The 144,179-nt window shown below is 44.0% G+C and overlaps 3 protein-coding genes and 1 long non-coding RNA gene across 4 annotated transcripts; 2 read left to right on the top strand and 2 right to left on the bottom strand.

Moving 5' to 3' along the window:
- Window positions 1-48,226: 48,226 nt before the first annotated feature.
- On the top strand, window positions 48,227-49,585 carry LOC306915158 (uncharacterized protein; the record flags this gene model as incomplete). Its single annotated transcript, XM_079492409.1, has 6 exons — window positions 48,227-48,319; window positions 48,413-48,542; window positions 48,693-48,767; window positions 48,853-49,236; window positions 49,341-49,442; window positions 49,578-49,585. The coding sequence occupies exons 1-6, from the start codon at window positions 48,230-48,232 to the stop codon at window positions 49,583-49,585; spliced, it is 789 nt and encodes a 262-aa protein (XP_079348535.1). The 5' UTR covers window positions 48,227-48,229.
- A 36-nt stretch (window positions 49,586-49,621) lies between these two features.
- Window positions 49,622-53,346, top strand: LOC306914885 (uncharacterized protein). Its single transcript, XM_079492112.1, has 13 exons — window positions 49,622-49,769; window positions 49,855-50,036; window positions 50,158-50,251; window positions 50,378-50,504; window positions 50,602-50,813; window positions 50,981-51,098; window positions 51,188-51,279; window positions 51,393-51,510; window positions 51,628-51,738; window positions 51,933-52,008; window positions 52,343-52,452; window positions 52,559-52,732; window positions 52,863-53,346. Exons 1-13 carry the CDS (start codon window positions 49,641-49,643, stop codon window positions 53,090-53,092), a joined length of 1,773 nt encoding a protein of 590 aa, XP_079348238.1. The 5' UTR covers window positions 49,622-49,640; the 3' UTR covers window positions 53,093-53,346.
- Window positions 53,347-59,748: 6,402 nt separating this feature from the next.
- Window positions 59,749-62,457, bottom strand: LOC306915156 (uncharacterized protein; the record flags this gene model as incomplete). Its single annotated transcript, XM_079492406.1, has 5 exons — window positions 59,749-59,796; window positions 59,960-60,033; window positions 60,819-60,886; window positions 61,940-62,240; window positions 62,361-62,457. 5 exons carry the CDS (start codon window positions 62,455-62,457, stop codon window positions 59,749-59,751), a joined length of 588 nt encoding a protein of 195 aa, XP_079348532.1.
- Window positions 62,458-63,685: 1,228 nt separating this feature from the next.
- LOC306914943 lies at window positions 63,686-64,280 on the bottom strand. The gene is made up of 3 exons (XR_013788765.1): window positions 64,152-64,280; window positions 63,949-64,022; window positions 63,686-63,807 (listed from the first exon to the last, which is right to left on the bottom strand). It is a non-coding gene; the product is annotated as an uncharacterized lncRNA (long non-coding RNA).
- Between the last annotated feature and the right edge of the window lie 79,899 nt (window positions 64,281-144,179).

Below are 144,179 nucleotides of genomic sequence, written 5' to 3'. Positions count from 1 at the left end.
CACAATATATCCTATCACTGCTATGCCGATGACACACAACTGTTTCTATCCTTCCCCCCTCTGCCACCCAGGTGGAAGAGCGCATCACTGCATGCCTGGCTGACATCTCACAGTGGATGTCTTCCAACCACCTCAAGCTGAACCCAGACAAGACTGAGCTTCTGTTCTTCCCAGCTAAGTCCTGCCCTATGCGGGAGCTAACTATCTCCGTAGACAACGCCCTGGTAAAGTCTGTCCCGACAGCCAGGAACCTTGGTATGTCCTGGACAGTCAGCTCTTGTTCGAAACACACATCACAGCTGTCACTCGATCCTGTAGGTTTGCACTTTATAACATACGACGAATTAGACCGTTCCTCACCCAGGAGTCAGCCCAGCTCCTAATCCAGACAACAGTCTTGTCAAAACTTGACTATTGTAACTCCCTCCTTACTGCACTTAAGCCCCTCCAACTGATCCAAAATCGCTTGGTCTTCAACCAGCCAAAATTCTCACACGTCTCCCCGCTTCTCCGCTCCCTCCATTGGCTCCCGGTCGCTGCCCGCACAGAATACAAAACTCTGATGCTGGCATTCAAAGCAACCAAAGGCATGGCCCCCCCATATCTCACAAGTATGATCGTACCCTACAAATCCTCCCGCGCAGTCAGATCAGCCAACGCAGGGAAGCTGGAGGTACCTTCACTAAAAACGCCGGGACAACGCTCCACACGTCCCAAACTCTTCTCCCTTCTGGCTCCAAAACTATGGAATGCACTTCCCATCACAGTCAGAACTGCAGCCTCACTCCCAATCTTCCGCCGTAGTCTGAAAACTCACCTCTTCAGACTCCACCATGGCCCGTAGCACTTGCCCTAGCCTAGCCCCTTAGATAGCACTTTATGTAGACTTAGATAGTATTTTAAACAGACTTATAGCTTGTTACGTAGACAGCACTAGAATTGCATTTGTATGTAGTCATAGCACTTTATAGTACACATGTATAATATATAATATAGTATAGTATGTATAGTTATAGATACTCCACTGTTACGTTCTTAGTTTACACATGATTCATGATAACTACTTTTTATATATGTGATGTATATGCCATGCTTTTGTTATTGCTTAATGTAAGTCGCTCTGGATTAAGAGTGTCTGCTAAATGCCTAAATTGTAAATTGTAAATTGTATGTAGGTGAGACATGACCTTTGACCCCATCTAAATGTCTCAGTAGAAGAGCAGGGAGATAAAACACAACCACCCCGATACACTTTAAAGTAGCCTATGTGTGAGTGGGGGGGGGGGGGGGGGGGACACACATGGGTCCATTTAACTCTATATTAATGTTTACATTCTTGCACTCAAAGCGTTACATTAACTGTCACATTTACTGTGTGTTTAAGCAACTGCTAGATTTGATGTGTCATGCATTATATGTGCGTGTGTGTGTGTGCGCTTGGTGCTCCAAGACTGTGTTTTGTAACACGCGCACACACACGCACAGAGCCAACAGGACAATGCTGGTGCTTGTATACTTCTCCCCCATGTAAACCACAGTCCAGCAGACATCTCCATTTCTCTGCCTTAGTGCCTTTTAAAGGGAACCTGTTCACATATTGTTTCGCAGTCTGACGGAGCGCTAAATAATGCCCGAGGTGATAAAAAACGAAGGGGGGGAGAAGAAAAAAAGAAACGCATAAAAAGAGAACTGTTGCTCGGCCACGCTGATTTATGAGCACACTTTAATTGGGTTGTAAAATCAAATACTGGAGTAGTTTTTCAGGAATGCCAAAAAGTGATTCTCTCTCTCTCTCTCTCTCTGGCTTGTTTACAGGAGCAGGCAGGCCGGCATGCAGTCAAGGACACACCGAGCGTGAGGAGAGAGAGAATGCGTCTACTCACAGAGAGAGAGACAGAGATACTCTGGTAGGAATGCAAAAGTTAATTTAATCAGATCATTTTGATAAAATAATCAATGAATCATACTGTACATCCCTATTTTTTCGGCATGTCATAAGCCAGTGGTTCTCAAAGAGTTGTCTGATGGGGGGGTCCTTTGGGAGGTGCTAGCCTGCAGGGCCCAGCTAAAATCAGGTTAGATCAGGTCTAAGGCCTATTCAGAGTCCAGTTCTCGGTGAAGAGATGACCACCGAACTGGTGGTTAGTAGAACAACAGAGAGATGTGTTGTGTGAGTGGCGGCGTGAGTCCGTCACCTTGTAGTTTTCAGTGGTCACCTCTTCACCAAAACCTGGACTATGAACAGGCCTTTGAGTGTAATAGAATGGCTCAGAGTCAGAGCCACTGCCTGAAGACCATTATCTTTTTGTCCAGCACCTGTAGAATTTCCTGACATGTGCGTGCTTCCTTTTGGATCCTATCTCTGAAGACCATGTGGATGAATGTCCCATGGCTACGCGGTTGACACATGTCACTGGTCCCAACCTCCCTTTAGTAAAGTAAAGACTAAAAGGCAGGTCCGACCAATGCCCTTTGTCCGACCTCCCCAAAAGGGAGTTAAAAAGGGACTAAAATCTTTTTCAGATGGGGATCCATCCGTTGGCCAAATATAAATCAATGTGGAGGTCCTTGACGTGAACCACTGCATGTCGTCACCACAGTCATTGTGTGTAGCATAAAGGGGAGGTGTTGGCCCGTCCTTTAAAGAGCTGGCCCGCTGCACAGATTCTCTCTGATTTAAAAGCGTCCATATGTCTGTGAGTCACCTTCATCTGCCCTGCATGCCTAGGAGACAGACAGTTAGGCTGGAGGACCACACAGAATCCCCTAACAGAACCACATGCTGCTACTGTGGCATATAGGAAGTCAATGCACTTCCCATTGCAATCAGAACTGCAGACCCCACACTCCCAATCTTCTTCTGAAAACCCACCTCTTCAGACTCCACCTTGGCCCGTAGCACTTGCCGTAGCACTTGCACTATAGCCTCGCCGACCTTGCAGGCGTATGCAAAGGCTCAACTTATGTAACTTAATGGCTTATTATGTAAAGTCACATAGCACTCTATTAGTGAACACTTATAGTTTCCTTGTACTGTTAGACGGATCTATATTTGATGTGTTACCATGTGTTGTTCTTGCTTACTGTGAATCGCTCTGGATTAAGAGTGTCTGCTAAATGACTAAATTGTAAAATTGTAGAACAGGGCTTCCCTAAACGCTTCGGTTTGAGACGCCAAAATGATATCTGTGGATCTCGAAAGATGAGTAAAAAAACACTGTCAGTAAAAGCAGTACAAGAAAATAATTACTTAAAGGTATATTCAGTGATTTCACTTAATTCAAATATCGCTTATTTTTTTGTTTTGTTGTGATAATCCTCCCTACTATAGAGTGTGCTGACCATATAAGGCGTTTATGTCCCCAGTTAACCGCTGGGGGTCAAAAAACATTAGGTTTCGTTTTTGGCTAGGTGGCCCAGTCTTCCACCAATCATGATCGAGCGGGGGCGGGCCTTAGTGTGTGTGCTGTTGGCCTGTCGCGTGTCCCCCCCACTGTAGTGCGTGCATGTGCACATCTTGTTACCGGGGCGGACCGGTGGGGTTTCCGAATCACTGAATGCTCCTTTAATACCTGGCAGGTAATGTGTTAATAACAGTGACAATCCACTCAAATGTTCATATGTTAGGGGCCCCCTATGAGCTCATGTGGCCCCTGCCTGGGCCTGAGGCCCCCGCTTATAGGCCAGTTCAGAACTCCACTGAGGTCGCCTCAGTACAAGCACCACACTCACACACACACATGCACAGCTGACAATGCCAGAGATAAACAGATAAAGCATTGGCTCATGGCTCAAACACTTGTTAAGAGTGTTTATCACACACACAAACACAATAAAAATACGTGCACAGGGACAGCTATAGCGAGGCAGAGCTGTTCCAGTGCACGTTTGCACAAGCACTAGTGTCAACGTTCCCGGTGGGCCAGAGGGGCCGGACAGAGAGGGAGGGGGGCTTCATGGGGGTGTAGCGGAGGGGGATTTGTGGATTTTATCGGCGACGAGGGGCTAATTTACACACGATTAACAGAACACACCACAGTGCAAAGACTCCCAGTGCTGCGCTGTGAATCTGATGGGGGAGCGGGCTAGGCCTGCCATGCATGGCCACCCCACCGGAGAGGACCGGTCAGAGAGAGAAAGAGAGAGAGATACATATCAAGGTGCCTGTGAGCCTGTAGATCGGTTGGAATATCCAAAGTATTAAATTAAGCAATATTACACGAGAAGGTGGGTTTAACGTGATTATTGCCACGACAGTGATGCGGTCAGGAACGAGATGTAGTCGAGTTCTGCAAGCATCACTGAAGTGGCAATAATCACGTTAAACCACACCCTCGAGTGTAATATTGCAATTATACAACAGTTACCCTTAAAACTAAGAAAATCGCTGAAAAAACATATTTGTTTAATGACAGATGTAGTCACTACGACCACAAATGTCCCAATAAACTAGCTAGCCTAGCCACCGAGTTTGCTGCGCTGAAAACAGAGCAGCTGAATTCTTTGTTTTGATTAGGTGTGGGGTGGTGCTCGTTTGAACCACGGCTATAGAACTTAGGCTGTTTCAACCAATGAGATTGCTTTCTCGAAACGACCTGTGGAATAATTAGGGTTGAAATGGTTAAACTGCTTTTTAGTACTTTTTTATTAACTGTTCCCATGGGTGGTCTAAGACAATCTTCAAACATTAACAAATGTGGAATAATTTGAAAGATTTTAACAACAAAAATGTAATGGAGGTCTCTGCCACAAGTTGTTTTTCAAATGGCAATCCGTGGCTAAATGCACAATATCAATTTGGGGGTCCTTGACATGGAAATGTTTGAGACCGCTCTAATGCCCTGCACTCGGAGCACTTAAAGCACTTAAAGAAATACTGCACTTTATACACAACGCACATTAGTATACAAATATATGTTGCCCTCTACAATGCTGCTATTGTCATATAGTCCAATAACATATGAGTCAATTAAAATGTGTTTTAGTCTTAGCCTTAAATGGATGTGCCCGTCTGGCCACCGGCCTACTTGGGAACGATGCAAGTTGGGAACCTATAGTATGCAATACACGGTATATCCATTGACATATCACCTGTTTGTCTGTCTGTGTAAGAAGTCCTTGTGGTAAACGTAAATGTGTGGAGAATACTGTGAAAAGTGGACTGAACAAGAAATCAAATTGCAGAGGGTTTACCGTTAACAACGTAACACCTTGCTCCAGTAATACAGTGTTATTGAACATGCAACCATTTATATAGGGGACCAAGTTGGCCAACCAATGATGTCATGGAATCACCATATTTGGTCAGATAAGTTCCATCCCACGTAATGGAGCCCTAGAATGAGTCATCCCAGTGTGAAATGTAGGTTCCAGGTTCCAGGCGGCGGTGGCTCAGGGGTAGAGTGGCCGGATGGTAACCGCAAGGTTCCCAGTTAAATCCCGGGCTCCCCCAGAGTTAGTGTCGAAGTGTCCTTGAGCAAAACCCTGAACCCCTAATTGCTCCTGATGGGCTGGTTGGTGCCTTGCATGGTTTCCGCCGACATCGGTATATGAATGTGTGTGTGAATGGGTGAATGTAATGCACAATCTATGTAAAGCGCCTTGGATAAAAGGCGCTATATAAATGCACCATTTACCAGAAAGCTAAATATGAAAGGATAAAACAAAACTATGACATAGTGGGTGCCACAGTAAAAACAAAACTTCAGTAAAACCTTTGAGTACATTTTCCGCCACTGCCAACAAACTCGGAGAGGAGATTGAGAAATAGACCTGGGCCAAATTGGTATTTATCTTCATCTAATCTGAGGATCGTTAAAACGTCGTTACCCAGGGGGTACGGCGTATAAAATCAATAGGGGGGCCCGCATTGTTCGTCGGGGGGGGGGGGAAATGGCAAGCTGCGCTGCGCGCTGAAGCCATTCTTATTGTCTAACCCATTGAGACCCGCAACGCCTCTTATGTCACCTTATAGCTTTTACCACTTCAACCATTATTTTAAACTTTAGCTGTTAAAAAAATAGCAGTGCCGCACTATGAGCTTGTAGATCTGCTATTTTTGAAAAATCATGAAAATATGTGCAAATCTTATCCTTTCCCAGCGAATGTTTGTAAATCAAATATTTGCTTCTGGGGGGTCCCCGGAACTGCGGGCAATTACAGCGGGCAATTACATATCATTTTTGGGTTCATTGATGTAAATAGTTATAGAAGCACTGGCGTAGAAACATAGGTTTTTCAGAAAACTGTCGGCATTATAGAAGACATTTTTTTGTAGAATCTGGTCTCTGGTCTCAATGGACTAACCCATTTTGGGCGGGAACCCCTTTTGGTGTTTTAAACATTATGTTATAATTTAGCTATTGAAAAATAGCAGATGTACAAGCTCATAGCGCGCCACAGAGTGGCACGCTACGAGCTCGTAAGTGTATGTTTTGAACTCAGGTCTCAATGGACTAATAATGCTCCCGCTGAACTCCTGAACCCTCATCATTATCCTCCGTTATGCTCCTGAACCCTCATCATTATCCTCCGTTATGCTCCTGAACCCTCATCATTATCCTCCGTTATGCTCCTGAACCCTCATCATTATCCTCCGTTATGCTCCTGAACCCTCATCATTATCCTCCGTTATGCTCCTGAACCCTCATCATTATCCTCCGTTATGCTCCTGAACCCTCATCATTATCCTCCGTTATGCTCCTGAACCCTCATCATTATCCTCCGTTATGCTCCTGAACCCTCATCATTATCCTCCGTTATGCTCCTGAACCCTCATCATTATCCTCCGTTATGCTCCTGAACCCTCATCATTATCCTCCGTTATGCTCCTGAACCCTCATCATTATCCTCCGTTATGCTCCTGAACCCTCATCATTATCCTCCGTTATGCTCCTGAACCCTCATCATTATCCTCCGTTATGCTCCTGAACCCTCATCATTATCCTCCGTTATGCTCCTGAACCCTCATCATTATCCTCCGTTATGCTCCTGAACCCTCATCATTATCCTCCGTTATGCTCCTGAACCCTCATCATTATCCTCCGTTATGCTCCTGAACCCTCATCATTATCCTCCGTTATGCTCCTGAACCCTCATCATTATCCTCCGTTATGCTCCTGAACCCTCATCATTATCCTCCGTTATGCTCCTGAACCCTCATCATTATCCTCCGTTATGCTCCTGAACCCTCATCATTATCCTCCGTTATGCTCCTGAACCCTCATCATTATCCTCCGTTATGCTCCTGAACCCTCATCATTATCCTCCGTTATGCTCCTGAACCCTCATCATTATCCTCCGTTATGCTCCTGAACCCTCATCATTATCCTCCGTTATGCTCCTGAACCCTCATCATTATCCTCCGTTATGCTCCGTATCGCTTCTGTCCAAATATCATCATTTATTTGTTTTCCCCCCTCCCTCATCCCTCTGATCATTTACATATGCATTCGAAGAGGCTATTATTATTTCTATTACGATCGCGAGACCCTCTCTCCGTCGCCTCCTCATCGGCTAGCAATGTGTGCTTTGGGTCTAATTGGCGTTGAGGCTTTTTAGCCTTAGAGATCTGCCTTTCTATGGAACGATGCACATCTGACTCCATCATGTCGTTATTGCACCGGGGCTTGGGTTATTAGTTTTATATACTGTTGGCCCCGGTGGTGCTTTTTGCTTCACTGTGTTCCTCCACCCTTCCTATACTGTCAGCGGGGTGGAAAGTAACTACAGTGGTGTGCACAGATAGTGCCCTTTTGAACGTACCTCTGACGAGTTTCTTCCTCAATCTCAAAATGGTCTCTATGGGTTCTGAAAGGTACCTTTGTTAGACACACCCACAGACACACCCCCAGATTCTCAGCCACACCCACAGGTTTATTATCCCTCGGGGGAGTGGCCCCCAAAGGTACCTACGAGCCAGTGACATCCATAGGTACCTCTCTGGAAGGAACGAATGGAACTGCACTGTAGTAGTGCCCACCTGCCCTTTGCCCTCTGGACAGCAATGTGCCGGCACACAGGCCGAAACGCGTTCGTTTATATCAACTCTCGTCGGAGGTAAATAAATTCATGTGAAAAGGACATACAATGAGTGCTGGCATTTTCTTCATTTCAACCCTTTTGAAAAGTCCACATACTGTACACTGTACTAAGTATATGTGGACCATGGTGACATTGACCAATTCTTGATAAAAAAGCTTCTAGCTTCTATAGTTCACCCAAAAAGTCACACACCCCATGCAGCCTTGTACTGTATATTCATGGACATTCCTGAGCCAATAATGTGATGATTGGCGGATAGATGCAATGGCGGTCAAAAAAAATGGAAGTATATATAATTAAGTATATATAACCCATTCTGGACGGGAACCCCTTTTGGTGTTTTAACTAAGCATTATGTTATACTTTAGCTATTTTTTAAAGATCGTGAAAATGTGGCACAAATCTTTGAATATATATTCTTTCAGAAGACTTTTTATTTATTTCGACGTCAGGCCTAATTGCCTAAATGGGATAATTTTCACTTTGACGTATTCTACGGCTACTAACCCGTACAATAATGGTGGTGATTGCGCAGGAGAGGTGGCGGTCTGGTCCGTGGCAGGATGCACGTGGTCGATGCGGGGTGGATTAAGAGAGTGCTTTGTTGAATCAGGAGTTCGTTCCTCTGCTCTGACAACCAAGCAATGCTCCTGTGGTCCTCGCCGTCAGCTATATAGAATATCCCCCCCCCCCCGCCTGGTGTTTAACATGCATTGTAACAACAAATGTCTTTGTTTTGGCAGATGATCGTTTTTCATGTCAAACACTATAACCGAGCGAGCGGCCATATGGAAAATGGTATCATGTTTTTAGCGCTGGATGTGAGACGTGGTTGCGACTTCGAGACGTGTTTTTTTATTTTTATTTTTTATATATCCTACGATTTTGCAACTCATTTTTTCACCCAGTGTCAATTATCTAATGTAATAGGCCTATCTCACAGCCCCCTTTCCACGCCCACTTCCGGTAGATAGTGGTGTCATTTAACATTAGGCATTACCACTTTTTTTCTCTGGAGAATCTAAGTACATTTCCTAATGTTAAAATGTCAAAGACCGATAATAATATGAAGAAAACACAATGGTATAACAACTCAAATAAGTAGAATAAACCTTACCTTTACAAAACGGTAATTTGTGGCTTGTGAAAATACCTCTTTTAACATGGAAGCCTATGGACCGCAAAAAAAATAACACCACTATCAACAAAAGGGGGCGAAAAAAGGGGGCGGGGAAATGCTGTGAGATAGGCCTATCCTGGGCGCTACACTTACTCTGCCAACCTGGGGGGGCAGCGGACTGACCTCATGCTTTCCTCTATGAGGAGTCCAAGCTGATTCTTTTCACCTGACAGGGGGGAGTTTTCCCGGCCGGACGTAGCACGTGGAAGGAACACGTTATTCCGACCAGTTCCTTTCCCCTCCATCAGGCGCCCCGGCTGGCCAGGGGGAGGTAGTTTAGAGACCAGGATTAAAAGATATATTATATCTTCAGGTCGGGATACCAATTTGATCCAATCAGAAGAGAGAACCCAACAAAGATAGATTCATCACGTTCAGTTATTAGTGTTCCTGTTCCACTTCTGTCTGCTAATTTATTTGTTTGTGTTGTTTCTGTTTCATCTACTTCCAATTTCATTGTTTATCCATGTATCCTGTAGCCTATGAGTTAGTTCTCTCTCCTGTTACCGAACAAACAAACACACACTCTCTGGAGATGATTAATAATTGGAATACAGGAGCTATTTAACACTTAATTTAACAAATAAATATCACTCGCATCCCCTTTCAATCGGAGAGAGTGTATACCAATGTTTGTACACTCTCTCTTCAGATTGAAATGGAAACTCAATAGGCCTATATTTCTCAGTGAGGCGAGCATGCCATGTCCCGGGTGGAGAACTGGAGACATCACGTTGCACCTCCATCGGTTTTCTTTAAGGATCTCTGAACCTTCGGCCGCAAACACCACCCAAAACTGTACTTAATCTCCACATCATAGGGCTTCGGTGATATAAGTCCACGTTTGCGGACATGTGAGGGTCCAGCCCTGCACTACTAAGGCAAACAAACGGAGCTCATGAGTCATGACGGAACCCTTGTGTGATTATTGTGCATCGATTCGTAAAAATAATTGTCTGTGAAAGCAAAGACGAGGGAGATGGTGTGCTTGTGCGTGCGTGCGTGCGTGCGTGCGTGCGTGCGTGCGTGCGTGCGCGGGTCTTCTGTCACAGAGGAATGGGAAGATGATGGTGTTCAGTGTCAGGTATGGAAAAAGGGCTGTTGTTTTTGTAGACCCCCTTCCCTTCCATCATCCCCCTCTATAGTGTCCCACCACAACCAGCCACCCCCCCTCCTCCTCCTCCCCCTCCTCCTCCTCCTCCTCCTCCCCCTCCCCCTCCCCCTCCTCCTCCTCCTCCTCCTCCTCCGCCATCCCCGTAATGAACTCCCCGCAAATGAAATGCCATCTGAGCAGCAGAGATGTGAGCGATAGGCGAGGGTCCCGCTGGCTGTCGGACATGGGCAGGATATTGCCTTGTACCTCTGCAGAGAGAGAGAGAGAGAGATCCGTCACTAATGACAAATGGATGCTGTAATTATATGAGCCAGGCTGCAAAAGAGTGAACGCTGTCTTTGGAAAGGTTCTTTACACCATGGTGGGTCTAAACCTTTTCATGCCGCGAATCATAATAATCAGTGACAAGCACTTGGAATTGTATAGGAGTCGAGTTGAGATGGAGCTTGTTCTTTTTTTATTGATGACGAGCATCTTATCGATCAGGCTTATCGAGCCGGGTTCCCACTATCGAGCATTTTCTATTATTTTGTGGACAGAACCAGTATATTTTACTAGAGCCTTCAAATACAGTACTTTTGTAACAGACGGAAGGCCATTGAACTATTTACCAATAAAATAATATTAAAGAAACTGTTAACTGGTTAATATGTGTATCGTCACTTTAAAAGTGTTATTTTGTTTACCCGGACAACGTTGGTATCAATCGATACACTTTTAGAACGACATGTTTGTGCCAGCATGGATGATTACATTTATTTCTTGATCGCCTCTTGTCTTGATTGTTTAAACATGACGCCATGGGCCGCTATGCTCGATAACAGGCTTGATAAGACCAAAGCCTATTGATAACAGGTACTGTATATTCAATACCAGCTCAGTGGCCTTGTGGTTAGAGTGTCCGCCCTGAGACTGGGAAGTTGGGGTTCAATCCCCGGCTGGGTCATACCAAAGACTGTAAAAATGGGACCCAATGCCTCCCTGCTTGACACTCAGCATCAAGGGTTGGATTGGGGGTATAAGTCCCTGCGACATACTAGCGTCATGTCCAGGGGGTGTACTTGTACATCAAGCTGCCTCATGCTACAGAAACGGGAGATATTCAATAAGCGTATTGGTATCGGATTTTTGTCGGGTATCGGTTAGCGAGCTCCATCCAGTCGAGACATTTGCTTTGCACTAGCCTCGACGACCTTACAGCCTCAGTTGCTTGTTCTTGTTAATTTGCTTTGCACTAGCCTCGACGACCTTACAGCCTCAGTTGCTTGTTCTTGTTCATTTGCTTTGCACTAGGCCTCGACGACCTTACAGCCTCAGTTGCTTGTTCTTGTTAATTTGCTTTGCACTAGCCTCGACGACCTTACAGCCTCAGTTGCTTGTTCTTGTTAATTTGCTTTGCACTAGCCTCGACGACCTTACAGCCTCAGTTGCTTGTTCTGTGAACGTGAAAACGAGGTTCACTTTTTTGTTTTATTGCTCTAAATATGAGGACATAAGGGATATTTTGGTTAATAAGATGTCTTCTATATCTGTGGGGATTTCCTAGATTTAAATGACTATGGGAAAAATGGAGATATGTTTTGCAAAAAGGGACTTTTGTTTGGGAAAGAAGACATGAGTAGGCCTACTGTATAGATCTGGGTTGTAATGTAATGAATTATGTAATGTAAACATGCTGTACATGCAATTGTGATATGGTGTCTTATAAACCCATGAGGGTTGGGCACATTGTGTGCATGGACACGGAAATAAATAAACAATCAATCAATCAATCAATCAAAGCATGATGAGTATGCAAAGGCTACATTTATGTAATTTACATTTTAAGTAGACATAACTCTCTAATGTATACTCATATCTTGACTGTACAGTTTTTCTGCTGTTAGACAGATTTCTTAGCTTAGGTTCTTAGCTTCCTTATGATCATTGATTGCTGTATTGATGTATTACCTTGTGGTGCTCTTGCTTACTGTAAATCGCTCTGGATTAAAAGCGTCTTCTAACTGCCCTAAATTGAAATTGTAAATCGAGGCATCACACTACAAGCTCGTTGTGCAGCTCGTAGACAGATTGTGGTTGCTCAGGTGAAATGCCACAGGCTGTTGGGGGACCAATGATCACATGCTCTGTGTGGAAAACACCTGAGTTTGTCCCCCATATGCACCCTGCTGTCTGCTGTGAATTAGCCTGGGCAGCGTTCCATGATTTCGGGTTTATGATCCGGTCGGGAGCGGATGGTAACTTCCGTCATGTTGCAGTCAATGATTTGTAGTCATCTGGCAGGAAACCACAAGGAGGAATCAGTATACTATGAATGGCGGAATTATTATTCCGCCTTGTGGTTTCCTGCCTGATGACTACAAATCAGTGACTACAACATGACGTAAATTATACCACAGGTCGTTTCGAGGAAGCAATCTGATTGGTTGAAACAGCCTTCTAGCCGTGGATTAAACCAGCACCATTCACCACCTAATCAAAACAAAGAATTCAGCTGCTCTGTTCTCCCAGAGCGCTAGCAAACTCGGTGGCTAGGCTAGCTAGTTTCTTGGGACATTTGTGGTCGTAGTGACTACATCTGTCATTAAATTATTTATTTTTTTCAGCGATTTTTTTAGTTTTAAGGGTAACTTCAGTGATGCTTGCGGAACTCCACTACGTCTTGTTCCTGACCACATCACTGTCGTGGCAATTATCACGTTAAACCACACCCTCTCGTGTATTATTGCTTATTTAACCATCCGCTCCAGACCGGTTCACCGGTTTTGTGAACACATACCAGGCTTTCCTCCGACGTGGAAAGCCTGATGACGCGAGGTTATAGCTGTGAATACCCCACAGTGAGGTCATGTGAGACGAGGGTCATGAGTGACAGCGAGAGTGTGTGAGGTGACGTCTGAGGGTTGGCTGTGTGTGTGTGTGTGTGTGTGTGTGTGTGTGTGTGTGTGTGTGTGTGTGTGTGTGTGTGTGTGTGTGTGTGTGTGTGTGTGTGTGTGTGTGTGTGTGTGTGTGTGTGTGTGTGTGTGTGTGTGCGCGCGCGCGTGTGTGTGTGTGTGTGTGCGTGCGTGGTGCGTGCGTGCATATTTTTGGGGTGATGTCTGACGGCAGTGACAGCGAGTGTGTGTGAGTCTGAGGGGTGTGTGCGACTGTGCGTGTGTGTGTGCGTGCGTGCGCACGTGTTTGGGGTGATGTCTGAGGGCAGTGGCTGTGTGTGTGCGTGTGTGTGTTTGGGGTGATGTCTGGGGGGATCGCCTTACGTCTGGTGTCATCACCCCTGACGTCCTCCGGGGACGTGAGACAGACACCCCCGCTGCTCCGTCCGTCCGTCCGCTCGCTCTGAGCCGCTCGCTGGAATTTGACCCTAACAGGAGGGGGTGACACACCGGGGTCACCTTAGGGGGGGTTGGGGGGCCAAACGTTGTACACAGTAGGACTTTCGGGAGCGGCTTGGTCAGAAACCTGTTCGCATACATTCCACTCATTTTCAACATTTTACTATCTCATTAATATACCTTAGAGCTGTTGTAATGTAATAATAAAAAAGTCCCCCCCCATTCTGTGTTTCCTAGAACTGGAGGAAAAAAATCATTAACATTGTGAAACACATCTTGATGATTTCAACAGCTCTAAGGTATAGTAAAATGTTGAAAATGAGTGGAATTCCCCTTTAAAGGCATAGTATAAGTTCTCTCTGTTTACCTAAAAATCCCACCTGTGTGAACTGAGCGGTGCAACTATACATTTATTGTTATAGTACTGTGTTGAGTCCTATTTAGTCTTGTTCTGCTTGTATATATTTCTATGTATTGTTTTCGTTGCTTTGTTTCTTATTGTTATTGCCGTTTTACTGTCGACTGTGTGTTCTTGTTTTATTTTATTATTTTTACTTTGTACAGCACCTTGTACGATTGTTTTGAAAGGCGCTTTATAAATAAAATTACCTTACCTTACCTTATATTTACTGTACTGTACTGTGGTCTGTACTGTATTGTAGTGTACTGTGCTCTGTACTGTACTTTGATTATTTTTAGAAGAAACATTTGAGAAATGACAGTTACCGCGTGGGGGCCCCCGGAACATCCCGACCCCCCAGGAACAGGCCCAGGGGGTCGGCTCTGTTCTGGTGAGCCTTCCCGCGTGTTGCAGCTTTCCGTGCTCTGACACGCATACTTACATGCATAGGGGCACACATAGCTGTGTAATGGAGCAGAGGCACCGCTCAAAAATACACTGCTCCAGTGGCTATAGAGTGGTACAAAATGCATGTATTGTTTTGTTACATAATCCATCCATCCATCCATCTTCAACCGCTTATCCGTAGTCGGGTCAAGCACCTTGAAAATTGCTACTGTACTTATTCAACTTTCGGAAAAAGTTGTACATTAGTGTCCCATTGCTTTTACCCATTCAGGACGGGAACCCCTTTTGGTGTTTTAAGAATGGTGTTATACTTTAGCTATTGAAAAATAGCAGATCTACAAGCTCATGGCGCTCATAGGGCTACGAGCTTGTAAATCTGCTATTTTTGAAAAATCTTATGTGGCGCAAATCATTGAATATATGTTCTTTCAGGGCGAATGTTTTTAACTCAAATCTTTGCTTCTGGGGGTCCCTGGAACAACATATTTTCAGATGGGGGGGCCGGCGGCCAATTACATAACATTTGTGGGCTCCTTGACATGAATTAGTTTGAGAACCACTGACATAGATTAGAAACATAGGTTTTGCAGAAAACTGTCAGAAGCCTTTTTTTCTTTTTAGAATCGTCCTCAGTACAGGTCTCGCAACACTTGCAGTACAATCTTCCATCAGCCTATAAACTGTGTTTTGATATCGACGCGACCAGCAGACGGCCAGACTTTGGAATAACCGTAATTTTGCTGTTGATTGAGTAAAACGAGCGGAGAGAGAGGTCGGGCAGATGAAAACGCCACGCCTCATATAAAAAGGCCGTCCGCCGTCCCTCCGTTTCAAATCACCTCATCACCGAACGGGACCGGTGAGGAGGAAATTATGTCTGGGGAGGTGATTTTTCACCATCAATTGGGCAATAAACTGGGCCCATCCCAGACACAGTGATAAGGCCGCCTCTGCTTGTGCCATCGTTCATGCTTATATGGGCGTATATATATATCCGTAGCAAGTGGTGGAAAAAATACTCAATTGCTTTACTTAAGTAAACGTACCAATACTGCAATTTAGAAGTACTTCGTTACAAGTAAATAGTACGGAATTGAAAATGTACTTGAGTAAAAGTACAAAAGTATCAGCATCAAAATGTACTTAAAGTACTAAAAGTAAAAGTACTCATTGTGCAGAATGTCCCATTTCACAAGTTCAAAATGTGTACAAAATCTATTGAAAATAGCCGATCTACATCTTGTAGATCGGCTATTTTCAAATTTCCAAAATGTATAGCGTTGAAGTGGTTAATGTATGTTTTCTAATCAAAATTTAAATCTCTAACGTAACTATTAACTAAAATTTTCAAATAATTGTAGTGAAGTAAAAGTACACATTTTGGCTCCGAGATGTAAGGCTGTACCCTAGCCCTTTTTTTAGGACTCGAACTTCGGCAGGAATTTTCGAGCGAACATCCGGACCATTTGTTTCTAATACATTTTAAAAATAACCTTTGAGATATCCGTCTCGATCAGAGCGCAGCGCGTCTCCCCCGCTCTCTCGTCTCTCACAACACACACACACACACACACACACACACACACACACACACACACACACACACACACACACACACACACACACACACACACTGTTACAGTGACGTAGAGTCTGTGGGGGCCGGGGGGCCAGGGCCCCCATGAGGAATTGGACCAGGGATCTCGGCCCCCATGAGGAATTGGACCTGAATATATATTCGCCTCGTGTGCAGATGTTTGAATATATATTCTTTCACAGCCAACGTTTTTAACTCAAATACTTCTGACACACACACACACACACACACACACACACACACACACACACACACACACACACACACACACACACACACACACACCGTCAAGTGGCTCCGCGAAAACAGCTGATCTGCAAGCTCATGTGAGCTTGCTGGCAGGCTATGTGATGCTAGAGAGCATATGTGACCGAGTCTGGCAAATAGGCCCTCATCTCGACAAGAGTAATTTTTCAGTTTTTTACAGATTATTAAAGTACAGAATGTAAGCTTTCATATGATGTATCATTCAATGAAATTGGAAAATATATGAAGGAGATATGAGCATTTTAAAGTGATTGTACCATTTTCCCCAAAGCTGAGAAAAGCTCCTTTGAATGTTCACTACATTCTGACACCTAGAGCTGTCTAGAAGTGGGTGTGTCAATGGGAGGAACAATAGGTACCTAACTCCACCCATAATGACTCACTAATCACCCCCACGCATGTCAAGGGAAGAAGATAGGAACAACATTTAAAAAATAATTTAAGATCTTACACCTTAGGCAGGGTTGGGAAGGTTACTTTTAAAAAGTAATCCCCTACAGTTACAAGTTACTTGCTAAAAAATGTAGTCAGTAACGTAATCCGAGTACCACAACTTAAAAAGTAGGGGGTTACTTTCAGTTACTTTTGGATTACTTTTAAGCAAAACTCTATTTAATTAGATAAAACATGTTTTACCATTGATAACCAGACAAGAATGTTGAGCCTATGAAATTAAGAAAAGGACAGCTGGTGGATGGAAAAGAAGCTCCACCTCCGCGGACGATTTGCGCAACGGCCAGATTCCCGGAAACGCTCTCCTCCGCGCAAGTCGTCCGCGGAGGTGGAGCTTAATTTCCATCCACCAGCTGTCTAAAAACTCGGAAAATAAGCTGCGCACAGCTTAAGACGTGCGTGGCTGTCGACCGTTTTGCGCTTGTAAATCTGCTTGTAAATCTGCTATTTTTGAAAAATCTTATGTGGCGCAAATCATTGAATATATGTTCTTTCAGGGCGAATGTTTTTAACTCAAATCTTTGCTTCTGGGGGTCCCTGGAACAACATATTTTCAGATGGGGGGGCCGGCGGCCAATTACATAACATTTGTGGGCTCCTTGACATGAATTAGTTTGAGAACCACTGACATAGATTAGAAACATAGGTTTTGCAGAAAACTGTCAGAAGCCTTTTTTTCTTTTTAGAATCGTCCTCAGTACAGGTCTCGCAACACTTGCAGTACAATCTTCCATCAGCCTATAAACTGTGTTTTGATATCGACGCGACCAGCAGACGGCCAGACTTTGGAATAACCGTAATTTTGCTGTTGATTGAGTAAAACGAGCGGAGAGAGAGGTCGGGCAGATGAAAACGCCACGCCTCATATAAAAAGGCCGTCCGCCGTCCCTCCGTTTCAAATCACCTCATCACCGAACGGGACCGGTGAGGAGGAAATTATGTCTGGGGAGGTGATTTTTCACCATCAATTGGGCAATAAACTGGGCCCATCCCAGACACAGTGATAAGGCCGCCTCTGCTTGTGCCATCGTTCATGCTTATATGGGCGTATATATATATCCGTAGCAAGTGGTGGAAAAAATACTCAATTGCTTTACTTAAGTAAACGTACCAATACTGCAATTTAGAAGTACTTCGTTACAAGTAAATAGTACGGAATTGAAAATGTACTTGAGTAAAAGTACAAAAGTATCAGCATCAAAATGTACTTAAAGTACTAAAAGTAAAAGTACTCATTGTGCAGAATGTCCCATTTCACAAGTTCAAAATGTGTACAAAATCTATTGAAAATAGCCGATCTACATCTTGTAGATCGGCTATTTTCAAATTTCCAAAATGTATAGCGTTGAAGTGGTTAATGTATGTTTTCTAATCAAAATTTAAATCTCTAACGTAACTATTAACTAAAATTTTCAAATAATTGTAGTGAAGTAAAAGTACACATTTTGGCTCCGAGATGTAAGGCTGTACCCTAGCCCTTTTTTTAGGACTCGAACTTCGGCAGGAATTTTCGAGCGAACATCCGGACCATTTGTTTCTAATACATTTTAAAAATAACCTTTGAGATATCCGTCTCGATCAGAGCGCAGCGCGTCTCCCCCGCTCTCTCGTCTCTCACAACACACACACACACACACACACACACACACACACACACACACACACACACACACACACACACACACACACACACACACACTGTTACAGTGACGTAGAGTCTGTGGGGGCCGGGGGGCCAGGGCCCCCATGAGGAATTGGACCAGGGATCTCGGCCCCCATGAGGAATTGGACCTGAATATATATTCGCCTCGTGTGCAGATGTTTGAATATATATTCTTTCACAGCCAACGTTTTTAACTCAAATACTTCTGACACACACACACACACACACACACACACACACACACACACACACACACACACACACACACACACACACACACACACACCGTCAAGTGGCTCCGCGAAAACAGCTGATCTGCAAGCTCATGTGAGCTTGCTGGCAGGCTATGTGATGCTAGAGAGCATATGTGACCGAGTCTGGCAAATAGGCCCTCATCTCGACAAGAGTAATTTTTCAGTTTTTTACAGATTATTAAAGTACAGAATGTAAGCTTTCATATGATGTATCATTCAATGAAATTGGAAAATATATGAAGGAGATATGAGCATTTTAAAGTGATTGTACCATTTTCCCCAAAGCTGAGAAAAGCTCCTTTGAATGTTCACTACATTCTGACACCTAGAGCTGTCTAGAAGTGGGTGTGTCAATGGGAGGAACAATAGGTACCTAACTCCACCCATAATGACTCACTAATCACCCCCACGCATGTCAAGGGAAGAAGATAGGAACAACATTTAAAAAATAATTTAAGATCTTACACCTTAGGCAGGGTTGGGAAGGTTACTTTTAAAAAGTAATCCCCTACAGTTACAAGTTACTTGCTAAAAAATGTAGTCAGTAACGTAATCCGAGTACCACAACTTAAAAAGTAGGGGGTTACTTTCAGTTACTTTTGGATTACTTTTAAGCAAAACTCTATTTAATTAGATAAAACATGTTTTACCATTGATAACCAGACAAGAATGTTGAGCCTATGAAATTAAGAAAAGGACAGCTGGTGGATGGAAAAGAAGCTCCACCTCCGCGGACGATTTGCGCAACGGCCAGATTCCCGGAAACGCTCTCCTCCGCGCAAGTCGTCCGCGGAGGTGGAGCTTAATTTCCATCCACCAGCTGTCTAAAAACTCGGAAAATAAGCTGCGCACAGCTTAAGACGTGCGTGGCTGTCGACCGTTTTGCGCTTAGGTGTGGAAACAGTGTATGAGACGCCAGCTTCATTCGATGGTCAGGCTTTTTGTTTGTGCTTAAAGAGTCAAAGATTGTACATGTAGAACTTTTCCGAATACATTGTAAATGTTATGTTTCATTGAAAGAGTGGTGTATTTGGAGTTCTGTGTTTAATACGGTTTGTTTCATAGCCTACTCAACTGTTTTACTTACCTGTTTATCCATTCCAGTGTATTATTGTTGGTTACATTATGTTACTGTGTAAAGATATTACAGCAGCAGTGATACAGTGCTACATTGATATACAAATATTATTTTATTGATGCATGTTCATTTCTGTGATGTTTATGTGAATTGTGTAGTATTATGGGATATTTACACATTCTCTTTTTTCTGTCTTTTGTCACAGTTTTACAGTTTAACTTCTATATAAAAGACTTGTCAAGATCCACTCCTCTCCGACTGCTTTTTATGGAAGGATGTTTTATGTTAGAAATGTTTAGTATGGATCCCCAGCATGTAGAAACTGCCAGATGCTAACTTGCATATGTTGAGCAATTTTCACAATTGGCATATGTGACCATACCAATTACAACCTATAGAAGGCAAAATATTCAAAATGTCATCATGCTTTATGTAGCATGTGACATGTTAAACTAGGGGGTGTGCATGATGCTGAATCCATTCCAAGCATTAGTTTTGCAAAAAACACTCATTGGGCTAAAAACGGCCAATGCCGTCATCACAAATTGATGATGTCAGCACATTTGGGCAAGTGGGCATGGCCGTTTTAAGCCCAATGATTTTTATGCAAAACTAATGCTTGGAATGGATTCAGCATCATGAAAACAAATGGGCATTGTATATACAATGCCCATTCTGTATTCAAGTGTGAAGTGAAGTGTATTCAAGTATGCCATACAATACCAAGTGTGGAATGCCCTGGTCCCATCAAAAACCTTAAAGGGGCATTCCACTAATTTTCAACATTTTACTATGTCAATCATTAACATGGTGAATCACGTCTTGATGACATCATCAAGTTGTGATTCACCACAAATTTTGAAATTACAATTGGAAGCTTATATATTGAATATTTCTGTTAAAATGACCCCCAACAGTGATGTGATGGGCTGTAGCCATAATATATAAAACGTACACAATATGAATTTCAATGTAACATTTTTATTGCATCCATGCTTACAACATATATCACTAGAAAAATATTATGTACAAATTGTGATTTGTGCTAATTTCTTCTGTCAGACAATGCTGTGTCTAATATAAAAGTCAAATACAAAATACTCTTGGTCATACTGTTCACACTAAGCAGATTAAGTGTGTGTGTGTGTGTGTGTGTGTGTGTGTGTGTGTGTGTGTGTGTGTGTGTGTGTGTGTGTGTGTGTGTGTGTGTGTGTGTGTGTGTGTGTGTTATGGCCACTGGTAGCCATAATATATAAAACGTCCACGATATGTATTTGAATGTAACAGTTTTATTTCATCCATGCTTACAACATATTAGAAAAATATGATGTACAAATTGTGATTATGTGCTAATTTCTTCTGTCAGACTGTGTGTGTGTGTGTGTGTGTGTGTGTGTGTGTGTGTGTGTGTGTGTGTGTGTGTGTGTGTGTGTGTGTGTGTGTGTGTGTGTGTGAGAGAGAGGTGTCCTATAAGCTATAAACACATCACAATTATTTGTGATGTGTTTCACATCCATAGGGTTTCTCTCCACTGTGAATTCTCTGGTGTCTTTTAAGGCATGACATCCGAGAGAAGTGTTGCCCACACTGATCACATCCATATGATTTCTCTCCAGTGTGAGTTTGGTGGTTTATTTTAAGGGTGGACTTGTCAGAGAAGTGTTGTCCACACTGATCACATCCATAGGGTTTCTCTCCAGTGTGAATTCTCTGGTGGCTTTTAAGGCTTTCCATTTTAGAGAAGTGTTGTCCACACTGATCACATCCATAGGGTTTCTCTCCAGTGTGAATTCTCTGGTGGCTTTTAAGGCTTGCCATTTTAGAGAAGTGCTGTCCACACTGATCACATCCATATGGTTTCTCTCCAGTATGAATTGTCTTGTGTGTTTTAAGATTGGACAATTGAGAGAAGTGTTGTCCACACTGATCACATCCATAGGGTTTCTCTCCAGTGTGAATTCTCTGGTGGCTTTTAAGGCTTGCCATTGTAGAGAAGTGCTGTCCACACTGATCACATCCATATGGTTTCTCTCCAGTATGAATTCTCTTGTGTGTTTTAAGGGTGGACTTGTCAGAGAAGTGTTGTCCACACTGCTCACATCCATAGGGTTTCTCTCCAGTATGAAATCTCAGGTGTGTTTTAAGATTGGACAATTGAGAGAAGTGTTGTCCACACTGATCACATCCATAGGGTTTCTCTCCAGTGTGAATTCTCTGGTGGCTTTTAAGGCTTGCCATTGTAGAGAAGTGCTGTCCACACTGATTACATCCATAGGGTTTCTCTCCAGTGTGAATTCTCTGGTGTCTTTTAAGGTTTTCCATTGTAGAAAAGTGTTTACCACACTGATTACATCCATATGGTTTCTCTCCAGTGTGAATTCTCTGGTGTCTTTTAAGGCTTGGCATTTGAGAGAAGTGTTGGCCACACTGTTCACATCCATATGGTTTCTCCCCAGTATGAATTCTCTGGTGTGTTTTAAGGTTTTCCATTGTAGAAAAGTGTTTACCACACTGATTACATCCATAGGGTTTCTCTCCAGTGTGAATCATCTGGTGTATTTTAAGGCTGGACATTGCAGAGAAGTGTTGTCCACACTGATCACAGCCATAGGGTTTCTCTCCAGTGTGAATTTTCTGGTGTAATTTAAGGCTGGACATTCTAGTGAAGCGTTTACCACACTGATCACAGCAGTAGTGTTTTTGCTTAGCCAAGCTTCTTTGTTCATTCACCTCTGGTAGAACAGGTAAACCAGGCTGATGATGCAACACTGAATTGGAAACAAAGACAAATGAAACATTGCTTAGTTGTACTTCATGGACTTAAAATCACAGAAACTAATGTGAAGTTAATGTACACAATTATACATTAGCATCCATTGATAGTTCGATTCGACAATCTGTTCTGCATTTTAGAAAAAGAGACAAACAATGGTATTTTAAGTCAATGCTAATATTAAAACAAAACAAATAAACATGACGTTTTAAACATGACATTCTGTATATCCATATAGACACAGTAACTTACAGAGGTCTTGGTGATCATTGGGTCCTCCCTGTTGAGCAGAACTGTTCATGGTGGCATTAGTAGAGTTCATCTTCAGCTGAAGTCTGGAGTTCACAGGCAGATGTGATCAGAAAGTATTGATATCCTGGAGGAGTTGTGGAGAACTGACAACTACAAACTCTTCTTATACTAGAGAGCCTGAGGTGGAACCACTAACTGCTTGGGATTGATTGGCCAAAGTGGAGAACAATAGAACCCTGTCTCAGCCAATCATAACCTAACAAACTGCTGCATGTGCTCCACCCCTATCTAGCTCCTCCCCCAGGTCATGCTCTATGCAACATTCTAGAAAGAAACTGGTAACTGGGAGATTGCTAAGATATATTTAATATAAATCAGAATACGTATGGACTAGGTATCTGGATAATGTATTTACAGTCTAACAATATTAAATCCATCAATCAACCTTTTAAAGACACATGGTCCATAGTGACATAAAAAAACACAAGACAAACAAATTAAAGGCAGACATTGTCTACATAAAATCATAAATGCATATTATACACAATATACAGGTTATACGCCAATGGTTCCACAGTTTAGAAACAAACCTGACTGAAGTTTTAACTCAATAAAAGGGTTAGTCAGAATTAAAACAATGCTGTTGGCAGAATCAGACAGCCTACACACATGAGGTTTCGCAGCACAGCGGAGCAGGTGGGTACGTCGATACTGACAAACATTTCACTTGCACTGCTGCACCTTTGTACTTGTCTCATGGCATCATTATAAGCCACATTGATTCTCTGCATACTGCTCTTTTTGTAGCGCCGCCACAAGTGGGCAGTATACATCGGTGTGCAAAAATAGTTAAATTGTGTGGACTTCACAGAAGCTGAACATATACTAAACTCACGAACAATCATGTTTGCTTGTGCATATAACATTCCATGACCAGATAGGTCATTGTTAAATAATGGCCTAAGTACTTGACCTCACCACCAAACCTTAAGGGCTGTACCAGACAGAAAGAAAGACTGGAAATGACTCTTCCTTGGTTCTTACAATCATAATATTGCTCTTCTTTGCATTATAAATAATGTCACTATATTGAGAGCAGTGCCCTGCTGAAGGCCAGCACTATATAGACATATGATGACCAACACCATACATTTAGTAATGTAGGATTTGTTGACTTTTTTTTCTTTCCATTAGTTGAGAAACCTACAGTGGTGAGCAGTTGAGACTGGCAGTGATACCACTTGACTGCCTCCCTGTTGCCTATGTGGTGCCACACCCCCTTTGGTGGTACCACGATTGACACTTAATTTAAAGGTGTCAATGGTGTAGTGTGGCACATGTGAGTCCATGATTTTTTGCTAGATTCATTGGTGAATGCATTTCAGTCATTTTTATTCAGTCATCTTTTATTTTTATGTTTTATAAACATAGAAAATAACGAAAATAATAGAAAATAAAGCAGAATCCGAAGGATGAATTAAAAAGCAATTGTTTCTTTAAACAAAACTGTGTATATCCCATTTAACAGCATTAGACAAATGAACTTAAAAAACAATGTATTATTTGTGGAATCTAACTCAGGTCTCCTAATGAGTAGATTTGCTTATAAAACATTAAATATAACAATAATTAAATCAAGTAATTTTGAGGCAGAGACAAGCTTGTAGAATGTAAAGCAATGTGATGTTCTTATGCCTATAAATATATTAAAATATAATTTTCCTTAACCCCTAAAATAAATCTTTATATTAGGGCTGCCAATCAATTAAAATATTTAATCATGATTAATCGCATGATTGTCCATCGCAAATTAATCCCATATTTTTTATCCGTTCTAAAACCTTAAATCAGTGGTTTTCAAACTTTTTCATATCAATATTTATTCTGCATTTGAGCCACGGGACGCCATTTGATGAGATTTATCCTTGCAGACCCAAACTAAAGAATAGCCTATGTTCACATTTCCATGCTGTATTGATGTTGGTAAATTAAAGTAATGCAGATTTTTAACAATAATTAAACTGTTGAGAGTGTAAAATGGAACCTCAAGATTTAAATATCTATTTCAAGTTTTTAATAATCTTATCACCATGGGAGTAGACAAATGCTTCATGCAAATGCATGTTTTTTATTATTATTATTGGAACAATGACAAACACTGTCCAGGATCCTCTCTCTCTCTCTGTCTCTCTCTCTCTCTCTCTCTCTCTCTCTCTCACACACACACGCACGCACGCAAGTCTCTCAATGCTCTATCAAACTTCACCGTGCATTAATTGTGCGTCAAAAAATTAGTGCTATTCAATTTAATTTGCGTTAAGACGTTATTATCGCTTTAACATTGACAGGTCTAATTAATATAAATTTCCTTAACCCCCAAAACAAATCTTTGTAACATTGTTACAGTCAGTTACAGTACTACTAAAAGCAGGGCGAAAAGATGGGCAAGCTAGGTGTTAATTCATTTGCATGTCATTGTGTGAAATCCAATGTGAATTTTCTTCCCCCCCCAGTTTGTGCTACCTCTTCAAGTGGCACATTAGAGTCGACCAGAAATATCCTAACTTCATAATCAAATTCAAATTGCCTAGTGTTTAAGTGGTAAATGTGTTTTGTAACTAAGCTAAAAAATAAGGAAAAAAATAAAGACAAAAAGATGGTAGAAAGATATAGTATACTATAGTATGTATAGAAAACACAAATAATGAGATGGAAACCACATCATAATCTCAGTATATTTACCTGGAAGCTGACTTTCTATGAAGTCTTAAGAGTGATAAAAAACATGGACTAATTTAAGTTAATTAAACTGAAGTGAGATTTCTTAACCCCATAAAGATGTGTTATAATAAATAAATGTCCACACTGTCCTGCTATAAGACATTTTATTCAAAAGGCACTGCATGAAAAGTGTCATATAATAAAGTAAGCCTGCCTCAAAATGTCTTGATTTAATTGAGGGTTACATTGAAAGCATTGGTAAATGTTGCATTTATATAGCACTTTAACTTTTATCCAAAGCACTCTACTACTCTTCTATTCAACATAGAAGAGTAACATTTCACCCTGGCTCCATTTGTGGGGACACAGAGGCCAGATTGTGTTGGATGCATGGTGGGGGGTGGGGTACTATGAAATGTATTGCCAGGAAACCCCACACAATGTAATGTATTTTTAATTTAGCATCTAAAGAATGAATCTCAAAAACCTACCAGAACTGTTTTACAGAGATAATACCCCTTAAAACTGACTTGAAAACATGCAGTCAAAACAATTTAGACTTGTTAGTTGGTTGGTGTTGTGTAGACGAAAGCATGCACTCTCTATGTAGGCTACCAGACCAGAATAGTGACCATCCCCCTTCATTTCAAACACTACATGCAAATAACCTTGCATTTGTCTCATCTAGGACTCTTGACTGGAAGTTGAAACCAGACTCCTGTAGGCTACACTCTCAGAGATAAATGAGGATTCCATTGTGTAACTGTAACTCATTGATGGATTGACTACTTTATTTGCAAGAAACAGTTTGCAAGAAACACGCACATAAAGTACAGTTGAATACAAACACGAGTATGATATAAAGCGCTTTGGATAAAAGTTCTATATAAAAGCACAATTTACCATTTACCAAAATATGGCCTGTTTCCATTGAGGTCCTGTGTATTCAATTAATCAAAACATACAGCCCAGGAGTTCTGTACGGTTAGGAAATGTAACTCAGTTTCCACTTCATTTTGTGTGCAGTGGATGCATACTGTAGTGTAGCCTGTCATAGGACTGCATATGACGGCCTTTCTCAATTGCAAGACTCTGCTCACTGAGTCTGTACCCAGTTTACTTTACTTTTGCATTTGGGTTGCTTCTTTCAAAGTAAATGGAACATGAAAACTAATGATACATTCAAAAAAACAACATTGTGTTAGGGTTCATAGTTGATTGATTTAATCCTTTATGAACAGTGTGCAGGGAAAAAAACACAGGAGAGCACAGTTTGAAGTGAATAAAATTCACCCTGGCTCCATTGTTTGGGACACAGCTAAAGGTGTTGGATGCACCGTGGGGGATGGGGTAATATGAACTGTCTTGCCAGGAAACTGTGAAGCATTTTAGCTCACATCTGAATTAAACTCCTGAACATCATTAAATATGAATTAAAATACTCTATATTCTCTTGCCGATTTCCAATACTTTTATTTCTACTCCACATCTCAGAGGCAAATATTGTAATTTTACAGGCAGGCAGGCAGGCAGGCATTGATTGATTGAAATATTTATTAACAGTTTGCAGAATTACAGTACATTTCAAGCACAAACTCAATACAAAGACTGTTAACTGTGAGTGGACGACCCAATTAAGCATTACACTTGTTTACAAGAGGGTCCACCATGTTCAATTCATCAAAATATGAATTTAATGGCAGGCAGGCAGGCAGGCAGGCAGGCAGGGTCCATTTGGATAACAACTATCCATTTAACTGGGGACCACCTGGAGCCCCTCAGGGACCACTGGTGGTCCACAGACAGGTTGAGATCCTCTGCTTTAGCAGTTAATGCAAGGATTTTACATTATTAGATTCCAGCCTTTGTTTATATTTTAATATATTTAAAGATTATAGCCCATTCAATATACCAATGTAAATAACTTTAAAGAGCTAATAAAAGCCATGCATTATTTTGTATTATGTGCAATTCCTGGGTGTTATATTTCATAGATTGTCCCTGCCTCAAAATGTCTTGATTTAGCATTCCTGCCTCATACTGACACAAAATGCCTGTGTCTGACCATTAGTTGCTCTCTGCTGCCATCTCCTGGTGACAGCATGGAATAAAGTGGTACCACCAAAGACGTGGTGCCACGCGGTGCCAGGGAGGTGCCAGGGAGGCACCACCAGTGACACTTTGGAGTGCTCACCACTGTATAACTGAATGACCCGGTGACCTATTTACTGACAAGTTGGAGGTCAATAAATTCAACAGAAAAGGGGAGTTATTGTCCTGGTTGAGTCATTATTATTATGAAATGATTAGTAGTCAATGGTACTTCACATTAACATTGTGAAGTACAAGTTGTGATGACTGCACTTCTTTCTAATGCTAAATAGTGAACAAACCCCACATTCTTTCACCAGGTTAAAATGTAAACAGGCTAAATGCTGATGGCTGATGCTTCATTCACTGTAGACAATGCATTGAAATGCAGAGATTAAACGTGTTAATGGTCACTGGTTGTCTGGCATTGGACAGATCACCTGTTAATGATCACATTATGGATGCACTGAGACCATTTTACACCTCTTTGACTCTGATGAGTTTCAGCAGAACTACAGAAACCTTTGTGAAATGTAAGGGATATTTTTTGTTAAAATCGCTCTAGTAATCACTATCGCTATATTGTTTATTCAGTAACAGAGGTCACTGTCTCCATATCCAGTCATTTAACTCATAGTGAAACTGGAAGGGATTGAATGAAAATACATTGAACTAAAACACAAGCTGATAAATATTTGCAGGGTTCTCTCTCCTTTTATGTAATCTGTGGCCCACATGTAGCCTGCATGTATTTCTGTTTACCAAAGAGATAGTGAGATGGGTACTCTGTTTTTAAGTTGCTTGTTTCACTATTTAGATAATTAGCTGCCAGGCCACCTTCCTCTACAAACCCATTGTAACTTTTGTTTGATTCTTTGAGAAAACACATGTCCTTGGTTCTGGTGACTGAAGTAATTGGTGCTTTCAATTAATCTAAATGGAGTTTGAAATTACAATTGGAAGCTTTATCGACATCTGTTAAAATGACCCCCAACAGTTATGTGATGGGCTGTAGCCATACTATATAAAACGTACACAATATGTATTTGTGTATGTAACAGTTGTATTTCATCCATGCTTATCATCGCTCTGGGTTAAGACTAGCATCTGCCTAAATTGTAAATTGAAACAGTATTCTGTGCAGAATGGTAATGTGTCCACAGTGCAAAAATGAATTATGAAAATATTACAATATAATGTAATTATATTGTTCACGTCACTGTAACTTAACGTGAGCTTTTGAACAGACTACATTCAATATTCCAATACTGTATTGACCATAAACATGTGATACATAGGACACAACCACTTCTTAATTAAAATCATCAATTTATTAAAATAAACAAATGTAAAACATGGATAGAATGAACCAGGTTTAAGTGTTACTTTTGGTCATAGTAAGTGTCAATTAATGCGTTTACGGACAGGCAAGGCCTGTCACCAAAGGCATGATCACATCTCTGATGCTCTCATCAAAATCCTCCTTTGAGTTAGAATTAAGTGAGAAACATCAGTTTTGAAATAAAAATAAAATAAAACAAATTTAATACACCCACCGGAAGTAGGCTAAAGTGTTAGTAAAATAAGGTAAACTTTAGTTTAGGATATCGTGTGGAGAAAGATAATAAACAGATCTTGGCCGGGTAGGCTAACAGTGGCTTATGGATAAGCTGTAGTGGTGAACTGAGGAGAGACAGAATGTCCGCCCAGAGGCGCAAACCAACACATTCATATTCCCATTCGTTGTGTGCCATAACTTCATGTTCAGTTTCATACAACCTTTTCGCCGGGTATCAGAGGCTGTCGGCATGTGGCGTCGGTTTTGCTCATGGGTTGAGCAGTGTCCCCTGACTCTAAACTGTAGTGCATGTACCCCCAGGGGTAACCCAGTGTTTTGAAGGCAGTGGCCTGTTGTAGCCAGAGGGGAGAACCTGCTTTCCCCCCCAGCCTTCCATCTTCTTCCACAGCCATTTTGCCACTGTGGACCGGGGCGTGCTGAGAGCGCGCACAGGAGAGGCGGCAGGAGAGCCGGAGTAGGTTGTTGGCAGGCTGGCGACATGGCCGCAGAGAGAGTAGAGCAGGGCGTTGTCAGGCTGGAGCATGGCTTTCCCGGTCAGTCCACCGTCTCCTGTGAGTGGCATCTCACAGGGTTGTAGAAGGTTGCGTGATGATTGAAGTAGAAAGAGGACGACAGCCGGAGCGGGTCAGAGCATCGGCAGGCCTGACTCGGCTGCACGCCGACATGGGGCAGGATTGCAACTGCAGGCAGGGCCTAGTGGGGGCGGTTCCCCTAGGCACGTGGTGTTCAGACAAACGATCACCAAGACAAGAGAGAGAGAAGGAGGATTGCCACAGTCTTTGCCCTGCTGTGGGGGCTCACAGCAGACCCCCCTCCTTAGGAAAATGGCTGTCTTTTCCAGTCATAATGTTACACCCACTTTGAACTGCTGTCTCATGGACCTGATCAATTTAACCTCTTTATTAATTAAACTACCATGCAGAAAATGAATACCTCTGACCATGGATCCAGACTCTGCATACACTTGGTTTTAGTGTGCTACCAAACATGACAGGTTGATGTCAACTAGAAAGTCAGTAAGGAAGCAATGTAATTAACAGAAGAAAAATCGCATTTAAACTGTCACAGTTAAGATATTGTTGCAGTACAGTGAACACCATGACAATGGAATATTCTCAGATCACAGAATATTATAGCATAATATGCTAATATATCATGGCTGTGTGTGTGAGAGAGACGCGTCAGGCATTCCATTCAATTGAACTATTTTGTTCTCACAGAACAAGGTGAGAAAGGTCAATCACCTTAGCTGCAGGCCAATCACCAAATTAATGTGCACGGGACATTTTGGAGAGGGACAGAACAAGGAGATATTTCTTTAAAAAATCATAACTTCTGACAGGAATGCACTAGAAACTTACTTTTTTTTGTATGCTCATATCGCATTCTCGCCGAGATATATTTTCGAGTTAATAAAAAAGGAAAAAAATAATATTCTTTATTTAATAAAAAAAAAAAAAAAACGAATGGTTCAAGCCCATTGATTCGAGTGCCAACCCTAACGAGCGAACATTCAAACCTTGAATGTTTGGGGACAGCCTTACCGAGATGTGGACAATTTACAATTTACAATTTAGGCATTTAGCAGACGCTCTTAATCCAGAGCGATTTACATTAAGCAATAACAAAAGCATGGCATACATCACATATATAAAAAGTAGTTATCATGAATCATGCGTAGACTAAGAACGTAACAGTGGAGTATCTATGTAAACTATACATACTATACTATATAATATATTATACATGTGTACTATAAAGTGCTATGACTACATAAAGTGCAATTCTAGAGCTGTCTACGTAACAAGCTATAAGTCTGTTTAAAATACTATCTAAGTCTACATAATGTGCTATCTAAGGGGATAGGCTAGGGCAAGTGTTACGGGCCATGGTGGAGTCTGAAGAGGTGGGTTTTCAGACTACGGCGGAAGATTGGGAGTGAGGCTGCAGTTCTGACTGTGATGGGAAGTGCATTCCATAGTTTTGGAGCCAGAAGGGAGAAGAGTTTGGGACGTGTGGAGCGTTGTCCCGGCGTTTTTAGTGAAGGTACCTCCAGCTTCCCTGCGTTGGCTGATCTGAGTGCGCGGGAGGGTTTGTAGGGTACGATCATACTTGTGAGATATGGAAATGAAATGAAATGAAATCTATATTTACCCAGGGTATCTGGGCTAAGCTCAAGAACTTGTTTCCAGCCAGGCCCTGCTCATAGAACACATTTCATCGTAGTGGTTGATGCCTTGTTCAAGGGCATTTCAGCGGTGGTAATTTGAACGTGTCGGACGGCTGATTCGAACTGGGAACCTTCCGGTATCTAGACCGCGCCGCTATCCGTTCGGCCACCGCTGCCACATGGCCCCCCCACACATGGGGGGGCCATGCCTTTGGTTGCTTTGAATGCCAGCATCAGAGTTTTGTATTCTGTGCGGGCAGCGACCGGGAGCCAATGGAGGGAGCGGAGAAGGGGGGTGACGTGTGAGAATTTTGGCTGGTTGAAGACCAAGCGGGCTGCGGCATAGTAGAGTAGTAGAGTAGTAGAAGTAAAAGTACTGGAAATTGGGAATACTCAAGTAAAGTACAAATACCTCAAAATTGTACTTAAGTAAAGTACTTAAGTAAAAGTACTTAGTTACTTTCCACCACTGTCTGTAGCCTCCTCGCGTCCCGTCCCCCGGGCACTCACAATATTTACATCAGGGAAAGGAGAGATTAGACCCCGGCCTGGTCAGTCGGAAAATATGTAATGAATGCTATTCGGTAATGTCAGAGATTTGGCCTCCGCGGTGGCTCGTCGTGAACATAAAGATCCCTGAGCTATTAACTGACCACTTGGTTGGTGGTTGTTGTTTCCTCTCCTTCCCTCTCCTCGGTGCGGGGGAGGCTAGAGAACATAAAGATCCCTGGGCTATTAACTGACCACTTGGTTGGTGGTTGTTGTTTCCTCTCCTTCCCTCTCCTCGGTGCGGGGGAGGCTAGAGAACATAAAGATCCCTGGGCTATTAACTGACCACTTGGTTGGTGGTTGTTGTTTCCTCTCCTTCCCTCTCCTCGGTGCGGGGGAGGCTAGGTTGGTGGTTGTTGTTTCCTCTCCTTCCCTCTCCTCGGTGCGGGGGAGGCAGAGAAGTTTAATTAAATGTCTTCCTTCAAGGACTTGTTAATAAGAGCTGGAGCGTGAACAGATACAGTACATAATCAAAGAGCTGTGACAAATACTCTGTGTGTGTGTGTGTGTGTGTGTGTGTGTGTGTGTGTGTGTGTGTGTGTGTGTGTGTGTGTGTGTGTGTGTGTGTGTGTGTGTGTGCGCGCGCGCCCCAGCCTGTTGCCAAGGCCGCCCTGGGTTTTGCCAAGTGGTGGAAAACATACTCCATTTATTTTAGTATCATTACTGCAAATGCAATGTAGACATACTATGCTCGGTCTGGAATTCAACATTTACTTGACTACAGGCTACAAAAGTATTTGTATCAAAATGTACTGACAGTATTCAGAAGAAGAAAGTACCCATTATGCAAAGTTTGCATACGTTTTCAAATGCATATAGCATCTTTTGAAAATGGCAGATCTACAAGCTCAGCAAAGAAACGTACACAGGGCTGAAGTGGTTAATGTATGTTTTGTAATAATAATCAAAATCTACAAAGCAACTAGTAACACAAGTTTTCAAATAATTGTAGTGGAGTAAAAAGTAAAAAGTGAAAATAAGTGTAATTGTACTTATAGTTACTTTACACCACTGTCTTTGCCTGATGGCGAGCTGGCGGCTAAGCCTCGTTGCCCTCGTCACAACTACAGTAAATGTCGATATATTTCGACTCAGCTTTGGAAATAATAGTGATATTAACTTGTCAAAATGTTGCTGTCTACAGTAGAAGCCACACTATCAGACCATCATGCAGGCATCTTTGTAATTATTGCTCTCTTAAAGAGGGGTAATTTTGCCAAGCGTCAACACTACTGGCTCCTCTTAAAGACAGGTTTGAGTTGGAAGGTGAGAAACGGTATTTTCAGTGCAGCAGCAAGGAGAGACAATAAGTGTCTTCTAAGGCAATTAGCTGTGTCAGAACCTCGACTCGCATGTTGCAACAGGCCACTGTGGGAAGCTACTGGGATGCAGCTTTGTCATTTGCATTCCTCAAGAAATGTGCTGATCTGATCCCAGCGAGACTCAAGGTTTGTGGTTTTTAAGTGTTGAGGAATGGTCGTCCTTAGACGGCGAGACTCGGGGGTTTGTGTTTTTAAGTGTTGAGGACCGTCCTTAGATGGCGAGACTCGAGGTTTGACCTTAAAGGTCCGCTGACATTCCTAGAATTCCTATTGCTGGTATTGTACATCACGTGGTCTGACTGAAAACAGTTTGAAACCCTTGAAACCACGCGCGACGCGCTACGGCGCTAGCAACAAGTGGCTACTAGGTCAGGCTAGCGTTTTTGACGGTACATTTAGCGTCATATTGGCTATAAATGTAATTGGAAAAAAATATTTTTTCGCTCGAATCTCTTAGTTAGAATGCAACTGAGGTTGGCGTGGGGTTTTTTAGGGGAACTGCAGCACAATCGCAAATTTCGGGCTCGAGTCCCACGTTCCCCCGGTCACCAACACCCCTGTCTGCCCGCTCTGAGACCCACAGCCCTGCAGCGTGACTACGGACTGTCTGCTGTTGCCTCTGCCCGCTCTGACAGCACTCATCGCCGCAGCGCCTGTCTAATGTACCGCTGTTCTCTTCCCTTCCTTTCGTCCCCTCTCAGCCACAGGACGAAATGTATACCCTCTGCAATACCGTCCTTAGTTACCACAACATTGTTCAAGTGAACTTGTGTGTTTGTTTATTCATTGTAAATAATAATCAATATCGCTATTATCGCCCTGGTTGTCCGAGCCGCTCCGCGGGTTTGAGGCAGTTTTGGCCCGGGGAGGCTGCGTTGCCTCTGGTCCCCGCAGTGAGACCTGATCATGCAGGCATACTGTAACACACACACACACACATGGGGGCGCGGGACCTCTCTCTCTCACACACACACATACACATCGCATCTTGCAATGGAGGACGGACTCTGGCACCATTAGCGAAGCGTTATTTGAAGATGGGGACTTTAGTGGAGCAACCATCATTGCCCTACCAGTTTGAACTTCTGGCTCAGCAGCTACGGAGGCAGTTGATGGAGCTGTCGGAGGTGTGAAGCCATGGCCGCTGATTATCGCATGGGTGACAAAGCTTGGTAAATAAACACAACTCTTCGCGTTCACAACGGCTACACTATACAGGCTAAAACATATCGATATAATCAACTTGGTAAATGAACGTCACCCCCACTTGATCTAGTAAGAGTATGTTCCAACGTGGGCTTTGTGAAATACTGTCCCCCAAAGAAAATGTGTGCTGTAGCCCTTACTTTTCTATGGAGAGCCAACACAAGCACAGGGGAGGCTTGTGATAACTGGCATAAGTGTTATAAGAGTTTTTATATACAAAACGTTTAGACATTTTAGTCCACTCACAGTGACTCACTCACAACATTTATACACAAAGTACACCCTGGCTTCTGTCTGGGAGATATGTGGGTTAGTGCTTTGATTCTAATTATCATTATACACCCTGAAGTGAAAGGAAATACATTTTGATTGATTGATTGAATCAATCAAAATGAAGTGAAAGGAAATAAATAAAACACAAAGGTCATGTATTGCCTTTAGACAATCAAAACCAGTTAGAAATATTACAATACAGCATTGAATGTGATATGTCACTTCATGTTGATATGACACTATCAGGAATAAAGCCAGAATTGGAGATGAGTAGCCTACCATGTTTTGTTGGAATGTAAGAATACTAGCATTATGAATTTCAGGCAAAAATACCTGCCAATTAATTGTATTACCCACCCATCTATGTTTAAATTAATTGCATTACTAAAATCTGAAGAACAAAAAGTCATCTATAAATTCGGTGCTTTTCTGAAAAATGTTCTTCCACTGTTAAAATAGTGAATCTGTGCTCCATACCATGTGATTGTGGTCGTGATAAAATGATGAGGAAATGAAAAAGTGAAAGTGAAATGAAAAATTCTAGAATTTTCGCTGTCCTGGGCTCTAAGGGTGACGTAGGAAGCCACGCCTATCCCGTATAGATACCTGCGTGGCTACGTCAGCCCTCATTCGGAACTTTTCTTCTGCTTTAGAGAACAGAAGGGCGTTCCACGAAAGGTATTTCGTTCAATTTATATATACAACCGTGGTTACTAAAGTAACCTTTAACGTTGTATTATATAGAAATTTCACGAAATACCTTTCGTTTATGGGACTTTATGAACTCCCGTGACCTGAACTTCCAGTGGGTCCCAGGTAAACCTTTTGGGAGGGGCTCGGACCCTTTTGGGTCCAGAACCTAGTCCTTGTGGAGAGCAGGAGGCAGCGCTATGCTGCCCTGATGCTTTACTGAGCAGCGGCCCCCAAGACCGCGTGCGCTAGCGAAGGCGCTGCCACATCTAGGTTATAGTATGTGGCGAAAGTCGAGGGTGTAGACCAGCTTGCTGCTGTGCAGACTTCCTGAATGGAGACACCCTTGTAGAGTGCCCAGGAAGCTGCCACACCTCTTGTGGAGTGGGCCCTCAGGGCTTGAGGGGAATCCACGCCTTGGCTAGTGTAGGCCAGACGGATGGCTTCCACTATCCAGTTAGAGATAGTGACCTTCGTGACGGGCTTTCCTTTGGTCCTGGCACCCCAGGACACAAAGAGTTGGCTTCCTTGTCTGAAGGGAGCCAGTCTATCCGCGTATATGCGTAAAGCTCTGACTGGGCAGAGGCAATTAAGCCTGCTGTCTTCGTCAGAGGAGAACGGCGGGGGATGGAAAGCCTGTAGGTTCACTGGCACACACACTGAGAGAGCATTTTTGGGAATGAAGGCGGGGTTTGCCTTTAGGGTGACCTTGGTCGACCCCTCATCGAACCTCATGCAGTCTGGAGAGATCGAGAGCGCATGTAGGTCGCTGACCCTTTTTGCTGTCGTGAGTGCGATCAGGAGAGCCACCTTCAGGGTTAGGAGCTTGAGGCTCACGGTTTGTAGTGGTTCAAAGGGTGCTGTAGCCAGAGCCCTTAGAACCAGGGACAAATCCCACGAGGGAACGAGGGATCTGCATGTCCTATGTTCCCTGCGTACACCCTTCATGAATTGTTTTACCAGCGGGTGCTTCCACACCGTCTGGTTATCAAAGCCTGGGTGGCAGGCAGAGATTGCCGCCAAATGGACCTTGACTGAGGAGAGGCCTAGACACCTGTCTAGGAGCTCCTGCAGGAATGACAGGACGTCGATCACTGAGGCCTGGTAGGGGACTGTTTGGTCTGGTCTTCGTGAGCACCAATGCTCGAAGACGCGCCAGGCTGTGTCGTAACGGTCCCTTGTTGACTGGGCTCTGCCTTTCTGAATCGTTTCGATTACGTTCGGAGGTAGACCCACGGCAGTCAACATCACCCTTTGACGGGCCAGACCCATAGGTCTAGGTCCTGGGGGTGAGGGTGGAAGATCTCCGCCCTCGCTTGAGAGAGGAGATCCGCTCGAAGGGGAATTCTCCACGGCTGGTCGTAGAGGAGAGGGGTTATTTCCGACCTCCAGACCCCCCACGACGGGGCTATTAGGAGCACCTTCAGACCCTGAGTCCTCACTCTGTCCAGAGTGGGGCTGATGAGGGATAGCGGGGGAAAGGCGTAGAGAAGGGTTTTGGGCCATTGGTGTGACAGAGCGTCTAGCCCCAACGTTGATGGTCCCCTGATTGCGAAGAAGAGGGGACACTTCGTGTTCTCCTCTGTGGCAAAGAGATCCACCTTGGATTTCCCAAACCTGCTCCAGACCTGGGCCACTGCATGAGGGTGTAGTGACCAGTCTGAGTAGCGGAGAGGTCCTCTGGACAGCAGGTCTGCCCCTGTGTTCAGAAGACCTGGGACGTGACACGCTACTATTGAGAGGACGCGTGTGTTGCACCACAGGATCAGTTTCTGAGCCAGTTGATGAAGACGAGGGGACCTGAGTCCACCTTGTCTGTTGATGTAGCACATGGCCGTGGTGTTGTCTGTCCTGACTAGGACATGGCAACCCAGGATGCGCTGCTCGAAGTGTTTCAGGGCGAGGAAGACTGCCATGAGCTCTAAGTAATTTATGTGAAGGGCACGTAGTGGCCCCAACCATAAACCTCTGGCTGTGAGTCCTTCCATCGTGGCTCCCCAGCCTGTCATGCTGGCGTCTGTAGTGATGACTTTCCTGATCAGAGGCTTTCCCATGGGGACGCCCTCTGAGAGGGTTTTCCTGTCTGACCACCATTGAAGGGCTAGTATGCATTGTGATGTTACTGTTACCTTCTGGTGCCGACGGTGCATTGGTACATGTAGAGAGCCTATCCATCGTTGGAAAGGTCTCATATGTAGCCTTGCTAGGCGGATTAAATAGACCGCAGAGGCCATTAACCCCGCCATCCGGAGGCATGCATGAAAAGGAATCGAGCGTCCCCTTTTGAATGACGTCACGCACTGCAGTGTTGCGTCTATTCTCTCTTGGCTCAGGCGGGCCGTGTAAGAGATTGAGTTCAGTGTTATGCCTATAAAGTCTATTGACTGTGTTGGCATAAGCATGCTCTTCTCGTGGTTTATTATAAACCCAAGCGAGTCGAGGTGGCTGAGCACACGATGTGTGTGCGACAGTGCTTCTCGTGGAGAGTCTGCAAGTAGGATCCAGTCGTCTACGTATGTAGCGAGACGGATCCCTTGCTGTCGGAGCGGAGCGATAGCTGCCGCGGTGCACTTTATGAAGACTCTGGGACTCAGTGACATTCCGAAGGGAAGGACTGTGTACTCGTACACTTTTCCTCTGAACCCGAAGCGCAGAAATTTTCTGTGCGGCGGGTAAATCGGAATGTGGAAATATGCGTCTTGCAGGTCTATCGACGTAAACCAGTCCCCTTCGCGAATTAGGCGTAGGAGGACTGGTGGAGTAAGCATTTTGAATCGCAGCTTTTTTAAGTGACGATTCAATGCCCTCAGGTCTAGAATGGGACGGAGTCCGCCCCCCTTTTTCTTTACCAAGAAATAGCGGGAGTAAAAACCGTTCATTGATTGGTCGAGGGCCACCTCTGTGATGGCGCCTTTCTGCATTAATGAATTGATTTCCTCTTGCAGAATGGCGGCCTTTTGCCCGCTCGCTTCTGAGAAAATAATTTTGAAATGAAGTGTGTGTGTGTGTGTGTGTGTGAGAGAGAGAGAGAGAGAGAGAGAGAGAGAGAGAGACCATATCGGTGTGTGTGTGTGTGTGAGTGAGAGAGGTCCCGCCCCCCCATATTGGGGGGGGTGTGTGTGTGTGTGTGTGTGTGTGTGTGTGTGTGTGAGTGAGAGAGAGAGAGAGAGCTCCCCCCCCCATATCGGTGTCAGGTTACTTGTGCTCACGACACGATGAGCCCCAGTGCAAATGCCCCGGTGTGGCATGATCTGATTGCCGGGAGACTACATGCTTTCATCATAGCGATATTGACTATTACAATGAATAAACAAACACACAGTTCACAATGTTGTGGTAACTACGGCATTTGAAGAGAGAGAGAGAGAGAGTGTGTGTGTATGTGTATGTGTATGTGTATGTGTATGTGTATGTGTATGTGTATGTGTATGTGTATGTGTGTGAGTGTGAGTGTGAGAGAGAGAGAGAGAGTGTGTGTGTGTGTGTGTGTGTGTGTGTGTGTGTGTGTGTGTGTGTGTGTGTGTGTGTGTGTGTGTGTGTGTGTGTGTGTGTGTGAGAGAGAGAGAGAGAGAGAGAGAGAGAGAGAGAGAGAGAGAGAGAGAGAGAGAGAGAGAGAGAGAGTGTGTGTGTGTGTGTGTGTGTGTGTGTGTGTGTGTGTGTGTGTGTGTGTGTGTGTGTGTGTGTGTGTGTGTGTGTGTGTGTGTGTGTGTGTGTGTGTGTGTGTGTGTGTGTGCGCGCGCGCGCGCGCGCGCGCGCGCTATGAGCCTATGAGTACTGCAGCCTGCATGACGAGAAGAGGGCCGGCTCACGGGCTCAGTGCCCCGGCGGCCGGCGGTGAGAGGGGGCATCTGAGACGGGCTAGACTACATGCTGTCATGCGGCGCGGCGATAAATCATCATAGCGATATTGATTATTACAATGAATAAGCATAAACACACAGTGCACTTGAACAATGTTGTGGTACATGAGATATTTGAATGACGGATATGCATTTTAGCCCGCTGCAGTGCTGCTCAACCTGTGAGCAAGGCTCCGACCGCAGCAGGCTGAACTTAGCCGTGGTTGAGGGCATGTCAGCGGGGGGGAGACAGAGCTAGATGGCCGGGGCATGGGACTCGAGTGCGAAATTGCGATTATGCAACAGTTACCAAAAAAAAAAACACGTCAACTCAATGTCATTGTAACTAACATTTTCGAGCGAAAAAATAATTTTTTGAATGAGACTTTCACCCAGTATGAAGCTAAATGTGACACCAAAAGAGTAGCATAAGTTGCTATGCTACTTCTGCGAGCAAGCCCGCATAGAAGACGGGGAAAATTTTATTGCCTGGCTGACGTCATAATCACGTTAGCATGAAAAATAGCCGTTCTTATCTCCCGAGGGGAATGACATTCCCCCTTTAAGGATTGAGTTATAATGCTTCAATTCCTTCTGGACGCTCTCGCCGTGCGTTGCACACCTCGCATGTATTGTGTCTGGAAAGGAGAAGACAAGCTCTTCTAAGATGAGAGCCTATAGTGGTGTCCAATATTTAGCTGTTTTGTTTTGCGAGCAGTTATAGTGCTTATTTTGACTGAACTGAAATTATTTAAAACATACAAAAATGCCTAAAATAGTGATTCCATGTGCAAGTCCTGCGCAAGTGCTGAACATTTTTTACCATTGAGCTAATAGAGCCGGTCTGCTTGCTCAGGGGATGAATTGAATCTTGACCATCAGGTCAAAATTCGTGTTTGATACTGATGTGTTTAATTGAAAGTGTCACTGGAGTGGATTTTCACTCCTCTCCCATCCCACTCCCACAGAAATAAATCGCATCCCAATCCCGGGCCAAAGTAAAAAGAACAAAATCCCATCCCGTCCCATCTCCTGGTAGAATGACCCCCGATCCCATCCTGCTCCCACTCAAACATGTTCCCACTTCCATCCCGCTCCCCTTGTTTTTTTTGTTTTTTTGTTTTTTTTTAATTAATAAATGAGTCATTAGGAAAGGCAATGGATTTAAGATTACTGTGTTTCATGCAGTTTTAATTCAAAAGTTATGGCACCAGGAACAGTTCATCTGTGGTAATCCATCCATCCATCCATCCATCCATCTTCAACCGCTTATCCGTAGTCTGGTCGCGGGGGCAACAGCTCCACCAGAGTGTTCCAGACATTCCTCTCCAGAGAAACTAAACGTTAGTGACTTCCTCCTGGGAGATCCCGAGACGTTCCAAGGCCAGTGAGTCGATGTGTTTCCTCCAACTGCGCCTTGGTCTGCCCCGGGGGTCTCCTCCCAGTGGGACGTGCCTCGAGGACCTCCCTATAGGGAGACGCCCGAGAGTCATCCTAACCAGATCCCAATATCCTATAGGCCAACATGTACTTCATCATACAAGAGTGTCGCTCAAAGATATAATGAAGATATCAGATCTACAAGGTCTTTGTACTACAAACGTGTGTAGGTATTTGAGCTTGTAATGTAGTGCTACATTTGGTGGTTTTGGACAGTATGCAAAGTTTCCAGCCTTCAGCAGCGATGTTATGAATGAAAGGTTTGTACTGTTCAATACATCATCAGCCCTTCTTCCTCTTTGGTTTCTTTTGAGTGGGAACATTTCAAAGCCTTTTTCTCTGAGACTCCCTCATTTAGCTTCCTTTGTGAGTCGATTAAAAGTAATCTCCGCCCGAGTATAACTAAAGGCAGTCACGCTAAATGTTGCACTACTGTTTGGAATGCACGTACCACCCAGTCTGCACATCAGCAGTGGTGGAAAGTAACTAAGTACTTTTACTTAAGTACTGTACTTAAGTACAATTTTGAGGTATTTGTACTGGTATTTGTATTTTGTACTTGAGTATTTCCAATTTCCAGTACTTTTACTTCTACTCCACTACATCTCAGAGCCAAAATGTGTACTTTTACTCCACTACAAATTACAATCATTTGAAAACTTTCGTTAGGCCTACTATAGTTACTTTGGAGATTTCAATTTAGCTTAGAAAACATACATTAACCACTTGTAATTGTCCTAGTAGAAGAGCAACATTTCACACAATGGAGAGATCTTCTTCATTATATTTATTCATTGAATGTCTGAAGTCGTCGCGACATGTTGGGAGCTTGTACATCTGCTAATTTCAAAAGATTTTGAATGGGGGGGGGGGCGCCCTCAAAGGGACCCACACGCACGCGCACACACACACACACACACACACACACACACACACACACACACACACACACACACACACACACACACAGATATGTGCCTGCCCTGACCAGCGAAACAGGCCCCGTACATGCATGCACATCTGGGGTAACGGTTAGAGGGGACGTTAGAGGGTTTCCCAGGACCCCTCCGTACCCCGACCGCATCGCACCTTCCACCCCCACACACCACTGCATTTGTAATCTGTGTGTGTGTGTGTGTGTGTGTGTGTGTGTGTGTGTGTGTGTGTGTGTGTGTGTGTGTGTGTGTGTGTGTGCTCGCATATGCGAGTGCCCTGCATGCTTTCTCCATTTCAGTGCACTGCCACTGCTTTTCTCCCTCAACGTGTTGAAAGTGTTACATTCCACGCACGCACGCACGCACGCACGCACGCACGCACGCACGCACGCACGCACGCACGGACAGATCCATTCTGCTCCCGATGAGCTGCCAAAAAGCGCGGAGGGGAAATGAGAATAAAAGGTGGGCCGGCGGCGTATCATAGCCTGCAGCGTATCACCGTTACCGCCCCGGGGGAGACCCGAGAGGAGTGATAAAACCGGAGCCCAGGCCAAGGTTGTTTCAACTCTCCCTCCCTTCCCTCCCTCCCTCCATCCGACACGTAATGACAACGAGGAATGCAGATGTGCGCTGCGCTGCACTCCCTCTGCTAATTATCGCCATGATTTAAACACTTGTTGCGCCAGGGGAGGACGGCGGAGGTGAGATGATGTCACTTGATGAATTCAGGCATGGATTCTGCTGATCCTCGTCTTCAGATTTAAAGCCAAGACAAGGAACACCAGAATCGTGTGACCTCATCTCATTAACGTAAAGCTACAGGCCCATGTCAAACCTCCCTTTCCTCTCCTTCATCGTGTGACCTCATCTCATTAAGGTAAAACTACAGGCCCATGTCCAACCTCCCTTTCCTCTCCAATGTGCTGGAGACAACTACACACACCCACCCTCACACCAATAACCTCTCCGAAAAATGTGAGTCTGGTTTCCGCTCCGCTCACAGCACTGAAACCGTTCTTGGTTAGGGTTACAAACGACATCCTCATCGCAGCTGATGCCGGCTCCCCTTCCCTCCTCATCCTCCTGGACCTCGCTGCAGCCTTCGACACAGTTGATCACACCATTCTCCTTCACCGCCTTCACTCCACCACCTCCGCCTCTGCAACACCACCCTGGACTGGTTCCGATCCTACCTCACCGACAGAACCGAGTGCAAAATCCAAGATCCAACCTGTCACCTGTGGTGTCCCCCAAGCATGTGTTTTTCTTTAATAAAGTGATATGAGGTAGGGGTGGGCAAAATATGATATCACAATATCTTTTCAGCCATTATCAATGGCTCTTAGATGTTTTTAATGGTGTTATGCTTATGTTTTTATTATTATTATTATTATTATTATTATTATTATTATTGTTATTATTATTATTATTATTATTATTATTATTATTATTTTGCATTTGCTCACTGTATAGCACTTTGAGATTCTAACGAATGTAAAGTGCGTTATAAATAAAAATCCATTATTATTATTATTATTATTATTATTATTATTATTATTATTACAGAGGTTTTCTTTTGAAGAAAAAAAAGGAAACAAATGGCCCATGGGTTTTCTTTATTGGCCAATGACAACAGGGGCGGAGCTGAGTAACTCCAATGAAGGGCAAGGACACATAAGACACGCATAAGCTGCTTGGACAGAAAATATTGACCAATCAGTAACGTACATTAAATCAACATCATTAGATTTATATATTTTTACTTTAACTCCTTTTTCCTCCATTTTTGTCCTCATGCCAACTGATTCCTCCCCACACACATTTCTGTGTTGTCACTGCTGTTGTATCCGACTGACTCACATGCCAGTGAGGAGCCCCCACCGGGAGGACGGAGAGCCTGCTGACATGTGCTGCCCAGCCCGTAGGAGTATATGTTGCAATGACCATTTATTATCACCCTCCCCCGACCACGGGCCAATTGTGTTCGTGTAGACGCCCGACAAAGCCGGATGCATCACGGTCGATTCGAACCCACAGCCTCCCTGGGTGGTGCTTTACCACTGCGCCACTCAAGCGCCCGCAAAAATATGCCTGTTATAATCTTACAATAAATGCACCAGGTGTCTGTACGAATGTGTGTTCGTCTCAAATTCGACACTCTCGTGCCACGCCACCACAGGGAGTGCAGTGCCGGAGTGTCGGATACACAGTTGTCCGGAACCGCAAGAAAAGGCTCTGCTCAGGGTCTGCCAGGGGATCTAATGAGCTTAAGTCACCACACCTGTAGAATTCCCAGCCAATTGATTGCCATGGCAACTAGTAACTACACCTGCCATTTGCCATTTGATCAGTCGACTTTTCAGTTTGCTCTTTCTCCACACATTCTCCACAGACGTTTGCCACTGCCCAAGGACTTTCCACTACTGTTAAATGCATACTCACAGGTTTTAATGAGTTGCTACTAATTATCTTTTACGGTGTTCACCGTTTTCTTTTTCTTCCTGTTGTCATGGCTGCCAGTTCCCACCTGATGTTGTGTGGGAGTCCCTTCTGCTCCAGACCATACTGAGTAACTGCTAGGTTGCACAACGTCTTCAGACTAGGACTCAAGTCTAAGATATGTATGATGTGAATGGGCTGTGTATGCTCCAAAGAGGATGATACGATCTCCCACCAGGGAAAAACATATGGCAGAGCGCCAAGTTTCTGACTTCCGCTTGGGCCGAACCTTCTTCCAGCAGAGTGTGTCGGGATTTAACTTCCAAACATCATTGACCTGATACTTATTACTGTTGATGTAACCACCAAATATGTACAGCTCTTCCTTGTAGGCAAAGGCTGAATGACCCCAGCGTCCTTCTGGACTAAGCTGTGCAGAAGGTGTGCTCAACCAGGAGTTGTTCACTGTGTCAAACACACTGATGTGGTTGTAGTTTGCCTCCCCTGCACCGCCCCCAAAAACAAACATCTTTGTCCCGATGACAGTGGAAGAGTGAAGTTCTGAAACAAGTGGTGGAGTACCCCTGGTGGTAATTAAAGCCCAGACCATTGTGGTTGTGTCCAACTTGGTGACGTCATTCAGTGTAAATCCAGTCTTGCTATTTCCTCCGAAGACATACATTATGCTCCCCAAGGTACAGGCTGAGTGGCCAGATCTCCCCTCTGGAACAACGCCAGAAAGCTTGATCTTTAACCATGTGTGGGTGTCAACGTCAAATGCATAAAGAGCGTTGTCCCAGTAGTCCCCTGTGATGGTAATCCAGTAGTATTGTAAATATTGTATTTTCTTACAATTCACTACACCCCCCCAGATGTAGATGATAGATTCTATCAGCACAGCTGTGTGGCCCCAGCGCTTGGAGGGAACCTCAACAGGACGTCTTCCTCCTCTTCTAGTTGTCACTGGGGGAAAGGTCAACCAGCGTAAAGTCACTGTGTTGAAGACGCTCACATCGATCTGGTCCGTGTCGTAGCTCGTCCCATCATAAAGACCTCCAAAGTAGTACACTTTGTCCCCCGCAGGCACAGCAGCAAAACAAAGCAAGTCTGACTGTCGATCTCTTGTCGGGCGCACCCCATCTCTTTCCATAGGCACCTTCCACAGCTTCCAGGACATTATCTTTCTCTGTGTCTCTATCTCTCAGTAAGTCTTTGACTCTTGGCTCTCTTCATATATCTTCCAGTATCTCTCGAGATCTCAGTCTCTGGCAACCCGGTCTCCCCCAAATACGGTGAAATAGCACGGATTGGCACACAGCAAATGCGTGCATATGACACTAGATTCCCCGACATTCCGTGTATATTTACTTGATTTCCTCCCCGTTCACTTCTATACGTTTCTCGTCGGTGACGTCACGAGGACAATCCGTGTATATCTACTAGATTTCCTCCCCGTTCACTTCTATACGTTGCTCGTGTCGATTCGTTTGCGATATTAAACAATATCAAATCTCGCTACTGATGATTTATTGATGACTATTTCTATGTATTTGATGTCCCAGGTGTTGTTCTTGCTTACTGCAAATCGCTATGGAGTGTTATTATTATATTCATTAATAAGAATAATTCTTTTTGATATTATTTTTGACCGGAAGTGCCCTGGTCCCGTGCATAATCACCTATTTGGACTCGTACGTTTGCGATATTTTAAACAATACTCAATAAAATCATATTTTAATCGCTACTGATGATGTTTGATGACTATTTCTATGTATTAGATGTACCAGGTGTTGTTCTTGCTTACTGTAAATCACTCTGGATTGTATTTATTTAAAAGAAAAATGTTTACCGGAACCGGAACCGGAAGTGTTTTTGCTGCCAGGCTAATCCTAATGTTTTTGCATAATAACATTCATTGCGTTGTTTTTGTTGTCGTGAATGGTTGTCCTCAGACTTTGCTTACTTAGCCTAGCCACAGCCTATAGTACCCACTACCAGCCAGTCTGTTTATTGTACAGGTGAATATTCGAGCCAAGGTAAGATTTGTTGCTATAAATCACAACTGTATAAATGTTTTTTCAGTGTTAGTAGCATGTTAGCTGCTAGCAGTGGTCCATAGTTAAAGGCAATGCTAACAACAACAATAGCATGCTAACGATCTCTGTAAATAGTAGTTAGTAGCTAGCTAGCCTAAGATTTAGACTCGTATTCTAAATATATTCGTTTTCAAGCAGAATCGATGAATGCGTCTACGGGAGTCTAAATATTAGGCTAAGCTAGCTACTAACTACTATTTACAGAGCTCGTTAGCATGCTATTGTTGTTGTTAGCATTTTTACCTCCCTTATGATGAATTCCTGTTCTGTTCTTTGACTATATAGAAGTGTCTATTTGTACGTCTCTAAATGTTTTGATGAACCCTCTTGTAAACAAGTGTAATGCTTAATTGGGTCGTCCACTCACAGTTAACAGTCTTTGTATTGAGTTTGTGCTCGAAATGTACTGTAATTCTGCAAACTGTTAATATATATTTCAATCAATCAATAGTGTAGGCTATACGGTGCTGCTTGCGTATTAGGCCATGGCTCTTATGGCTCTATAGGATTTATAGGCCCCGGGTTATAGTTTCAATGTACTTTTATTATTATCTATATTCAACCTTTGTACTGATACGTTCTTGGTTTACCTATAGGCTATGATCCTCGATTACGGTTTCTATGCATGTGGTGTATTACCGTATGTTGACATTGCTTATGGTAAATCTAAAGAGTCATTGTATTAAAACAAATACAATAGAATAAAGTTGGCAATAGAGGTAGAAAAATACATGGTAAAAGCTGTTTTCTGCTGTGTTCATGAGCATGGTTAGCTCTGCATTTACGTGCTGGAGTAGTTAGGAATACAGTATGGTGTAGTAGTTATGTATGGTAATTCTGTGTCTGTGTGTCTTCTTTCCAGACAAGCCCGTCATTGGAGTCTCCAGTCATCCTAATTCTCCAGACATCTGACCATCTCCTTAGTGCTTCCCACACCAGCATCTGTCTACGTCCAGATTCCAGAGGTAAGTCTGGGATGTCCTACTGATTGATGCCAGCTTTGTGTTGGTTACCACAGCACAAGCTTTTTTCCAGGGAGTTCTGTCTCGATGACTAGCCTCATCCTCCTGACTGCTATCAATTTTGGTCCCTGTACAGACATGTGTAGGTAATAAGGTCCTGTTAAGGCCCATATCCATAAATGCTCCATAGGGAGTGGACAAAACAAACGAGAGAAATTTCACATGTTTTGTCTGTGTATTTATACTGACTGTTCCCAATATATCTACCGTTCATTTTCACAGAAGAGAAGAGAAGAGAAGAGAAGAGAAGAAAAGAAGAGGAGGAGGAGAAGAGAAGAGAAGAGAAGAGAAGAGAAGAGAAGAGAAGGGAAGGGAAGGGAAGGGAAGGGAAGAGAATTAAGGTAAGGAGAAATATGGAAAACGCACGCACACGCACACACACACCTTCATTCAAAGGGCTTTATCTGTTACGAATGAGTATGTTGGACCCAAAAGCGACAGCAGGCAGAACAAGTAAACTTAGAAGGATGTCTTAACAAAACACAGGAACTTCCATAAATGGGAAAACGGGTAAATAACAGGACTTTCCGAATACAGGACAGACTCACTCACCAGGGAGCTAGAAACCAACAAGAATACAATGCAAATGCGGGGTTTAAATAGACACAGGGATAACAGATGGCACACACAGGTAGGGCCTATACTAAATTGACAATCAACACTGGGATAGGCTGAAGGGGACTAAAAGGAAGGCCAGTGCAAGCATGCTCTGTTGCACTGGCCTAAAAGTGGGTCCTTTAAAACGGCTTCAACTTCTGAGAATGTGATGTCCTACTGATTGATGCCAGCTTTGTGTTGGTTACCACAGCACAAGCTTTTTTCCAGGGAGTTCTGTCTCGATGACTAGCCTCATCCTCCTGACTGCTATCAATTTAGGTCCCTGTACAGACATTTGTAGGTAATAAGGTCCTGTTAAGGCCCATATCCATAAATGCTCCATAGGGAGTGGACAAAACAAACGAGAGAAATTTCACATGTTTTGTCTGTGTATTTATATCTGTTTGGTTGCTGACTGTTCCCAATATTTTTGTTTCAGTAAAATGTCGACACGCAGAAAGAGCGAGCCATTGTCCGCCAAGGAGAGACTGGAAGCGCTTGCTGAGGTTGCGGATGCGTTTGTTGAGACGGAGGTAAGTACATTCTCGTTGTACATGCATGTGAAATAATTTTAACTCCAGTTAGTTGATGCCCATTTCTCTACATTTCATGACATCTCCGTATAGAGAGCTAAAGGCCAAGCTACCAGCCAAGCTACAGCGACAACTCAGAAGCCTGAAGTTAGCTGGTCGATGAGGGATGCTGATGGGATTCGTGTAAAAACCAGCAAACGCAGGAGAAAGGCTTCATCTTATGGTTAGTCTCCATCTATGGAGAGTGATTTTGATGGATTGAAGTGGTTGGAGTATGTATAGGGTAATCATTTGATAGTGTCTGTTATTGTTTTGATTTATGCTGGCAAAGAGTTTGAACATATTTGGTCTAATGTGGTTGCTGTTTCTCCAGTTGGTACATCCACTACACCATCTACGTCCACTACACCATCTGTGTCAACACCATGGCTCGGTTACCAAGAACCTGGTAAGTATAAATGTACTTAAAATAAATTCCTCAAAGAAGACTATGGCAGTGATGTTTTATTTTTCTTGTGTTTCTCTCCCTGAAGATTTTAATAGGCAGATGCTCGAAGAGCTTCTTCAGGACACTGCGTATGATTGTGTAGAGCAGCCAACACAGTCTCACACTTGGAGTCAAAGGCAGAAAGATGTCCAACTAGGCTGGCAACAGGCAAGAGACCACAATGTGGACAACGTGTTGTCAGCGGAGAACATCGTGGAGAGGACGTGTCAACACTGTCACTTGAGAGAAGCTGTCATCCGTTGTGGGGAATGTATGCCTTCAGAGTCGTTTTGTGCAGAGTGTGATCGTTTGGTACATGAACGTCACACTCTGCACAATAGGCAAACCACCATGTGTGGTTATTATAAATACATTCCCCCAACAGAGTCGGTGAATCTCAGTGATGGGAAATACATCATCTGTGAACAAGGTCTCTTTTTCAATTAACAGACAACATTGGCTCATTATAACCTGTTATCCCAGTACCTTCACACAACCCAAACATTTCATCCTGATTGTCCTTTGCCCCTTCAGATTGTTTGCTGCCAACAGCATATCCTGGAAAGATATGCACCTGTGACACGTTTGATGTTTCAGTCTCAGCTGGTAGAGCCATCATACTGGTTTCCATAAATGGTAGGAATTTAAGTCTTCATCTATGTAGATGCACACACCGTATGTGTTTAATAGACATTACTTAAGTTCCTTGCTATGTCTCATTTACTCTCAGGCCGCTATGATCTTCGCCTCCCAGTGCTGTCCTGCAAACAGTGCTCTAAGCAGTGGTCTCCGGAGGTCAGGGACTTTGTCAGAAGTGGCTACTGGCCTGGAACCATGCAAGCCCAGACACTGTTCCACCAGGATGTCTTCCACTCCTTTGAGGCAATGAAGACATCAGCTCCAGCGTTGTCTAGACAAGCCTTCACAACCATGTTGGACCAGAGGACAAAGCAGTTTGGAAGAGTGAGTAATTAGTTTGTCATGTCGTTGAGCCAGTTTATTTAATTTTATTTATGTAGCAGTCATATTAATTATTATATCTTTTCAGACTGGCAAAGTGAATGCAGGTTCTTTTCAGACAAGCTTTCTGCAGTATATGTACTGCAAGTCTGTTGAGAACCAGCTTCACGGAGATGAACAACGCTTTGTCTGTCCTGCTTGCACCCCGGACATGCTGGCTGTTTCAGTTGATGGCAACAGAAAACTGTACAGGTTCCAGCAAAAAAAACAGTTAGTTTGTCTTTCCTATAAACACTATCGTAATGTTTTTTATTTATTTAAGATGACACTTCAGCTGTTGAATGTAATAACTGTTACTTTGTGACCTTGTTTTGAAAATGTGTGTATGTAGGAGTGAAGAGCCAGGGTTCTTTGATGGCTTGTTCTTGGCAAAAGACTCTGAGGTGTCAACTTTTGTTGAGGAGGTCAGAGGAGTTGTAACAAGTGTAAGTTTTAAACAAGTGAAACATGGCTCAGCCAAAAAAAAGTCTTGACTGTATGTTTCAGTATTGAGCCCTGCTATCTATTGTCTAACTATTAATACTGTATATTCTAACTATGTGCTTTGGTAGACTGCGGGAAAAGCGACGTGTGGGAATTCGCACTGGAGAGCTGCTAGGGAGACGTCCAAGCAGGCCAACAGGTTGGACGAAGAAGGCATTGAAGTTGCCGTTTGTAGGCACGGATTCCTTCTTAGAGGTTAGTATTAGTATTGATGATAAATTGAACATACAAAAAGATATCATGATTATCTAAAGCACAATAATATGCTCCTAATCACCCCTCCCCTCCAAAGGTCTGAATATGTACAGAGGAGAAATCTTTGCCTACCCGATGTTTCTCCAGCAAGAGTACAAGAGTGCCACATTCTTGGCCATGGATGTGACCTGCAGATACGTACCTTACCTGGCGAAGGTGTCGGAGAACCTGGCCCATCTTCAACCCCTTCTGAGCATGAAACCGTGCTTGTCTGTCATGCATGCTAAAGCACACACTACAAAATGCGAGGTGATGTGTCATACTGCTTGATGATGTAAATTAGATTGTCACAATGCATGGCAATGTTAGCCACAGAACAATGGTCTGAACTGACCCAAACTATATAACCATAGTAACCTATGGCTATGCATCAATATTGACCATGCGTCTGGCCACACTGTTCATACTTCCTATAGATCCAGTGGAATGCGAGGAACCAGGAGGGAGTTGGGACCACTCTCGGTGAAGAGGTTGAGCAGGTCAACAGTTTCCTGTCCAGATGTGCCCTGACCACCAAGTATATGATGAAGTCAGGTTTGTAAGCTTATTTAACCCCCTGCTACTTTTAGCCTGCAAAGGTACACTAAACATTTTCAACAATCTTATTTGGATTTGTGTTACAGTAAGAACTGACATGCTTGCGGTCCATGCCATGGGGTGGAATCTCCGTAAAGCCATTGGCCTACACTCCGCTTTGTCTTCCAGATACAAAAAGGTATGTTCTTTTGTTAAAAAAACGTAATGTGTAACTCTGATCATGATTCAACTTCAAATGCTATTTCATGAACACATTTGTAAATTACAGTGTTCTGTATTGCAATTTTGCAGACTGTCGAGAAGACTTTGGAGGTAACGGAGGGACTCGGGAAGCTGCAGGAACAGTTTAAGTGCACAGATGACATGCTGCAACAGTGGGTCATTGATGTGAAGCAGTGGGCCAGTACCGGTAAGAACAATGTCCTCACATGGACAACACGCATCAATGTGTGTGGGGAAGAATCAATCTGACGGCTGACAATGAGTACATTTTTAGAACTTGTGTGAACACTTTTTTGTTTCTTAGGAAGTGCAGCAGCCAGTTCTGTGTCATCAGAGATGCATTGTTTGCAGCTCTCCATTGACTCGCTTTTTGTGAGCATCTGTCAGAAGAAACACTACCTCTACAGACAGAATGGTATGTATTGTGAAATTATTTTGCTGGCTCTTGCAGTATGTCAGTTTTGTTCGTTACACAGCAATTAAATTGCAAACCAATTAATCAAGAGGGCAAAACTTACATTGCCTGTAAAACTATAACTATACATAATACATTTCACTCATTTACTGGACAGAGCCCAAATCACAGCTTTTTGTAATACTATTTTGCAGATCGCAACAAAAGGCGTCAGAAAATCACCCAGAAGATTGGCCAGGAGAAGAAACGCTTGTTGGATGATGTCCAGAGGTATGTAATAGATATTTTCGAATCCTAAATCGATTGCCAAATATATTGGTGTATTTCTCTGCCTTCCATTCAATAGTCCAGTCTGAAATGGCACATTGGTGAGAGAGCTTGCTGACTAGACCACAGTGGTCCTCCATGCTTACTATCACTCTGTCAGCGAAGTGTATTTGTCTCATCTTTAGAATATATCCTTTTATGACCAGGTATTTACAGTATAGCACATTAGATTGGGTTTGGGGAACAGGCCAGGAGGCTTGTTGATCTGTATGCTGTTCTGGCTTAATCTTCATTCTCAACACTTCACCCTGCCTGGTATTAATATTTTACATTATAGGTACAACCAACAACCTGATGCAACCCCTGTGGATATAAGCACTGTTGTGCAGAAACTGTCCAACAAAGCTGTGGAGAGCATGATATGGCCATGGCAGGAACAGAACACAGGTGTTTATTATAATACCGGTATCTCTATTAGACTTTGTGAGCTCGTTTGAGATGACTTTTTGTATTTATTTATAATTAATAATTCAATGTTTTCATATCATCACAGATGGTGTCAACATCCTCTGCAAGAAACAGCTTTTTGACCAGGTGATGCTTCTGTCACGACTGGCAGAGGAAAAGCAGATTCTGGTAAAGGAGATGATGCAACACTGTGCCTTCTTAAAGGACTCTGTAGCAAAAGTGCAAACACAGATGGGAACTGTCTTGTCACAGACGGGAAGTAAGTACAACTCCATCTGTCTTTTTATGAAATTGTCCAAGTGAGAGACATGTTGGTTTTTCGTTACCGTTCATTTTAACATGTGTGGTTTGAATTGAATTCCATTAATGTTCTTGTGTATATATTCTAGCTTTTCCAAATGTATTGACCGAGGAGGGTTCGAGGGGCCTAATCTGTCTGCTCAAGAGAAGATTGGAGGACCTTAAACTCAAGCAGCAGATTGCAGGGAGAGCCTACAAGGCCATTCTGGGGCCAAGTCTCCAACTGTTGGAAGAACAGGAGGCAGAGATGGAGGAGGAAAGAGAGTGTCAACCAGAAAGCTCGGACGATGACGACGACGAGGAGGACACTGCGATATGAGACTACATATTGCCTGGGATGTATACAAGGTTGACCAGTGGATTATTTTATTTGCTTTTTTTCTCCTTTTGGAGTGGATTATTTTATTTGCTTTTTTTCACGGTATTGTTTGACTGGGGGCACCCCTAACGTGCGCACGGCTCAGGAACGTCCTGCGCTGAACGGACTGTGTACACTACACACAAGCGCAATGACATGAAGCGGTGTTTGAAGGTTTTTCCAGAAAGACCTGTTGTAAATGTCATTTTACTTTTTGGCTGTCTCATTTTTAAAATGGTACTTATATAGCGCCTTTATCCAAGGTGCATTACATTCACACACACATTTATACACCGATGCCGGAGGAAACCATGCAAGGTTTCGAAAACGTTCAAAACGTTTGAATATACCCCCTTTTCCTCATAGATGCAGATGGATCTCCGATCTACACATGTCAGTTCAGTTTTCATTTATGCTTGCTGTTTTTGGCAATTTGCTGCAGTGTTGGGTCAGACGTGCTCCCGTTGCATTCGTTCAGCATAATGTCAATTTCAAATTTTAATATTTCCAAAATTATTACAGTTTTGACATTATTATGTCAACTGTTCCTGTGTGTGGGGGGAGGAGGGGGAGAATGTTTAGGCCTGTCTCTACAATACAAATCTCTCTACAATACAAACAGCAGCATAATGTAAAATGTAAAAAATAAACAACAGAAAAACACATTGGACACAACTGGACATAATCACAACAAGACCATAGACTTCAGACACAGGACCATAAGCAGGCAGAAAGGAGAGTGTATACTGCTCTGTGTTCATTCTCGGATGGAAGGTGAGCCTACGACTAAAGGTCCTCACTGTATATTTATTGATTGAATACTTAACAGGCTTTGGGCTAAGCCCCTATAGGGCCATGGCTTGTTTCCATTGTGGTATTCTGTATAATATCGGAATCAGTCAGAATCTGTATCGGCAAATATGACCCTGTGATTAATCGTAGCTCGGATATCGGTCGTAATTTCATTATTGTAGAGCTATTACATTTATTTACCTTTTTAAAAAGGAGATGGCTATTTGTAGGCCTATTATACAGGGAGAAATGCATCCTTGACTCATTTGGAGCATCAATAGTACTACCTTTGCTTGTTGATCTGTGTAAAGCATGTTGAATTCCCTTGTTGAAATGTGCTATACAAATAAAACTGCCTTGCTTTTTAATAACCTATTTGTAATTTCTTGACTTTGAAATCCTACTAAATACTTCAATCTATAAATTAGTAGCTTAATGACTAGTAATACATTGTCTTCATGTCCAATGTATTAGCTTTTACTTTTCAGGATTTCAATTCAAATATAGTAAAAATAGATGATCTACAAGCTCAAAACGCGTCACAATGTCACGTTTTGAGCTTGTAGATCGGCTATTTTTGCGACGACAGTAACATACATATGTCCATCTATTTTCTGTGTTTTTGTAATCTGCATTTTTAATATTGATGTAACTTTAGATGTTCTTAATAGCGTTCTTCTCCAATGGGTTCTCAATGTTTTATTGTACTGAAAACTCCTTGTTTTGCAACATAGCTGAGTTGTCTGTTTTTGGCCATAAAATTCATTAATTCATTCAAGTTTTTTTTTATTCTCGATTACAGTAATTTAACTCATTAGTGGTGCAAACCACTTCCTTAAGTGAGTGTGTGTGGGTGCCTGCCTGCCTGGGTGCGTCTGAGCATGAAAACAGCATGGGTTTTTTTTCACCACCTGTGCGCAACCTAACATGCGCACAAACACACACGCACATATTAACTGTATATATGGTGATTTCAGGTGTGCCAGTACAGTAGTGGGTACAGTAGAGAGACCCCCACACGGTAACTCTGTCACCCTCACCCTGGGTGCGTTCCTGTTTGTCTGGAACTCCCCCCACCCCACACGGAGTTGCACCACTTACTTCACACGGGTGTGATCTTTCTCAGTGTCGAGTAATAGTATGCTAGTATGCTCACCAAGGTTTTAAAACGACCCAGGGGTACCAATGTGGTCAATTGTAATGTAGTTTGCAGGTGATTCCATGTATTAGGGCCACAGAGGCCAAAAGCAGATCTACCAAGTTCAGAGTTAACATTTGGGGACATTTCTTGATCTGGTGTGATAGGGTTCAGAGTCCCATTTCAGAAATGATGTATTTAGGACAATCTCCAAGCATGACTTTATACAAGAACAGGTGCCAATGCAGTTATCGTCTCTCTGTCAGGGAGGACCATCCAACCTTGGTATATAAGATACAATGGTGAGTACCATAGCTATCACCTGTAATAAATCGAATCGATAAACAGAGTCTAGGGATTTAAGAGTGGATGCTGCTGCATGCAGAATGTCTTGGAAAAAATTGCATGGTTTTCTCTCTCAACATACAGTACATGTGTATAGGCTGCACATCTCTAAAGTGACAATTTAAGGCCATTAAGAACCTTTGATGACCACTGCTCTCTACTGAAGTAAGACAAGTACATGGGCACTGTTGCTTCTCTTCTAAATCGAGGCCCATTGCAAGTTACCATATGCAATTGTATAATGATTTTGATGTTGGATGTTGTGGATGCTAGGTTGTCATAGATATTGTAATGAACTTTTGAACTCTGCAGTCACCCTATATGCATTATAACAGTGATTATAAAGCTTTATAAATGTTTATAATATGTATTACAACTATGAATAATGAAATTTAGTGCGAGTGACCAGTAATAATAATGATATGTGATGATCTTAAGTCATTATAAAATGCTTTATAATTATTTATTATAGTTATAAAGCATTATGAGTATAAATATAAGTAAGTAGCCTTGATGAGCCATGAGGCCCATAGGGCAGGAGCCTATCTCCTGTTTCTGTAGCGTGAGGCAGCTTGATGTACACCCCCTGGACATGACACTAGTATGTCACAGGGACTTACCCCCAATCCAACCCTTGATGCTGAGTGCCAAGCAGGGAGGCACTGGGTCTTTGGTATGACCCGGCCGGGGATTGAACGCATTGAATGCATTAGGGGTATATTTATAAAGTATTACAGATGGGATGCATAGCAAGGCCACAATATTGTGCTGCTGGGTGTAGAGGAGTGTAAGGAAGGGAACAACAAGGATTCCTCAGTTTAGCACTGTACTGAACAGTCCTGTACTGTACACCATCCGGCTGAATGCCAAGAGGACTGAGGTTGTCGCCTATGCCGTAGATGTATAGAGCCTCTGTAGTGTACTGTACACCCCACACGTGAGGAAGGTTGACCCTGTCATCAATAATGCTCTTCGGATCCTAACTGGCTGCCTGAAGCCGACCCCTGTGCCCTACCTGCCAGTCCTAGCAGGAATTGCCCCCACCGGCCTTCGACGGTGTTTCCCAGCACACAGACTTACGGTTCTCTTAATTGGCTAGCGTTAGGGTTCGTTTTCAACGCGCGATAGCTCGGGAACAATAGGTCCGTCAGCCAAGTAATTCACATGGGCGCGTACAGCTCTCCAAGATCTACGCTCCGATAGGTCCGCCATTCTCGTGCGACACCCGTAGCAAGAGTCCAACTCTGACCTGTAATCCACAAGCCTTAGAGACATGATAAACCTTACAGTGTATTGAATGATGAAATGCTAATCCTAATTTTGAGAACCACACGTCCGTGCGCGGGGAGACACATATTGGCGCGTTCGTCAGATTGATAGCTATGCGTGGATGTAAAGCACGCCCATTTTCGACCTTTGTGGGAGGAGCTATCGCGCGTCAAAGTCTAACCCTAGTTTTCTGAACCACATGACCGTGTTTGGAGAAACACATATCAGATTGTTCGTCCTGACAAGCTATATAACATACTAAAAGATGGGCCTCTAATATCCAATGGATTTTGACTTAGAGGCCTTAGAGAGGCTAGAAAAATAACAACAATTTATTTTTCAACTGGACCAATTCCATTAAATCCAGCGTGAAAAAGTGAGTCAGACTAAGTAGTTTTTGTAAAAAAAAAAAAAAAATTGTGTTTGTGGGGTCCAAAAAACGTGTCTAAAAAAATATCTAAAATATTTAGAAGTGTCGTAGAGACTTGAAACCAATTCCATTGGATTCCCCGTGCTTCAGACATGGATAAACACCCTTTGTTTTAGAACATTTGTTTTTTCCCTGTCGACCATAGCTTAAAAGGGGCTCGACGCCGCACAGGGGTCACGGGCGTGACCTTTGATAGTTAGAAGTGTCGTAGAGACTCAATTTTTTAAGGATTCCTCTAAATACACTTCCCCCCCTATGTCAAGTAAGGGAAATCTAATGGTGTTAGTTTTAACTGTCTAGAAGACTTAGAAATGGGTCAAATTGCTGTTTGAAAGTTTAAAAAAATCATATTTTGTCGAATTTTAGTCATTTTGCTCCCAACTAAACCAATGGTGCTGAATCAGAATATGTAGGTTATATCTCAATCCGACAACCAGAAGTGCCTTAATTGGCCCCTAGTTGGCTAATTATAGAGTTTGCGTAGAAATGTCGTAGAGAAATATATATGAAGAATAGTGATGGGGGATCTGTGTGTCTCTAGTAAAGCACTTTGACCTGCATTCCATGACATGAAAGGTGCTATACATTTATCCATCCATGCAGTTATCCATGCGGCTCACCTCTGTTCACAGAATCTGAGCTGAATTGACATCTGTACCATTGTGATCAAACCAGTCAAGTTGTACAGTAGTACTGCTGCACTGCATTAACCTATTTTGGTGGCCTTTCATTCTGTGATATTTTCGGAGACCAGATCCACCACGCAGTCATGTATAGCCTATACATCTTCATGTAGGCCTATGGCATGTGGATGGGATTAACTATAATTATGTCATTTTGTGTTTTTTTTCCTAAATACTTTAGAAAGTATGCACCAAACTGTACAGGCATTGCTTTAGTGCTTCAAAACAGCTACATTATGAGAATGGGATATTTAAGGAGATCTGGAATGGTGTGATGTACTATGTTGATGTAATAGGCTACATTCTGGGTAAAACAGGTCTATTATTGTTCAAATTGAATACTGACACACATTTGCCCATCACTGTTAGGTCTACCCCTTAAAACTTTAAGTGCCCTCTGACCATGAAGGCTTTGAAACATATGCCCCTCATTTTGTACTAGCATAAGTATAAACTCTGCATATGGTTATATTGTAAGGAATAGGGTTATAAACATGTTATAGAACATGTATTATAACCCTATTCCTGTACTGTGTTTCACCCACTGAGAGAGACGAGTTGTTCAATGGCTAACAGACTAGGCAACGTTTCAAAACAGAACTTCTGATACCTATTTCTGTTGCTATTGTTACACACCTTGAGTTCCTGTTCATGCTTTCGCTAACCATTAGTAGGCTTATTGTACAGTAACAGATCTATAACACAATGATTCATGTATGTGCTTTGTGTATTGTCATCGTGTTGTATTGCATACTAAGTACACGTTAAGGTACAGGAAGAAATAGCATGGTCTTCACACATTTTCTGAAGTTTCACCAATCATTATCAATTTTCAAAATACCTACCAATTCAATAAGAAAATCTAAAAATCTGAGCAGTGGAGCTGTAAAGATGTTAAGTGCAATACTTTGGCCCCTGCAGCTAATTGTATAGGGTGAGTTCCTTGCCAACACAGCCCTACTGAGCAAATGATGAAACAGTGATTTATAAACAAATACTTTATTTGTACAAAATAATCAAAATAAAAAAATCAAATAAAATGTCAGGTCATAGCCTTCAGGAGGACATCTTTGGTCAGGATCCAGGAGGGCGGGAAGGTTTTATTGCTGAAATGAAAACAGATGATAGTCCTATGAAATACCAAGAAAGTGTAGTATATCACTCCGCATCTCCTTGACAGCCAGCCTATTTATCTCTATGGTAGTTTGCTTCAGCCGGTAGAATTTGAGCTTGGAGAGTACAGAATATTCTCTGTTGTGAATTTCTGCACATGCAATATAAAAAACGAATAAAGCACCAAGGGGTCGATGGCTGTCAAGGAGTTTAATCCTTAAATTGACACCCTGTGTCAAATAATTGATTTCAAAATACTGCTGGTATATTAAACGAAATACAAAATAAATGTCTGATCTTGTACATGAATCACCCAGACACCTCAGGTGCCCATGCAGGTCAGCCTGCATGGTAAACCATCCTGCTCCAGTGAATTCACGCGTCTTCTGTGAAAACGTAGAAGACGCTCAGGTCCCTGTGATTGACAGACTGAATTCACGTGACCGGGATGGTTTACCAGGCTAGGAAAGGTCTGCTTGAACGTGGGGAAGCATTAATTAGTGTTTAGACACCACATATCTGGAACAAACACCCAGAAAACAGCAGGTGTGCTGCCACTTGTCTGTTAAATCACAACTAAAAACCTTTCTCTTTGCCTCTCTTTGATCTGTAATGTTATGTTATTTTTATTTTATAATTGTTTTTCCTTTGCTTGTTGATCCATGTGTAAAGCATGTTGAATTAATTGGTTAAGATGTGCTATACAAATAAAACTGCCTTGCTTTGTAATAATAACCTATTTGTAGATGCTTCTTCCAGAAAATATATATATATAACTTTATGTCAAATCACATGCTTAGAATCTTAATTAAGGTGAAATTTCCCTTTCAGGAAAACAAAGTTCAAGTTACCATTTGGGGCATGGGGCCCAATGGACCAGGGACTGTTTCTTGCCCTTGGGTAAAAGGAAAACAGGAAAATAAAGTACAAATTAAATAAAATAATTACTCCCAGCTTCTAAAATGCTGTCAGCATACAACCAAAATGTAATTGTTTTGTTTAATATCAGAGCTCAAACTCTACATGTTCCAAATACTTCATATACAGTAGATACTAACCTTTCTGGTGCGGTTCTTTTTGTCAACGTACACAATCGTGTACGGTTCCCCGGGGTTGTTATGAAAGTCACAATCTGTAAGCACAAACCATACCACTTCAAATGTATTTGTTACACAATTAATTTCTGTATTATACCCTACTCACTCACATACTGTTGAGCCTCCACCCAGAGGACGTAGTGCCTGCCTTCTACTCTTTGCACATTCAACACACCGCTCCGCTGCTGACATGCACTGCCTTACCCCGTAAGTGAAGTGACACATATTACCTCTCTTTCTTTATCAGTCAAGTTTATGTGTGTAGACTCAGGTAGACAACATAAGAAACACTTTACATAGATAAAGAATGCCATTACAAGAGCAGTGTTTTCCAAAAAGTACACCGACATATGATAACTCAGAGGCTGGGGTTAGACAGCAGCATACTAGAATTCTGAGACTCATTCAGTCGACACAGAACACTTTTCAGGCCCTATTGAAAAACCTGATTAGATGTACAAATTAAATGGGTCTGCAGAGACTTCTGGCTTCTCCATTTACCCAAGCGTGGCCTTGAAACTGGTTCAGTTCAGTTTATTTCCAGCTCTTTTGAACAAAATGTGCATACATTGTGCATTTAATGCAATTTGGGCAAGACATGATCACAGTCACAAGTCCAAGGCACAAGTTGCCAAGTTCATTTGACTTGTCAGATTCAGAGACACCCTCTATGGTGCAAGGTAATGGAGTCTCACCTAGACACAGATTTTGACCAGAAGGTCAAGATTCAATGTATCCCCTGAGCAAGCACAATTAGTGCAATCATATAAATGGCAACATATGCACAGGAATCCAGGATTATAACAATAGTCATTCATACCATCATCCCCGTTCTCCTCACTCTCCTCACTCCTCTTGGCCAAGATGGTCACCACAGGGCCAGGCGTGCTACATGGAGGGGAAAAAAAGGGAATTAAGGCCTGTGGTCTTTGCCTCGCAAGCCAGGTTCTCAAACACCACGCACCTTTCCAGTCTCTGGTCTGGTCCTCATACCCAGAAGTTATGAGGGAATGCCTACTGAGTAGCAAAAAACTACTTTCTGGCCTTGACAGCCCATACATGCAAACAGAAAAGTCCTATATGATTGCATTACACTCACTTTGCCACTCGATCTGCCATTCACTTTATGCATGCGCATACCCTCTATTGAAATGAAATTTAAGTTGCTGAGCAAGAGCAAAAGATTGCCCACCTGTTCTGCATAGTTATGATCACCTCTATTGACTTATGCAGACCGTGGCCATCTTGAGATAAGAGTTTGGAAGCGCTCGCTTTCAGCAATGCAACGTCCTGCTGCTTTCTGCATTTGGCTATGTGCAAATTCAAAACAGTTGGTATGCAGGGCAGGGCCATTGAGTGATATCGAACGAGCGCTTCCAAACTCCAACACATAAATAATCACCTGCAAGGAATTGCAACTAGTTAGCAACCTGCAATTAACTTAAAAGGAGAATTCCATACTAGAGGCTTTCTTACCTTTATTTGTAGTTGTTACGTCCCCACCAAAGAGGTCCAGGTGTTATTTTGTGCAAAAGTGCATTATTGGCTATTTCCCCTACCATAAACCCTCAATGGGGGTTGGGTTTTTGTGCTAAAATTGGCTTATTTCCATCGAAATAAGTAGTAAAGTGTGCCACTTGGGATACTATTTACATTCTGAAGAGGATACAAAAAAAAAGATTTTTGAGCGATGGAAATAAGCGAATTGGCACAACACCCCATAGCCCCATTCAATTCAATGCAATTCATTGAGGGCTTATGGTAGGGGAAATAGCCAATAATGCGCTTTTGCACAAAATAACACCTGGACCTCTTTGGTGGGGACGTAACAACTACAAATAAAGGTAAGAAAGCCTTCTAGTATTCTCCTTTAATGGCAAGATGGCTGCGGTCTGCATATACTCAATTGCTCAGCATCTTCTATTCTGTATCGTCACTTACCTTGTAGTTGGTCCCTCCTTCTTCTTCTTCTTCTTCTTCGGCGGCTCAGCCGAAGAAGAAGCTTCCTTTGCCTCCACCATCTGTTCCTGCTCCTTCCTGCTCTCTTTCCCGTCCTCTTCTCTGGCCTCACCCATCTCTCCACCCTCTACTTGTCCATCCTCATCACCCATGTCTTCCTCCATCTCTCCACCCTTCTTCTTCGTCTCAACTTCCTCTGCCTCCACCATCTCTTCCTGCTCCTTCCTGCTCTCATTCCCGCCCTCTTCTCCGGCCTCACCCATCTCTCCACCTTCTACATCCCCTACTTGTCCATCCTCATCACCCATGTCTTCCTCCATCTCTCCACCCTTCTTCTCCGTCTCAACTTCCTCTGCCTCCACCATCTCTTCCTGCTCCTTCCTGCTCTCATTCCCGCCCTCACCCATCTCTCCACCTTCTACATCCCCTACTTGTCCATCCTCATCACCCACGTCTTCCTCCACCTCACCCTCTGCATCCCCTGCCAACTCTGCCCCCATCTCTCTCTCCTCTACTCTCTCGCTCTCCTCTCCTTCTCCTATGTCCTGCGTGTCTCTCCCCTCTTCCCTCACAGAATTGCATGCTTTTAAAGAACAAAAACAGAAAAACAAAAAAGGTATAGTACATTTAAATATGCTCCATCTGGACATAATACAGGACCAATGTCATGGATATAGATATCGTGCTCTAACCTACCTTGGAGTAATCCCTCAAAAAGGGCCAGCATCTTGCGCAGTAACACATGCCCCTCTGGGGGAAGCTGAAAGGGAAAGTGCATGTCGGCGTTCCAGCCGGCATTCTTTCCCTTTGTGGGCTTCCCCCAGAGGAGCAAGGGAACGTGCCCCAATGCCTTCATTCTCTCCACCTAAAGCAATGAAAAGCATAACAGCAAACATTGTCATGGCAGGGTCACAAAGCCCAATGAACGGCTATTTCAGCTGGTGTCGTTCACTGAAAAAAGCCCTTTATGCTTTAGCCTGGCATGGCCAGACTAATATCACAATAAAACTTTATTTGGAGCACTTTTCATGACATGTAGCTCAAAGTGCTTTACAGAGCAATGAAGAAAAAATAAAAGCAAAAGCATGATACATTCAAATAATATCAAAAAAGGCAGTGAATAAGGCAAAACATCGAGGACATGAATAACACAGGATTAAAAATCAATTAAAAGCAAGTATTAAGAAATTGCTCTTGAACTTTAAAGCCATCTATCTACTGCCTGTCTTAGGTATAATGGGAGTTTATTCCAAGCCGTAGAGACAAAACCGTTTTTTAAAGGTCAACCACACCTACAGTATGCAACTCCTGAGTTGCACTGGTGTGGTTGACCTTAAAAACGGTTTTGTCCCAACCCTTTGGTGTGGTTTGGGCTTAAGACAAGACATAGGTTGTGCAGGTGCTACATGGTTCAATTTCTAGTCATGTTTTGACCAAATTGACATTTCCACTCTCCATCTAAGACTGCGGATATCCAAATCAGAATGCTTGTTATATTCCAAAAGTTACGCAGGCACTTATGCTATGAGGCCAACTTTCTGACTTAGGCAGAAATTATTTTGAATGTAACAAGCATTCGGATGAAGGGAAACACCATAAGTCAATAAACCAAGTCCCTAAATAAGACAAAAACATTCATAGTATAAAACTACAAAATAAATACAATAGACCAAAAATACAATAATACAAAATAGAAAGAAAAAAAAATGTATTACCATCTCCAATGCACGGTCCACGACTTTTGAGCCATTGCCGGCCTTCTTGGTCTTTGCTGCCCACTGGTCAGCGGTTTTGCGGAACAGAACCAGGTTCCTGGTGTGGCGCTCTTTAAAGCCCAACAGCTGCCCACACTGTGTAAGTGAGAGAGAGAGCAAGGATGAGAGCACTATAAGAGGTACAATTAAGATACAAGGGTTCTCTTAAAACGTAGTCAAATTCTATTTCAAATGCAGTATATGCTAAAGGCATACTGTACTGTATATATTACCTACCTTTTTGCATGTTTGAATGCCACATGGCATCTTTGCCTTGCATTGGTGGCAGGTCCTGGTGTTAGAGGGCATTTCTACAATTATTATTTTAAGGGAAAGGGGGGAAACAATTACTTAAAGCAGCACTAATTAAACATTGTAATGAATATAATGTACATTTCTCCAATCTGTATAGTAGACTACGTTATAATATAATAACCTACTCTTTTTGTGCTTGAGCTTCACTGTGGGGGAGAAAGAGAGAGAGAGAGAGAGAATTAACATACATAACTACACTATATTATACTGTAATCCTAAATAACTATGTAATGTAATTGTCGTCTTTATTCTATCTTATTTATTTATACAAAAAAAAGATGTATTTTGGCTCCTACAATTTTGATGAGATTTGAATTACAATGACCAAATGACTCAATTTGACATAAGGTAATATTAATACACCACATGCATAGAAATAGTAATCTAGATTCATAGTAAACCAAGAACCACTACCTACATACCTATCTCTATCTAACCTAGTGGTTCCAAAAGTGGGGTCCGTGGACCCCCAGGGGTACCTGAGGGAGTTCCAGGGGGTCCCCAGCTAAATTATAGTTTGGAACCAAATGGACCATTATGGGTCTGTAACTCAGAGTCTACACAAATGGAACCAAATGGACCCGTTCCATTTGTACACTCTCAGAGTTAAAATAACATTGATTTTACAATATAAATTGGTGGTCCCAGAGATATAAATGCCATTAAATGGGGGGTCCGTAGACTAATGCATGTCAAACTGGGGGTCCTTGAAATTAAACTGTAAAAACTTCTCTTATGGGGGTCCCTGGCATGTCTTTTCAAATGGGGTATTGCATTGTGGTAAGGGTTTGAGCAACACATGAGGTGATCCTCTTAGCATACCATGTAATGAACTGTATTTTCATTAGCCCCATATGTGCCCTCTCCCTACGCTCATTCTGTAGCTCCGAGCTACAGAATGAGCGTAGGGAGAGGGCACATATGGGGCTATATTTTCATTTGCTTTTTCTGCAAACTGCAGAAAAAAGTACTCATTCAATACATATAGCTGCTGAATAGCCACCGCGGGGCTACAGCGTCATCTAGCATGCTAAAAAATACAAAGATAAATTGCAAATCTGAGACATGGTCCCTAACGTAAACAACATCAACATCAACAACAATGGAGCGTTCACACGGGCAGATAAAACGATGCACCGTTGTGAGTTGATTTGGTTAGCTACATGCATCGTTCCGTCTATCAACGTGATTTCGCTGGCTTCCATTGACAACGAATGGTAGACCGCATCGTTTAATCTGCCTGTGTGAACGGGCAGATCATTAGATTAATAAAAAAGCAATCCATAATAAAAACTCACCTTAAACATACACCTGAAAAGCTGCTCCTTGTTCTCCGGAAGTCGCATGTGGATTGTGGAGCGACTCCCCCCCCCCCCGTCCCGGAAGTTCCATGTGGAGCGAGCCAAGAAATAACAACAATAATAATAATAATAATAATAATAATAATAATAATAATAATAATATAGAAGCAGTAAATATGTAGGCCTACAGATTGTTGGGCTTTCTATTAATGTATCATTAATATAATAATAATAATAATAATAATAATAATAATAATAATAATAATAATAATAATAATAATAATAATAATAATAATATAGAAGCAGTAAATATGTAGGCCTACAGATTGTTGGGCTTTCTATTAATGTATCATTAATATAATAATAATAATAATAATAATAATAATAATAATAATAATAATAATATAGAAGCAGTAAATATGTAGGCCTACAGATTGTTGGGCTTTCTATTAATGTATCATTAATATAATAATAATAATAATAATAATAATAATAATAATAATAATAATAATAATATAGAAGCAGTAAATATGTAGGCCTACAGATTGTTGGGCTTTCTATTAATGTATCATTAATATAATAATAATAATAATAATAATAATAATAATAATAATAATAATAATAATATAGAAGCAGTAAATATGTAGGCCTACAGATTGTTGGGCTTTCTATTAATGTATCATTAATATAATAATAATAATAATAATAATAATAATAATAATAATAATAATAATATAGAAGCAGTAAATATGTAGGCCTACAGATTGTTGGGCTTTCTATTAATGTATCATTAATATAATAATAATAATAATAATAATAATAATAATAATAATAATAATAATAATAATAATATAGAAGCAGTAAATATGTAGGCCTACAGATTGTTGGGCTTTCTATTAATGTATCATTAATATAATAATAATAATAATAATAATAATAATAATAATAATAATAATAATAATATAGAAGCAGTAAATATGTAGGCCTACAGATTGTTGGGCTTTCTATTAATGTATCATTAATATAATAATAATAATAATAATAATAATAATAATAATAATAATAATAATAATAATATAGAAGCAGTAAATATGTAGGCCTACAGATTGTTGGGCTTTCTATTAATGTATCATTAATATAATAATAATAATAATAATAATAATAATAATAATAATAATAATAATAATAATAATAATAATATAGAAGCAGTAAATATGTAGGCCTACAGATTGTTGGGCTTTCTATTAATGTATCATTAATATAATAATAATAATAATAATAATAATAATAATAATAATAATAATAATAATAATAATAATATAGAAGCAGTAAATATGTAGGCCTACAGATTGTTGGGCTTTCTATTAATGTATCATTAATATAATAATAATAATAATAATAATATAGAAGTATTATTATTATTCTAAGTAGCACAATGGCTGAACTATTATAGCATTTAGCTTCCAGAGTGATTTACACATACATCAAATACATAGAAATAGTCGTCAAACATCATCAGTAGTGATATATATTTTATTGAGTGTTGTTAATATTGCAAACCTATCGATTTTTTTTATTTTCGTGACGTGACGTCACTGACGAGCAACGTATAGAAGTGAACGGGGAGGAAATCTAGTACATATCCACGGATTGTCCTCGTGACGTCACCGACGAGAAACGTATAGAAGTGAACGGGGAGGAAATAAAGTACATATCCACGGAATGTCGGGGAATCTAGTGTCATATGCACGCATTTGCTGTGTGCCAATCCGTGCTATTTCACCGTATTTGGGGGAGACCGGGTTGCTGGACCGCATGCATCATCTTATATTGGTTGATCAGCGTTCTGTTCTGACGTCGTGCAACAACACAAACCATTGCCATACGTGTGTAACAACACCAATTTGCACAGACCTTCTTATGTGCATACATGTAGCCCTTAACCGATTCCCCACAAGCATTCATTAATTAATTCACCCGTTATCAGCCAGCATTTTTCAGTGAAACCCTTATTTTGAAGGATCCACCGAGACCCATAAAATGGAACCGGATGTTACCTATGATGCGTGTACTTTGACTATGGGCCATCGTTTAAAGCTTGGTTTTGACCAGGGACACAATGTGGGAAATGAATCCGACAGAAAGGCATCTGAAAGACGTTTTCGACAACGAGTGAACGCACACGGCCAGCTTGCTTACGGTACATTTACCATTTACTTCATTGCCTAGTAACCCAATGCTAATGTTATGTATATAGCATTACGACAGCAAGCTATCATAAACCACTAAAAGGACCATAAGACGTAGATCTACTGCATTGCCTCTCAATCGCTGGATTTGCAATGACGTATCTCTGATGTCTTTTGACATATATCGTTTTTTGAGGAGCTATAGCCCCTCCTATGCCCAGCTTTGTGTGTGTGTGTGTGTGTGTGTGTGTGTGTGTGTGTGTGTGTGTGTGTGTGTGTGTGTGTGTGTGTGTGTGTGTGTGTGTGTGTGTGTGATTTTTCCAAAGCCCACACTGCCAAAGACATCTTTGGACACCTGTTGTGTGTTTTTTGAGTGGTGCTAGCTGCACACCTATTTGACCGTGTGTGTCTGGGTGTCAATATCCAGCACGGTTACTGTGGTTACCGTATCTGTTAGTCTATTTTGGTATCCATGATGTCATTATGTTATTATTCCTCTAGTTCATATAATATACAGAGTATAGACCGCATTGAAAATAACTCTAGACCACATTGAAAATAACTCTTCAAAGGCACCACTCACTTCACACTAGGCGTAATTTATTTTAGAGGCGCAAGCCGCTCCAATGTCTGGCTTTCTGAATTACGTCACGTGTCAGTCAAATCTGTGGACTTTTAATATTTGTTTAGAGCACTTGTACGACGACGGGGGGGGGGGGGGGGGGGTTGGGGGGCTTATACCCAGGGGTTTTATTTTGAAAAAAAAAAGCGAGGGGACTATATACCAGAGGTTTTATTTATTTTTTTAAAGAAAAGAAAGAAAGGTTTTCTTTGTGAACATTGACCAATGACAACAGGTTCAGGGAGACCACTCATAAGCTGCTTGGACAGGCAGGTCAAACGTTGCGGCCAAAAATATTGACCAATCAGTATCGTAGCCTACATTAAATCAACATCATTAGATTTTTTTTTTTTTTTTTACTTTAACCCTTTTTTCCTCAATTTGTGTCTTTATGCCAACTGATTCCTCCCCACACACATGTCTGTGTTGTCACTGCTGTTGAATCCGACTGACTCACCTGCCAGTGAGGAGCCCCCACCGGGAGGACGGAGAGCCTGCTGACATGTGCCGCCCCAGCCCGTAGGAGTATATGTTGCAATGACCATTTATTATCACCCTCCCCCGACCACGGGCCAATTGTGTTTGTGTAGACGCCCGACAAAGCCGGATGCACCACGGTCGTTTCGAACCCACAGCCTCCCTGGGTGGTGAGCGGGGACTTTACCACTGCGCCACTCAAGCGCCGCAAAATATTCTGATGGGAACAGGTCTAGTATTTCCAATACTATGTTAAAAGCATACTCACAGGTTTCATTAATTCACTGTGTTCACCGTTTCCCATGTCATGGCGGCCAGTTCCCACCTGATGTTGTGTGGGAGTCCCTTCTGCTCCAGACCGTACTGGATAACTGCTAGCTTGCACAACGCCTTCAGACTAGGACTCAAGTCTAAGATCTGTATGATGGGCTGTGAATGGGCTGTGTATCCTCCAAAGAGGATGACACGATTTCCCACCAGGGAAAAACATTCATTGACATAACTCCATGTTGCTGATTTCCCCTTGGGCAGAACTTTCGTCCAGGAGAATGTGTTGGGATTTATCTTCCACACATCATTGCACTGACAATTATTACTGATGATGTAACCGCCGCATATATGCAGCTCTTCCTTGTAGGCAAAGGCTGAATGACCCCAGCGTCCTTCTGGACGAAGCTGTGCAGAAGATGTGCTCAACCAGGAGTTGGTCTCTGTGTCAAACACACTGATGTCGTTGTAGTTTTCATTTCCCTCCCCACCGCCGCCAAAAACAAACAGCTTTGACCCGATGACAGTGGCAGAGGAATTTATTGAAACAGGTGGCGGATTACCTCTGGTGTTAATTAAAGCCCAGACCATCGTGGTGGTGTCCATCTTGTAGATCTCATTTGTGAGTTCAGTCTTGCTGTATCCTCCATAGACATACATAACGCTCCCCAAGGTACATGATGAGTGGCCAGACTTCGTCTCTGGAACAAAGCCAGAAGTCTTTACTTTTAACCATGTGTGGGTGTCGACATCAAATGCATAAAGAGCGTTGCCCCAATAGTACCCTGTGATGGTAATCCAGTCATGAAGCTTACAATTCACTACACCCCCCCAGATGTAAATGATAGATTCTATCAGCACAGCTGTGTGGCCCCAGCGCTTGGAGGGAACCTCAACAGGATGTCTTCCTCCTCTTCTAGTTGTCACTGGGGGAAAGTTCAACCAGCGTAAAGTCACTGTGTTGAAGACGCTCACATCGATCTGGTCCGTGTCGTAGCTCATCCCGTCATAAAGACCTCCAAAGTAGTACACTTTGTCCCCCGCAGGCACAGCAGCAAAACAAAGCAAGTCTGACTGTGGATCTCTTGTCGGGCGCACCCCATCTCTTTCCATAGGCACCTTCCACAGCTTCCAGGACATTATCTCTCTCTGTGTCTCTATCTCTCAGTAAATCTTTGACTCTTGGCTCTCTTCATATATCTTCCAGTATCTCTCGAGATCTTAGTCTCTGGACCGCATGCATCATCTTATATTGGTTGATCAGCGTTCTGTTCTGACGTCGTGCAACAACACAAACCATTGCTATACGTGTGTAACAACACCAATTTGCACAGACCTTACATACATGTTAAATCAGTGGTTGTCAACTAGTGATCCAGGGACCAACCAGGGGTCCAAATGGACCCTTATCAGTCTGTAACTACGAGAGTGTACCAATGAAACCAAATTAAGCTGCACGGGAGGATTCAACAGTATAGATTGGGTTGTGGAAGTTGGTAAAAGAGACGAGCAGACGGAGTATAGGGAGTCTCAGTACTTTACTTCCAAACAACATCAAGAACACACAGGTACAGGTACTTCCTTATATGACTTCCTCACTGCACCCACAACCAACCACCAGTGTCCATTCTGATGTGAGACATCTCCCCTAGTGTCCACCACACAGGCCCCCCCCGAACACTCAGAATTGACAAGTGCAACACATTAAACCTCTATAAACCCCCCAAACAGTACACCCAGTGTCTTTTAGTCCCTTTTAGGATGTCTGACTGCACGACCATAACGACTGTATGTCACAGTAACAGGGGGCGTGGCAGGGTTAGAGGTAGGGGCAGGGGGACGTCCCCGCCGACGATGAGGCTTTGCCGGGGGAAAGGCAGGAGTCACAATGGCTGAAGGGGCATGGGCAGTTTTGAGTGGCCGACCCCGGCGTGGAGGCTGAGCCAGCTGCACCGGCTCGTCTGGAGCCATATGAGCAGGCTTAAGGCGATCAACGGAAATCCGCTCCTTATTCCCCCCCATTTCAACTACAAAGTTCTTGGGGCCCACCTCGAGGACCCGGAAGGGCCCGTCATACGGAGCCTGCAGCGGAGAGCGGTGGGCATCATGCCGGATAAAGACGTAGCGGGCAGCCATGAGGTCCTTCGGGATGTAGGACTGGGGAAGGCAGTGGTGTGTAGGAACCGGGGCAAACGCACTCGCGTCCCGGAAGGTAGAGCGCTGAACCGCGGTGGACCAAGGGCCAGAGGAACCAGGGAGGAACTCCCCAGGGACCCTCAGCGGCTGACCAAAGACCAGCTCGGCCGAAGAGGACTGCAGGTCCTCCTTTGGTGCTGAACGCAGGCCCAACATGACCCACGGGAGACGGTCGATCCAGTTGTGGCCCGTGAGCGTGGCGCGGAGAGCAGCCTTCATTGAGCGGTGAAAACGCTCACACATTCCATTGGCTTTCGGGTTGTATGCGGTGGTACGATGGAGTTTCACCCCCAGTCTCTCAGCCACGGCGCTCCACAGCTCAGAAGTGAACTGGGCTCCCCTGTCCGAAGTGAGATCCGATGGAGTGCCAAACCGGGCCACCCAGCCGGAGATGAACGCCCGAGCGACCTCCGACGCTGTCATAGATTTCAGGGGAACCACTTCTGGCCACCTAGTGGTCCTGTCCACCATAGTGAGGAGGTAAGTGAACTCCTGGGACGGGGAAAGTGGGCCAACTAGGTCCACATGGACATGGTCGAACCGCCTCTCCGGAATGAGAAACGGCTCCAGGGGAGCCCTAGTGTGCCGATGTACCTTTGCCCGCTGACACGCCACACAGGAGGCCGCCCATGCTCTGACGTCCCTCCGAAGACCTGGCCAGACGAACTTTGCCCCCACCAGCTTAACTGACGCCCTTACACCCGGGTGTGAAAGGGCATGAATGGCGTCAAACACCCGGCGGCGCCAGTCTTTCGGCACCATGGGGCGGGGCTGGCCAGTGGAGACGTCACAAAGGAGTGTGGCGCCGCTGTCGTGGAATGCCACATCCTCCAGTCGCAGTCCTGTCACCGCCGTCCTAAACGCCCGAAGGTCTGAGTCGTTGAGCTGGTCCTCGGCCATAGCAGCGTAGTCCATCCCCAGGTGCACAGGACTGATGCGTCCCCGGGAGAGACAGTCCGCCACCTGGTTGTCTTTGCCGGCCACATGCTGGATGTCTGTCATAAACTCCGATATGGCGGAAAGTTGGCGCTGTTGCCGACCGGACCACGGCTCCGTTGTCTTGGCCATGGCAAAGGTCAGGGGCTTATGATCCACATATGCGGTGAACTCCCTGCCTTCCAGTAGGAACCTGAAGTGCCGTACTGCCAGGAAAAGGGCCAGCAGCTCCCTGTCAAATGTGCTGTATTTTCTCTGTGTCCCGGAGCTTCTTACTGAAAAAGGCTAGGGGCTGCCAGGCGCCAGAGACCCACTGCTCACACACCGCACCTACTGCATAGTCGGAGGCATCAGTGGTGAGGGCTATCAGAGCAGCAGGGGACGGGTGTGCCAGCATGGCAGCCTTGGCGAGAGCAGCTTTAGCGTCCTCAAATGACTGGACCCGCTCCGGGGACCAGTCCACGGCCTCGTTGTCCTTCTTGCCCCTCAACGCCTCGTACAAGGGGTGCATGATTTGAGCAGCATGGGCTATAAAGCGATTGTAGAAATTAACCATACCCAGAAATTCCTGTAGGGGCTTGACGGTGAGTGGGCGGGGGAAAACGGTGATGGCCTCCACCTTGGCGGGTAGTGGAACGGCCCCCGCTGGGGAGACGTGGTGCCCAAGAAATTCCATCGCGGGCAGGCCGAACTGACACTTCGCCGGATTGACAATCAGTCCGTGCTCGTTGAGCCGCTCGAACAGCTGCTGGAGGTGGCCCTGATGCTCGCCTGCCGACCCGCTAGCCACCAGAATGTCATCGAGATAAATGAACAGGAATGGCATGCCCCGCAGCGCAGAATCCATCATCCGCTGGAATGTCTGCGCTGCCCCTTTAAGGCCGAATGGCATCCGCAGGAACTCAAACAGTCCAAACGGGGTGATCACAGCGGTTTTGGGCACGTCCAGCGGATGGACCGGCACCTGGTGGTAGCCACGCACCAAATCTATCTTAGAAAATATGGTGGACCCTGCCAGGTGGGCAGAGAAATCCTGGATATGGGGAACTGGGTACCGGTCGTGCGTGGTAATTTTGTTCAGGCGCCGAAAATCACCACACGGACGCCACTTTCCATCCGCTTTGGGGACCATGTGCAGAGGGGACGCCCACGGACTGTTGGTACAATGCCGAGCCGCTCCATCGTGGCGAACTCCTCCTTGGCTATTGCCAACTTAGCAGCATCCAGGCGGCGCGCTCGTGCGTAAACTGGCCCCACTGTTTGAATGTAATGTTCCACTCCATGCTTGGCCACGGAGGCAGAGAACGCAGGGACAGTCAGGGCAGGGAAATCGGCTAGGAGGCGCTGGTATACATCTCCTGTGGCGAGCATATTGGCCAGGGGAGGCGGCCCTGGCCCCCCCAGTGTGCACGGGTATGTGTCAAAGGACACAGAGTCAATCAGCCGACGATTTGCGACATCGACCAACAGTCTGTGAGCACACAAAAAATCCGCGCCCAGTATAGGCACCGACACAGAAGCAATAATAAAGTCCCAGGCAAACTGGTGTCCATTAAAACACACAGTGACATACCTGGTACAAAACGTACGGATGGCAGTACCATTAGCCGCATACAGCGGTGGTCCATGTCCGCTTCCCAATGCGTCCGCGGCAGACGCAGGCAGGATGCTCCTCTGCGCACCCGAGTCCACCAGCAGGCGCCTACCAGAAGACGTGTCCTCAATAAACAGCAGCTCATTGGTGACGCCAGCACTCATAGCCGCTAACGAGCGCCGGCTCTGGCGTTTCCCTGGTTCCCAAAACAGCATGGTGGCGTGCAACGTTTCGCCTTGGTGCCAAAACGGCGATGATAATAACATAATCCGTCATCGTGCTGTCGCTCGGTCACCCGATCGCGGCGATCAGACACCGCAGCCACTGTGTACAGCTGTCGGGAAGCCAACAGTATCTTATCCGCTTCCTCGGCCAACCCACGGTAATCCTTGGTGCGCACCAGAGGCGAGCTGGCCAGCGCTGTGCGCACCGGAGTCGGGAGTTGGCGCAGGAAAAGTTGGACAAAAATAAACGTTGCGTCACCTGAACCGAGTAGCGCCAACATGTTTTCCATCAGCACCGTAGGTTTCATGTCCCCCAATCCATTAAGGGACAATAGGCGATCTGCCCGCTCCTCGTCTGACAGCGCAGCAACTCTGCTTTGAGAGCGATGTATTTACCGTCTGCTGGTGGGTCCCTGAGGGATCCCATCACCCGGTGGGTGGTGGAGGAATCCAACGCCGCGACTACATGGTAGTATTTGGTGTCATCCACCGTGATTCCGCGGAGGTGAAACTGCGCCTCAATATGTTGAAACCACGGGGCTGGATCATGTTGCCAAAACTCTGGCAACTTAACTGTAGCCGCATACACCGGTACGGCAGCCGCGTCAGCGTTCATGTTCAAGTTCAATTAAACGTCAAGGTCACCACTGTGGAAGTTGGTAAAAGAGACGAGCAGACGGAGTACAGGGAGTCTCAGTACTTTACTTCCAAACAACATCAAGAACACACAGGTACAGGTACTTCCTTATATGACTTCTTCACTGCACCCACAACCAACCACCAGTGTCCATTCTGATGTGAGACATCTCCCCTAGTGTCCACCAAAGGGTTTCCATATAGTTTAAATCAATGATTCTCACACTTTTTGTAATAATAATAATAATAATAAACTTTATTTGTATAGCACCTTTCATACATAAATGCAGCTCAAAGTGCTTCACAGGGCAGGACACAAAAATAGAATACAATAAAACACAGTCAAGTAGTTAAAATGATAGAACAATGGCAAAGAACAAAATAAAAGTATAAAAACATAGAGAAAAAATTAATAAAAACACAACATGCAGCAAATCAGTCAGGACAGAGTAGGAACGCAGATATTAAAACTCAACTAAAAGCAAGAGTGAAGAGGTGAGTCTTGAGTTGAGATTTAAAAATGTCTACAGAGGGTGCGTGTCTGAGCTGGAATGGTAATTTATTCCAGGCTGTTGGGCCATAGAAGCAAAAAGCTGCCTCACCATATTTTTTTGTGCACATTGTTTTAGGCACTTCAAGCAGGCCAGCAGTGGAGGACCTGAGGGGGCGGTTAGGGACATATCTAGGTAGGCAGTCACGGAGGTACGAAGGTGCAAGACCATTTAGGGATTTATAAACAAGTAAAAGAATTTTAAAATCTATTCTAAAAACCACTGGGAGCCAATGCAGTGATGATAGAACTGGAGTAATGTGTTCTCTCATTTTTGTTCTAGTTAACACTCTAGCAGCCGCATTTTGAACAAGTTGGAGTCTATCCGTTGATTTCTTTGGCAGGCCTGAGAGGAGGGCATTACAGTAATCTAATCGAGAAAAGACAAAAGCATGGACCAATGTTTTAGCATCATCTAAAGATAAATATGCTCTAATACGTGCGATGTTTCGAATCCAAGGCTCCCCAGTTTAGCTATATTCTCTGTTAAAAAACGTATTTTTCCACTTTTTTTCCAAAGCCCACACCAGGCACATGTTTTGTGTTTTTTGAGTGGTGCTAGCTGCTGTGTTTGGGTGTCTATATCCAGCACGGTTACGGGTTATCGTGTCTATTAGTCTATTTCAGTCAATCATGTCATTATTCCTCTAGTTTACATACAGACCTCAATGAAATTAACTCATCAAAGGCACCGCTCACTTCACACTGGGTGTTTGTTTTTTGAGGCGCAAGTCCCTCCAATGTCTGGCTTTCTGAATTATGTCATGTGGCAGCCCAAATCTATGGACTTTTACTATTTGCTTCCTGGTAATGCTTGTTTAGAGCACTTTAAAGAAAGACACATAGGGGGAGCCAAGTCTATGGACTTTTAATGTTTGTTCAGAGCACTTTAAACTATTGTATTTGGTCTCCCTGGCAGTCTTTGCTCTTCTATTGCAACATTTACCGTAGTTTATAGGATGGACGTGGCCTTTGACACTGTTGATCCTATCTCTCTCCAGAGAAAGCAGGCAGGTGCTATGGGCTCAGTGGTGAGAAGTTCAGTATTTGCGCAGCATTTCTGGGTTCAAATCCGGGATAAAACAGGAAGTTACATTTAGCATATAGTCACAGAGTATACTTATTCTTCACCTACTGCCCCTGTGTGACCTAGCTGGAGATAGGGCAGGGATAAGCTAACAGCAAACTCATCAACACGACAACCAATGCTCCCTCCCAGCATGTCATTTCCGGGATTGGGGGGGAAGGGGGGGGGGGGGGGGGGGGAATTGATAATATACCCTCCGACTATTTACATAGAGATTGAGATTGGAAAGAAAAACCTATAATTGAATGGGAAAAGAGCAGGAAATAACATAATATAGGTTAACTTTGGTTGAGCTGCATTGAGCGCGTATACCAATGTCAGAGCAACCTCATTTCGATGCGGCGATAGCAGAGACAGGCGCGACACCAGCGGCTGGCTGCATGCCGCCGTGACTTGACACAACTCATTTAGATCGGGTTCCTTTATGATGGTCCCAGAATGCATTACCGTTTGCCGTCAGTTGAAAACCTTGTACACCCGAAACCGTTCCCTTTTTTTAAAGAATTAACATTGTGAAATACTTAAATAGCCAGCCGATTTTCGCTACTTTTGTGCGACATGGGGGGTAGGGTATTCATTTACAAAAATATATTGTCTCTGTTGGGTGTAAATCTTATATTGCCTATTGTGTCTGTAACGAAGACGCTCACTTCCATTCATATTATCGGATCTGGGAGAGTTGCTCATTGGATATTTAGTCTCCGTACATGAGGATATCCGACTAGGACGTTGGGCTATATGACATACATGTTTAGTACATGATGATCCCTATATTTGGTTCCGGGCTGACCTAGTGCTGATATCAGATAGATGGGGAACCCCATATACGGATAGATCTGATTGGCTTAGTCATCGTGACAAAGCATAGTCAGATAATTAAGCAATATTAGATAGATAGATAGATAGATAGATAGATAGATAGATAGATAGATAGATAGATAGATAGATACTTTATTGATCCCGAAGGAAATTTGTTTTGTCCAACAGCTCCAGTGTAAAAACATACATACAGAATAAAAAGAGCATGATGAACATATAAAAGTACATTACATCATAGAAACAGTAGAAAAAGGCAATAGCAAAGAGTTAAAAAGTACAGCACCAGACAAAAGCAAAGCAAAAACATCAACTGACCAACCCCCTCCCTCCTCGTCTCCCCCCCACGGCCCCCATTGATTCATTATATAGTCTAATGGCCCTTGGGATAAAGGAATTCTTAAGTCTATCTGTGCTGCATGTCTGGGATAGAAACCTGTTACTGAATTTGCTCTTCTGAGAGTAAAGTGCAGAGTGCAGTGGGTGACTGACATCGTCAGAGGCGGATTTACCGTTGGGCTAGGGTGGGCTGAAGCCCGGGGGCCCCCGACTAGGGGGGCCCCAAAAAAAAAATTGAATTATAAAATTGTAAAATGAAATCCAATTCAAGTGAAATGTGTGTATTGTTATTGTATTTAGTTGTATTATGGTTAAACCATTGAGAGCTTCTGCCTGCCTGCCTCTCTTTTTAGGGGCCTGGGTACCCCAAAATGAAAACAAAATAGCCCAAAAAAATTCTGCCTCGCGGCTGCGCCGCTCGGCCAAATCGCGGGACGCGCGGCTCTGCCGCGCGCCCCAAGGGGGGCCCTCAAATTTGCTCCAGCCCGGGGGCCCTCAGCAAGGTAAATCCAGCTCTGGACATCGTCCAGGATGGCTAGTGTCTTGGCCAGAGTCCTCTTCTCTGCCATCACCGCCACAGAGTCAGGCTTGGTCCCTGTCACCTTGCCTGCTCGCTTAATCAGTCTGTCTAGTCTGGCTATGTCCTTCTGTCTGGCGTTCCCTCCCCAACACACCACAGCATAGAAAAGAACACTGGAGACCACTGACTGATAAAACATCTGCAGGAGCTTCCCACAGATGTTGAAAGAGGCGAGTGTCCTCAGGAAATACATCCTACTCTGACCCTTCTTATACAGACAGTTCGTGTTGACTGACCAGTCCAGCTTGTGGTCAAGCTCCACACCCAGGAACTTGTATGACTTAACCGTTTCGACCTCCACCCCCCCGATGGAAACAGGCTGGGGGGTGGGGCGGGCTCTCCGGAAGTCAATCACAATCTCCTTTGTTTTGGAGACATTGAGCTGGAGCCTGTTCAGATGACTCCAGTCCACAAAGTCCTCAATCACTTTCCTGTACTCCCCCTCCTCCCCCCCTTGATGCACCCGACGATGGCGGTGTCGTCTGAAAACATCTGCAGGTGGCACATCTCTGTGCAGTGTCTAAACTCTGCCGTGTACAGGGTGAAGAGAAGGGGGGGCAGCACAGTCCCCTGGGGGACTCCTGTGCTGCAGGTCACGGTGTCGGATGTACAGTCCCTCAACCTGACGTATTGTAGTCTGTCAGTGAGATAGTCCATGATCCAGGATACAAGGTGTGGGTCAACGTGCATATTGGTCAGTTTGTCTTTCAGAAGGGGGGGCTGTATTGTGTTAAAGGCGCTTGAGAAATCAAAGAAAAGAATCCTCACAGCGCCCCTTTCTTGTCCAGGTATGTGGAGGCCCGATGGACAAGGTAGAGGATAGCATCCTTACACGAGAGGGTGTGGTTTAACGTGATTATTGCCACGACAGTGATGCGGTCAGGAACGAGACGTAGTCGAGTTCCGCAAGTCCATTGTCAAAGTTGCCCAGATCTGGCCTGACTGGCTGCCACAATGTGCCACCAATGGTGCCATGTTCGAGGTGCATTTACTTTTAACTTGAGTATTTCCATGCCTTTTGATACTTCCCCCTCCCCCGACCGAACTGCATCTCAGAGGCATACAGACATTGCACTTTTACGCTATCACAATTATTATCAGTTTAGTTACTATAGTTGCATTGCACATATAGATTATTAGTACGAAATTATATGAATCCCTAGTTCCCTACGGCTTTTTGAATATAGCCGATAACAAACTCACAAGCTCACAACTACAAGCTCACAATATGTTCTGTAGCTTACGTATAGTCTGTAGATCTGCTATTTTCAAAATAAAAATTTGACTGTACAGTATAGGCCTACTTTTACTTTGTCACCGTGAGTACATGTTAACACCAATACTTGTGCACATTTACTCAAGTCAACTTTTGAAAACAGGCCTTTTAACACCCATTTTGGGGGGGAACCCCTATTGGTGTTAGCATTATGTTATGCTTTAGCTATTGAAAAATAGCAGATCTACAAGCTCGAACGACTGACATAGAAACATAGCTTTTTCAGAAAACTGTCAAGGATGTAGAAGACATTTTTTGAATCTGATCTCAGGTCAAAATGGGTTAATATTGTCATATTGTCACATTACTTTTACTCAAGTAAAACAAAATCCGAGACACATCCTCCCCCTCTGTCTGCTACCACCGTGCAGGCCATAGCTGCGCTATATAGCAGCACATTGAATATTATGCCGTTTAAGAGTCAGTGACATTTTAATAAGGTAAACCTGACAGCTCGGCCTCTCGCACACAAACCGGCCGCTTGTTTCCACAAACGTCCCGCACGTCAGAATGCTGCTGCTGCCACGACTCGAGGAACGAAAGCCAGCTAGACGGACGTCGTCTACACACGACGTGCACACCGAGAAGGAATGTTGTTTCTTTAAATACGTGTATATATACCCCCCTCCTTCATGGCCCTCGTTGCACACACACACACACACACACACGCACACACACCCTTCCAAATTGTCCAGACACTGGCGCCCGCACACACACACACACACACACACACACACACACACACACACACACACACACACACACACACACACACACACACCCTCCCTGCCGGCATGGTCCCCTAATTTTTTCCAGGGGCGTTAACTGGATTCAGCTGCTTGTGAACTGCTGCTGGCTCTCATCTCCACTTTTTTTTCTATTTAGACGGCCGGAGACGGGTTTTTTTTAATGTTTTTTGGGTGTGTTAACAACTGTTTCTGTGCTTTTTCGCTGACTGCCCCCACCATACATGCAGTCAGTGCACACTCAAAGTCCTCATTATCGCGTCTGTAGCCTACTGTGTGTGTGCGTGCGTGCGTGCGTGCGTGTGCGCAAATGTGATGCCATTGGCTTTGAAACACCTGGGTAACTAATCCTACAGCTAAGTAAGAGTCTGTACAGTGGGGATGAGACGCATTGTTTTGGTGCAGGCGTCTCCTCCGGCCTTGCATAGCACTTTGTCTGTCTAAAGTAGAGTCAGACAGACAGACAGACAGGACTTTGAAGGCTGTTGATGGACTGGAAAAACATGCAGCTTTAGAAACAGCGACTCACAAGCTGTTGTGCTTAAAACCTTGTATCTCCATAATTTGTCTGTCTTTTTGTCTCCACCAGGCCGAAGGCTTGGGGCTCCCTGGAAACCCGAGCACAACCTCTGCCCCATAATAACACACTACAACCTGTAAGTCATTGTCTATATATTGGCTATTCATGATTAAGTACGAACATATTTGTGCCCAAAATAGAGACAGTAGCTTGAAGGTGCTTAATTCCCCGCCAGCATTCATTATTTCGCCAGCATTTTTCAGTGAAACCCTTATTTTGAAGGATCCACAAGGACCAGAAAAACCGGAACCGGATATTTACTTACGATGTGTGTTGTGACGGACCGCCGGCAAACTCTGCGATCTGGGACCGGTAGAGTTTACTTTCGCTTTCGGAAGACAATAACGTTCCCGCGATCATTACCACTTTGGCTATGGACCGTGGAATAAAGCTTGTTTGGACCAGAGGCGCAATCTGGGAAAGGAATCTGAGATAAAGGCATCTGAAAAGGTGTTTACGACAACAAGTGGACACGCACGCCCATCTTGCTCACGGTGCATTGTCTGTTTAGGCTACTCCATTGCCTATAGCAGGCCAATGCTAACGTACAGGTATGTATCATTACGACGATCATAAACCACTATGAGGACCAATAAGCCGTAGATCTATTCGGCGCTAGACCGCTGAATTGGCTGTGGCGTAGAATAGATCTATACATCAATGGCAGGGAATGTGTTTAAGTGTTGTCTATGTGTTCTCTTCATGAATATTGAACCAATGAACAGCATCGGCAAATATTAACGGCCTTGGATCCATTTCCTGAAAGGTTTTGGACATACGAGGTTTCTGCACGACAGCTTCGACACACACAGGCCCGCACGCACGCACGCACATGCACCAATTCCTGAAGCGATGCCCATAAGCTCCCTTAATGCCACAGGGCCCAGCGTAGTGTCTGCCGGGGGCTCGGCGCTAATGGCTGGCTCTGTCCACCTCTGCTCTCTGGAAAGAATGCCACATGCATGCTGCGTACGTATACGTCATGCACTGATCTGCAGACTGCACCAACATGCTCTCCGCCTTGTTTGGATCCCCGCTGGCTCATATCCACGGCCGTATTTATTAACCCGTTTGGACCTGAGATCAGATTCTAAAAATGTCTGTTTGAAAATCACAGTTTTCTGAAAAAGCTATGTTTCTATGTCAGTGGTCCTTCGGTTTTTCAAAAATAGCAGACCTACAAGCTTGTAGCGCACCGAGCTGTGTGCATGCATTACCCATGCATGCACACAGCCAACCGAATGCCTCGCATTCAATTCATAATTACATTTTACAATTAAGATTTACGATCTCAATTTAGGCACTTAGCGGATGAGTACGAGACGAGAGAACATGGCACGGACACGTGTCAACAAACGGCTAAGCGGTGACATAAATAGAGCGCAAAGAAGTCACTATCTATAGGATGCCAGGTTAACACTAAATCCTGCATCTGTCTAAACAACATGCTTCCTACAGTAAATAGCATGCTTATAGCCTTTGTGGACGAGCAAACAAACAAATATATCTAAATGTCTTTATTTATTTTTTTTAAATGTAAATGTTAACCAATATTAACCAATGAAATGCATTCACAAGAGCTTGTGAGTTGTGACTGCATGATAAAGACATCTGATTAATTGGAATACAATTAATGTATTCATTATTTTTCCATTAAAATAATTATATTGATTGAAGTATTTTTTGTTATTATTTTTTTGCATAATTACAGTACATGTCAAGCACAACTCAATACAAACACTGTCAACTGTGAGTGGACGACCCAATAAAGCATTACACTTGTTTACAAGAGGGTCCACCTTGTTCAATTCATCATAAATAATACATTATGCAAACATCGCACACTGTATACATTTGTGGTTTCCATCCACCTGACGCCGTTAAGAGCGTCTGCTAAATGCCTAAATTGTAAATTGTAAATTGACGATATTATGAGCAAAATGATCTACAAAGTCTATAAAAAAAAAAAATAGGAAATACTAAATTAATTCAGCCTCGCCACTGATGCCTATAGAGCTCTGAGTGAGCAGGGAGGAGGAATGCAGAGATGTTTACAAGCCTCACCCTGCATAGACTACTAGACTACAGGGCCCGGTTAAAATGGCCGGGGGGGGGGAGATGATCCCATGTAAGTTGACTGTCACCCTATTGTCACTGCATGCGCTTAGGGTTAGTGTCATAATTACAGCTAGAGATCAGCACGAGGACAACCGCTTCACTGGAGTCCAAACACTTGTAAAAGCATGTTTTATACTTAGTCGAGTGTCCGTCACACAGCGGAAATAGATGATCTATACAAGCATGTTTATAATACTTAGCCGAGTGTCTGTCACGCAGCGGAAATAGATGATCTATACAAGCATGTTTATACTTAGTTGAGTGTCTGTCACACACACCAAAAATAGATGATCTATACGAGACAGTCGTGAAAGAAGTGGTTTTACTTGAGTAAAAGTATATCAATACCACAATAAGTCTGGCTGAATTTACTTTTAGTAAAAGTACAAAAGTATTGGCAATGTATTTGGCATTGAATTGTACCAAAAGTGAAAGTACTCATTGAGTTTTCAAAATGTAAAAAGAAAAAAGAAAATCTCTGGAAACTAGCAATGCATCGCGATGAGCTTGTAGATTGGCCATTTTCAAATAGCCCAAATATATAGAGAGAGCTTAAGTGGTTAATGTATGTTTATTAAACATCTAAATCTAAAGTAACTTGTAATTAAAGTTACGACTATTTACAAAAGATTTAGAATCTTCTTGAAACATCTTCACAACACAAATCTCAAGGGGGGGGGGGGGGGGGGGGGTCGTGGTGGCCACGAAATGTTAGAGGGCCGGCCCGCACTAAATCCATATCAATTTAATCCACAGAGATGCAGATCTGTAAGCACTGTCTACCGCACACAGCAGCTGCGGAGGCAGCCGCAAATCAGTGAGGAAGCGACGATGTTATAAGGCGGTAGTATAAGGAAAACATTGTCTAGACAAATCATTGGTTATTGTTACGCATGCAAGGGCCTGTTGTTGGCTCTGCGGCCTGGGGACATGCATGGGCTTCTCTGGGCTCTGAATCAGTGCTTCTCAACCTGTGAGGCCAAATTATACTCGGATATAAACAAATCAACTTACAGCACACGTGTATACTGCACATCTGTACGTTTGTAAAGTGACAATTTACGACCTTTTTTTATTGCCAAAATGGTCGAATGAAATAAAATATTACTTATAAGAAAGATGCCGACATTGTGGGAAAAAAGGCAATCCACAAGCTCACAGTGCAGAGTCTCAATGCAGTTCAAATGTGATTATTTTGGAGGGATCCCCAGGTCAAATATGATTATTTTGGGGGGTCCCCAGTTCAAACATGATTATTTTGGCGGGGTCTCCAGTTCAAATATGATTATTTTTGGGGGGTCGTGTCCTGAAAAGGTTGAGAACCACTGCTCTGAATTTGGGATTTCTCTGCATCTCTGCGGCCTGCAGAGCACTTCATGGGATGGTTCTCTGCGCTCTGGGATTTTAACTGCGAGGCTTCTCTGTATCTCATTAGGTGACAGCCAGTCCGGCGATAAGCTCTCCAGTCAGACGAGATGAGTCCTCTGTCTCGTCTGGGCTTTAGACATGAAGACCACACCCTGACCGGGCCTCACACACACACGCACACGCATGCCAGCATGTGCCCAGACGCACGCACGCACGCACGCACGCACGCACGCAAGTGCAAACACATTTACGGTATACATACTGTATTATAAACAGTCCCATATGTAGGCACACACATGCATGAATGCACACCGCATGCACGCTCTCTACACTCTCTCTCTCACACACACACACGGACACCACTCTCACCACTCTCGCCACAAAAGCGCGCGCGCGCACACACACACACACACACACACACACACACACACACACACACACACACACACACACACACACACACACACACACACACACACCTCCCTCCCCATGCTCAGCTGTCACCATGTGATTTAGTGCCCGTGTCTCTGAGAATGCGGGCAGCCATACACTGACTATAAGAGAGCGGAAAGGTTTGACTTGAGGACGATGGGTCCGCGGTGGATCACCTGATATCTGCTCAGCTTAACTCTAAACCGCCGCAGGGCGGGGGGCGGGGGCTGTAATGTGTAATTACACTCCACTATATCATGAGGCCCTTTTTTACTGTTTGTTTGCAATAGCGCTGGCACATGTTCTTTTGGGCAACAACTAAGCGACTTTGGCTTTGAGACGTCTTTTCAAAAACGAGCTCAAAGTACATTTTATTCCTCCTCGTCGAGTCGTCGTAATGTACCACGAAGGGAGTTCTTATTCTCAGCGTGGTTGTCAAATTACGTCCCCCCCATTCTGTAGTACCGTTGTACCGTTTGAGTTGTTGGAAAAAGTACTCAAATAGAAATAAAAAATCACACCCGTGTGAACTGAGTGGTGTAAGGTCTTATATAGACTGATCAGCTGTGGTCTGACGTAATGTCTGACGTAATGAAATCACACCCGGGTGAACTGGGTGACCATAGCAACCATGCTCATTTTGGTAGGACAGACACGTAAACGGACAGACACGTAAACTAACAAAGCCAGTTGTAGGAGTGGTTTACACCACTCAAAAAGTAGAAGTAGAAGTCAGAATTCATAATTTTTGCAAGAAAAGTATTGGCGGTTCTCGACCTGAGCTACGTGCATTACAGAAGTAGACGCGTACGTACGTATCCAGACAGAGACATGCATGGTGACTTTATAGATAGATTCAACATGTTGTTTTTACCTCAGTTTGTTATTATGTTGTTGTTTTTACCATGTTCTGTAAAGCACTTTGTGACCATGTCTTGAAATGTGCTATATAAATAAATTCATTATCATTATCATTAACACCTGACAACATGTTATTCTGGTCCTGAGCTCACCGACAGCCTCTGCGTACAATTTTCTCGCACACAGCACGCCATCCCCAAAAACACGGCGGATTCAATAAAACACAACCTAACTCGATGGTGGTGTTTGACAGAAGTTCCCCCCAATCGATAAGTCACCGTCACAGGTTATACATTATTAACCACCATTGGAAGGTGTCCTCCAGTCGTGAAAAAAGTACTCAAATGCAAATAAAAATACAAGTAAAAGTCAGAATAATTTCGGTAAAAGTATTATCAACATGTACTTAAAGTACCTACCAAAAGTAAAAGTATTCATTGTGCATAATGTTAAACCCATTTCAAGATGTCAAACGTACAAATCTTCTGACAATAGCCGATCTGCAAGCTCACAGTGCGTCACATTTTGATGTTTGCCTGCCCCAGTATAATACGTGGCGGAAGTGTTCCCTGAGCAAAAGAGTTTTAACAATGATCACAGCGGACGTCCTCACTAGAAGCTGTTCCTGTTCCTATAGTTTCTTCGTTATAATTACTTTTAAACTTCACTGAAGCTCACTGGAGCAATGTCAGTATAGGGGTTTTCTCCTGCATTAGCCTATACTGTAAACCTGTGTGATATTATTCCACTGCATACTAAAGGGGTTTATCTGTGTACTTTTTATTGGTTAAGTGAAGGTTTAAAAACAGCCCCCTGAGCGAGCACTCATCATATTGAAACGGAATGTCCCCCATGAGCTTAATAGTACAGGTCTACCTTTGTGTGTCTGTGCACTATACTGTATATCTATCTAGCTGAGGCATCAGGCAGCTTCTATACTTTAGTCCAAGTTTACGCCAGGTCCCGGATATACCGAAACACTTTACAGTATTGAAGAAAACGTCCTAGCGAAGATAGAAGGAACGGCTCAGAACACTCTGTAACATGGCTGCATATTCCTCTAGACATGGAGAGGTCAGCTCTCCCCCAAACAGGGCCTTTCTGTTAGTACAGCCCCAACCCATCAGTGTCAAACCAGTGTCTCCTCTTAATTCCCCTCCTTTTGCTCTCCTCCTCCTCGCTCCTCTCTTCCATTCTCTTCCATTCCTCTCCTATTAATATCCTCTCCTCCTGTTTGGAAGGCCTTCACGTTATCTAGTTTATCAGACAGGTCACCATGGTTGAGTTCTAATATTGTTCGGTTATTTGGCGATGTTGTGCCCGGGCTCCGACCAGCCCATGCAGTAGGCAGAGTTAAAGTGACTAACACGCACAGTGAACTAAATGCTCCAATGATAGCTTATATTTGATTAACTCAAACGTGCATTTTATAGGGTTTTTATTAATTCATATTAATTAAACACGTACAATCATACATTCACACGTTCTGTTCACACTTCCCCTAATTTCCCCCAACACAAGATGAATTCAGTATCCCGGATTCTGGGTTACAGTCCTATTGGTACAGTTCTATCTGCTCTGTTGGTAGGAATTCTAGCTATCATTTGAACACTCTAATCTCCCAGATCATGGTACAGCTTAGCTTGTCATTGTTGACTCTCAGACTTAGTTCAGTGACACATTAATGGTACATTAAGTGTGGCACATTAAGTGATTAAGTGGTTTTAAATCTAATCAATGGAGAAAAGAATCACAAATAACACTTGGTTACCATCTAAACATCATATCACATCAATTATGAATAATGCACAATTATATATCGCATAACACATTATAGCATATAATTACCGCTGGTCTCTGTCCGCTACATGCATCACGTTCGGTGGTATTGGTGAATCTAATTACACTTTGTGCCATACAGAATAGTCACAGTGGGCCCTGACTGAAGTCACACCTTCATGCACTTTCAGCCAATCAGAAGCCACAGACCATCCTGCCTGCACCTCTGGCTCCAGCAGCCAGCTCCTATTACAGTCTCTGTAATGCCCAACTACTTTAAACTGTTTAGATTATTACAGGTATTTATCATTTAGCCTTTTTACCAACCCAATATATAATAGGTTATTAGAACACATTTAAACAATTGAAGAGGAATTAAAGATTGGTTACTTCAATATTGTATGTTCTAGCTGAGTTGACTCTGCCCTGTGAAAGGAGTCAATAATGGCCTGTCTTACAACAGGAGAAGGTTGTAAAACCCCCGAAAACCACCGGTCTGTTTGTAGAATGGAATGTGGGGACCTGAGCTCTCCCACTCTAGAGGAGCTGCTTAATCTCCAATCAATCTGACCCAATATATAATTTCTCATTATGAGTACAAATCTCGCACACCCATAAATAACCAAACAAATATAACTGTCATAGTGAACGAATGAATGAATGACTTTATGTAAGTGTCATGCCACCTCGTGGCCCATCCCTCATGGGATTATATGACACCTTTTCATACAGTTACAATTATTCGGATATACACTGGTTACCAGTAATGCTGATCGTCTACTCAACATGAGTACAACAGAACAAAACAGCACTTACTGGCTGTACATTGCTTTTTCTAGATAGTTTAAAAATACATTTTTCAAATAAACGGCTGATAAGTTGTGCATAATTTATATATCCATCATATCATCATGGTTTATATTATTAAACATCTTTTCTCTGGCCCTCCCATAAAAGGGACAATACAAACCAAAATGATCATTCTCTATTTCATTGAGATCACACATTTGACAGATTCAATCTTCTTCATCCAACCCAACATATAGCGACCAGTTTCAATGTAAAGAGGCATAGTCGATACATCCACTCATAGCCACTACACTCCAGGGTATCTGACCTCCTTCCTTATAGACCACCTTCCAAAGCACACAGGGTTTGATATCCCGGTTTAAGTTCTAATCGGACACCACATTGGCTTTTGAATAACATGAATAACAGTCAATTTAATTTAGTATAGTATTCTGTCCTGTCCTGTCCTGTCCTGTCCTGTCCTGTCCTGTCCTGTCCTGTCCTGTCCTGTCCTGTCCTGTCCTGTCCTGTCCTGTCCTGTCCTGTCCTGTCCTGTCCTGTCCTGTCCTGTCTACTCCTTCCCTGTCTTCTCCAGTCCTCTCTTCTCGTCTCCTCTCCGTCCAGCACTGCCATCTGCTCTGCAGAAACTACGTTATGAGTCAGATATAAGGGCATAACCTTCGTACGTAATATAAAGTCCATGCCAGCCCCCAGAGTCGATGGCGAGCCAGCTAACACCCCCCTCCCCCCCTCGTCATGTTAAATGAATACCTGCTTTGCTAACCTTTGATCTGCCGGGGTTGGGACATGCAACCGGGTCCAATTACTGGGCTGGGGGGGGGATTTTTATGAGCGGGGCGCAACAACGGTCCCCATTGAAAAGCAACCGTAAGGCTCTACTATAGTCTTCTTTCATTACAATGTGTGGTACTGTGTTTTTCTGGGACGGGCGTTGCGTTGGGGAGCGGGACGAGGGATTAGAACTAGCGCGGTGGCGGGCGGGGGGCGGTGGGGGGGTTAGCGTTCATTAACCCATTTTGGGCGGGAACCCCATTTGGTGTTTTAATCATTATTTACGCTTTAGCTATTGAAAAATCGTGAAAATGTGGCGCAAATTTTTCAGAGCGAACATTTATAAGTCAAATCTTTGCTCCTGGAACTACATATTTTCAGAGGGGGGTCGGCGGCCGATTACATATAATGTTCGGGGTCCTTGACATGAAATATTGAGCACCACTGATACAGAGACATGAGGTATTGAGCACCACTGATACAGAGACATGAGGTATTGAGCACCACTGATACAGAGACATTGAGCACCACTGATACAGAGACATTGAGCACCACTGATACAGAGACATGAGGTATTTCGATTTTCGAAAATGTCGATGTCAGGCCTAAATGGGTTAAAGAACAATGGAGAAACGGCGTGTCGGCTTTGGACGCGGCCGCGCCGCTACACGGTTTAATTCTAACCCCCCGGCACCCTGGAGGACCCTTTGGACGCGGCCGCTACACGGTTTAATTCTAACCCCCCGGCACCCTGGAGGACCCTTTGGACGCGGCCGCGCCGCTACACGGTTTAATTCTAACCCCCCGGCACCCTGGAGGACCCTTTGGACGCGGCCGCGCCGCTACACGGTTTAATTCTAACCCCCCGGCACCCTGGAGGACCCTTTGGACGCGGCCGCGCCGCTACACGGTTTAATTCTAACCCCCCGGCACCCTGGAGGACCCTTTGGACGCGGCCGCGCCGCTACACGGTTTAATTCTAACCCCCCGGCACCCTGGAGGACCCTAAAACACACACCGCAGCCACCGCTGTTTGAGGGTATATATCACGCCGAGTTCTTCTGGCAACGGCGACCGTCTGGTCTGAGCAAGTATGTTGTTAGCGGCGGAACGATCTCCCCTGAAACAGAGCGATACACACGTTGGGAATGTCGTCGCTGTCAGCCTATAGGAACCTTGTATCTCCATATTCAGTGATGGAACAAGTACACGCATGGAGTCAAAGTATCAATACTGCAATGTGAAAAGAAGTCCGCATCAATAGACTTAAAGTACCACGAGTAAAAGTATTCCATTAGTTTACATTACATTACACAAGTTCAAAATGTGTATAATCTTTTTAGATCTACAACAATGCGTCGCATCGCGACACATTGTGATCTATTGAAACATGGCTGACATATCGTGTGTGTGTGTGTGTGTGTGTGTGTGTGTGTGTGTGTGTGTGTGTGTTTTTAGTTAATCAAAATCTACAAAGTAACTACTAGTAACTGAAGCATTCATATCATTGTAGTTGAGTAAAAGTATACAATAGCTCTAGAAGTAAAAAAAATCACACCCGTGTGAACTGAGTGGTGTAAGGTCTTATATAGCCTGATCAGCTGTGGTCTGACGTAATGTCTGACGTAATGAAATCACACCCGGGTGGACTGGGTGACCGTAGCAACCATGCTCATTTTTTCTGCACAGACAGACAGACAGACAGACAGACAGACAGACTAACAAAGCCAGTTGTAGGAGTGGTTTACACCACTCAAAAATACTGAAAACTGTAAATACTGAAGAAAGTAAAAAAAAAAAAAAAATAAGATTACAGTACTTGAGTACACATTTTGATATTTCATCTTAATGCCCTATGTTATACTTATACTGTCATAATATGATAGTGTTGTGCAAAAGTAGCACAAAATCTACAAGCCTCTTTTTGTATTAGTTAATTCTTTCCGTGCCTAAAGTATGCCTGCAGTTTGAACGTGCGGTTACGTTCTGTGTCTTGGGTTTCGTAAATATTTAGCCAATGAAAAGTATTAACAAGAGCTTAAACGACTAAATAATAACTACTTCGGTCCAGTGGAACACATTTTCCTTTATTTATTTTCCCCCATTCATAATGGTTTCGGACGTACAAGGTTTCCCAGAGGTATGCGAGACTATTACAGTAACTCTTCATCTTTGGCTCAGAAGCGGTCTATTCTTGTACTGTGTCGACAGAACATGTGTTTTTCCTGTTTTTCTTGTGTTCATCTGAGGTTTGTGGAGGCATGAAGGCAGTGTAACAGCCTGACCTCCAGAAACATGTCATTAGCGATAGCTCACCACAATAGATCTATAGTATACAATTATACATAATGCTGTCTCTATATGCGCTCCAATATCAATACGCTTGGATAATAGCTTCTAGCATACAGGTCTATACCACCAGGGGGTCTCAGACTTTATTATAGGAATGGTTTGCAACTTGTTTATCAAGTATTCAATCAATCAATCAATCAATCAATCAATCAATCAATCAATCAATCAATCAAGCAAGCAAGCAAGCAAGCAATCAAGCAATTTCATTTGAGACCCAAGAGATGCATATACATTTGGTGTCTCCCCGGCCCGGGGCCAAACCTTCGAAAGTATGAAATAATTAACTTCGTTTTTAATAATTGTAATTTGTAATTAATAATGAATAATTGTAGTTAGTAATTCATGTATGTATTGTGTGGCCTTGTGGTTTGAGTGTCCGCCGTGAGACTGGGAGGTCGCGGGTTCGATCCCTGGCCGGGTCATATATACCAAAGACTCCCTGCTTGGCACTCAGCATCTATTGCATATGCATATGCCCCGAGCCCAGCACAGTGGTATATTAGTATCGCAACGCCAACGCGAGGCTAGGTTGGATTGGGGGCAAGTCCCTTTTTTTCTCTTTTTTTCTCTGCAGAACCAGGAACACTGCTACACAGCTCCAGACCTGGAGGGTTATAGGAGCCCCAGGGGAGCACTGAGCTAGAATGGACGGAAAACTGATGGAAAGCCCCACCTCTGGTATGGGGGGCTCTGTGTCGTAGCGACGTCTCACATGGGCTTTTTAGGCTGCATGGACTGCATTCGGACAGTATATCAGTGGCTATCTACGTGAGCTTGATGGGGAGGGGGGGTTCCAGGGATGATTGATAGTCAGGAGGAGCCGAATGGACCCTTTACGGGTCTGTAACTCTGAGAGCGTACACACATGGAGCCAAGCGGGTCTGTTTGCTTCCATTTGTATATACGCTCTCGGAGCTATATAGACCTATACCGGTAATTCAGAATCAGAATTGACTTCATTGAGGGTGAAATTATAGTTTGTTTTTGTTGTTTTCGTAAAGAGAAAAATCACACTTGTTTGAATAGAAGTGAGGTGCGCTCTTATCATCATAGGTCATCATACATCACATTCCGTGCTCAGCCAATCAAAATCAACACAAATGTCATTCCGGCCAATCACGTTTGGCATCTTCACTTTCCTGTTCTCACTTTTAGCGACTTCAATATGTATTTTGCTCAGCCAATCGAATCATCGCTATGGGGTGATGATCCGCCAATCACAAGCCAATGTTTGTGTTCACAAAAACCCGGGAAAGGTGGGCATAGGAGGGGCTAGCGCCCCTAAAATGTAATAGAAGGCAGGGAGAGAATGGAGAAATATAGAACAAAAATCAAACACCCTTTAGACCAAATAAATGCACAACCTCAAAAATAGCTTTAACGTGCGCATGCATGTGTCTTGGGCTCTGAGAGCATTGTAAGCGGCACCGTGCTTGTCAGTTCGTCGTTGCAATATGACGCGGTCAGTTCCTCTAGTATATTTGACATTCCTTGTAATTCCTCGTGACTTTCCCAGTGTGGGTTTCTGAGAACATACAACCTCTGGTGTAATTCCCTGCTCTGCCTGTAGGGCCTCTTGCTCCTGCTTTGGAGTCCTACACCTCCAGAACCACATTGTGACAGATGGTTCTTCATGGAACCGTATAATATAGCCTTTTAAAGAACCATTTTAGAACCATATATTTTTTTTTTCCCCGGTGTGAATCCAATCATTTCTTAAAGTCAATCCGCCAGCGCGTGGGGGGGGGGGGGGGGGGGGGGGGGGGGGGGGGATTTGCATGGCTAATTAGATGGTGTCCTAGCCCCCCTCCCCCACACCCCACCCCCACCCCGGCCCGCCTTTGTGAAGTGACAGCGATGGGAGGCTGAGCCCCCGTTGCCAGAAACCCTGAACCGGGCTTATCTGGGCTCAAAGAAACAAGCGTGCCTCTAATGTAAACGCTTTCTGTATAGCCCGCCGTCGTCGTCCGGGGCCTCAATGTCAGCTCGACTGCTGCTGCTGCTGCTGCTGCTGCTGCGCAGGCCGGGGCGTTCTACGCCTCCGCTGTATAGCGCGTTGCTGCACGCACGCCGACACACTCGCTGCTCTCATCTTGTCATTGGCCTACTTTTATATGAGGAAGGGGGGCGGGGGGGTTTGGGGGGGAGAGGTTGTTTGTGTCCTTAGTGTTGTCCTTCCTCACAGGGCCCGTTGAACGTGCGAAGGATTAGCAAAACACGATGTGTAATGAGGCGTCGTAGCGGCTGATTACTGGCAGGCTGCTGTGTGCACATATATACTGTGGTGCCACGGGGTGACGTGGGACCTATAAGCATTTTTAAACAATTTTGTGTGAAATGCACTCCATCTTCTTGGCTGAGCACCCCATAATAGCGATGATTCGATGAGGAATGTACGTATTAAGGATATAAATCACACCCGTGTGAAGTGAGGGGCGCTCTTATCATCATACGTACATCATCACATTCCGGCCAATAATGTTTGTGTATTACGCAATGTTTGTGTTTACACGAACACTCAAAATGGTGATTTATTACCAGTCTGGCATTTAATGTTTGTGTTAGAACAACGTTTGTGTTTTTATTAAGGCTGTCAAAAGTATCGCGTTAACGGCGGTAATTAACAGTTTGACTCCATAAAACACTTTACCCGCATTTTAATCAAATATTCTACGCTGCCGAGATGGTTTTATTACCTTTGGAGCATACGCTGAAGTATTTGCAGCTTTCAAGCGAAAAATGGTTCGATGGTTTGTTATGATGAGACGAGCCAGCGGCCATGACAATGCGAAACGAAACCACAGTGCAGAGCAAGTTGTAGTCCAAACAAACCCCCCGTTCACTTGCCTTGGGCTCAATTTCCCAGAAGCCCTAGCGACGGCCTCGTCATCAGGTCCCGGATAAATCCGCTGTTTCTTTTTAATTATTTTAAAACTGCGAATTAAACCCAGCTAAAACACACCCTATACAGGCCTTAATATGTAGCGGAAAAAACACCACTCTGTCCGGACTCCTCACAGCAAATTAAACATAATCACTCTCTGATGCGGGCAGCTCAGAGTGACAACTATATGATGATGTGCGCTCGCGCTGATCCAAGACACAGAAGTAGAACATGTCGTCATGTCCCGACCCAAAACACTGAGGTGAACTTTAGCTGTCAAGTGAAGCCTGACTTGTGCTTCGTCGTAAGATGTGTTGCATGCTGAAAATAGTTGATCTGCATTCAAGCTCACAATGCGTCGCAAAAACGTTTAGGAACTTTTGCCTTCACAATAAAAGCATTTCGGCTTTCACAAGTTGAAAATAGCTATTACTACAGTATCAGCATATGGGCATATTTCACACATAGCCCATATATAAGACAAGACAGAAGCAAAGTGGAAAAGGATTAGGCCTACTGATTCAGTGGCATTTCACATTGCAAAAGGGTGCAGGAAGAGTGGGCACCTAAACATTGTGGGCACCTCAGTGTTAAATTGGCTTTTTCCCCCCCTCCAAAATGTAAAATAAATAAATAAGGAATTCATTTGTATAATGGTAATGGATGGACATATTGTAAAAGTTGTCACTTTATTAATCCTAACGGGATTTTTTAATTGGTTTTTGTTTGCAGTTTTTTTTTTTTTTATAAAAACAACACATTTGAATAATTTAAGTTATTTTTAAATATTATTAAATAAATAGTTTGAATGGTGATTAATCATGATTGGCCGGAATGTGATGGTTTATGATGATGTATGATTATGAGCACGGCCCTCCTATCGCCATATTTTACCTTTTTGTGTTTTCATACTAAAGCGTCACACAGAAAGCACCAAAAGCTGCATCCACAAGCTCGAAATGCATCATAAAGCGACGCGTTTTATTTTTGTGGTACGCGGAAAAGATCTATATGACGAGTTATGAACTTGTAGATCGGCTATTTAGGTTGTAAGACACTGGTACACAAGTTGTATGCTGTTGTATGCTGTGTTCACACGGGCAGATGCAAAGATACAAAGCTACTATACATTTTCAATGGAAGCCATCGACATAAAGACACATCTGAACATCTGTAGCTGCTGCAAAACAGCTACAAAAAAGATAAGCTGGTTTCAACTTCAGCTGCAAAGATGCTGTGTAGCTTTGTATCTTTTGCATCTGCCCCTGTGAACCAGCTGCTGAAAGTACCATTAACAACCTATATAAGGCATTTTTGAGTGGTGCAACCACTCCAAGGAACAGCAATGTCCGTGTTAACCTATGTGTGTGCCTATGTGTTAACCTATGTTTGTGTGTGACTCATGTGTGACTCATGAGTACCAGTAGGGGCGCTGTCGTGCCAGAAACAGAGAGAGAGAGATAGTGCTGCACTGTTGCCTGCTAATGAGAGAGCTTGAGAGAGAGAGAGCGAGGGGGGGGGGGGGGGGGGGGTGGGGGGGGGGGGTGGAAGAGGGGGAGTTGCACCACTCAGTTCTATGGAAGTCCATAGGCCCAATAATTAAAAAATAAATACCACAATGAAATAAATTAAAAACATAATTATATAAATACAAAATACAATTAAATAAATAAAAATACAATTTTATAAATAAATGTATTTATTTATTGTGTAATGTTTTGTATATAATTGGGGTTTCTATTTATTTCTTTGTGTTTCTTATGTATTTCATTGTGTTTCTTATGTATTTCATTGTGACTTTTAATGTCCACTTATATATATTACATGATGCCACTTTTAGCTATTTCATAAGGTATATTGGTCCAAAAATTGTATGACAAATACTGCAATGCAATATATAAAAAACGCAATGAAATAAATACAAAATGCAATTTAATAAATAAATACATTTATTTATTTTTGTTGTGTTTTTAATTTAATTGTGCTTAGCCTATATTCTCATTTGTTTATGCATATATATCAGAGCTTGATATGAGACTATTATCAATTAATTGGTGTTTGTTATTATGTTAAGCTGCATACTGTTGTTTACCTGCATGTAATGGAGTCTGCATGCTTTCTGTATTCTTAAAAACACAACGTTGTTACATTTAAAGTTGGATGGTTGTATGGATGATCTAGGATGTAAAATGATATGTGTACACTTGGCCATTAGATCAATGTATTTATTTTTATCTGTACACGCACACTGTAAATTATTATGATAATTGTCATATTGCATAGTGTTTGAAAATGGATTATCTACCTAAACAACCAGTCACATCGTGTTGTGATCTTGTAGATCTGCCATGTTTGAAAACAGTGGTGACAGGTATTGTTATTACAATACACCAACCTCACCAAGTCAAATGTACTTCTATGTGCATTGTGCAAGACATTGTACCTAAAAGAATGCAGCATTCTGTATGTGTGATTCTTCTACACTCTGCCTGCACCCATACTATTATGGCATGTTGTATTCTGTATTATTACATTACATTTTCTTTGCTGTGAAGTGTAGCCATCCAGCTCAGTCCCTGTGTCATCTTCAGTGACACCACAAACTTATGTTTGGCTGGAAAGCATGCAAGCTAGGTAACATAAGAATGGCAGATCTTGCCTTTGATTTTATAATATGCATCGTTATTCTTTGCATGTGTTGGTAACTATATTCATTTCATAAAGATAAGTTGGCATTATCTTGTCTGTTGTACTTGCTGTAATAGTATTTTATTTATAAACTGCGCTCTTATTCTCCCAGACCATCTGCCCTTCTGAAGCCTCTGCATGTCAACAAGACCACCATCATCTCCTACACTACAGTCTCCCTCCTTCTACTGTGACTGCAACCACCTCTTCCTTCACAATCTTGAAACAGGCTTTTAATCATGAGTGGCTTGTAATCATGTCTACAGTCTACACCTGTACATTTCCTTTTCCTCTATATTTCCTCTGCTTTTTCCTCTCTGGGTGCACCCTCAGTCCAGCCTGATCTGGACACTCTACCATTGGCGAAAGATGTGGAAACCTGTGGTTCTGTCCCCTGTCCCCCCCCCCCTTTTTTCTTTTTATAGGCGGTGAGAATGACGCAGTCTACTTCCGTTCTGAAATCGAATCCGCATATCCTCCACTGAGAGAGACGGGGGGGATTCGAACTTCTCAGAATCACCGGGACTACTAGAAGTAGGGACCTTTGTGTGATCCAGAGCCCTGAACAGGGGTACACTGTGCAGCACCTGCGCAACCCTGCAACTGGCATCGGGCAGGCCACACTGTATGTCAGGCCTTTGCAGAAAAGCATCGATTTTGCGGTATGTGTCAATAAGTGTTTTATTGATACATTACCTAATATTTAAAATGTCTTTGTAATTGACCTTGATAAATGCTTTATACGTAACATTTTGTGAAATGTTTTCTGTCATGTAGACCCGTCCCCTTACCTCTGCCCCACAAGCTGGACCCCTAACAAGGTGCCTGTTGTGTAACCAGCACTTCCCATTCAACTCCATGAAGAGCCATGTACAGAAATGCACAGGGTAGGCATTGTCCTTATCTTTGATCATTCTAACACTTTTTCTTTTGCACTTCAGAATAAAAATTCAATAGCATTGCTCCAGTAGTCTATTAGAGGGTCAGCCTATTTGTCAAGAGCTAATCTTGCAAAGCGCTGGACCAATTTGTTTTTGTGCACACTGCCCTTAGGCCACAGAAGCACCTTCTCTGTTGTCCCATGTTTAATCATTGTCTCCGCCAGGCCGAAGGTATGGCCAAGACCATGTTTTGTACCCTGTTATCCATCGTCACGTTGTGAACCTGCATATATGCTATACTTAATTGAATCTGCTGTTTTCCAAATAGTTTAACATTTGAAAACTTCTGAAACTTAATCAGACATTCTGCATACTGAGTACAGAATAGTTTGATGCCAATACCTTTGTACTTTTACTTTGGTTTATTTTTGAATGCAGGAGTTTCACTTGTAACATTATTACTACACTGTGGTATTGCTACTTGTAACAGTATTACTACAATGGTTTGCTACTTTTACTAAGTAAAATATCCACCACTGTAGATATATCATAAGTAACTGATGTAAGGGTACAGAGATTTCAAGTTGGTTTGGGAAATTCTTGAAATAAATATCTGACTGATCTTTACAGGTCACCCAGTCCAGAAATCGTCAACCTGGATTCTGACGATGAGGTCAGCCCATCTGGCCCGTCAACCTCTCGGTCTGCTTTCAGCCTGCCTGGCTTGTCCACCTCTCTGTCTGCTTTCAACCTGCCTGGCCCGTCTACCTCTCAGCCTGCCGTCAGCCTGCCTGGCCCGTCTACCTCTCAGCCTGCCGTCAGCCTGCCTGGCCTGTCTACCTCGCAGTCTGCCGTCAGCCTGCCTGGCTTGTCTACCGCTCAGTCTGCCGTCGTCCTGCCTGGCCCGTCTACGTCCGCCTCTGCTCTGTCTGCCTCCGAGCCATCTGTCTCGAGTGACTCAAGAGCATTTCTTGAAAGTCTCTTCTCCCCAGGTATAACCACGGGTATACAGTATACATTGGTAAAGGCTGAGTTTTAGAAATCTGTTTTCACTGGTCTTTATTTGCTATGTATTTCTGCATCTACTTAGAGTGGAAGGTGGAACCTGATAGCTGTAGAGCTGCGATGCTCTTTAAGAGGTGGTTGCTGTCAGACAATGAAAATTAAAGGGTCCTTGTTCTCAGAATGGACTTGGGAGACGACGTACCAGACCAAGAGGCCTCGCTTATGTCAACTTATAAGGCTGTCAAGGAGAACTGGGCACGCACCTATTAGGTGCAAACTGGAAGGTACAGTATGTCAAATGTAAATGTCTTGAGAAATCATAACTTTCTAAAGAAAGTTTCCTGACATTTTGCTTTTCCATATAGGCGATCGAGCATTTGGTGACGGAGTCATGCGCTTCTTCTTCTCCAGAACCATTGCACTTTTGCAGCATGGCTTCCACTTTAACCTAGGTATGTTGACTGAATAGTTGAGACTGCAAAGTTGTACTGAATGGCTGTTAAAGTATCTGCTTTGTGTCCGCATGGTGCACACCACTCACAATCATGTTACAAACTAATAATTGTGGTAATTTCATATTTTTAGATAGAGAGAGACGGCATACATCCAACTTGGGACGGTGCAAAGCTCATCTCTAGAAATATGGACTATTTTATAGATTCATTATGACCACCCAGAGTTGGGACCAGGAAGCAGAGTTGCAGTCCTACACAGCTCTCTGTGCTTCCTCCAGTGCAGCCACCTACCCCACCTATCCTACAAAATAGAACTATTCAAACTATACAAAATAGAACTATACAAACTATACAGTCTATACAAACTATACAGTCTATACAAACTATACAGTCTCTGTACAGGCTGAACAAACCATATAGGCTGAACAAACCAAAGGAAATAGGAGCTGTACACACAAACTTGATACAAATCAAGACCAATACAGTAGTACCACAAAATACAAATATCAAATGTGGATTTCTAAATATTAGATCTCTACGCAAAAAAGGAACACTGGTAAATGAAATCATATCAGACAATAGTCTTGACTTATTTTGTCTGACTGAAACGTGGCTGGGTGAGCAAGAATATGTCAGTTTAAATACAGCCACCCCACCAAGTCACACCAATGCCCATATCCCCAGAGACAATGGTAAAATTGGAGGTGGAGTTGCTGCCATCTTCAATTCAAGCCTAACAATTAGTCCTAGAGCCAAAGCCACCTACAAATCATTTGAAAGCTTGACTCTCAACCTTTCACACCCAAGCTGGAAATCAATACAGCCCCTAATAGTCATTACAGTGTACCGCCCTCCCGGCGCTTACACACTATTTCTATCTGAGTTCTCTGAACTTTTATCAAGTCTAGTCCTTGAGTCTAATAAAATCATCGTAATCGGTGATCTAAATATTCACGCGGACATAGGAACTGATAGCCTAAATAGAGCATTCATCTCATTGATTGACTCAATCGGTTTCTCTCAGTGTGTAGATAAACCTACCCACATTCTCAACCATACCCTTGACCTCATTCTGGTCTATGGTATTACAATAGAGCACCTCATAGTTTTCCCACAAAATCGTGACCTCTCTGACCATTATCTGATAACTTTCGATTTTACATTAATGGATTATACACCACTGGACAAAAATGTCCTCGGCAGAAGTATATCCGAGAGCGCTGTAAATAAGTTCAAGGAAACAATTCCATCAGCCATCAACTCTGTATATTTCAACAAAATAGAAGACCCGCACACCTATAGTCCTTCTCAAATCGATCACCTTGTTGATAGTGTCACAAGCTCATTTCAAATGACACTTGACTCTGTCGCTCCCCTGAAAAGGAAAGTAATAAAGCAACAAAGGCTAGCCCCATGGTACAACTCGGAAACTAGAAATCTCAAGCGAACGTCTCGCAAACTTGAAAAAATATGGCGCTCAACCAAACGGAAAGAATCGTGTATAGCCTGGCAGAACAGCCTCAAAATATACAAAAAGGCCCTCGACAATGCCAGAGCCACCTATTATTCATCCCTAATAGAGGAAAACAAAAGTAACCCCAAGTTCCTTTTTGACACTCTGGCGAAACTGACAAAAAGTAATGATTCCACTGATCCACGTATCCCTACAACTCTCAATAGTAACGATTTCATGAGTTTCTTCAATGGCAAAATAGGAACTATCAGAGATCAAATTGATCTACAACTACTCTCAGCCCCCACTGGACTGCCCCCAAATATGGTGGTCCCAGAGATGGCTGCACACCCAAATATATATATGGACAGGTTCTCCCCAATCGAGCTCTCTGAGTTCACTTCAATGATAACCTCCTCAAAATCAACGACATGTCCCCTGGATCCAGTTCCAACTAGATTACTCAAAGAGGTCCTGCCCCCGGTTGGTACATCCCTGCTCAATATGATCAATATGTCCCTGGTGACAGGCTACGTGCCACAATCCTTTAAGGTAGCTGTAATCAAACCACTTCTCAAAAAGCCTACTCTTGACTCAGGCATTCTAGCTAACTATAGACCCATATCAAACCTTCCATTTCTCTCCAAAATCCTCGAGAAAGCAGTCGCCAAACAGTTATGTGACTTTCTACATAACAACAATATATTCGAAGGCTTTCAGTCAGGCTTCAGAGCTAACCACAGCACTGAGACGGCATTGCTGAGAGTTTCAAATGACCTCCTGACTGCAGCAGATAATAACCTCCTCTCTGTACTGGTATTACTGGACCTTAGTGCTGCATTCGACACTATTGACCACCACATCCTGCTACAGAGACTGGAGCACCTGGTTGGCATCAAGGATGTCGCACTGAAATGGTTCGAGTCCTATCTGTCTGACCGATTTCAGTTTGTTAATGTCAATGACGGATCCTCAACACGTGAAAAGGTCAAATACGGAGTTCCACAAGGCTCTGTGCTTGGACCAATACTTTTCTCTTTATATATGCTCCCTCTGGGTAACATCATCAGGGAACACTCTATAGATTTCCACTGTTACGCGGACGACACTCAACTATATCTATCGATGAAACCGAACGAAACGGACCAACTAGTCAAACTTCAAGCATGTCTTAAAGACATAAAGAGTTGGATGACCCGTAATTACCTACTCCTCAACTCTGACAAAACGGAAGTTATCATTATTGGCCCTAAGCCCCTAAGAGACAAACTAGCCGACGAGAACTTTTTCCTAGATGGCATTACCTTGGCCTCCAAGGCCACTGTAAAGAATCTGGGAGTTGTCTTTGATCAAGATATGTCCTTCAAATCTCACATCAAACAAATCTCAAAGACTGCCTTTTTTCACCTGCGTAATATTGCAAAGGTTAGGCACATCCTGTCCAAAAATGACGCAGAAAAACTTGTCCACGCATTTGTTACCTCAAGGCTGGACTACTGCAACTCGCTATTGTCAGGCTGCCCAAGTAAGTCTCTGAAAAGCCTACAGCTAGTTCAAAATGCTGCGGCGCGTGTGCTAACAGGTACCAGAAGAAGAGACCATATCACTCCTTCACTGGCCTCTCTACACTGGCTCCCGGTTAAATACAGAATAGAGTTCAAAATTCTTCTCCTCACCTACAAAGCTCTCAATGGTCAGGCACCACAATATCTCAAAGAACTCATCGATCCCTACAAACCAAATAGAACAACAGTGCGTCTACAGTATGCAAATATGCTTACTGTCCCAAAAATATCAAAAGTTACAATAGGAGGCAGGGCGTTTAGGTCCCAGGCACCTCAGCTGTGGAACCTTCTCCCGGCTTCGGTCCGTGGGGCTGACACGCTCTGCACATTCAAGACTAGGTTGAAAACCTTTCTCTATGACAAAGCCTATAGCTAGACTTGTCTCCAGTACTCGCTCACCCGATAAAGTCATAAGGGTGAGAACTGAGTAAGGGGAACCTCCCACCAAACCCCGCACCTGTGCTGTGTGTGTCTGCTAAATACCATGATTGTACATTGTTTGTGTGGGTTTGTCTCCCAGCAGTGCTTGTAATATACACCGTATAGGCTCCAGTAAGGCCTGCCACTAATCCAACTTCTTCCCCGGAGTCTCTTTTTGTCCTCCACTTCGCAGCTCCGTGGACCTCTAATATTTAACCCCCAACTGACTGCCGAGTGTGACCGTGGACCAGGCCACTTCACGGAGCCCAGCAGTCTCCCAGCAGTGCTTGTAATATACACTGTATAGGCTCCAGTAAGGCCTGCCACTAACCCAACATCCGGGGAATCCTTCCCCGGAGTCTCTTTTTGTCCTCCACTTCGCAGTTCCGTGGACCTCTAATATTAACCCCCAACTGACTGCCGAGTGTGACCATGGACCAGGCCACTTCACGGAGCCCAGCAGTCTCCCAGCAGTGCTTGTAATATACACTGTATAGGCTCCAGTAAGGCCTGCCACTAACCCAACATCCGGGGAATCCTTCCCCGGAGTCTCTTTTTGTCCTCCACTTCGCAGTTCCGTGGACCTCTAATATTAACCCCTAACTGACTGCCGAGTGTGACCGTGGACCAGGCCACTTCATGGAGCCCACCAGAAGTGTGACCGTGGACCCGGCCTCACAGTGCACGACCTGGACCAGATGTGGACCAGGCCCCTCCATGGAGCCCACCCTGTCTATCTCTCTTCTATTCTTTCTTCCTATTCCCCTCTACCCCCCCCCCCCCCCCCCCCCCCCCCCCCCGACACGGTCGAGGCAGATGGCCGCCCACCCTAGAGTCGGGTTCTGCCTGACGTTTCTTCCTAAAGGGGAGTTTTTCGTTACCATTGTCGTAATATTGCTTGCTCTGGGTGGATCTTTGTTGGTTGTAAAGTGTCTTGAGACAACTTGTTGTGATTTGACACTTTAATAAAATTGAATTGAATTGAATTGAAATATTTTTATACATGGAAAACTGTTAAATAAAAATTATTCGATTATTCAAAATTCTTATTAGGCCATTATGATTTTTTAACTAGTATTAGCAATGCATATTAACATTCACCTGGCCTTTTTATTAGATTCAAGACTTTAACCCTAGCATCGCTATTCTGGGATGAAAATTCACATAAAATAGCAGATCTACAAGCCACAACGTGTTGGCACTTGTAGATTAGCTATTTTCAGTGAGATTTGGTGTCGAGGGAAACTCAGACCATGTCCATAGCAGACAACTAAGTGTGTGTTCAAGTGGTTGTTTTCTGTGCAGGTCACAGGGCTGTTACAAGGCTCTTTGATGGTGAGCCAGATCATTTGGTGCCATGCAATTCAGAGAGGCTTATTGAGAGCGACATGTTCTTCGTTGCTGGTAGGTTGATGCCAAATTATTAAAAGGGTCTATGTTCAATTGTCAAATGGCCATTTTCAGTTAAAGGATAGGACCAGTGTAATTCTTGCAGTTATGGGTTAAGTGTCTTGCTCATGGACAATTCAACACATAAACCGTGGCCAGGAGTAAAACAGGAGTTATTATCAGACCCCACTAGAAGAAAAGTAGTGGGTTTTTATCTTTTTGTAGACTATAATAAGATGGATGACACTAGTCATTTTAATGGCAATCAAACTTTGGTTAAATTATTAATATTGCTATACTTTTTGGTTTCATTTAGGGAGGATGATGGGCCATTCTTTCTTGCATGGTGGACCCTGTGTGTCCGGAATCAGTCCGGCTATTGTGCACGTTCTGTTCGGGGGAACACCAGAGAATGCAACAGTCGTGATTGAAGACTGCGCTGACCTGGATATTCGCAGCACCATTCAGTTGGTACGATATGATTTCTGTCTTTTACAAAATGTCTTGGTTTTTAGCCGTGATATTTGCACCTAAAAATGTATTTGCATACAATAATACACACACCCTCAACAGCCAATACCTCGTCCCCCCACACTCTCTTCCACATCACCTGAAAATTATGGGTCTCTAGTGTAAACCAGCAATTAGAGCTACATTTTTACCTACAACTGATACAAATGTGTGAGCATAACAAACTCATTTTTGTGAATGTTAAATGTACATTTGTTACTTTTGTCACAAAGCTGACAGTGGAGGAGGTGGCAGGTGTTAACCAGCTGGCCCGATCATGGGACATTGACATCTTCACCCAGACCAACAGAAGATGGCTCTATGACCGTCTTCTCCTCTGTGCTGTGAGTACTGATGCGCTGATACTGAACACACTAAAAGTCAATAATGGCTGCAGAGTTATTTTGATGTCATGATTCCACCACACCCCAGGTAACTATGATTGCTGAAGAAGGGGCTGAAGGACACCCAGGTCTGGGGTCTTTTCACACAGAGACCAGACACCATTCCCCTTATGTTCCCCAGGGACTGTGAAAGTGCACCCAGTTCAGAGGTAACGGTCATTCACACGGGAGCTGTCCACAACCAAGTTGCAACACCATCCATTAACCGCCCATTCATGAAATCATGAAAGCGACCTATCTGATTGTATTGATGATAAACTCACCAATATTGCAGATGCATCACACTTCAGGGCAGCACTCAAAGAAACTGGTTTGACACAGGGCTGCACCACTCTGCTGTTTTTTTTGGCTATTCTATCAATTGCATTTGCTTCATCTTATTTTAAAGTGTATTTTAAATTAGCCATCTTTTTTTTTGGTTGCAACAAATCAATTAACCACTAGCATCAGGCAAAAATGGTGGAAACTGCAGGTCTGCAAGCTCACAGCACATTGCGATGTGACATGTAGTTAAAGACAACTTCTCTTTTTGCAGTTTATCATCGAAAGGATAGTGTGGCCAGTCCTAGACGAGGAGGATGATGACTATGACGCCCAGTGCATAGTGAGAAGTGGAGAGTGGCAGGGTACCTCCGGACATACATCGAAAATGGTAATCATTATAGCGTACCGGAAGCTGTAGTGGACCTGAATGCTACAATCAAAGTGAAAATGGGAGACAGCATTTGTAAAGTGGGGGCCATTTTCAGTCATTGCTAAAATTTTAAAGGGATGGATGTGGTCATGGTTAGTGCACATTGACACTTTGGTAGTGGTAGGTTTGGGTTGTGTAGTTACCTGGCAGTGGTGAAATGCTCAAAAGTACACATTATGAAGTAAATTGTTTTATATCAATGCTCTTCTGTATTTAGAACATTCAATGTAAAACAAAACCTGACATCTTTCAAAGATGGCAGATCTCCCGAACACATCGTGATGTATTGTGAGCTTGTAGATCAACTATTTATCTTGGTCTAGTGGTCCAAGGGGACTCTCTCCCGGTGGCTCTCCCGACGTCCTCCACATGCTTTAGAACCCTTCGACTGCCAGCCCACTACGAAGAATATTATGTTTTTGTCCACGAATTTGAGGCATGTATTGGCACCAGTGACACAGGGTTTGGGATGGCGTAGGCAGGGTTGGGTGTGACTCTGCACCAGTGACACAGGGTTTGGGATGGCGTAGGCAGGGTTGGGTGTGACTCTGCACCAGTGACACAGGGTTTGGGATGGCGTAGGCAGGGTTGGGTGTGACTCTGCACCAGTGACACAGGGTTTGGGATGGCGTAGGCAGGGTTGGGTGTGACTCTGCACCAGTGACACAGGGTTTGGGATGGCGTAGGCAGGGTTGGGTGTGACTCTGCACCAGTGACACAGGGTTTGGGATGGCGTAGGCAGGGTTGGGTGTGACTCTGCACCAGTGACACAGGGTTTGGGATGGCGTAGGCAGGGTTGGGTGTGACTCTGCACCAGTGACACAGGGTTTGGGATGGCGTAGGCAGGGTTGGGTGTGACTCTGCACCAGTGACACAGGGTTTGGGATGGCGTAGGCAGGGTTGGGTGTGACTCTGCACCAGTGACACAGGGTTTGGGATGGCGTAGGCAGGGTTGGGTGTGACTCTGCACCAGTGACACAGGGTTTGGGATGGCGTAGGCAGGGTTGGGTGTGACTCTGCACCAGTGACACAGGGTTAGGGATGGCGTAGGCAGGGTTGGGTGTGACTCTGCACCAGTGACACAGGGTTTGGGATGGCGTAGGCAGGGTTGGGTGTGACTCTGCACCAGTGACACAGGGTTTGGGATGGCGTAGGCAGGGTTGGGTGTGACTCTGCACCAGTGACACAGGGTTTGGGATGGCGTAGGCAGGGTTGGGTGTGACTCTGCACCAGTGACACAGGGTTTGGGATGGCGTAGGCAGGGTTGGGTGTGACTCTGCACCAGTGACACAGGGTTTGGGATGGCGTAGGCAGGGTTGGGTGTGACTCTGCACCAGTGACACAGGGTTTGGGATGGCGTAGGCAGGGTTGGGTGTGACTCTGCACCAGTGACACAGGGTTTGGGATGGCGTAGGCAGGGTTGGGTGTGACTCTGCACCAGTGACACAGGGTTTGGGATGGCGTAGGCAGGGTTGGGTGTGACTCTGCACCAGTGACACAGGGTTTGGGATGGCGTAGGCAGGGTTGGGTGTGACTCTGCACCAGTGACACAGGGTTTGGGATGGCGTAGGCAGGGTTGGGTGACTCTGCACCAGTCCTGGAGTACTAATACTGCAAGGTAGAAGTACTGTTACAAGCAAAAGTCTGGAATTCAAATTTACTTGAGTAAGAGTATTGGTATCAAAAGGTACTAGGTATAAAACGGGGGTAAAGTGGTTAATGTGTGTTTGATAATGTAATCATTTATATATGCAAAGTAACTAAAGTTTTCAAATAATTGTAGTGGAGTAAAAGTACAATATTTGCCTCTGAGATGTAGTGGAGTAAAAGTACAGACAATTGGAAATACTCCGGTAAAAGTACCTCAAAATTGTACTTAAGTACATTTACTTTACACCACTGCTATACACTGATGTATGCCAACATTGGGGCACTTCACAGTATTGATAAAATGATCCCTGGCTAATGAGCCTTATGCCTCAATACATTATAATTGCCCCATAACTAAAATTAAAAACATCTTAATTATATATATATTTTTAATTGGTTCATCCCTCTCGAGAGGGACAACACTGTCGCAAGTTTATGTCCTTTGTCCATTTGTGGTGACTGATACTCTTTTCCCGGTGTTTCGCCCAGGTTGGCGTGGTTTTGAGGTGGAGGTTAGGTTTATGTATCATTTCTGAGGTTAGGGTTAAGGTTGGGGTTAGGCGTAGTGTTTGTGAGGTTAAGGTTAGGCATGTTTGTGAGGCATAGTGTTTGTGAGGTTAGGGTTAAGGTTAGGGTTAGGCATGGTGTTTGTGAGGTTAGGGTTAAGGTTAGGGTTAGGCGTAGTGTTTGTGAGGTTAAGGTTAAGGTTAGGGTTAGTCATGGTGTTTGTGAGGTTAGGGTTAAGGTTAGGCATAGTGTTTGTGAGGTTAGGGTTAAGGTTAGGCATAGTGTTTGTGAGGTTAAGGTTAGGGTTAGGCATAGTGTTTGTGAGGTTAGGTTTAAGGTTAGGGTTAGGCATAGTGTTTGTGAGGTTAGGGTTAAGGTTAGGGTTAGGCATAGTGTTTGTGAGGTTAAGGTTAGGGTTAGGCATAGTGTTTGTGAGGTTAAGGTTAGGGTTAGGCATAGTGTTTGTGAGGTTAGGGTTAAGGTTAGGGTTAGGCATAGTGTTTGTGAGGTTAGGGTTACGGTTAGGATTATGCTTTTTTTTGGGGGTAAAGTTAAGGTTTAGGCGCAACCTGGGCGACAATCTGCGGCCCTATGGAATGCATGCGCTAACTAAAAAACGTCTTACGTCAAAAGAATATTTTAAAATGATTTTAAATATTTAAAACGTTTTTTAAATATTTAAAACGTATTTACAACTTAAATATCTCAATGCAATTTACGTTTATTAGCACATGCATTCCATAGGGCTTGACCACACAGACAAATTACATAAACTTGCGACAGGCATCGTCTCCCTTGAGTAAAAGATGAACGATTTCTAAAATATTTATGTTTTAAATTTTAGTTGTAGGGGCCAATTATAATTATAATTATAATATTGAGATTGTTAATCATTTGATATATATTCTGTATACATATAAAATATGTTTTGAAGTCCTTTCTTTAATTGTGGTTGAGCCAGAGCCCAAGAAATGTTTTGAAAAACTAACTTTAAGGATCTAACAGTAATCTCTAAGCGTACCTGTGGGAAATCTTTCCCCTCTTTTTGGTTTAGGGAGCCACTACTGCAATGGTGAACAGTTTCTTGACGTTTTCTTGAAGTGATTGACTTTGTTTTTAATTTTTACAATCCGATAAAGGCAGTGAAAATGTGGAAGTTGCTCTTCCTCCAGAAAATGGTAGTGTGTAATTAGTGTGGTCATTTTTGTAACGTGTTCTACCCCTAGATAGGTTGAGAACATTGCTTACCTGTCTCGAGATGGTAATCCATATTGCTGAACACCAGACAAGAAGCCATCAAGTACAGTTGCAGCTCTGTTTGTGGCAGCGTTGAAAACAACAATCAGCCCATCTATACCACCGAGAATCTGCAATGTGAAAATATGTGTAAATACATCAACAAATACCACAAAGAAAAATGTGTATAATGACTAATAACTGGTTGACCACATTGTGAACTCATATTGTAACCTACAAACGGGTCTCCCTCATATTTACCCATGTGAATAATTCCAAATTTGGTTCACTAACATCTCCTTTGATATTATCTACGCTTGCCACAATTATGGTATACTACACATGAGTTAATATTTCAAATGATATGAATATATTTAATAAAGGCATCCAGATTTCTTAGGAATTCTTCAGTTTCAAAAACGTGATGATGACAAGTAACTTTTTTCATCTCCATTTCAGGTGGGATGTTCAAGTGAGGTCAAAAATTAGGGTTTTGTTAAAGGGACACTTCACCCTTTTAGCAAAAAAATATATATCAATGACCTTTATAAGATTTAGAACACTTTCCTGGCGTTATTTTTTGTGTAATCTCTGGTTTTAGATATTTGATATTATCGAAGTGGCTCTGACGTCAGAGACACTCTTCCGTGTTCCTTCCGGACTACAGGTTGTCTCGTCAGAGACCAGCCCCAAAACACAGTCGTCACGGACACTGGGGTGTCCCTTCCGTGACGACTGTGTTTTGGGGCTGGTCTCTACCTCCTACAACCTTTGATGACTCCACCCCCACCGCACCGCTGCATTCCTCGCATTGTTTACATCATGGCGTCTGCAGGAACACCAGAGAGTGAGCGCTCCATGGACGAAGAGGACTATTTCCAAGTAATTGTGGAATCAGAAGTGCAGCAGGGTTATTTGTTTGAACCAGTATACACAGAGGAACAACTCCAGCGCAGAGACGAGGAGGAGGCAGCTGCTGCTGCAGCCAGGCAGGCAGCAGTAGTTGCTGGGACGGACGTGGAGGAGCAGCGCGTCGGGAATGATTCCTGGTGCCTGTGCACCAACTGCGTGCCCATGGACACTGAAAGAGACTCGCTGTGTTGTCATGAATTCCCCCGTGCACAATTCCTGTTAGATGAACTGTTGGATGAGCAAGATGCCAGGGGGGGGGGGCACCAGGGCAGCCGATATGTGTCACTATCCACAACAGTTTTGGACCGCACATAGACAGACATGTCCTGGAAACGTATTTCAGGATTCCCAAAAAGAACTGGGCGGAACAACCCGAACCAGCGGGTTTGGATGGACTGTTGACTCACGAGTAAGTTTATTGCTAGAAAATAGAAATGTAGCATTGTAGCCGCTCTTCAACTTCTTACGTTGTCTTTTTGCTTTGGGTATGCTAAACCAGCTGAAGGTACATGATGGAGCCAACTAGCCCTGGTCGGGTGTCTAACGCACTGGACCAGGGCTAGGAGGCAACACGAGTCCTGATCCGAGTGCATTAGCCTGTTTTCTAAATACAATAATAAGCCTGGCCTATCCTACTTGAGCAACACAACAATATGGCATCAATCTATCTTTATTCTTGGATTTCTGGAGCTACACGCAGCTGGAAATTGTGTTATTGTTTGTTTGACTAGTGGTGGCTTGCATTCCTTCTAGACCAGTGGTTCCCAAACTTTTTCATGTCAAGGACCCCCAGTTTGACATGCATTAGTCTACGGACCCCCATTTTAATGGCATTTTTATCTCTGGAAACCCCAATTTATATTGTAAAATCAACACCCCACCTTGGGAACCACTGTTCTCGTTTTACATGTCAATAAGACTTTAGGACAGTGTGTAAATTTACTGTAAGCATTGAAAGAGTCAATTCTATTCAACTGCTATGTATTCTTTTCGAGCCGTCATATTAGTGGAATATTCCAGTCTGTGTCTGAGTTAGTTGTATCTATAATCACTTCTGTTTTATTGTCAATTATATCTTTCAGTCAATATCGCTTGGTAGCCTACAGGCACTTTTTGGAGTGGACTTTACAAGGCGAGAAACTTGGTGCTGAAAACCGTATCGTCTTACCGGCTTGTGTCATAAAGGCCATCCGGTCCAAATTTCCCTCTCCAACGGGACAGTACCGTGGTTTCCAGGAAGTCCGTGCAGCTTTTGGAGAACTATAACAGTTGCAATATACTTTTCTATACTTTTGTCAATAAAATTGAGCTTCACATTTTGGTTGCAATATTCATTGAATGTTTGCCTATAATAACACTGAACTTCACATTTTGGGTGCAATATTGTAATAAGTAGGATACTGTATTTATTACTTGACCAGTAATTCAACTGTTTCATAACCATTTGATAGCATTTCAGCTGTGGCACTGACACTGTAAAGTGAAGGGTCCTTTTGAACATCATTAGAAATGGTCTTATTATTTCTTATAGAAATGGATTTATTTGACAATGTCTGATAAAGAAATATTACTGTCCATTAGTCAGATAACAGTGAAAACTACCCAAGAACATGTGAAGAGTAAAAAACATAAGCAGAGAGCTTAGAATGCTTTCTAAGCATTCAAGTCTACTAGCCTGAGGTCAATATGTATGATGTATCACCATTATCAACTTCACAGGCTGACAAATAACAATTGCATCGTACATGACATAGCTTGGTATATGCTAACAATGGGAAAAGTTTTTTTTCTTTTTACTTCAACATCGGCACATACAAGAATGTTCTCTAAAACCAGGGCATTACAATTACAGTATGCAAAATTCTCCATGGCAACCATTCACTAAAAATAAACAAGCAATGAAGGCCAGCCTCAAGAGCTGCGGTCTGGATCCTGAGACCTGGGAGGCCGATGCCCAACAGTGCTCCAACTGGCGCTCTGCTAGCCACCCCCCAGACATCACATGCCCTCACAGCAATGGGACATTCCGTACACGGACCGGCCTCATCAGCCATCTTCGCACCCACAAGACGTGAAGTCAATTGGCCATCTTCGCTTGCGAAGGACGAACATGATGCATTGTTGCTGATTCAATAGGCACACCTTGATTGACAAATACATAAGTAATGAGATACAGGTAAAAAGTTTGCATTGCTGCTTGATTCAATAGGCACACCTAGAAATAATAGTAACATTGTATGCGTTGTGGTTTCTCAAATTGCATTGAGTAAGCTGTAGAATAAGCATGAATGCACACAGACATGTTCTGCCAAAACAGTATATGGGTATCCAACACACTTTCCTTGTACTCCAAATATATAAATATGATATCTGGTACAGTTATTGTCACATCACAAGTTTAGAGGAGTGAAAATGTGTGAAATGATTTGCATTTACAAAATACAGGAAGATAGAAGTGATAATTCCTGTTTGATGTGCCACATAGCCATGCAGCAGCAAGACTCAACACCCAGCTTGATGGATCATGGAAAGTGTTCTGCCTTTTTCAGCACATGCAGTTTGTGGACCATTTGGAGGTCCTCGTGATGTGTACTTGAACTTTGAGTGTTGAACAAAACTGCCATTTTCCATTTCCTGCAAATGAGAGACATAGAAGACAAGAAAATGGTCAGATGTGTCAAACGTTATGTTCTCAATATAAGCAGATCAAATGTATATACACACACACACACACAACACTGCAGGGTTCAAGTAATGACAATGGAATGAAGCAGCGCGACAAGGAACTTGAAATTGCTGACCGTCTCCACTGCTGCAACACAGTAGATTCCCAGCCTCCTGTGGTCCATAATCAGCTCCTTTGTGTCCTTCGTTGAGTTTGAGGTGGTCATGACACCACTGTACAGTCTTGCCGTCACTGAAGAAGCCCATCAACGTTGAGTCATCTGCATGGTCCCCGGCAGCAACTGCATCAGGAGAGGAGAGGTGTCACTGTCACAATCAAGGAGAAGACTTTTGGTTTCTCATCATGTAGGACTTACCTGTTAGAGCCGACTCATATGCCTGGCCAGTAAAGTAAGGTGCAGGTGTCGGAGCAATGTTGGGTGGAAGATCTGGTTGAGGCTGATCAAGTGAGGATGTCGGGGCTTTGTACTGCACATCTGGGTCCTGACGGCGCTCATACACCATGTCCATGAGCCGGTGTCTGAAGTTGGTGGTGCGAGGCTTGTAAATCTTTTTTATGACCCATTTGCCTGAGCGCCTGCAAGCGACCCTCTTGTGACACAGTGCACCTAAAATGAAGGAGAAAAAACTTTTGAGAAGGACTCACCATTGAAATTATGCTGCAAGTGTAACAAATACAATTTGATATATCTGCTCCCAAAACACACCTGTAGTAGTAGTGGCTTGCCTCCTCTTTACAATATTTTCATTGTGCTCCATAAATGTAGTTTCAGGAGTAGACACCACCCACTGCTCAACCTAATCACTCCCATCCCATATCTCCCATATCTCCTCCAAGACCCCCCTCTTCATGGTTAATACAACCCGCCGCCTCCTCCCACCTTTCCTACGAGCATGCCGGCAGGCGCGTCAACGCACCTCGCCCGTCCATCAACCGCTCACGTGCGGTTTACCCAACAGCCTCTGCCATGTTCTTTTGGGGCCAAGAATGGTTGCACGAAGCATCCTAATTCACTAGGCCAACACAGTCAGTCAACACCCTCAACAAAGGCAGATTCCAAAGCTTCTCCCCCGACGTCTCCACCATCGCCCCATTCCTCTCCCACTGCCATTCACGCCTCCATCTCCGCCCCCCTACCCTTCACGTCCATCTCGGCGGCACCAACTTCTTCCGCCCGCCGGACGGATCTCCAAGCCTCCACCTCTCATCCCCTCATCTCCTTGCCGCCTTGCAGCCTACAGCGCCACAACGCGCTGGTTCCGCCGCGTCGCCTTCCCCCGAAGTCAGACCCGCTCCGTCTCCGCCTACAACTCTCCCCCGCCGGCTACCTCGCCCTGATCTCCCCCACGCAGGAGCGCACGTCCCTGCTCGCCTTCTTCGGCTTCCCGCGGCGTTCCGAGGGTTCCACGTCCTCTTCGTCCCGGTACGACCCCTCACTCCACCCGAGCCTGTCCGACATCACCTTCCATTCCTCCGAAACCCGAAGCAAGACCGACCAGCAAGGGCGTTCTTCCTCCATCCACCTATTCAAGACGAACTCACCACTCAGTCCTTACGAACCCCTCCTCCGCTACATCACCACGAGACGATCCTGCCACGTTAACCCTCAAGACCCCCTCTTCATCACCGAGTCCGGCTCCGTTGCCACCCGGTTCTCGTTCCAACATCACCTCCGACAGGTTCTCTCCCTCTCCGGTCTCTCTCCTCACCTCTACTCCGGCCACTCCTTCCGCATCGGCGCCGCCTCCTCCGCTTACATCCGGTCCAATCCACGACGTACGCGACGCCCATCTCCAGCTAGGTAGACCGTAACGGCCGCACTCCGCCTAGCCCGTCCGCCCAGGAAGGGGGTCCCCTCCTCCGTGGTCCTTCCCGAGGTTTCTACATCACTCCCTTCGAGGGAGTTTTTCCTCGCCCGACCGAGGGTCCAAGGACGGGAGGCTCCACGCGCCGGTCGCCTAGAGACCTTCTCCATCCTCCGGCCCCCCCACGGTTCGTATCAGACTTTTGGGGGCAGCGTCCGAGCAGAAGCGACCGACCGCTCCCGGGCGAGCAGGTCGGTCGTCACGCTCCTGAGACTACGTCCCCATCCTAAGTCTCGCCCTCCCCGGGCTCCTCATCATTACACCCACATCTCACTTGTGCAAATAAATACTCCTAATCTTTAACAGTGGTGTGGTGTCTTACTAGTGAAATGTAGTTGTGTTCAACGTAGATTCAGGAGTAGACACCACCCACTGCTCAACCTAATCACTCCCATCCCATATCTCCTCGTCAAGTTCACCTGCGTCTCCACGGCCGCACAGCCAATCATGTAACATTACCCACAGCATAAATACACACCTCATATCATTACTTACCTGTTTGATACCGCCTCGCGCTGTCAAATTTCCCCCCCCTCCTCCCCAACTAACCCCCTCCACCCTCAGCATTGCCCTGCTAACACTTCTCTCTCTCTCCTTCTCCTAGGATCCCCCGGGGGGGCAGCGTCCGAGCAGAGGTGACCGACCGCTCCCGGGCGAGCAGGTCGGTCGTCACGCTCCTGAGACTACGTCCCCATCCTAAGTCTCGCCCTCCCCGGGCTCCTCATCATTACACCCACATCTCACTTGTGCAAATAAATACTCCTAATCTTGAACAGTGGTGTGGTTTCTTACTAGTGAATGGCAAGATGAGATCTCTCCTGCAAGTGTTGGCGCTTAGGCATGTACTTCAGAAGAGCACTGTGGAACACCTCCAGCTCACCTGTGTGTTGCAGCATGAAAGTACATAAACATCTAGGGCTCCATCTTGCGCCACCCTTATCCCTAAACTAATTTTCCATTTTTACTATTTTAAAAAAACCTTTTAAAATAGTTCAACTAGCCATCTACATCGAGACATTGTGAGCTTGTAGATCGGCTATTTGAACTATTTTAAAAGGTTTTTTTAAATAGTAAAATATGGCAAATTAGTTTAGAGATAAGGGGCCCTATTATGCATGTCTTAAGTACCAGGTCTTATTACTTAACTTAAGACCTGGAGGCGTGATCAATGCCATTTGGCTATTCTGAGTGGCCAAACAGCATTGACCACGCCTCCAGGTCTTAAGTTAAGTCATAAGACCTGGTACTTAAGACACGCATAATAGGGCCCATGGTGTTGCGCAAGATATAGCCCCTACTGTAAAACAGTATGTATCATTTGAAAATTGGAACTTACCAGTATGCATGAAGAGCCCCATTTGACCAAGGTCCTTCAGAAGCCTACCGTCCTGTACCAGTGAGGCCAGCGTCCTGAAGGATGCAGAGTCACTCTTCAGCCACTTCGTCTTCCGCCGCTGATCTGCACTGATTGGAAGATGACAGCACCGGTACGTGTTGCCATCCTCTATCCACGTGTGCTCATCACACACATGGTGAAGGACGGACAGCCAGCGCTGCTGCAGTAGCTACAGTAGTGTGAATATCAGTTACACTGCTTGGTAATGACTGGCACAATGGAAAGAAATTGCAACTGTCTGAGAACAATCCAGAATATTATAGATGCACAGATCCCTCACCTCTGTGTCACCCTCACAGGTTCCACAGGAAAACCACATGTGGTTATAAATGGACCTTTGAAGAACATACATCAAGAAAAAGTGATTAGACATCCTGAACAAATGGCATGTTTGAAATGTGTCTACTTTGACGAAACATTCACATTGTCCAACCGCGCAATAGCTCCATGCATTTTTTCCTGGCTTCTGGATTTCAACTTTTTTAGGAATCCTGCAAAAACAACACACACACAGTGCACTGTATTGCATCACAGTATATAAGCATAATATGAGCTTAGTATATAAACAGCTTTGAACCCGAGACATTATTTTCTCACCGTTCTACACAACCAATACCCGCCATAAATAAAGCTAACCTTTAGCAGTATGCCATATATCAAACTCGTGTTTGATCTCGGGGTGTTCAATCCTCATCATCTTCCTGATTGAGGGAGAGCGGTCTGTGGCTATCACCTCCATACCAAGCAGCACTGCAAGTATGGACATTTTATTTATGAAGTGCCTTTCAAAACATAGTTACAAGGTGCTGTACAATTATCAAAATGAAACAAACAAGGCAACATAACAGCAATAAAGCATAATGAGGACCTGTCAGTCCACGCTTGAAGCCCTTTGGTTCCATCATAACGGAGCTGGATGCTTCTGTGACCTGGAAGGAGGCGCAAGAAACAAAACGCAGCAGAACCGAAAGTTATTTCAATAACAGCATGCTACTACATTCTGACGATCCTGCTGTGAACACAACATTTAAAAACCTCAAAATTACCTGTACTAGTTCAGTGTGAATGATCTCCTTCGTGTCGTCCAACATGAAGGAGTAATGGCAGTATTTTGCACTGAATCCAGGTGAGTCACATCTGGCATCACCCAAGAGTTGGGGCAGTTGTTGGGGCCACATATCATCATCCTCTGGTGCCTGCTTCTGGAAGACTCGTGCCAGGAGTTCATTCCGCTGTTGCTGGTACAGTGCCTCAATGGCAGGGTGTAGATATGCCTTTTGGATTGCATGGAATGTTGTGGTACCAATCATATGCAACTTCATTGCCTTAGACCACTCTGAAAGCTCAGTGAAGGTGCCCCCCGTAAACAGAACAGAGGCAGCAGCTTGCAGGTTGACCTCTGGCATTCCCCTGACATCCGGCGATGACCTCCATGTGTCCTTGTGGCCGCCATTGCACTGCCACTTGACTTTCAGCTGTGCACCAGTATAGAACACAGACCTGGCAGAACTTGAAGAGGGACATTATTCTCTCCTCATCCACAAGGACCTTCCCAGTAAATCTCACGTCGTCCTCCTCCTCCTCCTCCTCCTCCTCCCCAGATGAGGTTGTTTCGGGCTGGAAGCTGTCATCACCTGGGTCATCAGCCTCCACACTGGTCTGAGAAGAACTCTCAAATTCACTGGAACGATATCCTGTGGTCTGAATGAAAAACAGAATTTGATAGCAATCTCTTTCATATGAAACGTTTAATTACATATGCAGCTAGAAATGGATGACAACCTATATTCTCAAGTGAGTTTTTTTTTTTTTTCAAACAGCAAGGCTAACTTACAGATTGACTTGGCCCTGCCACTGCCACTGGAACGCTGTACGACGGTTCCTCTGGCACTGCCACTGCCACTGGAACACTGTGCGACGGTTCCTCTGTCTGGTTGAGAGTAGAAACAGTTACTACAAAAAATTACTACATCTGGACAGCTGTATGAGGCCTGGTGAGGAATGGTTTAGTCCAGGGGTAGAAAAGGTTATATTTGTGTACAATCAAAATATGTTGGAATTATCTATGTGGTGTCATTAAAATGAACGTTGACAATTGACATGGCACACTGCCTATTTAGAAAATACAAACATGGCACTTTCTAAAAGGTTGTAGACCCCTGGTTTATTTAAAATAGTTTCTCAGACTTGTTGTCCAAGCAATATACACATTTGTTTTATTTTGGCATTATATTAATTTGACTCGTTTCTTTTCCTGACTAACACTAATCATGTGAGGAATATGAGAAGTGTAAGATCACAATAAATGGCATTACAGCAGTGCTGTGAAACATCTGGCCCAGTCTGTGACCAGTTTGGAGGGAGGGAGGCATTATTGAACTATATTTTCCAAAGTTGAAAAGTGAATTTGAAAGGAACTGACATGTTCCTCCAAATGTTTACAGTTGGGGGTTTTGATAGCGTGCGTTGAAAAAGACGTTTATTAAAACGCCAAACAAACAACAAAAAAGATGGGGCCACCATGGCATGGCAGCCAAATGTATAGACCCACATTTATGCTATGTTATAGCCATGTTTTCTCAATGTACTCGGATGAAGTCATGTTTCATACTGTATACTACCACGATTCGATCAGAACAGTACTATGACAATTATTAAGGCCACGCTACACCAGGCTTTTCTCGCACGTTTACCCTAAATGCGCGGCCCGCGCGTGCGTTTTGTGCGCGAAAAGCCTGGTGTAGCTTGGCCGTTACTGTAAATAACTTTATATGAGTACCTCTGTGCGACTCCTGTGTCGCCAACCTCCCCTCGGGGAGGTTGGCTGCGCAAAGCATTCTGGTAGTTGACGTTATTAAGGAACACGGAAGAGTGTCTCTGACGTCAAAGCTACTTCGATAATATCAAATATCTAAAACCAGAGATTACACAAAAAATAACGCCAGGAAAGTGTTCTAAATCTTATAAAGGTCATTGATATATACTTTTTTGCTAAAAGGGTGAAGTGTGAACTGTAACGCACACACATAGCCTACTGTACTAGCCTACTATGCAATGGTTGCTTTGGGGATGCAACGGCCTTCTTGGGAGGTGCTATAGCACTGCTTTATAAAGCACCCTCCTAGCGCAGCCAATAGTATTACTACAATATAACTAGGTCTGGCGGGTAAGCCTTTAACTTAATACTGATTGAAAAGAGGTTTTTGCATCTTCAGATCAAAACAAGTTATGGATTGCTGGATTGTTATGGATTACTGCAAGCTGTGCATTTGCGATAACACACGTGATTATTCTATTGTAAACTCACCTCTGACCATTTTCTGCCAGCCTCCTTCGAATACTACGAAGTGAAACTCCAAAGACACCAGTGATTTATTGTGTTGACAGTCACTGGCCAGATAAGACGTATGTAGGTAGGCCTATATGGAGCATATCCAGTGGATTTTCCAGCGTCGGATGTCCAACACCAGTGGCAGCCAATGACACGGTCACTTCTTCTTTGACATTCTCCATATCAACTCTGTGTTCAATCGCTTTTAGAGTATTGACTATTTGCCCATCAGCATCTATATCTTGCAAGAGCGCATACTCCCCAGCATTTCCAAGAGATCTTCAATGTGCATTAAAATAGCATCTGCAGATAAACTGACATTCTCTATCTGATCTGCTAAAGTAAACATCGCATCCCTTAACTCATTCATATCTGCCATAACTTTACTTCATTAAACGATTATAATACTTTACCTACATATAAAAAACACTAGTGACATATTTACTGGGATTTAAAAATGGCGGAGCTGGTTTGCACTACAGACAGACCAAAGTAATCCAGAGCAAGGGATTACCCAACCAGAAAATAGGTCCCACCCTATGGTCCCACCCCGTTCCTCTTGATTGACAGACGGTGATGTCAAGACATTATTCGGTAAATGGAAGCCATTCTTATGAAAAGACAGCATTAAATAAGAAAAACATTAAATAAATACTAAAAATAAATAAATAAAAAGCACAATTAAATAAAAAACTTTAATAAATAAATGTATTCATTTATTAAATTGCATTTTGTATTTATTTCATTGCAGTATTTGTCATAACATTTTTGGACCAATATACCTTATGAAATAGCTAAAAGTGGCATCATATATATAAGTGGACATTAAAAGTCACAATGAAATAAATAAGAAACACAAATAAATAAATAGAAAACCCAATGATATAAAAAACATTACACAATAAATAAATACATTTATTTATAAAATTGTATTATTTATTTATTTAATAGTGGATTTTATTCATTTCATTGCAATATGTATTTTTAAATTTTTGGGCCTATGGACTTGATTAAATAGCTAAAAGTGGCATCATGTAAGTGGACATTAAAAGTCACACTGAAATAAATAAGAAACACAAATAAATAAATAGAAACCCCAATGATATAAAAAACATTACACAATAAATAAATACATTTATTTATAAAATTGTATTTTTTATTTATTTAATTGTATTTTGTATTTATATAATTATGTTTTTAATTTATTTCATTGTGGTATTTATTTTTTAATAATTGGGCCTATGGACACACAGGTGTGATTTCTTTCCTCTAAATGTCATTATGCTTTAAGTAGCATGTGACGAGTCAAACTAGCAGGTTTTCATGATTCTGAATCCTTTCCAAGCATTAGTTGTGCATGAAATGCTCTTTGGGCTAGATTCACTTCATCACATTTGTGATGACGGCTATGGCCGTTTTTAGCCCAAGGAGTGTTTTTTTGTGCAAAACTAATGCTTGCAATGGAAAACCTCCTAGTTTGTCATTGCATGCTACTTAAAGCATAATTAAATTTAGACATTTTTGCCTTATATAGGATATAAATGTCCCAATGTCGCCGGCTCGGGTGCCCTAGCTAAATCATTAGAGCATGCCCAGCTGGGCTACATTTGTGCAAAATTTGGCACATTTAGACAAATTTGTGCAAAATATCCTTAAGCTCCTCCACTATCAGAGAGACAAACAATTACGGTGTTCCTTGGTTCTCCCTGGAAACAGCATCCGTAGTTCGACCAGTAGCTTACTACTGGTCAATATACCATATTAGGGAGATCAACTGGCATCAGCTTGCTTGATTGCCAACCCAAACCATCGGCTTCACAGATTGGCCAAGCTTTGCATGATGCTTGTTCCTCGAACCAATATAAGTTAAGATGCAGAATATGCCATGCTTTTACCTAATAGCTAGAGCAATATTTTATGATTGGCGAATAGGATTTTTACATTGTTGTGAGTAATGTTACGCTGGGCGCTGCATCTGAGAGGACCAGAGACAGCCACTGAAACTGCTGTGACAGTGAGACACTGTGTGTACTCCTTTGGAGGCAACGGGGAGCAGATTGATGTCCACGTCTTCAACACAGTGGCTTTGATCTGGAGGAAGTTGACCCCAGTGGCACCAGGAAGAGAATGTCAACTTGAGGTTCCCTCCATGCGCCATGGCCACACAGCTGTGCTAGTAGAAGATACAGTCTTCATCTGGGGAGGCTACCGGCGAGAGGAGTACTACAATGTGCTTTATGCATTTGATGTCGACACCCACAGATGGTCTAAACCACCAATATCCGGGATGGTTCCAAGGGCGAGGCGGAGCCAATCAGCCTGTGTCTTGGGGAAGGTCATGTATGTCCATGGAGGAGTCAACCTGCTGACTACTAGATGGACAAATGACATGTACAAGTTGGACACCAGCACAATGGTCTGGGCTTTCATCAACACCAGAGGAACTCCACATCCTGCTTCAGCATGGCACTCTGCTACCATCATAGGGGCAAATATGTTTGTATTTGGGGGCTGGAGCGATGGTTTGTGCTACAACACCACCGTCAGAGTGTTTGACACAGAGACCGACCTTTGGTTGAACACACCTTCTACACAGCTTCATCCAGGACAACACTGTGCACATTCAGCCTTTGCCTACAATGGAGAGCTGTACATATTTGGTGGTGGGAGTGACAAGTACTTCAATGCTTTGTGGAAATTCAATCCAGAGTCCTTCTCCTGGAAGAAGGTTGACCCCAAGGGGAACGGCCCATATCTGAAGTATAGGATTAGGAGATGCTGTTGCCTGATGGGAGATCGTGTCATCTTCTTTGGAGGAGACTTGACCCGAGATCTGTACATCTTAGACCTCAGTCCTAGCCTCAAGACATTATGCAAACTAGCAGTTATTCAGCACCATCTGGATCAGTCAGAACTCCCACACAACATCAGGTGGGAACTGGCAGCCATGAGCACAAATAGCAACTGAATGAACAAGCAAAAAAGAATAAATAAAAAATGAATTATAAAAGGTATAAATAACACTGACACGTGGAATTTTTGTATGACTCTTCCGGGCCGCCAGTTGAATAGCCCTGCCCTACTTGATCATACTACAGTCACACAAAAATCATCACATTTGTACCGGTAATAATGATCAAAATCTACAAATTAACTGGTGAGTAAAGATTTCAATTCATTGTATTGGAGTAAAAAAACAGGAATAAAAAAGTCTCTGAGATGCAGTGGAGTAGAAGTATCACAAAGTGGACATACTCAAGTAAACGACCTCAAAAGAGTACTTATAAGTAGGGTTGGCCCGATTGGATGTGTGTTTTATGTGTACCCGATATAGCGATGATTGGCTGAGCACCCCAAATGGCTGAGCACCCAATAGCGATGATTTGATTGGCTGAGCACCCCATAGCGGTGACGTGATGAGCAATGTACGTATTGAGGATAAAAATCACACCTGTGTGAAGTGAGGGGCGCTCTTATCATCAAACATCACAATACATCATTTAATTCCGGCTAATCACAATTTGCGTCCTCACTAGTACAGGAAATCTATGGAAAATACAGGATCAACCTCTAACTAATTGCAAAAAAAACAAACTCAGCTGATTTTGCATCTTCAATATATCCTGAATAACAGAACAAAAGTTGCCTGGAATTGTCTGAGGGGAAAGTGTTGAAAATGACTGTACAGTATGGCCACCATTGACATCCTATATAAGGCAAATATTTTCTAGATTTCCTTTTGCTTTAAGTAACATGTGACATGTCAAACTAGAGGGTTTTCATGATGCTGAATCCATTCCAAGCATTAGTTTTGCATAAAAACACTCGTTGGACTAAATTTGGCCATAGCAACCCAAATGTGCTGACATCATCACATTTTGGCAAGTTGCTATGGCCAAATTTAGCCCAATACTTAACCAAATCTGCCCAAATGTGATGACCTCATCACATTTGTGATGACGGCTATGGCCGTATTTAGCCCAAGGAGGTTTTTTGTGTGCAAAACTAATGCTTGCTATGTAAAACCTCCTAGTTTGCAATGTCACATGCTACTTAAAGCATAATGAAATTTATACATTTTTGCCTTATATAGGATATTAATGGTACCCCGACTTTCAGCAGCTGTCACAACGTTTCCCAATATCGCCGGCTCGGACATCCCTAGCTAAATCATTAGAGCATACCCTGGGCTAAATGTGTGCAAAATTTGGCACATTTTGACGAATTTGTGCGAAATATCCTTGAGCTCCTCCACTATCAGAGAGACAAACAATTACAGTGTTCCTTGGTTCTCCCTGAAAACAGCATCCATAGTTCGGTCATTTTGTTGTCCAGTGATTGGACGTTGGCGAGGAGTAGCCTATCGATGACAACGGGAATCTGCCCGCACGGTTCCTCGCCTGCACCAGGATCCCAGCACGGCTGCCCAAGGTGTTCTAAAAAGCCAGCTTTTATTTGAATAAGGTCAGGCATTCTTTTACAGTATGTTTGTTTGGAGTCTGTATAGAAAACGCAACATCCTACAGCCTACATTAGTTGGCATATGTGCTCAGCAGTATAACTGAACACTAGATGTCACTGTTGAACAGAGTGTCCCAGGGTGGGGCTTAGTACTGGTAAATTTGCCATATTAGGGAAATCAACAGGCATCAGCTTCCTTGATTGGCCAACCTAAACCATCGGCTTCACGGATTGGCCAAGCTTTGCGTGATGCTTGTGCCTCTGAACCAATATAAGTTAAGACGCAGAATATGCCATGCTTTTACCTAATAGCTGGACCAACAGTATATGAACAATTGGATTTATCCGCTGTTGTGAGTAATGTTACGCTGGACGCTGCATCTGAGAGGACCAGAGAGAGCCACTCAAAGTGCTATGACAGTGAGACACTGTGTGTACTCCTTTGGAGGCAACGGGGAGCAGATTGATGTCCACGTCTTCAACACAGTGGCTTTGACCTGGAGGAAGTTGACCCCAGTGGCACCAGGAAGATAATGTCAACTTGAGGTTCCCTCCATGCGCCGTGGCCACACAGCTGTGCTGGTAGAAGATACAGTCTTCATCTGGGGAGGCTACTACAATGTGCTTTATGCATTTGATGTCGACGCCCACAGATGGTCCAAACCACAGGTTTCCGGGACTGTACCAGAAGGTAGGGAGACCTGCTCAGCCTGTGTCTTGGGGAACGTCATGTTTATCCATGGAGGATACAGCCTGCTGACTAAATGGACAAATGACATGTACAAGTTGAACACCAGCACAATGGTCTGGTCTTTGATTAACACCAGAGGAACTCCACCTCCTGCTTCATCATGGCACTCTGCCACCATCATCGGGACAAAGATGTTTGTATTTGGGGGCTGGAGCTGGAGCGGGAGTCAGAACTACAACACCACCGTCAGAGTGTTTGACACAGAGACCGACCTTTGGCTGAACATACCTTCTACACAGCATCATCCAGGAGAACGCTGTGAACATTCAGCATTTGCCTACAATGGAGAGCTGTGCATATTTGGTGGTGTAAGCAGCAAATACCTCAATGATGTGTGGGAATTCAATCCGGAGACCTTCTCCTGGAAGAAGGTTAAGCCCAAGGGGAAAGGATCACGTCTTTATAAAAGGGGAGCTGTTGTGTGATGGGAGAACGTGTCATCTTCTTTGGAGGAGACTTCACCCGAGATCTGTACATCTTAGACCTCAGTCCCAGCCATGCAAACTAGCAGTTATTCAGCACCATCTGGAGCAGTCAGAACTCCCACACAACATCAGGTGGGAACTGGCAGCCATGAGTACAAATAGCAACCAAACGAACAAGCTAAAAATAATTCATTAAAAATTCATTATAAAAAGTATAAATAACACTGACACGTGGGAACTTTTTTTTAGAACTCTTCCGGGCCGCCAGTTGAATAGCCCTGCCAGACTTGATCATACTACAGTCACACAAAAATCATCAAATTTGTACCGGTAATAATGATCAAAATCTACAAATTAACTGGTGAGTAAAGATTTCAATTAATTGTAGTGGAGTAAAAAAAACAGGAATAAAAAAGTACATAATTTGCCTCTGAAATGCAGTGGATCACAAAGTGGACATACTCAAGTAAACAACCTCAAAAGAGTACTTAGTTATAAGTAGGGTTGTCCCGATCGGATCGGGTGATCGGAAATCGGGCCGTTCACGTCATTTTCAAATGATCGGAAACGGATCTGGAGCCAAAAAACGTGATCGGGACATCCCTAGTATCAATTTTATATCCATGTCATTCATGATATTAGACTGGATATTGTCTGTGATTTGGGATATTGTACTATTGTGATATGGCATAAACGTGTTATATAAAATGTAAATATCGGACCGGGAAAAATCGGTATCGGCAGAGGCTCAAAATCAAACGATCGGAATCAGATCGGGAGCAAAAAAAACATGATCGGGACATCCCTACTTCTAAGTACAGTACATGAGCAGGGTTTGGAGGACCGGTGGAAAGCCTGACAGCACAGCCTGCTGAATCAACGGGGAAGCTTTGGATGGTGTAGAGTAGATGTTATGAAGCAGAAACACATCCGTCACTTAGTTATTTAAGACCTGAGGACCAGATTCTACAAATGTCTTCTAAATCATGACAGTTTTCTGAAAAACCCTATGATTCTATGGCTCAGTGCCTGCTCAACCCATTTCATGTCAAGGACACCCAAGATGATATACATGTGTTCGGCCGCCGACCCCCACCTGTAAATGTTTTGTTCCAGGGACCCCCCCCCCGCCGCAGAAGCAAAGATTTTGGTTAAAAACCTTCGCTGTTAAATATTATATATTCAAACATTGGCGCCAATCCTTTTCATGATTGACAAAAATAGCAGATCTACAACAAGCTCGTAATGTGGCATTTGGTGCCACCCTCTGAGCATGTAGCTCCGCTATTTTTCAATAGCTAAAAGTATGAAATAATGGTTAAAAGTGGTTAAAAGCTAAGATGACTCAGAGGTCTTCAGGGGTTAGTTCTGCTTCCCGGAGACACATGTTTCTTATGCACGCTATATTCCTGCACGACCTCGCCTTCTTGGAGCGATTGGCCAACCTATGATGTGGACCGTTTAGGAAACAGTGTGGTGGTCTCTGGTGGTGCGCTGATTGTGTCACCCTTTTTCATTTCAATTAAGGACCCCCGGTTTCGATGAGGGCTGACCTATCTTTTTGTTTTAAGTCGAAGCTTCTAGCCCTGAAACCGAGCCAAATTCGAAGCTTCGAATCGTGGAGCTCAAGCTTCGAAGGTTAGCAGATCTACAAGATCTCAACATGTCATATTGCAATGCATTGTGGGCTTGTACATCAGCTATTTTTGATTAAAAAAAGATGAAATAAATGAGGTTTCGATTATAATTTTGTTCCATGTTCGAATGTCGTGCCATCGAACAAAGCTTTGAATATTCTAATGTCTGAGGGGCGCCCTCCTGTGCCCAGCTTTGTGTGTTTTATGTGTACCCGATATAGCAATGATTTGATTGGCTGAGCACCCCATAGCGATGACTTGATGAGCAATGTACGTATTGAGGATAAAAATCACACCTGTGTGAAGTGAGGGGCGCTCTTATCATCATACATCATAATACATCATATCATTCCGGCCAATCACAATTTGCGTCCTCACTTTCGTCTCCAATGTTTGTGTTCCCAAAGTGAGGAAAGAAAATTGAGGAGGCCGATTGTGATTGGCCGGAATTTTATGACGATAGAGCCCCTCACTTCACACGGGTGTGATCTTTTGGGTCAGCCCACGTTTGATAGCCTTGCTGTCGGGCAACCTGCTATCGCCATATTCTATCTTTTTGTGTCGTTTTTGCCTCCTATATCCAGCTTCTGGTGTGTGGGTGCACAAACTTTAAAACACAAGGACACAAATTCTGATTGGCCGGAATGAGACGATGTATGATGATGTACGATGATAATATCGCCCCTCACTTCACACAGGTGTGATTTTTATTTAATTGTTTGGTTAAATTAGCGCCCTACTTGATCACACTACAGCGTCACACAGAAAGCACCAAAAGCAGCAGATCCACAAGATCGAAATGCATCAGGAAGCGACATGTTTTATTTAGTGGTACGCGGGGTGTTGCCCACAGAACGATCTACTATGACGAACTTGTATATGTTATATACAAGTTCTGAACTTGTAGATTGGCTATTTTGGTTGTAAGACACTGGCACACACGTTTGATGCTGTGTTCACACGGGCAGATGCAAAGATACAAAGCTACTATACATTTTCAATAGAGGCCATCGACATGAAGACACATCCGAACGTTTGTAGCTGCTGCAAAACAGCTACAAAAAAGATAAGCTGGTTTCAACTTCAGCTACAAAGATGCAAAGCTACAATTATGCTGTGTAGCTTTGTATCTTTTTATATTTTGCATCTGCCACTGTGAACCAGCTGCTGCTGAAAGTACCATTAACATTCGCTAAATGTGATTATGCTTTAAGTAGCATGTGACGAGTCAAACTAGCAGGTTTTCATGATTCTGAATCCATTCCAAGCATTAGTTTTGCATGAAAAATGCTCTTTGGGCTAGATTCGGCTTTAGCCACTTTCCCAAATCTGCCCAAATGTGATCACATTTGTGATGACGGCCATTTTTGCCTTATATTGGATATTAATGGTAACCCAACTTTCAGCAGCTGTCACAAAGTTTCCCAATGTCGCCGGCTCGGACGCCCTAGCTAAATCATTAGAACATACCCTGGGCTAAATTTGTGCAAAATTTGGCACATTTTGGTGAATTTGTGCGAAATATCCTTGAGCTCCTCCACTATCAGAGAGACAAACAATTACGGTGTTCCTTGGTTCTCCCTGAAAACAGCATCCATAGTTCGTCATTTTGTTGTCCAGTGATTGGACGTTGGCGAGGAGTAGCCTATCGATGACAACGGGAATCTGCCCGCACGGTTCCTCGCCTGCACCAGGATCCCAGCACGGCTGCCCAAGGTGTTCTAAAAAGCCAGCTTTTATTTGAATATAAGTATCACAAAGTGAAAGAATGCCTGCATTCTTTTACAGTATGTTTGTTTGGAGTCTGTGTAGAAAACGCAGCATCCTACAGCCTACATTAGTTGGCATATGTGCTGAGCAGTATAACTGAACACTAGATGTCACTGTTGAACAGAGGGTCCCAGGGTGGGGCTTAGTACTGGTAAATTTGCCATATTAGGGAGATCAACAGGCATCAGCTTCCTTGCTTGGCCAACCCAAACCATCGGCTTCACGGATTGGCCAAGCTTTGCGTGATGCTTGTGCCTCTGAACGAATATAAGTTAAGACGCAGAATAAGACATGCTTTTACCTAATAGCTAGACCAGGAGTATATGAACATGCTGGGCGCTGCATCTGAGAGGACCAAAGACAGCCACTCAAAGTGCTGTGAATGCTGTGACAGTGAGACACGGTGTGTACTCCTTTGGAGGCAACGGGGAGCAGATTGATGTCCATGTCTTCAACACAGTGGCTTTGATCTGGAGGAAGTTGACCCCAGTGGCACCAGCAAGAGAATGTCAACTTGAGGTTCCCTCCATGCGCCATGGCCACACAGCTGTGCTAGTAGAAGATAAAGTCTTCATCTGGGGAGGCTACCGGGGACAGGAGTACTACAATGTGCTTTATGCATTTGATGTCGACACCCACAGATGGTCTAAACCACAAATTTCCGGGATGGTTCCAAGGGCGAGGTTTGGCCACTCAGCCTGTGTCTTGGGGAAGGTCATGTATGTCCATGGAGGATTCAACCTGCTGACTAGATGGACAAATGACATGTACAAGTTGGACACCAGCACAATGGTCTGGGCTTTGATCAACACCAGAGGAACTCCACCCCCTGCTTCATTATGGCACTCTGCTACCATCATCGGGACAAAAATGTTTGTACTTGGGGGCTGGAGTGATAATTTGTGCTACAACACCACCGTCAGAGTGTTTGACACAGAGACCTACCTTTGGTTGAATACACCTACACAGCTTCATCCAGAACACTGTGATCTTTCAGCCTTTGCCTACAATGGAGAGCTGTACATAATTGGTGGTGGGAGTGACAATTACTTCAATGCTTTGTGGAAATTCAATCCAGAGTCCTTATCCTGGAAGAAGGTTGAACCCAAGGGAAACGGCCCATGTCTGAAGTATAGGAGATGCTGTTGCGTGATGGGAGATCATGTCATCTTCTTTGGAGGAGACAAAACCCAAGATCTGTACATCTTAGACCTCAGTCCTAGCCTCAAGACATTATGCAAACTAGCAGTTATTCAGCACCATCTGGAGCAGTCAGAACTCCCACACAACATCAGGTGGGAACTGGCAGCCATGACCATAAATAGCAACGAACAAGCTAAAAATAATTAATTAAAAATGAATTATAAAAAGTATAAATAACACTGACACGTGGGACTTTTTTTATAACTCTTCCGGGCCGCCAGTTGAATAGCCCTACCCTACTTGATCATACTACAGTCACACAAAAATCATCACATTTGTACCGGTAATAATGATCAAAATCTACAAATTAACTGGTGAGTACAGATTTCAATTCATTGTAGTGGAGTAAAAAAACAGGAATAAAAAAGTACATTATTGCCTCTGAGATGCAGTGGAGTAGAAGTATCACAAAGTGGACATACTCAAGTAAACGACCTCAAAAGAGTACTAAGTACAGTACATGAGCACGGTTTGGAGGACCGGTGGAAAGCCTGACAGCACAGCCTGCTGAACCAACGTTGAAGCTTTGGATGGTGTAGAGTAGACGTTATGAAGCAGAAACACATCCGTCACTTAGTTCTTTAAGACCTGAGGACCAGATTCTACAAATGTCTTTGAAATCATGACAGTTTTCTGAAAAACCCTATGTTTCTATGGCTCAGTGGTGCTCAAACCATTTCATGTCAAGGACCCCCAAGATGATATACATGTGTTCGGCCGCCGACCACCTGCCGCAGAAGCAAAGATTTTGGTTAAAAACCAAATATATATATATATTCAAACATTGGCGCCACATTTTCATGATTGACAAAAATAGCAGATCTACAACAAGCTCGTAGTGCGGCACTCAGTGCCACCCTGTGAGCTTGTAGCTCTGCTATTTTTCAATAGCTAATAGTATAAAATAATGGTTAAAAGCTAAGATGACTCAGAGGTCTTCAGGGGTTAGTTCTGCTTCCTGGAGACACATGTTTCTTACGCACGCTATATTCCTGCACGACCTCGCCTTCTTGGAGCGATGGGCCAACCTATGATGTGGACCTTATAGGAAACAGTGTGGTGGTCTCTGGTGGTGCGCTGATTGTTTCACCCTTTTGCATTTCAATTAAGAACCCCCGGTTTCGATGAGGGCTGACCTACCTTTTTTTTTAAGCTTCTAGCCCTGAAACCGAGCCAAATTCGAAGCTTCGACTCGTGGAGCTCAAGCACATGGCTTTGAAGGTTAGCAGATCTACAAGCTCTCAACATGTCATGCTGCAATGTATATTGGGCTTGAAAATCAGCAAAAAAAGATGTAATGAAAAAATAAAGTGAAAATATATTTAAATTAAAAAACTTGAGGTTTAGATTTTTTTTTCATGTAAGAATGTCGTGCCATCGAACAACGCTTTGAATATTCTAATGTTTGAGGGGCTCTAGCCCCGCCTATGCCCAGCTTTGTGTGTTTGTGTGTACCCGTACCCGATAGTGATGATTTGATTGGCTGAGCAGTGTGAGCACCCCATAGCGATGATTTGATTGGCTGAGCACCCCATACCGATGATTTGATGAGCAATGTACCTGTACACTGACACCACGGCGCGTAAACAGCGCCTCAAACTGTGACTCCGCCCACAACCGGGGGAAGTTGTGATTTGCGCTCGTTCACTGCAATGCAATTTGCGGCATTTTCAAAACAATATTGAGCAGAGTAGCGATTATCAAACGTATTTGCAATGACATACATTGAAAGATCTGTTGCCCGTGGACAAGGCACGCTACCTCCGCAAGTTAGATAGCATCGGCATAGATGTTTGTCCGTATGTGATTAAGGATTGGACCAAGTTGCATTGGCAATACATGTCTTAATTATTCATATAATGGGCAGTAAAACAAAAAATGAATTTCATTTTCAATTTCTTTCAAATCACACACTAGACACACTCCACACTCCTCCTCAGGAGTACCAATGAATCTACCCGTTTCTAAAGCTAATGGTAAGGTCCCAGAATGCAGCTGTGCACAAAAAGATCTCTGACTTTTGGATTGTGCCATAAATCAACAGCCCAACTCTCCTCATACCCAAGGAACATATAGTTCTGTATCTCATGAATATTACAGCATAGTCTATTTAAATAGATAAATGATGAATTATTCATTACAAAATCACACCTGTGTGAACTGAGTGGTGTAAGGTCTTATATAGACTGATCAGCTGTGGTCTGACGTAATGTCTGACGTAATGAAATCACACCCGTGTGAACTGGGTGACCATAGCAACCATGCTCATTTTTTGGTACGAACAGACAGACAGACACGTAAACTAACAAAGCCAGTCGTAGGAGTGGTTTACACCACTCAAAAATAAAGACTTTACTTCATTGGCCCAGGGGTAACCATTAGAAATGTCCCAGTTACAAAACCTTTTTGGTTAGTCTGTCATCGGACATATTAACAAGTCTATTCCAAAGTCTCAACATCATACATCATAATACATCATAATACATCATCTCATTCCGGCCAATCACAATTTGCGTCCTCACCTTCGTCTGCAATGTTTGTGTCAAAAAAGTGAGGACAGAAAAGTGAGGACAGGACGCCAATTGTAATTTGCCTGAATGTTACGATTTATGACCATGTATGATGTAGGGCATTCACTTCTAGTCATTTTTACTAGTTGACTAGTTGCCTAGTTTACTAGTCGACTAGTTGTTTAACTACCTACAGTTGGGTGCCACCGATATTGTCCCTTATCATTTGACCCATTTAGGCCTGACCTCAAAAATTTAAAAAATCCTTCTAAATCCTTTTCTGAAATAAATATTTTCACGATTTTTCAAAAATAGCAGACCTACAAGCTCATAGCGCGCCACTCGGTGGCGCGCTATGAGCTTGTAGATCTGCTATTTTTCAATAGCTAAATTATAACATAGTTTAAAACACCAAAAGGGGTTCCCGCCCAAAATGGGTTAACTGTCCTTTTGCGCAGATCACGCAAACCTCAGCAAAAATAACAGGACAATATCGATGGCCTCCAACTGTATTATGTAAAAAATAAAATAAATTTAAAAAAAAAATTGTTTTTAAATAAATATTTGTACATTGAACAACTCTGTACATGGTGACTATAACTTTAATCTACCTGATCTTGAGGCCTTAATAATCGGGAAATTTTTCTTATCAACTAGTCAACTAGTACCAACAAGGTCGACTAGTGGATTTACTAGTCGACTAGTAAACTAGTCGACTAGTTGCCTGAGCGCCCCTCACTTCACAATGGAGTGATTTTTTTGGGTCAGCCCAGGTTTGATAGCCTTGCTGCCGGGAAACCTGCTATCGCTATATTATACCTTTTTGTGTCGTTTTTGAGCCCCTCCTATATTCAGCTTCTCGTGTGGGTGCACACCAAAGGACACCAATTCTGATTGGCCGGAATGAGACAATGTACAATCATCGCCCCTCACTTCACACGGGTGTGATTTTTATTTTCTTTGGTAAATTAACGCCCTACTTGCACACCACAGCGTTACACAGAAAGCACCAAAAGTAGCAGATCCACAAGCTAGTGGGGTGTCGACCCACAGAAGGTTCTACGAGTTATGAACTTGTAAGACACTGGCACACTAGTCCAGTAATAATGTAATTTGACCTCTAACTAATTGCAAAGAAACCAAACTCAACTGATTTTGCATCTTCAATATATCCTGAATAACAGAAAAGAAGCTGCCTGGAATTGTCTGAAGGGAAAGTGTTGAAAATGGCCTGTACAGTATGGCCACCATTGACATCCTATTATAAGGCAATATTTTCAAAATTTCCTTGTGCTTTAAGTAGCATGTGACATATCAAACTAGGGGGTTTTCATGATGCTGAATCCATTCCAAGCATTAGTTTTGCATAAAAACACTCATTGGGCTAAATTTGGCCATAGCAACTTGCCAAAATGTGATGATGTCAGCACATTTGATGTCAGAACATGTGGAGAACCGCTGCGCAGGGACGTGCACACATAGACATCAAAGGGGGCTTCAGCCCCTGCCTTTTTACCTGTCTGTCTTTTACCTGCCCTTAACCAGACCACGGATGCAGCATTTACTACGGTGAAAGAAATGCAAATGCCACTCCTTTCCATGTCATGCCGGAAGGCAGCATTCAGGAGAATTGCTTTTTTTCCCGAAGTCTCCTGAACTTGAACACAGCATTTTGAACAAATGTAAAGTTTAGAAATCCATGTCGTAGCCCCGGACAGTTAGCTCAACCGTCTGGGCACCTATAGGCTGCCAAGCCAGCCGGATGGCGTGCCGCGGGTTCGACTCCCGAGCCCGACGGCCTTTGCCGCGTGTCACTCCCCATCTCTCTCCCCCTTTCCTGTCTAATTACTGTACCCTATCAATAAAGGCAAAAAACGCCAAAAAGATATCTTAAAAATAAAGAAAGAAATCCATGTCGTTACACACCGCATCTCCACTAGCTAAAGAGTGCTGGGTTGCGCCCCTAAAATAGCTGATCTACAAGCTCTCAACGCGTCACAGCGCGACGCGTTGAGAGCTTGTGGATCTACTATTTTTGTCCAAAAGTGCCCTCTTACAGGATTTCAGCCCCTGCCACTCTAACACTCTCTGCACGCGTCCCTGCCGCTGCGGGCCCATGTAGTAGCGGCCATAAACGGAATGGAATCATCACGCCAGGCTGGTGCTTGCAGCCTGCAAAAACAATACGTCATGAGAATACTATAAGAGCTGAAACAAGGTGTGGTGGACACTCACGCACGTTGCCAATTAACAAGTTAAAAACGGTGATAGTTCACGAGAATCTCGCCCATGTTTACGTCAAAGTTGGTTTGCTCTCCCCACCGTGGGTGCAGGCTTTACCTTTTAAGCCTCTAGGTGCTGACATAGATTCGTTGGCTTGTTTTTGTCTGAGAAATAAATGGAGTGTCTCCAGGCTCTTCAAAGGTGAGAAGATTACAGTAAATCTCTGTCTGTTCTGACACTCTGTGTCAATATGGCTCATTATCATAATTGCTTTAGTTTCTAGAACAGTGGTTCTCAACCTCTTTAGGCTGCGACCTCCCAAAATAATCAAACTGGGGGGGGATTTGAACTGGGGACGCCCAAAATAATCATACATATGAACCCCACCCTGACAAGCACTTGGAATTGTAGGAGTGGAGGCCTTACATTTAGTTTGACTCTGTTCCACATATACTTGTATATAATGTTGGGGCTCCTTGACATGAAAATGTTTGAGAAGTAACCACTGATGTAGAAATATGGGTATTTCAGAAAACAGTTGGAAGACATTTTAAAATGTGAACGGAGTGGGAGGAGGACCTGTGTGCTGCATACATCATGCGATTAACATAACATCCTCATCAGTGTCATCTCTGACTGTCTGGATGGATTCTAAATGAGCAGATACAGATATAGATGGTCATCGGGAGGAAATGGAGGATCACGCCTCCACAATATTGGCTTCTAATGAACACAGCGCTCGTGTGACGCTCGTACGGGACCTAGCAATGATAACATGATATTGAAATGTTGTGTGTGCTTGTGCTTGTGCGTGCGCGCTTGTGCTTGTGCGTGCGTGAGTGCGTGCGTGCGTGCGTGCGTGCGTGCGTGCGTGCGTGCGTGTGTGTGTCCGTGCGTGTGTGATCCGGTCAGGAGCAGATGATATCTTGTGTTCATGTTGCAGTCACTGGTTTGTAGTCATCAATCATCAGGCCGGAACCCTCAAACCAGAAGAAGAAATACCCAAAATAATTGCCAACTATAATCTAGTATAGGCTACTGTAAGTTTACATAACATAAATCATTGTCAATGCCTCTCAAATGCATAGCACGCATAAGGTGCGTCACCGACGGTGTCCAAAAGAACAGACATACAAGCCCATCAATGCATCGCTCATGCAGGCCTGTCGAGCTTACAGATCTGTTAATTGGGGAACGTATAACAATGAGGCGCGACGACGGACGACGGCTACAATACTAAGCATTTTGGAAACCTGTACGATGGACTGTGACATTGTAAATAGCCTGTACAGTGGACTGTGACATTGTAAATAGCCTGTACAGTGGACTGTGACATTGTAAATAGCCTGTACAGTGGACTGTAACATTGTAAATAGCCTGTACAGTGGACTGTAACATTGTAAATAGCCTGTACAGTGGACTGTGACATTGTAAATAGCCTGTACAGTGGACTGTAATATTGTAAATAGCCTGTACAGTGGACTGTAATATTGTAAATAGCCTGTACAGTGGACTGTGACATTGTAAATAGCCTGTATAGTGGACTGTGACATTGTAAATAGCCTGTACAGTGGACTGTGACATTGCAAATAGCCTGTACAGTGGACTGTGACATTGTAAATAGCCTGTACAGTGGACTGTAACATTGTAAATAGCCTGTACAGTGGACTGTAACATTGTAAATAGCCTGTGCAGTGGACTGTGACATTGTAAATAGCCTGTGCAGTGGACTGTGACATTGTAAATAGCCTGTGCAGTGGACTGTGACATTGTAAATAGCCTGTACAGTGGACTGTAACATTGTAAATAGCCTGTACAGTGGATTGTGACATTGTAAATAGCCTGTACAGTGGACTGTGACATTGTAAATAGCCTGTGCAGTGGACTGTGACATTGTAAATAGCCTGTGCAGTGGACTGTAACATTGTACATAGCCTGTGCAGTGGACTGTGACATTGTAAATAGCCTGTACAGTGGACTGTAACATTGTAAATAGCCTGTACAGTGGATTGTGACATTGTAAATAGCCTGTACAGTGGACTGTAACATTGTAAATAGCCTGTGCAGTGGACTGTGACATTGTAAATAGCCTGTACAGTGGACTGTAACATTGTAAATAGCCTGTACAGTGGATTGTGACATTGTAAATAGCCTGTACAGTGGACTGTGACATTGTAAATAGCCTGAACAGTGGACTGTAACATTGTAAATAGCCTGTACAGTGGACTGTAACATTGTAAATAGCCTGTACAGTGGACTGTAACATTGTAAATAGCCTGTACAGTGGACTGTAACATTGTACATAGCCTGTACAGTGGACTGTAACATTGTAAATAGCCTGTACAGTGGACTGTGACATTGTAAATAGCCTGTACAGTGGACTGTAACATTGTAAATAGCCTGTACAGTGGACTGTGACATTGTAAATAGCCTGTACAGTGGACTGTAACATTGTACATAGCCTGTACAGTGTACTGTAACATTGTAAATAGCCTGTACAGTGGACTGTAACATTGTAAATAGCCTGTACAGTGGACTGTGACATTGCATAGTCATCATGTAACTTGCTTGTAACTTACGTGTATGCAGTGAACATTAACGTTAGCGTTTACATATGGAGCGTTTACCGTGGGTTAGGTTAGGTTATTAACCACACCTAGCTGGGTTTAGCGATGTAGCAGTACGACATGAAAACCCGGCGTTTCCAAAACGAGCTGTCGTGCGATGATCCGATGATCTTATACAATATTTAATCATATGGCAAGGTAACTGAAGTTAAATAGCCGATACTGAGCAGCTAATTTGGTGTGCAAACAACAAACACACACACACACACACACACACACACACACACACACACACACACACACACACACACACACACACATGGTATTCTCCAGGGCCAAGGGACTTGATTATAATAGCTTCCATATCACTTCAAATGGATCAAACATAGAACAGATTGCTAAATACAAGTAGGGCCTACCTTAGAATTTGGCTGGATGACAAATTTACATTTAAATACCATATAGACAATCTTGTGTGTAAACTAAGGCAAAAAAAAATATTTTTCTACCGGAACAGAGCTAGTTTCCCAACTCCATGTAGGAAAAGAGTTATTGAAGCAGTCTTTCTTTCTATGGAGACTATGGAGATGTCATCTATAGAAAAGCTGCTCGATCCTTCTGTCCTCGAGCCCTTGGATGCAGTTCATCACTCAGCTCTGCGATTTATATCTGGTGAACCTTATAGAACTCATCACTGCCTCCTATATAACAGAGTGGGCTGGCCTTCCTTTGCCGAAAGGCGAAATAAACATTGGTATCTGGTTTATTTTTTAAAGCAATTGATGGGACTTTACCGTTGTATATTAATCCATTTTGGGCAGGAACCCCTTTTGGTGTTAGCATTATGTTATGCTTTAGCTATTGAAAAATAGAAGATCTACAAGCTCATAGCGCGCCACCGCGCTTGTAGGTCTTGTAGGTCTGCTATTTTTGAAGAATCGTGAAAAGTGACATGAAAGTGTTTGAGAACGACTGACATTGAAAAACATAGCTTTTTCAAGAAAACAGTCAGGATTTAGAAGACATTTGCAGAATCGTTCCCAGGTCAAAATGGGTTAAATCTCTGCTGGATTGGAACCCTGTAACATAATAGGCCACGCTCCAGTCACTGGCTTACACTAAAGGTTCTCTCCGCCGCCCCATGCAGGCCCAGGGCCAGACCAAAGAACACCTGGCGAAGGACAGTGATGATGCAGCTGAAGGAAACGGGACAAAATGAGGTTCAGTGTGTGAACCAGTTTCACCCTTAGAGTATATATGAATAGAGACGGCACCGGATTTCTCCTCCCATCCACTTGCATTGAGTTGCTCAAAAGCGCATGAGGCGATTTCACTCCTCCTTCCGGGTAGGAACAGAGTGCATTCTGGGATGGATTGGACCCATATCGTGAACGCGCTGTGCCGTTGACTATCATTGCACGCGTTCACGTATGAAACAGCGTCCACGTGTCATCATGAATGTGCGCAATGATAGTCAACGGACCAGCGCGTTCACGATTTGGGTCCAAACTGCAATACCAAATTCAGCCACTATGTCCATTTTGCCTCAGGGTTTCCTCCGGGTGCCGTCTCTATTCATATATAGCCTACTCTAAGGTTTCACAAAGTTAACGAAGTCCACACCCACAACACCCACAACACCAGAGGGAGTGCAACGAACCATGTACAACCCAGATTCGGCACAAACAAGGGACTAAATTATTTTCGCTCCTATGCCACCAAAATGTGGAACGCCCTACCAACAGTCATTAAGACATGCGAATCCCTTGACTCCTTCAAAACCGCTCTCAAAGGGCACCTACGGATGGCTGCAATTCGAAACTGGCCCCCGTAAAATCTGAATCCCCCCCCCCCCCCCTTTTTCCCTCACTGTATAATTATGTTTCTTTTCCCTTTTTACCTCCATTATGATGAATTCCCATGTTCTTTGTCTATATAGAAGTGTCTATTTGTACGTCTCTAAATGTTTTGATGAATTGAACATGGTGGACCCTCTTGTAAACAAGTGTAATGCTTAATCGGGTCGTCCACTCACAGTTAACCGCCTATGTATTGAGTTTGTGCTTGAAATGTACTGTAATTCTGCAAACTGTTAATAAATATTTCAATCAATCAATCAATTCACCAGTGTGAACCAGTGTGTGTGGTGGGTCTTATGCCCCGACCGGGAATCAGAGGGTATAAGCAAGTAAAGTCGTGTGATCAAGTAGGGTGTTCATTTACAAAATAAATAAAATAAAAAAACACAACATAGCACGACAACATTAGCCTGGCTAATAAGCCAGACTCAAATCACACTTCGTGTGGTATTTCAGTCTGGAGATGCTGTGTATGGATCTTGTTTCCCGGGGGGCGAGTTCAAACATTTTCTCTTTGACGCAATTGGTCAGAGCTACTGTCAGTCAAAGGTCTCAAGCATTGAACGTCACTGTACCAAAGCCCGCCCATATTGCATACCGTGTCCCGATTGGCCACACCAGTTCTCTGGTGTAGGAAATGGGCGTACAATTGAGCCTCTCCAGACCGTAATCCGCCGGCAGGCAATTTTTTTTGCCAACGGCTGATTCGGTCTGGCTTATTAGCCAGGCTACGACAACATAGCAGGACAACATAGCACGACAACATAGCACGACAACATAGCACGACAACATAGCGATATAGTAAGCGTGAGGACCTGGGTTTGAATCCAACCCCCTTTTCGTCTCACATGTTTCTCCCCTCTGACCGTGGTTTCCAGTCTCTCTTCTACACTGACCCCATGCCAAAAACAAAAACACAGTCAATACAATGCAATTTCTATGTATATCATTCTAAATGTACATCAGTGAATGATATTCACCGCTCAGGGGTAGAGTGGCTGGACGGTAACCGCAAGGCTGCCAGTTCGAATCCGGGCTGCCACAGAGTTAGTGTCGAAGTGTCCTTGTGCAAGACACTGAACCCCTAATTGCTGGCTATAGTGCCTTGCATTGGTTTCTGCCGCCATCGGTGTATGAATGTGTGTGTGAATGGGTGAATCGATACACAATCTATGTAAAGCGCCTTGGATAAAGGCGCTATATAAATGCACCGTTTACATTTACCATTTATATTCACGGATGGATTATTATGCACGGGGAATGGATGTATACGTACATGTCTTATCAACAGTGAGACAGCCACAGAAAGCACCCACCAGGACCTATACTGTAGTACGCTGTCAGTGCCTCAGGGCCCGTCGGAGTTCTATCGCTCCGTAATTGTGTTATTTGTCATGCAGAATGCATGGGGAGGCATTAATTGTGATTGATATCATTGAATCGTGCTCATTTACTCGTGTATTTGGCGTGTGTATGTATGTGGGGAGAAAACCGTGAGTGATATGGTTATAGTTGGAGGGACCACCCCCCTCACACACACACACGCACGCACACACACACACGCACACGCACACGCACACACACACACACACACACACACACACACACTCCCTCTGTGATTAAGAGGACTATAGTGGTTTGGAGGTTGTGCTTGATTGACACAAATGAAAGTGTTCCTGTCATGAGATGCCAAGCTGCGTTTAATTGAACCCCACAGTTCATTATACAGCGGTGTTAGAAGTGTGATGTCATCAGAGGAGGAAATCACCAGTGCCTTTCCAGCGTCAAAGAGGTTGAGGGAGCGAGAGAGCAAGAGCATGTTGGATGGCGGCGTGTAGAGACTCGCTGTCAGGTGACGTTACCGGATTGTCAAAGATGCCGTCTCTGAGGGGGGGCGCTGTTGAGCCAGCAATGGAGTAAGAGCTCCTGCCAGACCTCTTTTAAAAGTATTATTTTACGGTACATTATTTTCACTGCCGGTGTTAAAACAGTTTTAACTAGTTTTTCACTTAGTAAGAGACCACACCTTCGCTCAAGTTCAACCGTTTATTGAATATGAAAAATGGGGGGAGGAGGGGAACCCGGGATGGGTGAGACTCAGGGTGGGGGAGTAGTCTCTGGAGAGGACGCCGTGTATGCGCGCTCGGAGAAGGAGAGAAGTGTGATTATAGAGATTTGGAGATGGAGGTGGATGGGGTGGATGGAGGGTTTGTTCTCGATCACGTATGCAGTGAGAACAGGTAGTTGACGGCGCACAGGTGTATTTATACTGTGGTGATTGTGGCAGGATTGGCCAGGAGATAATGGAAGGCAGGTGAGTTTGATAAGGAAGGAGGAGTGATTGATAAGGAGGGGGGAGTGGTTAAGGTCGAGCGGAAGGAGGTCTCTTCTCCCGAAACTGCGTTGTATAAAGACAACTTCCCTTCACTTAGTAAGAGACCACACCTTCGCTCAAGTTCAACCGTTTATTGAATATGAAAAATGGGGGGAGGAGGGGAACCCGGGATGGGTGAGACTCAGGGTGGGGGAGTAGTCTCTGGAGAGGACGCCGTGTATGCGCGCTCGGAGAGCGGACGTCTCTGCTCCGGTACTGCCCCCAAAAGAGCTGACTGGGAGACGAGTGCGGGACTGGAGGAAGGGACGCGAGTGAGGATCCTTGAGAACGGGGAGAGGGTTTTACAGGCGGCCTAGGTGAAGGTGGGCGTTTTGGACGTCGGTGATGTTGGTCCTGATGTAGGACTGGTAGGCTTGGGAGGACCAGCGGCCGAGGATTCGGATGAGCTGGTCCGAGAGGCCTCGTCTAGACGCGGTGGTGGCTGCGCCGATACGGAACGAGTGGCCGGAGTAGAGCTGGGAGGGGAGGCCAGACAGTGTGAGGATTTGGCGGAGGTGTTTGTGAAACCAGGAGCGGGTGGCGATGGAACCCGTCTCTGTGATGAAGAGTGGGTCGTGTGGTGAGGCGTTGAGGGAGCGTCTCGTGGAGACGTAGCGGAGAATGGGTTCGTAGGGGCTGAGAGGAGGATCGGTTCGGAAGAGGTGGATCACTGAGGAACGCCCGAGCTGGTCTGTCTTGCTGTGTTTGAGGGTGAAGGTGAGGGAGTTGGAGGAGTGGAAGGTGACGTCGGAGAGGCTAGGATGACGGGAAGGGTCGTAGCGGGCGGAGGAAGCCGTGAATTCTGCGCAGCGCAGGAACCCGAAGAAGGCGAGGAGGAACATGCTTTCGAGGGTTAGGTCGACCAGGGGGGACAGGTACCCGGCGCGGAGCGTGGCCAGGCACTTGAGGAGTGAGTCGGAGGCAAGAGGCTGGCGGCCAGGATGATGTGGGGGTGAGTGATGGACGGGCATGGGGACCCGTGGAGGAGTTTGAAGAAGAAGTTGAGGCCACTCAGGTAGACTTGCATGGTGGAGGTGCGGAGGTGGGAGTGGGCGTAGGTGACGAAGGCTGCGATGACCGGGAGGTGTGTGGAAGGGAAGGTGATGCTGGAGATGGTGTGGAAACGCTTGTAGGCGTTCCAGGCGGAGAGGTAGGTTGAGAGGGTAGCCGGCGAGAATCCGTTGAGGATGTGATGTTGGGCTTGGGTGATGAGGTGACGGATGTGGGGGTTCAGGTGAAGATGGTTGCAGAAAAGGGAGGAACTGGCGTGGGTTGGGGGTCCGCCTCCGGAGCGAGCTGCCGAAATCTCTGGAGGGAGAGACGAGTGAGGGAGTCAGCAATGATGTTGTGGTGACCTGGGATGTGTGCAGCACGGAGGATGAAGTGGGTGTGACGGAAGTCCAGGTGAGACGGCGGAGGAGGGGCGAGATGTCGGGGGAGTTGGAACGACCTTTGTTGATGATGGCGACGGTGGCAGTGTTGTCAGAGTGGATGAGGATGCTCCTTCGGGACCATTCGTGGCCCCAAAGAAGCGTGGCGATTACGACTGGGTAAAGTTCGTGAAGGGCGGAGGAGGGGTGGGTGGCGGAGTGGGATAGGGTGGTGAATTCCGGTGGCCATGCCGAGGCGAACCAACGGCCTTGGTAGTAGCCACCGAAGCCAATGGAGGGGGCTGCATCGGTGTACGGCTGGATGTCGTCGGGGTGGGTGGTGAGGGTGTCATAGAAGAGGGTGATGCCGTTCCATTTGGAGAGGAGGTGGTACCAAAGGCGGAGGTCAGTGCGGCATGGGTCGGTGATGGTGATGAGGTCGTGCAGGGAGCGTGCGGAGGATGCTGTGGTGAGGAGGTGAGATAGGAAGGGGCGGCCTTGGGGGATGATGCGGAGGGCAAAATTGAGGTGGCCGAGGAGGGACAGGAGTTGGCGTTTAGTGCAGCGGGGCGTGACCAGGTAGTTCTGTAGGAGGAGGGTGAGTCGGTTGAGTTTATCTTGGGGAGGGAGGCTTTGAATGCCACGGTGTCCAGGGTGATGCCGAGGAATTCCAGGGAGGTGGCGGGGCCGATGGTCTTTTCCTCCGAGAGGGGGACTCCAATGTCTGTGAATACGGACCTGAGGATGGAGAGGCCGTGTGCGGGGGGGGGGGGGGGGGGGGAGGGGGCTCCACTATGAGGAAGTCGTCCAGGAGGTGCACGAGGTGGGCTATGGGGTGGTTGTTGATTAGGATCCAGCATAGGGCGTCGGAGAGTGAGTTGAATATTTTTGGGCTGCTCTTGCATCCAAATGTGAGGCGGGTGGCAAAGTAGAGGGAGTCCTTCCACTGGACTCCGAAGAGGTGCCAGTAGTCGGGGTGGATGGGGAGGACTTTAAATGCATGTGTGATGTCGGCTTTGGAGAGGAGGGATCCGCGGCCTGTGAGATGGATGAGGTTGATGGCGTGGTTGACGGTGTGGTAGTGCATGGAGAAGTCGTGACTGGGGATGAGGCTGTTGATGCTGGGGATGTGTGAGTTGTGGGGGGAAGAGCGGTCCATGATGAGGCGCTTCTTCCCTGAATACTTTCGCGTGGCAATGCCGATCGGGCTGATGCGGTATACCGGGAAGGGAGGCTCTGGGAGGGGCCCCATCGTGAACCCCTCCTTGACTTCGTTGGTGAGGAGGGTGTCGACCGTTGCTGGGTCTTGGGTGGCTGATGGGAGGTTGTGGGAGGTGTGGGAAGTGGTGGGGATGGCTAGCAAGCCGGGGTGAAACCATTGGTGAAGCCGTTGAGGAGGAAGTGGACGAACTGGCGGTCAGGGTGATTGCGTAGGGCGTGGGAGAGGGCTGGGATTTTGACGGGGGTGTTGAAGTGGCGGCGGGCTAGTCAGGAAGTGGGGTTGTGTGGACAGGTGGTGCGGCCGTGCGCTCCTCCACAAAAGGAGCAGGCATGCAGCATCCTGCATGAGGATTGGGAGCAGCCGAGGTGGTTGAAGTTATTGCAGATCATTCTTCCGGATTGGTAAAAGGTAGGTCTTCCCTGCTTGTCTGTGGCGCTGGAGGGAGAGATGAGGCTGTCCGGGTCTTGTTTGGGGACTATGGGGGGAGGGGGACCGCTGTGACCGGTCGAGGGAGGGGGCGCACTGTGCCGAGTCGAGGGAGGGGGCATGCTGTGCCGGGTCCAGGGAGGGGGCATGCTGTGCCAGGTCCAGGGAGGGGGCATGCTGTGCCAGGTCCAGGGAGGGGGCATGCTGTGCCAGGTCCAGGGAGGGGGCATGCTGTGCCAGGTCCAGGGAGGGGGCATGCTGTGCCGGGTCCAGGGAGGGGGCATGCTGTGCCAGGTCCAGGGAGGGGGCATGCTGTGCCGGGTCCATGGAGGGGGCATGCTGTGCCGGGTCCAGGGAGGGGGCATGCTGTGCCAGGTCCAGGGAGGGGGCATGCTGTGCCGGGTCCATGGAGGGGGCATGCTGTGCCGGGTCCATGGAGGGGGCATGCTGTGCCGGGTCCATGGAGGGGGCATGCTGTGCCGGGTCCAGGGAGGGGGCATGCTGTGCCAGGTCCAGG

Source organism: Electrona antarctica, assembly GCF_951216825.1.
Source record: "Electrona antarctica genome assembly, chromosome: 22".
Taxonomy (NCBI): domain Eukaryota; kingdom Metazoa; phylum Chordata; class Actinopteri; order Myctophiformes; family Myctophidae; genus Electrona; species Electrona antarctica.
This window is presented reverse-complemented; position numbering and strand designations above follow the sequence as displayed.

Bases quoted from the DNA above. Each gene is read 5' to 3' on its own strand.
- LOC306914885 (XM_079492112.1), top strand. From the start codon at position 49,641: ATGCAAGCCCAGACACTGTTCCACCAGGATGTCTTCCACTCCTTTGAG. The intron at 49,770-49,854 runs GTGAGTAATTAG...ATATCTTTTCAG, and splicing joins GGACAAAGCAGTTTGGAAGA to ACTGGCAAAGTGAATGCAGG. The intron at 50,252-50,377 runs GTAAGTTTTAAA...GTGCTTTGGTAG, and splicing joins TCAGAGGAGTTGTAACAAGT to ACTGCGGGAAAAGCGACGTG.